The 144,179-nt window shown below is 45.1% G+C and overlaps 3 protein-coding genes, 1 long non-coding RNA gene and 1 pseudogene across 4 annotated transcripts in view; 2 read left to right on the forward strand and 3 right to left on the reverse strand.

Annotated features, from left to right (window-relative positions):
* The first annotated feature begins 7,108 nt into the window (after positions 1 to 7,108).
* Positions 7,109 to 11,306, forward strand: fzd5 (frizzled class receptor 5). Its single transcript, XM_046369083.1, has one exon. It carries the CDS (start codon positions 8,040 to 8,042, stop codon positions 9,810 to 9,812), a length of 1,773 nt encoding a protein of 590 aa, XP_046225039.1. The 5' UTR covers positions 7,109 to 8,039; the 3' UTR covers positions 9,813 to 11,306.
* Positions 11,307 to 12,472: 1,166 nt separating this feature from the next.
* Positions 12,473 to 25,685, reverse strand: LOC124048374 (cyclin-Y-like protein 1). Its single transcript, XM_046369098.1, has 10 exons — positions 24,298 to 25,685; positions 20,940 to 21,020; positions 20,600 to 20,643; positions 18,463 to 18,557; positions 18,334 to 18,369; positions 18,134 to 18,185; positions 17,540 to 17,659; positions 15,612 to 15,778; positions 14,014 to 14,176; positions 12,473 to 13,156 (listed from the first exon to the last, which is right to left on the reverse strand). Exons 1-10 carry the CDS (start codon positions 24,452 to 24,454, stop codon positions 13,040 to 13,042), a joined length of 1,032 nt encoding a protein of 343 aa, XP_046225054.1. The 5' UTR covers positions 24,455 to 25,685; the 3' UTR covers positions 12,473 to 13,039.
* Positions 25,686 to 33,452: 7,767 nt separating this feature from the next.
* LOC124048380 lies at positions 33,453 to 57,902 on the reverse strand (annotated as a pseudogene).
* A 25,996-nt stretch (positions 57,903 to 83,898) lies between these two features.
* LOC124029375 lies at positions 83,899 to 85,826 on the forward strand. Its single transcript, XR_006837763.1, has 2 exons — positions 83,899 to 84,942; positions 85,031 to 85,826. It is a non-coding gene; the product is annotated as an uncharacterized LOC124029375 (long non-coding RNA).
* Positions 85,827 to 122,888: 37,062 nt separating this feature from the next.
* klf7b (Kruppel-like factor 7b) overlaps positions 122,889 to 144,179 on the reverse strand; it is a 146,769-nt gene continuing 125,478 nt past the window's right edge. The window contains exons 3-4 of the mRNA XM_046369123.1: positions 142,774 to 142,897; positions 122,889 to 126,742 (exon numbers count right to left, since the gene is read on the reverse strand). Of these exons, the coding sequence (XP_046225079.1) occupies positions 126,691 to 126,742; positions 142,774 to 142,897 (176 nt within the window). The 3' untranslated portion in view covers positions 122,889 to 126,690. The remainder of the gene's footprint in view (positions 126,743 to 142,773; positions 142,898 to 144,179) is intronic.

The raw sequence follows: 144,179 nt of genomic DNA on the forward strand, positions 1-144,179 counted from the left end.
AACCTCCCTCCCTCCTTCCTTCCTTCCTTCCTTCCTTCCTTCCTTCCTTCCTTCCTTCCTTCCTTCCTTCCTTCCTTCCTTCCCTACCTACATACCTATCAATGTCTCTCCCTATCTGCCTGCCTGCCTACCTACCTACATACTATCTATCTATCTATCTATCTATCTATCTATCTATCTATCTATCTACCTACCTACCTACCTACATACCTACCTACCTACTTCCTTCCTTCCTTCACTCCCTATCTAACTACCTACCTGCCAACCTATCTCTCTCTCTACCTACTCTACCTACCTACCTACCTACCTACCTACTTCCCTCCCTCCCTATCTACCTACCTGCCAACCTATCTCTCTCTCTAGGACCTAGGATCAAGAGAGACACTCAAGTGTTTTAGTACTATATCTCTTGACACAAGGATGAAAATAATCATGGCCTCTAAACCTTCAAGCTGCATACTGGACCCTATTCCAACTAAACTACTGAAAGAGCTGTTTTCTGTGCTGGGTCCCCTATGTTGAACATAATAAACGGCTCTCTATCCACTGGATTTGTACCACACTCACTAAAAGTGGCAGTGATAAAGCCTCTCTTGAAAAAGCCAAACCTTGACCCAGAAAATATAATAATATAAAAACCAATCGGCCTGTATCGAATCTCCATTCCTCTCAAATATTTTAGAAAAGGCTGTTGCAGCAAGTCACTGCCTTCCTGAAGACAAACAATGTATACGAAATGCTTCAGTCTGGTTTTAGACCCCATCGTAGCACTGAGACTGCACTTGTGATGGTGGTAAATGACATTTTAATGGCATCAGACCGAGGCTCTGCATCTGTCCTCGTGCTCCTAGACCTTAGTGCTGCTTTTGATACCATCGATCACCACATTCTTTTGGAAACCCAAATTGGTCTACACGGTCAAGTTCTGGCCTGGTTTAGATCTTATCTGTCGGAAAGATATCAGTTTGTCTCTGTGAATGGTTTGTCCTCTGACAAATCAACTGTAAATTTCGGTGTTCCTCAAGGTTCCGTTTTAGGCCCACTATTGTTTTCACTATATATATTACCTCTTGGGGATGTCATTCGAAAACATAATGTTAACTTTCACTGCTATGCGGATGACACACAGCTGTACATTTCAATGAAACATGGTGAAGCCCCAAAATTTCCCTCGCTAGAAGCATGTGTTTCAGACATAAGGAGGTGGATGGCTGCAAACTTTCTACTTTTAAACTCGGACAAAACAGAGATGCTTGTTCTAGGTCCCAAGAAACAAAGAGATCTTCTGTTGAATCTGACAATTAATCTTAATGGTTGTACAGTCGTCTCAAATAAAACTGTGAAAGACCTCGCCGTTACTCTGGACCCTGATCTCTCTTTTGAAGAACATATCAAGACTGTTTCAAGGACAGCTTTTTTCCCATCTACATAACATTGCAAAAATCTGAAACTTTCTGTCCAAAAATGATGCAGAAAAATTAATCCATGCTTTTGTCACTTCTAGGTTAGACTACTGCAATGCTCTACTTTCCGGCTACCCGGATAAAGCACTAAATAAACTTCAGTTAGTGCTAAATACGGCTGCTAGAACCAAAAGAATTGATCATATTACTCCAGTGCTAGCCTCCCTACACTGGCTTCCTGTCAAGGCAAGGGCTGATTACACGGTTTTACTGCTAACCTACAAAGCATTACATGGGCTTGCTCCTACCTATCTCTCTGATTTGGTCCTGCCGTACATACCTGCACGTACGCTACGGTCACAAATTACTAAACTAATTGTCCCTAAAATTTCTAAGCAAACAGCTGGAGGCAGGGCTTTCTCCTATAGAGCTCCATTTTTATGGAACGGTCTGCCTACCCATGTCAGAGACGCAAACTCGGTCTCAACCTTTAAGTCTTTACTGAAGACTCCTCTCTTCAGTGGGTCATATGATTGAGTGTAGTCTGGCCCAGGAGTGTGAAGGTGAACAGAAAGGCTCTGGAGCACCGAACCACCCTTGCTGTCTCTGCCTGGCCGGTTCCCCTCTTTCCACTGCGATTCTCTGCCTCTAACCCTATTACAGGGGCTGAGTCACTGGCTTACTAGGACTCTTCCATACCGTCCCTAGGAGGGGTGCGTCACTTGAGTGGGTTGAGTCACTGATGTGATCTTCCTGTCTGGGTTGGCGCCCCCCCCCCCCTTGGGTTGTGCCGTGGCGGAGATATTTGTGGGCTATACTCTGCCTTGTCTCAGGATGGTAAGTTGGTGGTTGAAGATATCCCTCTAGTGGTGTGGGGGCTGTGCTTTGGCAAAGTGGGTGGGGTTATATCCTTCCTGTTTGGCACTGTCCGGGGGTGTCATCGGATAGGGCCACAGTGTCTCCTGATCCCTCCTGTCTCAGCCTCCAGTATCTATGCTGCAGTAGTTCATGTGTCGGGGGGCTAGGGTCAGTTTGTTATATCTGAAGTACTTCTCCTGTCCTATCCGGTGTCCTGTGTGAATTTAAGTATGCTCTCTCTAATTCTCTCTTTCTCTTTCTTTCTCTCTCTCGGAGGACCTGAGCCCTAGGACCATGCCTCAGGACTACCTGGCATGGTGACTCCTTGCTGTCCCCAGTCCACCTGGCTGTGCTGCTGCTCCAGTTTCAACTGTTCTGCCTGTGATTATTATTATTTGACCATGCTGGTCATTTATGAACATTTGAACATCTTGGCCATGTTCTGTTATAATCTCCACCCGGCACAGCCAGAAGAGGATTGGCCACCCCACATAGCCTGGTTCCTCTCTAGGTTTCTTCCTAGGTTTTGGCCTTTCCATTGAGTTTTTCCTAGACACCGTGCTTCTACACCTGTATTGCTTGCTGTTTGGGGTTTTAGGCTGGGTTTCTGTACAGCACTTTGAGATATCAGCTGATGTATGAAGGGCTATATAAATACATTTGATTTGATTTGACCTACCTATCTACCTACCTTGCTACCTAACTTCCTAACTTCCTACCTACCCACCAACCTCTCCCTCCCTCCCAACCTCCCTCCCTACCAACCTCCCTCCCTACCAACCTGTCTCCCTACCTACCTGCCTACCTCCCTCCCTCACTCCCTACCTACCTACCTACCTACCTACCTACCTACCTACCTACCTACCTACCTCACTCACTCACTCACTCACTCACTCACTCACTCACTCACTCACTACCTCCTACCTACCTACCTACCTACCTACCTACCTACCTACCTACCTACCTACCTACCTACCTCCCTACCAACCTCCCTCCCTACCAACCTGTATCTCTACCTACCAACCAATCTCCCTCTCTACCAACCTACCTACCTATCAACTTCTCTCCCTACCTACCTACCAACCAACCTACCTACCTACCTATCAATTTCTCTCCCTACCTACCTACCAACCTACCTAACTACCCAACCTACCTACCAACCTCTCTCCCTCCCTACCAACCTACCTACCAACCTCTCTCCCAATCTACCTCCCTACCTATGTTTTTTTTCTGCAGGTGTGTGTTGATGATTCAGGCTGCAGGAATGGGTCCCTTGCACAGGAGGTTGCTGAGGGGAGAACAGCTCATAATAACGCCTGGAAACCATGTGTTTTGATGTATTTGATGCCATAATCCCTATTTTTTATACCAATGATACCATAATCCATTACATGTAAACTATTACAAAAAAAACAGTAACTGTAATCCGTTATGACCTCTAGGGTAAACACTCACGGATTACATGTAATCCATTACATTTAAGGGATTACAAAATATTGTAACTGTAATCCATTATGTTACCAGCAAAAATATTGTAATTGAATTACAGATACTTTTGAAAAACCAAATGATTACTTCGAGGATTACTTTTAAATTCAGAAAGGATGTTTGTGATTTATTTTCTCTCAATGACATTCAAATCGCCATTGAAAAAAGGCCCAAGTTTCAGTTTGTTCCACCTGAGAGAGTCAGACCACAAGTCAGAGACCACTGTGATGTCAGAGACCACTGTGATGTCAGAGACCACTATGATGTCAGAGACCACTGTGATGTCAGAGACCACTGTGATGTCAGAGACCACTATGATGTCAGAGACCACTGTGATGTCAGAGACCACTGTGATGTCAGAGACCACTATGATGTCAGAGACCACTATGATGACACACCAAATGTGTTTGATGGATCGCGGGAAAAGAGCACAAATAGGCTTTTGTAGGCTACAGTCCAAGCTAAGTCTTCCAATGGTGCGAATGCTGTCGGCATCCAAAGATTATACAACTTGAATAAACGCTTGGAGGTAAGGATGACAGCAGTGGTGTCATAAACGGTGATACGGATATCACTTATTATTGATATCTACATAGCACATTGATGTGAATCACACTGCTGCTCTCTCATTTAGCTATTTGCGCCTTACGGACTGTGGTTGTTGTGGATGGCTGTTCACAAATCTAAATGTGGATTTGAACCCAATAATAGTTGATTTCAACAAGTTTAAGCTGCCTATCAATCATTGTTTTTGAAACCAGTGGACAGCCAGTGATAAATGCGGTCTTGCTGCAGTGTGGATCCAAGCCTATGGAATACAAGTGCAGCTTTTATTTTGGCATTAATACATGTCACATATCAGTTTGCAAACAATGTACATATATATACTGGAGTTAATAAAGTCGCATACAACATGGTCTCTTTTTTGTTTTCTTGATTAAGGCAGCTCCAAAATGTAGGTGTTTCAGCCGAGCTCAGTGCTTTCTGTGGTGGTGGTGCAAGCCAGCAGAAAATGCGGAGCATTGCACCGTGATTGGCTCAGTGTTCTGTCACTCATGGGGAAACTACGTCATTGTGAAGTGTAAGGGGAGACCTTGAAAATGCTAACCCTTTGGCTGCTGTCATAGCGTTACATTACATTTACATTTAGAAGTGCCCATCCAAGAAGGCTCAAGGTCATTGGCCACACACAGATAGAATGACATCAAATCATGTTATATGTACAGTAGCTTTGATTGGACTGATCATGTCGACATTATACTTTCAAAATCTTAGCTAGCAGTCATCATCATGAATCAAGTCTACAATATGTTGGCAAATCCTTTTCAATCCTTGTCACGTGAAGATAAATAATGAAGAGAAACTATAGATAAAACGTATCGGTGTCATTGGACATAAACATTATGGAAATTGCAAATTCAACAATGAGTGGTTTGGAAGGAAGTGAGCACAGCACAAGGTGAGTCCAAAAATGTTGCTGCATAAATGATGTAATATGCCATGGAGATATGTATACTGTAGCTAAGAAAGTAATAAAGTTACTTGCTGTTAAACAGCCACCACTAACACTGAGTGGCTGCTGCCAACACACTGTCATTGACACTGACCCAACTCCAGCCATTTTAATAATGGGAATTGATGGGAAATGATGTAAATATATCACTAGCCACTTTAAACAATGCTACCTTATATAATGTTACTTACCCTACATTATTCATCTCATATGCATATGTATATACTGTACTCTACATCATCGACTGCATCCTTATGTAACACATGTATCACTAGCCACTTTAACTATGCCACTTTGTTTACTTTGTCTACACACTCATCTCATATGTATATACTGTACTCGATACCATCTACTGTATGCTGCTCTGTACCATCACTCATTCATATATCCTTATGTACATGTTCCTACACTCGCATTAACATCTGCTAACCATGTGTATGTGACAAATAAAATTTGATTTGATTTGATTTGCTCTGTTATGAAGTAAGCTGTTAGTAGCCCATGTGCCTCATGCAAATAATTTGGTCCCTTTTCCCCTCTTAATTAGCCTTTAGCCTGTTTTAGAGAAATGTAATCATTGAATATTGTAAGAGCTTTCAATGTCTGCATATATTCGCCCCTTATTTATCCTACAGTTCTGACTTGGTGTACAGGGAGAACACTGTAAGAACGGCCCATGTTCTGAATTCGGTCACTGTACATTTCAAAAGTGCTGAACAAATAGTTATATTGACAACGTCCGTCCTAGCTCGCTCATTAAAGTCTTAATCGGATTCCATCTTATCTGCTCATCGTTCTCTTATGCCATAGTTTGTACATGTCAATTGTCAGTAGAATCCACATTTGAATCCACAACAGTTTGGGACAGCTTTATGTAGGCCCTAACAGTTTTGTCACCGTTATAGTGTAATTAATGTAGTGTTTAGTGTTGTAATAGTAGCATTGCTGGCATGCATCATTCTTTTAATTGTTTGCCCCACCAAGATTTGCATGCTTAAAATCACCACTGGGTTATGCTCAGGTAAAACTATTTGGCTAATCTATACTTCCATATTTCTGGAATTCTGATAGACTTAGTTTTTTAATGGAAAGATATCATTTAATGGTATTATTATATGTAGTAGAAAATGATGTGTTAGAAGAAGCCTACATAACAGACCCATAAAGTCAAATGTATTATCCATATATGGCCAGCTATGTAAACTTTAACATTGATTTATCCTGCAATAGATGTCTTTCAATTGGTAACATACATGTTGGTCTTCTTCTAATGCCTCTTAAGGGGAAAGTAATCTAAAAGTAAGAAAATGTAATCAGATTACGTTACTGAGTTTGGGTAGTCCAAACGTTACATTACTGATTACAATTTAGGACGGTTAACTTAGCAACTTTATAACGGATTGCATGTAGAAAGTAACCCGCCCAACCCTGGTAAACACTTGCAGTATAGGAACCCGTCAAAACACTTTTCAATATGATCCCCACCTTTCATTTGTCCCTACATTGACTCTCTTTATTTATTTATTTATTTTATCCACGGTGCATATACAGTATACAGCTTGAGGTGCAGGTGCGTTAATGTCTCCAAATGCCACCTGTCCCTCCACATCCGGTACATTTTGGTCATCCATAAATTAACTGATTTGGTCAACGCTGTAGCTCAAACTGGTCCTCATTAAGTCCAAAAGGTACAAGGAGCGCGGCGGAGTGCGAGTAGGCGTGGTGAAGCTATCCAAACAGTCCTTGGTCAATAGAACTGAGTGCTCGAGGGCTGGCGCTGTGGACGAGGTGGGCGTTCTGCAGCAGGAGGGGTCTCTTCCTCTTGGGCAGCGGAGCGAGTTATTTTGGCAAGCACTTTGAGATGTGTAGCGAGACACAGCGATACATGCTTACAATCATTGGAGAGAAGTTTGGAAAACAAGTGTTGAAGTTTTGAATGAGACGACTCTGGGGTTGTCCAAGTGATACATTTGGTTGGACAAAGGAAAACGTAACGAGTTTCCCAAACTTTGGAGCGTATAAGTCGACGTTTATCCGAAACCTGTTTTCTACCCTGAGGTTCAGACCCCGAGAGCGGCTGCATGAAGAGGGGAGTCTGTTTTAATTGGATTTGAATGTGGACTTTAAATGAGGCACCATAGCGGAGAGAAACATTGAGATCAGTTTTGCTTCCAAGTGTTTTTATTGTTCAGAGAGACGCGGCGAGAGGGGTTCCTCTTTTCAAGGCACAGACGAGTTCACCTGTCATGCGGAATACAAAACTGGAGGAATATAAAATTGTTTCTTGTTTAAGCCTGTGGTTACAGTTACTACATTTATTGACCCGTGTCCGGAATGCAAGGAAAGGGTAAATTAATTGTCAACTCAAGTAATTGCAAAGCTTGGTGAATGATTTACAATTGAATGCAACCTATTTAGAGCCTCGGTCGGCTTGGTGTTCATAGTCCATCTTCCCGAAATCCTCACAAGCTTTATTGGATAAAACATTGGCACTTTATTTCGGGGTTTTTCGGATCTTGGCTGCTGTATTTACAATCACCATGGTTCATTCGAAAGGTGCTCAATGCTGTTGGAAGAGAATGAGCGTCCTGCAGTCTGGGATGAAACTTGTCTGTGATTTATAGAACAGAGGACTGTGGACATGCTGCTGGAGCAATTACGCTCTCCTGGGATTTCTTATGTCGGAGATGCATTCATAAATTAAAGAAAAGCCTGAGCTTTGCAAATACTGAAGCCCACAACGCAATTTCTGTCATTTTTCTACCTATATTATTTTTATGGAAATATCCCACTTCCCCATGGCGACCACAGTCAAACCCCCTCTGTGTGGTTTCGTCCGCTGGCTGCTGGCGCTGCTCCTCTCCCAGTTGCCCCTGCTCGCGCACGCTGCCTCCAAGGACATAGTGTGCGAGCCCATCACGGTTCCCATGTGTAAGGGCATTGGGTATAACCTCACCTACATGCCCAACCAGTTCAACCATGACACCCAGGAGGAGGTGGGGCTGGAGGTCCATCAGTTCTGGCCCCTGGTCCGCATCCGCTGCTCCCCGGACCTGCTCTTCTTCCTGTGTTCCATGTACACCCCTATCTGTCTGCAGGACTACAAGAAGCCCCTGCCCCCCTGCCGCTCTGTGTGTGAGCGGGCCAAGCGAGGCTGCTCCCCCCTCATGATCCAGTATGGTTTTGAGTGGCCAGAGAGGATGAGCTGTGAGCAGCTGCCTCAGCTGGGAGACGAGACTCTGTGTATGGACCAGAACAGTAGCGAGACCACCACCCTTGCCCCTTCCTTCCCCAAACCCACCCCCAAGGGCACCCGCCGCAGGCAGCCAGCCCCCAAGCCCCCGGCCCCCCAGGAGTGTGACCGGGACTGCCGCTGTCGGGACCCTCTGGTGCCCATCAAGAAAGACGCCCATCCCTTATACAACCGGGTCCACACTGGCCCTGTGGATAACTGTGCCCAGCCCTGCCACCACCCTTACTTCTCCCAGGATGAACGCACCTTCACCACCTTCTGGATCGGCCTGTGGTCCATCCTGTGCTTCGTCTCCACCCTGACCACCGTGGCCACCTTCCTCATCGACATGGAGCGCTTCCAGTACCCTGAGAGACCCATCATCTTCTTGGCTGCCTGCTACCTCTTTGTCTCCCTGGGCTACATTATACGACTAGTGGCGGGTCACGAGAGGGTGGCGTGCGCTGGGAGCGGAGACCAGCAGCACATCCTGTATGACACCACCGGCCCACCCCTGTGTACCCTGGTCTTCCTGCTCATCTACTTCTTCAGCATGGCCAGCTCCATCTGGTGGGTGGTGCTCTCCCTCACCTGGTTCCTGGCCGCGGGCATGAAGTGGGGCAACGAGGCGATTGCTGGTTACTCCCAGTACTTCCACCTGGCTGCCTGGCTGATCCCCAGTGTCAAGTCCATTGCAGTCCTCGCTCTGAGCTCTGTGGACGGAGACCCGGTGGTGGGGATCTGCTATGTGGGGAACCAGAGTCTGGAGAGCCTGCGGGGGTTTGTGTTAGCTCCCCTGGTGGTCTACCTCTTCACCGGCTCCCTGTTCCTCCTAGCGGGCTTTGTGTCTCTGTTCCGCATCCGCAGCATCATCAAACAGGGAGGGACCAAGACAGACAAACTGGAGAAGCTGATGATCAGGATTGGGTTGTTTACGGTGCTTTACACCGTTCCTGCTACTATAGTAGTAGCCTGCCTGGTGTACGAACAGCACTACAGGCCGGGCTGGGACCGGGCTCTATCCTGCTCCTGTCAGGCTGAGAGACAGAGGCTGGGCCTGGGGCCCGACTACGCCGTCTTCATGTTGAAGTACTTCATGTGTCTGGTGGTGGGTACCACGTCAGGGGTGTGGATCTGGTCTGGGAAGACCCTGGAGTCCTGGAGGAGGTTCACTGCTCGCTGCTGCCCCTGTTGGGTCTCCAAGCCCACCGTGCCCCCCTCCATGTACATTGAGGCCAGCACGGTCCTCACGGGACACCCCGGGGCAGCTCTGCCACCAGGGTCCTACCACAAACCTGCCCCGCCCTCACACGTGTGAATGGGACCCTAGAGGGTAGAGGAGCCCCTAATGGTGTTCAGTGATAGCTCTGTCATATGTGAGAACGGGCCTCACCTTGACGTTGGACAAGATGGTGAATGTGATAAAGCAGTTCTCTGGAAGCAAAAGGGTCAGAGGACAACCAGGAGATGAACCAAGTCATTCCACAGGTTGTAAATACAACATTTATCAACAAACCTGCCTCACTGACTCTTTTCATGGAACATAGAACAAATGTGTTTTTAACAGAAAAGAGGGATATTGTAGAAATCACAAAGTGAATTTCTTTGAATGAAATGGGAAGTTTGTATCATATGAGCTCTTTGGTACAACTGGTACTCATCGCTGCCTTGGCAAAGTACCAATACTTCAACAGACCCACAGAGGTATTCAACTTTTACCCTACAAGGCTTGAAGCTTGCTGGTTTTCTGTTCTACCTGATAATTAATTGCACCCACCTGATGTCCCAGGTCTCAATCAGTTCCTGATTAGAAGGGAACAAATGCAGTGACACTGGCTTCGCGGGCCAGAGTTGAGTTTGAGGGCACTAGAACATTCTCTGAGGGGGAAAAGGGAGTTGTGTTTTCGTCAGACTGTGGATGGACGTATAACCTGCACATCTGGACCATTAGATGACTCACTATTTATTCCTGTATATATGATACTCTATAAAGGACTATGGATTTTGCTTACCCATAATGCCTCCCGTTATTCAGTGTGGACACTGGGTCCTTAATGGATGAAAACAAATCTAGGAACAGAATGAAGATAATATTTCATGTGTTTCGTTGCAATCCCAGTGATTTGAATCACTATTCAGTATGAATCTAGTAAATGTGTGGTGTATCTGTGGTATGGATGTGTTTGTATGCTGCTCGAGTTAAATGAATCCAGTATGTACCAATACACACAATCTTTGCCCTATTCTGCCCGGTAAAATCCAGTTTGCTTGAACGACTGAACACCCTAGCCGGTCTTCATAGTAGTAGGATGAAGATCTCTAGCCCAACTGTTGACTGACTGGTTCTATGGTTAAATCGGCTTTCAGAGGTCATCTGAAAATGGATGTGTAGCCTACTAGTATACCATTAAACAAGGACCTCTTTTTCTCAACCAGTATTTGTTTGAACTCGTGGTCAAAAGTAGCCTCTAGAAAACACTAATAGCAGTTGTAGGGAGTTTAATGCTTTGGAATAGTTCTGATATGGACCATGTTGTAAAGCGGTTTAGAGGGACTGTGTTTGTAGATCAGTCTCACAGGCCAGAAGAGAAGGCATGGCCAAGGTGCACCTGGCCTCCCTCGGAGTTGTGTGTTACACCCCCTACTGGTACACACTGGAACTGTTCACACCAACCCAATGGTAAATATACAGGTTTCGGTAGAGATACTCTTAATGATCGGCTATGAAAAGCCAACTGACATTTACTCCTGAGGTGCTGACTTGTTGCACCCTTGACAACTACTGTGATTATTATTTGACCATGCTGGTCATTTATGAACATTTGAACATCTTGGCCATGTTCTGTTATAATCTCCAGCCAGAAGAGGACTGGCCACCCCTCAGAGCCTGGTTCCTCTAGGTTTTGGCCTTTCTAGGCCAAAAACAAACCTGTTTGGGGTTTTTAGGCTGGGTTTCTGTACAGCACTTTGAGATATCAGCTGATGTAAGAAGGGCTTTATAAATTTGATTTGATGATTTCAATCACCTGTAAACTGCACTGAACCCTCGGACACGTCACCTATGGCTCTGTATACATTTTCAATGACCGCGTCAGTACTCACATTGAGTCAGACGTTTACAAAATGGTCAAAATATCTGTTCAAAAGGTATCCAGAAGGCATAGGCACAAACTGTCTTCTCACAGGATGAACTGGTGGACAGCTAGATTAGAACATGGTGAACTCTGGGTGAACTAAAACCTGGTCCAGTTGCTGGTTTCTGCCTTTCTACTTTGTGCTTCAGAGTTTTTCTAACCAGACTAGTGTGTGAGAGTTCTACCACAATGGTCTGGACGTCGGCGTCCTTCAGTCGCCTGGACGTCGGCGTCCTTCAGTCGCCTGGACGTCGGCGTCCTTCAGTCGCCTGGACGTCGGCGTCCTTCAGTCGCCTGGACGTCGGCGTCCTTCAGTCGCCTGGACGTCGGCGTCCTTCAGTCGCCTGGACGTCGGCGTCCTTCAGTCGCCTGGACGTCGGCGTCCTTCAGTCGCCTGGACGTCGGCGTCCTTCAGTCGCCTGGACGTCGGCGTCCTTCAGTCGCCTGGACGCCGGCGTCCTTCAGTCGCCTGGACGCCGGGCGTCCTTCAGTCGCCTGGACGTCGGCGTCCTTCAGTCGCCTGGACGTCGGCGTCCTTCAGTCGCCTGGACGTCGGCGTCCTTCAGTCGCCTGGACGTCGGCGTCCTTCAGTCGTCTGGACTGCAGCTTTGTGTGTACTACATTCAATGTGGCAAATTCATTGCTGAGATTTTGCAAGAAAGATTTTTTTTCTAGGTATTTCTGAAGATGCAGCTCTCCCCTACTCTCATTTCATTTAGCTCTCACTGCTAGAGAATTAAACTGTGGACCAATCTGTTTGAGTATGCGTCATTTGATGTCTAAAATAAAATGTTTACAATGCGCTCCCACATGTTCTCATCTCCACTCCAATGAAAGACAATGATTTGTTACATGTTTAGTGTTTATTTAAAATACTCCATCTCCAAATTATTTTCCATTTAAAAACAGGTACATTTCACAGCTAGTAGCCTACATAGTAAGCACCAAAAAAAAGTATTTTCCCCCTTCTTTCTATGTAGTGAAGAAGTTATTTTGCGCTTAGGGTCTGGGACGGGACAGGCGGGGCCTATGGTGCTGCCTCGACCAGTCTCTCAGAGGGTCTGGGACGGGACAGGCAGGGCCAATGGTGCTGCCTCGACCAGTCTCTGAGGGGCTGGGTGTGTGGCGGGTATCCTGGGGTGTTGGTTGGGCTGTAGAGGTCAGATATTGGTGGAGTTGATTTTGCATGGCTCAGTGCTCCAGGCAGGTGGGCTTTTCACTTAAGGACCAATGGAAGTCTAAAATGAGCAAAGTTCCCCCACCCGGGGCACAGGGCCATGCGAAATTAACTCCACCATTGTGTCTGTCCAGTGAGAGCACAATGTTGGAGTGTGGCTGTCCTATGAGAGCAGTGTTGGAGTGACAGATTTGTCGCTGACTAATGAGAGCACAACGCTGAAGTGTGGCTGGCCTATGAGAGCACAGCGTTGGAGCGGCGGATGCCCACCAGGTTGTCAGCGCTGAAGGACCTCCTCATGGCTGCTCGGCTCAGGTCCTTGTACTTGTCTTCACACAGTCTGGAGATGGCCTGGACAACACAATACACAGGCTCATTGGCTTCATACCTGATGCACTGGTTAATAACACTTTCCTTTTTACCATTCATGTCTCAGCAGCCATCTTTTCTGCTACCTGTAAGCTCCATCACCACCATACCCACCACCCTTCACCACCATACCCACCACCCTTCACCATCATATCCTTCACCACCATACCCACCATACTTCACCATCATATCCTTCACCACCATACCCACCACCCTTCACCACCATATCCTTCACCACCATACCCACCACCCTTCACCATCATATCCTTCACCACCATACCCACCACCCTTCACCATCATATCCTTCACCACCATACCCACCACCCTTCACCATCATATCCTTCACCACCATACCCACCACCCTTCACCATCATATCCTTCACCACCATACCCACCACCCTTCACCATCATATCCTTCACCACCATACCCACCACCCTTCACCATCATATCCTTCACCACCATACCCACCACCCTTCACCACCATACCCACCACCCTTCACCACCATACCCACCACCCTTCACCACCATACCCACCACCCTTCACCACCATACCCACCACCCTTCACCATCATATCCTTCACCACCATACCCACCACCCTTCACCATCATATCCTTCACCACCCTTCACCATCATATCCTTCACCACCCTTCACCATCATATCCTTCACCACCATACCCACCACCCTTCACCACCATACCCACCACCCTTCACCACCATACCCACCACCCTTCACCACCATACCCACCACCCTTCACCATCATATCCTTCACCACCATACCCACCACCCTTCACCACCATACCCACCACCCTTCACCATCATATCCTTCACCACCATACCTCCAGTTTCTGCGCCCTGTCGTTGCTGAGTGGCTCGAGGGGAAAGAGGAGGTTGTTGTCCTCGGCCAGAGATCGCAGGTCAAAGTAGTACTTAGCATAAACACTGGCCGGGACGTTGATGTTGAACTGCAGAAGTTCCAGGAAGTGACGCTCCATCTCGTTCCTGACGGAAGGAGAGCGGATTAAACAGGGTTAGAGAGACTTCTAATACAAAAAATAGTTACTCTCAGGCACAGATCTAGGATCAACCCTGACAATGAGTGAGGGAGAAATGCCAAATAGATCAACGATAGGGGTAACGTCAACCACTGACTAGGGCGAGACTAACCAATAGTAAAACCTTGTCTTTCCCTTACAGCACCAAGGAGAAGGGTGCAGGTCTACAGGACTACTATTCAACCCATCTTATTCAAATGTTCATTATTTAAAAAATATATATATTTTTCCCAAGTAATTACCAAAAGGACAAACAGGAATTACATGTAAAAATACAACTCAACCAACTGAGGCCTGGCCTATTCATTCTAACTACAATGAAAACCCATACGGCTCGCTTCATGTCTCTCCTGAACAGATTCGCCTCATCATCCTTATCACCATGACAATAAAAGAGCTGCATGCCAGTCACCACGGAGACAACATCCAGGATGCTTTGTGGGAGAGGAGACATGAGGGCCAGGGTGGCTGGAGGGTGTGTGTTGGAAGGCTGGTCTCCCAGGGCAACTAATGGAGTGTGTGAGGGCTACTGCCATTATGTAGGAGAGATGAGAGCCACTCCAGACTCCCCAGCTCACAAAGACATGACAGTAGACTGCAAATCCAAAGAAGAGAGGGAGGGACATGGGCTCACACACAGGGTGGCAGGTAGCCCAGAGCATTGGGCCAGTAACCGTAGCTAGAATTCCAGAGCTGACTAGATATAGATATTTTTTTAAATGTCGATCTGCCCTTGAGCAAGGCACTTAACCCCAATTTCTCCCAGGTTGCCGTTGATAATGGCTGACCCTGGACATGACCCCACTCTGAAGGTGTCTGAGGAGGAGTTGGGAGATGAAAAAAATATAAAATATATACATTTCATAATACACTGTCATGTGTGAAACAGGACAAATATAAGCACCCCTTATTTGACACATGTACACACTAACAACAACCTAACTTAAGAGACAACAGCCAACTCTAAAAGCTACTAGAATTTCAGCCAGTAGTTTAATAAGGAGCAGCCTACTGATGGCTTGGAGATCCTGTATACAACCAGTACTCCGCCTCCCTCAGTGTCCCTCTCTGGGCCAAGTCTTCACTCCCTTGGTGCCCAAAGCAGGATCTTCATCTCACACAGCCCTGATGAGAGCTAGAGACTGTACCAGTCTATAGACTACAGCCCAATGAATGATTATCAGACCAGGGGGGAAGAAGGCTCCAGTCTACCTGTTCTCCACCTGAAACATGATGAATCACTACCAAACCAGCCCCCAAATCACTACCAAACCAGCCCCTCAAAGTGAAAATAACTTATCTGAAGCTGAACATTAAAGTACGGTTTAGGTTGGCACAATAGTGAGAAAGATGTATCTTGTGTGTGTGTCCTGTCCACTCACATGTCCTCCACGGTGATGTCTTTGAGGATCTGGCAGTAGTCTACGTTCCACACGGCCTGGTCGTCCCACACCTTGGAGGCCAGCAGGATGGCTCCCAGTACGATACGCTTCCAGTTGCAGGGACAGATGTCTATCTCAGCGTAGGTCAGCAGACGCTCCAGGTACACCTGGTGAGGTTAGAGGTCTTTGATAAACCTGAGCTGGTTATTTCCATTCAGAAATGCCATGTGCCCAACATAGAAAACCAGTAGGGAAAAGGGCATGTTATTGATTATGTATCCTACACCCACACACGTGAGAAATAGTACGTTGTTATGGTTGAAGTCCAGGAAATAAGGAATGCTTGATATATTAGGACCAATCGTATTAATCAAATGCAGGTCTACTGTCTGTTTAAATTGAAACTAGGCTCTGTTCACTTGGGCTCTTGAGTGGCGCAGCGGTTTAAGGCACTGCATCTCAGTGCTAGAGGCATCACTACAAACCCTGGTTCGATTCCAGGCCGTATCACAATCGGCTGTGATTGGGAGTCCCATAGGGTGGCACACAATTGGCTCAGCGTCGTCCGGGTTAGGGTTTGGCCAGTGTAAGGTAGGGTTTGGCCGGGGTAGGCCGTCATTGTAAATAAGAATTTGTTCTTAACTGACTTGCCCAGTTAAATTTAAAAAACATTTTTTTTTTAAATGTACTTCGTCAATGGTTTCTATTACTCTGCTGCCCCCCGGTGGTGCATTAGTGCAGATGTATTCTAGCGTATCGTGTAGGTTATACAACCCCAAAAACACCTAGTGAATAATACAGTACATTATAATTTAGCAAACGCTTTCATCCAAAGTGACTTAGTCATGCGTGCGTACATTTTACGTATGGGTGGTCCCAGGGATCAAACCCATTACAATGGCATTACAAGTGCCCTGCTCTACCAACTGAGCTACAATACATGTACAGTTGAAGTCGGAAGTTCATACACTTAGGTTGAAGTCCTTAAAACTATTTTTTTTGTTCAACCAGTCCACAAATGGACAATAGGACACAAGCAACTTTTCCAACAATTGTTTACAGACAGGTTATTCCACTTATAATTCACCGTATCAGAAGTTTACATACACTAAGTTGACTGTGCCTTTAAATAGCTTGGAAAATTCCAGAAATTGATGTCATGGCTTTAGCCTATCAGAAGCATCTAATTGATATTTGAGTCAATTGAAGGTGAACCTGTGGATATATTTCATAACATACCTTCAAACTCAGGGACTGGTACACTTCACAAAATAGATGGCTTCATGAGGATGGAAAATGATGTGGATATATTGAAGCAACATCTCAAGACATCAGTCAGGAAGTTTAAGCTTGGTCGCAAATGGGTCTTCCAAATGAACAATGACACCAAGCATACTTCCAAAATCATGGCAAAATGGCTTAAGGACAACAAAGTCAAGGTATTGGAGTGGCCATCACAAAGCCCTGACCTCAATCCTATAGAACATTTGTGGGCAGAACTGAAAAAGCGTGTGCGAGCAAGGAGGCCTACAAACCTGACTCAGTTACACCAACTCTGTCAGGAGTAATGGGCCAAAATTCACTCAATTCATTGTGAGAAGCTTGTGGAAGGCTACCAGAAACGTTTGTTAAACAAAGTTAAACAATTTTAAAGACAATGTTACCAAATACTAATTGAATGAATGTAAACTTTTGACCCACTGGGAATGTGATGAAAGAAATAAAAGCTGAAATAAATCACTATTATTCTGACATTTCACATTCTTATAATAAAGTGGTGATCCTAACTGACCTTAAGACAGGGAATTTTACTAGGATTAAATGTCAGGAATTGTGAAAAACTGAGTTTAAATGTATTTCACCAAGTTGTATGTAAACTTCTGACTTCAACTGTATGTGTTTTGATGGTTTCTGACTGAACTCCTCACCAAGGTGACGATGGCACACTCTGCAGTGAGCTGTGCAGCGCTGAACAGAGTTCGGACAAAGCGGTAGATGAGTTTGTGCTCAGGGTCCATAACAGAGTAGTTGTCAGGGACCTGCTCTCTCTGCAGGGAGAAGACAGTGTTACACAACACATACCAGCCCAGAGACAACACAAAACACACATTCATATCTTGAATAGCACATAAAAAAGACCACCCCCCAACAAGATAAGGAAACATTTAAGTAATTTCTCAATTTCCTAATGGTTTTATGTAGACTTTCCTACCAGAGCTAAACTAACTTCATTAACCCTGCAGTGGTATGTGCTATGCTGAAGTTGGCGCTAAGAGCAGTGGTATGTGCTATGCTGGGCTATGGGGCATATCAAGTTGCAGCGTAAGGTCTAGAAGGGAGTGAGAAAGGTGGCTGATGCCAGATATTGATGTAGACAAGGGCTGAGAAACCAATACTGCCACATCTTCTGCAGACCTCTGTTTTGATGTAAACCTGTATTAGCAGGTCTTTGGAGTACATAACAGCTATTCACTTCCTGTAAACCCTGAGTGGATTATGGTCAAATTGAACCGACCACTCACCGATAAGGGGTGCATCTTCTCATCAAAAATGTCCAGTGACCTGTCTGAGTCCCTGAGAGAGACAGAGGAACAGAGGAAACGTCTCCACTACGAGCCAAATACAAACATTCTGCCAGGCCTCGAAGGCACCTTCTGACCCCCCCATTTAAAATAATACCTGTGCATACTCAGACTGAACAAGTCAAAACACTGCCACTCACCTGTTTTTAATGTGGTAGTATATTGCTAATGTAACACTGGAAAACAAAGACAAGACACAATTCATCAGGTCAGAGTTGAACTACAAAAGGTTTCCTGTGTGTGCATATAAGAAGGTAGTGGGTACCCACCATTTAATTGTGCTTTTCAAGTTGGGCTGGCTGACCGTGCTGTCATCTATAAAGATGGTGGAACAGGAACTGTACTTCTTAGAGAGAGGAGAGGTCTGCAAAATTAAATATGTGACATGGAAGTCAGACGCTGCTAATGTGGGCCCTGTTGAACCCAATCCTTCTGAGGTAATTGATGCTAACGTTAGCCTGTGGTGGCCTTAGCCAAATAATGACATCACCAATAAGTCACTCCTGGGTCATGAACTATGTCCAAGGTACAAGGTTTGAAATGTGGCTAAACTGGGCCGTTGCTCTATAATACGGAGAGAATGAGATGAGGTGGAGTTGAGGGTGAACACTCGCTAAACATTCACCAGGTCTCCTCTTTATCTGTGTCGGTCTTCTAGCTGACAGGACACCACAGGGGTTACAGCCGGTTCTATTGTGGTCAACTCGAGCTACATGAACACACACAGAATAGTAGCAGGCAAGGGGAACACAGCCCTGCCTTTTATTTGACCAGGTCAAAGGTCTTGGCACTTAGCTAGCTAGTTATATTATTAGAGGTTGGTGAAAAAGGCAGCCATAACCCAGGCCAACCCTCTGCTTAACTACTGACACGGGTGGGAATTGACCTATATGGAACGGGCTAAATTGAAATGTTTCTTACAGAAGAATTATGGAAAGCATATGGGCTCCCGAGTGGCGCAGCGGTCTAAGGGACTGCATCTCAGTGCAAGTGGCGTCACTACAGTCCTTGGTTCGAATCCAGGCTGTATTACATTTACATTTACATTTAAGTCATTTAGCAGACGCTCTTATCCAGAGCGACTTACAAATTGTATGACATCCGGCCGTGATTGAGAGTCCCATAGGGCGGCGCACGATTGGCCCAGCGTCGTTCGGGTTTGGCTGTCATTGTAAATAAGAATTTGTTCTTAACAAACTTGCCTAGTTAAATAAAGGTTAAATAAAAAAAGAATAACCATGGAAGCAATTAAAAAGGGAACAGTTTGGGGATTATGGGAAATGATTAGAGGAAAGGTGAGGACAACAGTTCACCTGACAAGACTGAATCCAAAACATTACACCGTTGATTTGGTGTGTATTTTACATATGCTGTACTTGTCACCACATTTGTTGATAACGAAATCTGAAAATACTCTGAATACAATCAGCAACGTAAGAAAATTCTTAGAAAACTTGGGGTAGGTGCAATATAAGAAAAATAAGAAAAATATTGCACATTTTCTTCACAATACAACCAACATGGTCTCTTTCTGTTCAGCACATAACACCATGTCATCTTGTAACTATATATCAAACATAGTGATCATGAACCTTCACACTGTATATCACATGAGTTTTATGATATGGAAATGTGAAGTGCACATTTGGACTCAAAGTGGTATTGATTATAATCTTCAACGTCTCATCTTTCAAAATGCATTGAGTCCTCATAATTTACAGCATTCCCCCTCACTCAAACAGCCAAAGGATTGGGGGTAACTTCCTGTCGTGTGATGTTCCATTTCAGAACAGCTGTCAGAGAGCTGTGAAGTGGAGACTGAGCTCTGACGTCATGTATAGCATGTTACTGTACAGCCACTGTGGGACACTAAATTGGAACAATCTGTCCTTTTCAACCAGTATAAGGGCTACATCCCATAAGAGCTGACCAATAAGGTGTGATGGTCAGTGGCATTTGCATATACATGAGCTTGGTGTTGTCCTCTAGAGCAGAGGTTCTTAAACCCGTTTCAGCTCGAGACCCAAATGACAAATTGACCATCCTCCTGTGACCCAAATTGTCCTCCAGTGACCCAAGTTACGAGGAAAATGAGATTACAGATGTATTCTCACATGCACACCCACACAGTAGGCCCACACAGTAGGCCCACACAGTAGGCCCACACAGTAGGCCCACACAGTAGGCCCACACAGTAGGCCCACACAGTAGGCCCACACAGTAGGCCCACACAGTAGGCCCACACAGTAGGCCCACACAGTAGGCCCACACAGTAGGCCCACACAGTAGGCCCACACAGTAGGCTCACACAGTAGGCTCACACAGTAGGCTCACACAGTAGGCTCACACAATTCATTATGTATTGTTGGTTAACACAAAATTAAAACTTCGTATTGAAATACTTACATGACTAACATGGTTAATGTGATTGCTTTTCCTCTTGTCTCGCACTGGAAGGAAAAACAAAATATGCCATTACAGACCCAGACAAAACAGTCATGTTGAAAATAATGAGGAATGGTACTGAGTCACATTGTGCTTATGAGAAAGCCATATCAGTCACTTCCAATAGCCTAAGTACCATCTCTCTACATAGCTTGCTAGAGCAGAGACAAGGTTGGTTTACCACTGTACCAAGTAGCTAAAGTGGGTAAGACGAGAGTTTGAGATGTGTGCCGGATTGGCTGACATGGAGTCATGATCATTTCTCCTGTGTGATGTGTTGTGACCAGGGTAGAGTACTTACATTCGCTGTCTGTCTGGGACTTGCAGAGGAAGATGGTGCTGGCTCGGGCATGGTCTGATGGGTTGGACTCCTGGGCCAGTTCTGGAACACAAAGACACTGCTGACCATTAGAAACTAAGTAAACAACAAGGGTAATGACAGACTAAGAAACAGAAGAACCTGACTTGGAAAGTTGGTGATCCAGAAAAACGCCTGTTTAGGGGGTAAACTACCTTAGTTCCCCTGAGGTGAGTATGTTGACTTGAAGCCGGTGAGTGGAAAATGAGACCTGTCAGACAGAACAGTGACCTGTAGCTTACTGAACCTAAACAATAATGCCTGAGAACCCGGGAATTATCGTGACAACTCCCGACAACGGCTGTTCTGAGGCGAAGTTATCACATGATAATTCCAGTGTTTGAAGGCTATATGTTGCCAACATATTTATGAAAATATTAAACATTTTAATACGTAAATTTGTTTTTACATTCTATAGTTTGCAACCCAAGCGGGCTGGTCTTCTTAGTTATTTTCTCTTGTTGACCCAGTCGTTCGTTCTAATCTTTCAATTCATTCAACGTTGCTATGCTAAACAAGTCATTAACATGTAGATAGCTAGCAGAGACTCAATGATGAGACAAGAACTTCAATAATGAATTGAATAAATATCCAATAGGCCTACATAGGCAACAACTTATGGTTGGTGAGCCCAAGCTAACCAAGCTAGTTGGGGATGTTAACAGTGACGTTTCCGTTGATAGCACAGCACTGGGAAAACTAGCTGCTGTCCCGGTGCCGCTTGGTGACAGCCAATGCTTAGCTTGCCTCTTCGCATTTGTAAAATGATACATTGTTGCCTCGGTCAGAGGCAGACAGCTAGGTTTATAAACCAACTGTTGCAAACCAAATAGTAGTATGGAAAAATGTGTAGACTCTCCCCACAAGTGAGATGAAGTTTATGAATTTCCTGCCTGGGCTACAGGCAGAATTATGACATTAAAAAGAAATTGTATTTTGTGGGAGTTGTCACACAACCATTAGAACTATCCCTGTGCTGCAGTAGCTGGAAGGAATGCATGTCATTACAGTACCTAGTGACGGGGAAAATGGATACAGCAACAGCGCATTCAGAGACCTTGACTTTTTCCACACTGTTACATATCAGCAGTTAAGGATGGTGATACTATTGTATCGTGAGATCCTTGGCAATTCCCAGGCCTACTTTTACCCAGTTAGATGGATGAATGAGTGAGTACGTGTGTGTACAGCAGCCAGGCTATGTAAGCAAATACACTTGGACAGCAGGAGCGTCAGAGTCTAATGATGCAGATGAATCTGATGACCTCCTTTGCAACCACACCACATTACAGGCTCAATGGTCAGGTGGAGCTATTAGACAGCCTCATCCTACCCCAACGCATTAACAGCTACCTCTGTCTGGCATGGGGTGCTCCTGGTCTGGATCAGACGTGGTAGGCAGGGCCAGGGGGATGCGAGGCCAGCCGGGTTGGCTTGGCAGCGTGTGCCCCCTGCCCACTCAGGCTGTGGGGATGGTGGTATGGGACTGGCAGGGTGGGGGCAACAAGGAGATCTTTGTCTGGGGTCTCTGTGGAAAACAGTCCTCACTCTACACCCCTCCCACACTGGCCAGCACGCTGAGAAACAGGAAGTGGGAGTAGTCATGCCAACCCATCTGCAGACAGGCTACCGAACCAAACAGTGTGTTCTTTACAGAGCATAGGACAGCGACTAGCAGGTAGACTAGCCAACATGTAGTCTTTTACAACACAAACCATGGTGCAACACAAAGTTATTCAGCCCATCAGATCCACTAAGATGAGTCGGTCAGACAACATCATGGGATTACTTCAGCCTAGATAAGATGGAGCCTCAACTCCCCTCCCCAGCCACACAGCTCCACTCTCCTCCCTCCACCAACCTCCAAATCACTCCCTGGCCTGGAGTCTTCCTGCCGGGAGAATACCTTGCAGCACTAAGGGTGGGCGAGGCCTGGTTGGCATGTTAAGGCGTCAGCATGCTTCAGTTCAGCTGTCACTTATCCCAACTCGCTTACCCCAACTCGCTTACCCCAACTCGCTTACCCCAACTCGCTTACCCCAACTCGCTTATCCCCCCAACTCGCTTACCCCAACTCGCTTATCCCAACCGAACGAATGTGCTCACATATTTCCTTGAAAGACCTTTGCTTGAAAAACGAGAAGAAAAAATAAAGAGGCAATAGTACTGTTTGTCCATTTTGAGACTCTGTAGCTCTTAGTCGTGCAATTTTTACGAACAAACACGTCACAAAATGTACGCGACCAATCAAATTTGATTTGAAGAGGGCACGACAACACCGCTTCCCCCTCAGGAGGCTGAAAATAATGTCTCATGGTGCCCAGATCCTTAAAAGATTCTAGAACTACACCATTGAGAGCATCTTGACTGGCTTGGTATGGCAACTACTGATTGCCTAGTCACTTTTACACCTACCTATATTTACATATTACCTCCTACCCCTGCACCATTGAGAGCATATTGACTGGCTTGGTATGGCAACTAATGATTGCCTAGTCACTATTTCACCTGCCTATATGTACATATTACCTCCTACCCCTGCACATTGACTCGGTACTGGTACTCCTTGTATATAGTCTTATTTTATTGTGTTACCATTTCCTTGTTTGAGAAATTTCTCTTACTTTTTAACTCTGCATTGCTGGGGAGGGCTCGTAAGTAAGCATATCACGGTGAAGTCTACACCTGTTGTATTCGGCGTGTGACATACAATTTGATTTGGCTGAGCTAGTTGGGCTGGTACTGTGGAATGCCCTTATCACTGAGATCAATGATGGTGGCAACAACAGTCTGAGCTCCTCTGCTCTCAGTCAATGGGGGTCTGAATGGATGAGTGCACGATACATGGTGTTGCAGCAGGAAGTGTGTGTGTGTGTGTGTGTGTTTTACCCCAGGAGTGTAACACCATGCAGGGCCTAAAATCAACAGTAGTCTAAAGCTGTAAACAACCAGCAACATCAAACCCTGCTGAGAGGGAGGGGCCGGACACCAGGGGGCTATAGATCAAATACCCCTCAAATACCCCTCCTTCTCATCTCACCTAACTTTATTTGCATGTAATTCAGTTGGCTACAGGCCTCAGAGGTGTATGAGAAAGAGTGTGTTAAAATGACTAAATGGATGTTGTATATTTTAGTACTGCATCTCTACTGCTGCAACTACCACAGCCAATGAGAATGTAGATTTGGAGGAAACCAACCAAACACAGGACAGACCATTACCGGTTCTGTCTTTCTCGTAACCAGTCACATTCTGTAAATATTTCCAATCCTAGCTATGCTTTTGGGTGTGTGACACCTACCGTCAGGGACTTCTCTGTCGCTGATGTGCTGCAGGTACGGGCCGGTGTCGTCACTCACGTCCGTAATTATTTGGTAGTCTTCGTGGCGGTCCACCGGTTGCCTTGGTAGCTTTGGGCTCTCCTCGGGCGACACGCAGCATGAAACCGTATTCCCCATTCCAAACCTGGGATAACCTCAACACTATTTAAGTAGTGCTAAGTTCCTTCAAATCAAGGCTGCCAGATATTTAGCTTTACTGCTGCATACATACATTACATAAGCATATGATTCAGCTACAAGTCCTAGGATTAAAAAAAAAACACGTCTGTAATTAAAACAGAGATGAGAGAAACACGTAAATGGTCAACTAAATTGTTGACCAGTAATGTCAATAAATTGCAACCCTGGCCATCTGAGTGTGTGCTCCGTCCGCACCATGAATCAGATTGCTGGCTGCACAGCAAAATAAAAAAATCGACGTTTGTTCGAGTGCTCTATGCTCTTTTATTTACAGGGTTGTTAACTAACAAAACTAATTGTTTGTAAACACTGAGGTCATCATCAAGCAGCTGTCTAAATCCGAGCATTACAAGCGGTTGCCCATTCATCCATTCGGCATTCCTTTGCGAAATCAGCTATCAGCAATGGAACATTGTCTGTAGGATAGATGAACTAGTTAGCTCGTCCCTTTAATAACTTTGCCAATATGCAGCAACGCCTCCGGAGCTGCCGTTTAAACAATCATTTAAAGAAGAAAAAAAACTACTCCACTCATATGCCACAAGCTAGTTCTTCCAAGCATGGATCGCAAAGAGTTTCCGAACAGGGATTCCCAATTGTCCGAGATGGGACTGGCGTGAGAGATCTTTCTTGGTTTCCCAATCCCAGGATCAGACGACAACTTTATCCGAGGCTTGAGGCCTACACTACCGTAGCTACCCGCTTGATAAAGAAATCAAAGCCGGAGAGTTTCAAATCATTCAGTGAATGTAATCTGGTCAAGCCTTGTCGAAGTTAAATTTTCGATCTCACAACTTGTGGACTAAAAAAAAAAGCCACGTTATCCCCTCCTCTCCACCGGCCAGTTCTGCGGTCCGCGACCCGCCATCAGCTCTGAACACACCGCTGCCTGGGCTGCGTTCAGTACGTTTTTACGTTTGGAACGTTCAATTGAACGGAACATGTGACCTATAGCGAAACAATTCATAAATAAATACAATTGCTTTTAATTCTTAATTTAGGGTTAGAGTTCAGGTTAAAATCACATTATAGGAAGGTAAATTGTTGAAATAAGAAGGGTTTCTGACTTTCTGGGAGTGGTAACTAGTGACGATCGTACTGAACGACCAGTTGTCGGGGCGGGTTGGGGAACGCTGTCAGCATAACCACTGCCCTTTAAATTCGCAAATTCGTCACTCATTGCTTCAAGCCACGCCTCGCCACACCCACCAAACGCGAGCAAACGATCCTCAAAGTCTGTTCAAAAACGTACACGAACGTTTTTGGGGAAACGAGTCGTTAAGTACAAACCGTTCCGTAACGTAGCAAACGTTCAAGCGAACTGAACGCACATCTGGCACGCAGGGTTGACCCACCCACTTACAGAACCATAAACTACTCAAAACAAAGGGGAATGTTTCGATGGCAATTGGTTGAAACACGTGTCAGTCTAAATTCATTCTGACCAATAACTACATTCAGTACATACAACCTCATCCTTATTGGTCTTTAAAAATCAAGAGTGTCCTTCTCTCATTGCTCTATGTACATGTCAATCATCCACCCAAAGAAAGACAACCTCTTGGTTAATCGTACATTTGATTGGACAAAAACCACGGAGAGGACTGTACCTACATTATACTTAAAGGTCCAATGCAGCCGTTTAAAAATACCTTTATTTTATTTTTATTATTTTTATTATTAAACAGTAACATGCAAAACCCCAGAAACAGAACAGCCAGAGGGATTCCACAAATAAGGAAGAGAAAAAAAAATTATAATACAAATCCACATTATATCAATTAAAATACAGACATGTAGGGAATACATGTTTTAGACATTTTGTTCTGTATACGTTTCAATGATTCTAAAAAAGTTTTCCAAATCAGATTTTTTGTAAATAAGAAAAGGGCCTTTTCTTCATCAATTTTGATTTGTGTATGAAACATTTTTATTAATAACATAAAGAGATTTATGACATCTCACATTAAATTGTGGAATCAGTGTAGTAAAATTATATGTCAAAGTTAGATATTTCAAAGTTTGTGTGCATTTTGTTGCCAAGATATAGTTTTGAATCAGCCCAGAATACTTCACTATGTAAACAATGACAGAATAAGTGTTCAATAGATTCAGTTTCTAGTTCACAAAACTGCATTCACTGGTAACATCAGGTATATACTTAGAAATCAAGCTATTACACGGATAGAATCTATGGATAATCTGAAAGGAGATCTCCTTTACTTTATTGGTCACCATAAATGTGTGGAGTGAGCCAAGCACGGCGCCAGTTTACATCAAACGATGAAGCACAGCAACATATCGCAGAGGGAATAGACTTCCTGGAGAAAACATTCCTTAATAAACAATTGTTGAATTTCTTATCTAGTAAGCCTATGCCATTCACCTGGATATCGCTTACAATAGGAGATATTCCAAAGTACGCATTACTCTGAAGTAAAGCTTTTATCCCACTAGGTATAATTTTTACAAGTGTCTTATATTCCTTGTTTGAAACCTCAAAGTTATATCTTTCCATAAATTCTCTCCACGTAAATAGATTCCCACTAATATTAACTAATTGGCTGATAAGGACAATGTTTTTCGAGAACCAGTTATTTCTATGTAATATCAACCCATTATTCCATATCAAACATTTATGAGGTGAAAAGTTGTGTTTATATAGCAGAGCCCAGCACATTAAAGCCTGCTTGTGAAAAGCCAACCATTTTACAGGAAGTTTACCCTCAATATAGGGACATTGTAGTAAAAAATGTAAGCCCTCCGAGCTTCTGAAAAACAAAATGAGGTATAATATTGTTTATGTACCTTATGTACATAAACTTCTGATGACCAGGTGGCGAATCGCATCTCTGCATGTCTGGCAGACATATCAGTGTGGATGACGGATCACCACCTCAAGCTGAACCTCGGCAAGACGGAGCTGCTCTTCCTCCCGGGGAAGGACTGCCCGTTCCATGATCTCGCCATCACGGTTGACAACTCCATTGTGTCCTCCTCCCAGAGCGCCAAGAACCTTGGCGTGATCCTGGACAACACCCTGTCGTTCTCAACCAACATCAAGGCGGTGGCCCGTTCCTGTAGGTTCATGCTCTACAACATCCGCAGAGTACGACCCTGCCTCACACAGGAAGCGGCGCAGGTCCTAATCCAGGCACTTGTCATCTCCCGTCTGGATTACTGCAACTCGCTGTTGGCTGGGCTCCCTGCCTGTGCCATTAAACCCCTTCAACTCATCCAGAACGCCGCAGCCCATCTGGTGTTCAACCTTCCCAAGTTCTCTCACGTCACCCCGCTCCTCCGTTCTCTCCACTGGCTTCCAGTTGAAGCTCGCATCCGCTACAAGACCATGGTGCTTGCCTACGGAGCTGTGAGGGGAACGGCACCTCAGTACCTCCAGGCTCTGATCAGGCCCTACACCCAAACAAGGGCACTGCGTTCATCCACCTCTGGCCTGCTCGCCTCCCTACCACTGAGGAAGTACAGCTCCCGCTCAGCCCAGTCAAAACTGTTCGCTGCCCTGGCCCCCCAATGGTGGAACAAACTCCCTCACGACGCCAGGACAGCGGAGTCAATCACCACCTTCCGGAGACACCTGAAACCCCACCTCTTTAAGGAATACCTAGGATAGGATAAGTAATCCCTCTCACCCCCCCCCTAAGTTTTAGATGCACTATTGTTAAGTGACTGTCCCACTGGATGTCATAAGGTGAATGCACCAATTTGTAAGTCGCTCTGGATAAGAGCGTCTGCTAAATGACTTAAATGTAAATGTAAATGTACCTTTTAATCCAGTTGGCCTTTGATATCTGATTGAAGAGAGTGAAGTCTAAGACATTTAGACCGCCGTCACACACCCTGTTGGTGGTAACATCTCTTTTTATCTTATGTGGCTTGTTTTTCCATACAAAGTTGTACACTAGCCTATCTAAGGTACAGCAAGTGGATTTGGGAATGTCAACAGAGTTAAAAAGATAGGATGCACGAGATAGCCCCTCAGCTTTGGATAAAAGCACCCTTCTTTGAAGACTTAAATCCCTCCCTAAGGATGAGGATATATATAGTTTTGACAGATTCTGTTACAGGGTTCAAATTAAGATCATTCACCATCTTAAGATGTTTGGTGATCTTTACACCGAATTAGGTTACAGTATCTTTTTCAGAGACGTTACAATCTGATGGATTGACAGCTCCTTTCAGAACAAACATCTCACATTTGGACTGTGATTGTTTTGAATTCAAGCATATATATATATTTTTTTTAAATATGAAGCTTCTTAGCTTTTGCTAGGACTGTCTGGGAGTGGTCTGAGTGAGGAGAGGAAAACAGAACATTTGCTGTTATTGGCAGAGAGGTTTGGAATGATCTTTTTTATTGGTGTTGTCACCATGCAAGGACAAAACTCAACTGAACATTCATTACAGGCTGAAATTACAGCCAGTCTTTTCAAATCAAATCATATCAAAATGTATTAGTCACATGCACCGAATACAATAGGTGTAGACCTTACAGTGAAATGCCTACTTACAAGCCCTTTAAACCACAGTGCAGTTTAAAAAAATACAGATAACAATAAGAGATAAAAGTATCAAGTAATTAAAGAGCAGCAGTAAAAAATAACAATATATACAGGGGGATGCTGGTACAGAGTCAATGTGTGGCGGCACCGGTTAGTTGAGGTAGTATGTACATGTAGGTAGAGTTATTAAAGTGACTATGCATAGATGACAACAGAGAGTGGCAGTGGTGTGGAGAGGGGGATTGGGGTGGAGGCAATGCGAATAGTCTGGGTAGCCATTTGACTAGATGTTCAGGAGTCTTATGGCTTGGGGTAGAAGCTGTTTAGAAGCCTCTTGGACCTAGACTTGGCACTCTGGTACCGGTTGCCGTGTGGTAGCAGGGAGAACAGTCTATGACTAGGGTGGCTGGAGTCTTTGACAATTTTTAGGGCCTTCCTCTAACACCGCCTGGTATAGAGGTCCTGGATGGCAGGAAGCTTGGCCCCAGTGATGTACTGGGCCGTTCACACTACCATCTAATGCCCACTACCCTTATCAGACAGCTCTTACTCTAAAAGGTCATTATCATAATTTTCACAATTTCACAATATTATTCCAACCTCATAGTGTGGACATACTATATACAATACATTTACCACTCAAAAGTTTGGACACCTACTCATTCAAGGGTTTTTTCTTTATTTTTACTATTTTCCACATTGTTCGGAATCATGTAGTAACCAAAAAAGTGTGAAACAAATAAAAATATATTTTAGATTTTAGATTCTTCAAAGTAGCCACCCTTTGCCTTGATGACAGGTTTGCACACTCTTTGCACTCTCTTAACCTGCTTCACGTGGAATGGCTTTCCAACAGTCTTGAAGGAGTTCTCACATATGATGAGCAGTTGTTGGCTGCTTTTCCTTCGCTGTGCGGTTGAACTCATCCCAAACCATCTCCATTGGGTTGAGGTTGGGTGATTGTGGAGGCCAGGTCATCTGATACAGCATTCCATCAGCCTGCAGGTGTGTTGGGTCATTGTCCTGTTGAAAAACAAATGACATTCCCGCTGCTCCCGAGTGGCACAGTGGTCTAAGGCACTGCATCTCAGTGCTTGAAGTGTCACTACAGACACCCTTGTTTTATTCCAGGCTGTATCACAACTGGCCGTGATTGGGAGTCCCCTAGGGCAGTGCACAATTGGCCCAGCGTTGGCCGTCATTGTAAATAAGAATTTATTCTTAGCTGATTTGCCTAGTTAAATAAAGGTACAATTTGTATTTTTTATTTTTTTATTTTACCTTTATTTATACAGCTTTTTTCTCATTGAGATAACATCTCTTTTCCAAGAGAGACCTGGTCCAATATCAGCAAAGGGAACAACGTTTCAGACAAAACAACTTACATACACGAACACAACATTAAACAAAACTATAAACACACATACAGTACAACAAAAAGATTGCACATAAAAAACACAAACGTCTTGACTAAAAACAGCTGGCCTAAAAACAATTACACTCTTCTATGATATATACATCGATCAAGTGTTTAAACTCCACCAACAAAACTAGATCATCACATTTTAAAATGTTCAGGAGAGAATTCCAGGGCCACGAAGCTAAGTAACTAAAACTATTTCTACCATGTCCTGTTCTAATTTTTGGTACTGTTAGAAGCAAATCAGAATGGGACCGTAATTTATATTTATTTACTGACCTGACTAAAAAAAGAACAGAGATAAAAATGACATTTTAGCCAATATGGCCTTATAAATCAGTGTATACCAGTGTTTAAGCCTACGCAAGGTCAATGACGACCAGCCAACAGCGCTGTAGAGATCACAATGATGTGTTAGACGTTTATGATTTGTAATGAACCTGAGGGCTGCATGATACACTGAATCAAGTGCTCTCAGGGTCGTGGCTGAGGCCTGCATATATATAACATCCTACAATCTAAAACCGACAGTAATGTACATCATACCAGCTCCTTCCTGGCCTCAAAAGAAAAACAAGCCTTATGCCATTAATAAAGTCCTATTTTCAGCTTGAGCTTCCTTATCAAGTTCTCTACATCCACAGTGAAGCTCAGCTTATCATCAACCCAAACACCCAAATATTTGTACACTTTAACTTGCTCTATAGTGTGTCCAGCGAATGTAGCAATGACATGATTTGTAACATGCCTGGCATTTGAAAATAACATGCATTTTGTTTTACCCAAATTTAGAATCAGCTTTAAATCATACAGATTCTGTTGTATGATGTTAAATGCTCTTTGGGCATTTTCAAAAGCTAAAGATAAACTACTACCACTTGAATAAAGAATAGTATAATCTGCATAAAAATGAACATCTGCTGTTTCAATAAGATCCCCCAATGTTGTTGATATACAAAATGAACAACAGTGGGCACAAAATAGAACCTTGCGGAACACCTGAGCACACCTCTATGGACTCAGATTTACAACTATGGACTCAGATTTACAAAATCAAACCAATTTAAAAGTGCAAATGTATCACTACAAAATGCTGTGGTAGCCATGCTGGTTAAGTGTGCCTTGAATTGTAAATAAATCACAGACAGTGTCACCAGCAAAGCACCATCACACCTCCTCCTCCTTGCTTCACGGTAGGAACCACACATCCGGCATTCATCCGTTCACCTACTCTGCATCCCACAAAGACACAGCGGTTGGAACCAAAAATCTCAAATTTGGACTCATCAGACTGAAGGACAGATTTCCACCTGTCTAATGTCCATTGCTCATGTTTCTTGGCCCAAGCAAGTCTCCTCTTCTTATTGGTGTCCTTTAGTATTGGTTTCTTTGCAGCAATTCAACCATGATGGCCTGATTCATGCAGTGTCCTCTGAACAGTTGATGTAGAGATGTGTCTGTTACTTGAACTCTGTGAAGCGTTTATTTGGGCTGCAATTTCTGAAGCCGGTAACTCTAATGAACTTATCCTCTGCAGCAGAGGTAACTCTAGGTCTTCGTTTCCTGTGGCGGTCCTCATGAGAGACAGTTTCATCATAACGTTTGATGTTTTTTGCAACTGCACTTGAAGAAACTTTCAAAGTTCTTGATATTTTCCTCATTGACTGACCTTCATGTCTTAAAGTAATGATGGACTGTCGTTTCTCTTTGCTTATTTGAGCTGTTCTTGCCATAATATGAACTTGTTATTTTACGAAATAGGGCTGTCTTCTGTATATCTTCTGTATAGCACCCCTACCTTGTCACAGCAGAACTTTTTGGCTCAAATGCATTAAGAAGGAAAGGAATTCCACAAATTAACTTTTAACAAGGCACACCTGTTAGTTGAAATGCATTCCAGTTGACCACCTCATGAAGCTGGTTGAGAGAATGCCAAGAGTGTGCAAAGCTGTCCTCAAGGGAAACAGTGTCTACCTTGAAGAATCTTAAATATAAAATATATTTGGATTTTCTTAACACTTTTTTGGTTACTATATGATTGCATATGTGTTATTTCATAGTTTTGATGTCTTCACTATTATTCTACAATGTAGAAAAAAGGTCAAATAAAGAAAAACCCTTGAATGTGTCCAAACTTTTGACTGGTACTGTATATATAAAACACAGGAAATCTAGTTTTTGACTGCACTTCCCCTTTAAACAAAGAGTGCCAGAAAATGTTTTCCTTCTAGAAAGCACAGATCAAAAACACTGTAGAACTGGGTTGAAACCATTTTGGTTTAAAAATGGGAACTTAGCCTTCTGCTGTAATGGTTTTCAAATACCACTGTACAAGAGGGCAATACATTATGTGGCTATCATAAGAAACTCACGCAGAGGGAAAAGCAGGCCTGTATGAGTTGGATTGAAGCTCATAATTGTATCCTGTCGTGTTGGTTGATGTCACTGGTGTGTAATATCATCTGGGATCATCAACCATATTGATCCTCTATACCACTGTCAACAGTTCTAAGAGCTTCCTCAGCAAGTCTGTATCTAGTCTCTGGTGCATGTGATTAATGACTACAGGCCCGATGGCAAGTTCTCCACAACATCATGGCATTGTTCTGTCTGTCTGTCCAAAGAGCTCTCTCAGCGCCCTTTTAAACTTAGTGTTTCAATCAATGTTATCACTTCAACTGGCTGTTGGTGGATTGGATATCGATAGGACCTCAGAGGCCTCACTTGTACCATTGATTATGAGCTATAGTTTGGCATGAATTATAAGATAGCTTCATTTTAGACAACAACAAAAAAAAGAGCAGAACTCTTGTCAAAAATGTTCTCTTCCACCCAATGTTGATAAAGGTACTTTATGTTAGTATGAAAAGGTATTGGCACACATCCAGGACAGCAGGAAGGTTTCTCATTGGGTGAAAACAGAAGTGCTCCTATAAGGCCCTGTAGCTTATATGTTTTAAGGTTTGATCACTTTATAAAATGATGACAAATAAGACACTTTAAATGCAATTTATTGTTTCCAAAAGAGCGGTACAATAAGTGTTACATAGCACTTTCAAATCTGTCTTGAGTGTGGCGTGTTTAGCAAGGTAATGCTGTTCACAGTATATACAACTGACTGATACACCACTGGAACACAATAAAACCTGCCCTAACAGGATTACATTACGTACAATAAACAGTATTTAAAGATTACAACTTGTAAAATTTGCAATATACAAACAGGGCATAAAAGTTCAGAAATAGCTTATTGTTCAAAGTTTGGCTGCGACAGGCTGTTCATGCAGGAAGTAAAGTCAGGTTTCTATGAACCTCAAAATGCTCCAGAAATCAAACCACTGTAAGCTATAGATATTCTTCCATTAATTCAGCTACTTAAACTGAATTTAATTCAAATAAACAAATTGACCGATTGGCATCTTCACTGGTATTTTGTGAAGATGACAATTCATGTTCTTTTCAAGCAAATCTCACATGCTGTGTTGTTAGAGGCATTGACCTGGGCCCGGTTTCCCAACATGCACTAGGTTTCATTTAGCTGTAAGTGGCTAGGAAATCAATTTGATGCAGGCTGCCACACCGCTCATCTGTACGGAGGGCTGAGAGCCTCGAGCGAATGTTGTAACAGGTTTACTACAATGTATTTTATCACAGAGGCCTGTGAAATGTATACTTTTCAAAAGATGCTTTTGGTAAACTGGGTCCTGCTCTTGTCAGATCTGCTCTTCTGTCATAAAATAATTGTTTTTTCCAAAGTCGGCGAAGCTGAGGCTCAAGGTGTGCTTGTGTCAAATTGCATTCCCTCAGCATGAATACATAATCCACCCTGACAAAGCTCTGCTAAAGGAGATCACCTCTGCTAAAGGAGATCACCTCTGCTAAAGGAGATCACCTCTGCTAAAGGAGATCACCTCTGCTAAAGGAGATCACCTCTGCTAAAGGAGATCACCTCTGCTAAAGGAGATCACCTCTGCTAAAGGAGATCACCTCTGCAATTTATCACCTCAAATCGTCTGTGTGAAGCACTGTAGGGCCAGGAAAGAGGGATTATCCATACAAATCAACGGATGGCTTAGCCATTTGCTCACAACAGAATCACACAATTACAGTGGTGCCATTGTAGATTCACACTTGTTTCTGTGACCATTTCACCCCAACCCACTTCCCTATTTACAACAGTCAGATAACGTGATGAATACAGTACATTTGAAACAGTCCTTTAATGTATAAAAAAGAGCAACACTGGATTGACTTAATCTCAACATACAAACACAGTAAAAATACAAAGCATTAACAAACTTCATCAGTCATATATAGGCTACACTTTATCCCCACCCCAACAGCAAACTGAAAACTCAGGATAAATGCTTTATGTTAGATGAGTGTGAGATAAATCTGGGTATTCACATTGAAGATAAATTTTGAAATTTCAATGTGTTGATTTGTTTTTCATGGTTCACCCAGATTGAAAATATTTAGATTCCCGATGCGTCCTCCTGAATACAAAAAGACTAACAAACTAGGATTTTGGTACTGATTATTTCCACAGAACAAGTTTTGTGTTGAGATATTACAGGTTTGGAATTGGCTGAGCCATAGTGTTCTGGTGTCTAAAATAAATTCTTATTCATAAAGCACAATGAATAAAAACTAAAACAAATGCATTTCCTGTACTGTGACGTTACACATGACATAATACCTAACGAAAAGGAAAACAGCTTTCGGTGCATCATGGTGTTGCTGCCTTTTCTACAAGGAAAAATATAACAAGTTTAAAAAAAGATACATTTCACAGGCTCTGTGATAAAATACATTTGTAGTAAACCTGTTACAACGTTCACTCGAGGATTTTACGACCACTTGGGTCTCTCAGTCCTCTGTACAGATGAGTGGTGTGGCAGGAAACATCAAATTGATTTCTTAGCCATTTACAGCCAAATGAAACCTAGAGCAATAATTTAAGTGATATATCTTGTGGGTCCGTAATAACTTCAAACAGGCTGTCCACTTGTCTGTCTAGAAAAGGCACTCTGTGCGGGTTCGGACTCTACCGGATGCATCTGGTTTTCAGGGGGAATGGAAAGAGAGCCTGTGACGACACTTCCGTTTTCTGACGTTAACAAGCCGACACTCCATCTTAACTCCTCCTCCACATTTACAGGATTGGTTCAACAGTGCAGAAGAGAACCTCTCCTGACAGTTTCTTTTTCTCGTCAGGACCAGAAAGAGATAAACGTTAAGTTAACAAAACCTAAAGATGAGCAGAGGAGTTTAAAAAAGTCCTTTTATCAGCTGGCATTGTGATAAGCCTGGTAAGCTAAAGGAATATAGATGTACTGTATGTTGTGTACTGCAGTGTATGATACAAATACGTAAATCTATATTGGTTTCATATTATGCATATGATGTTTTTCTCCCAAATCAATAGAAATATCATAGCAAAATCTACACATGCTGTAGGCTCCATGTACAGTAATAATAGCAAAAGAAAAATAACTCATATGTAATACAATAACTTTATCCTATCGTAAACAGAACACAAAGTATGTGACGTTGGAAGATGGATCCCAAGTCCTATGTAACCCAAGTAACGTATTGTTATGTAATATGTAATCATATGTATGCATATACAGTCATTCACTCACTGTAAATATGTGTATGTATCTATGCCGGAGATAACAAAATGATCTATTCCAGCAAGATTTACTTGGGCGAATTTCAGTCTGTGGAGTGTACTGACAATTGGTTCCTATCTGCAGATATTAATGTGTTTCCTTTAGTAGTTATATGGGATCCAAATTCCACCGCCACCCAGCAACAACCTACATCTTTAGAGAGTAACAAAAGTTTATAAAATCTCAGATATCAACAAGTAACAGAGGGAAAAAAACACCCAAGACAGTTGAAATGGAAGATGACTGAGTTGATGGGTTATCTTGATCACGGAGGTTTAACTCAAAACAACATGATCTGATCTCATCTGATCTACTGTGCAAAGCAATCTCATATACATGTCCTAACGGACTCCAATACCAGGGTTCTAGAGGCTGTCTTGACTTCCTTGTTTTGACCTCCTCTTGAGCTTATTGGACAGTCAGACACTAACCCTCTTGTTTGATTGGCTAACCATTGTTAGTGATTACATAAGAGGCTTCGGGTTAATAAAAAAATGACTAACATTGTGTGAAGTCTGTGACTTGACTTCCCAGTAAACAAACCCCAAACAAGAAGCTTGAATAGTGTAAGAGTTCGTGTTTTGTTTCATCACGTTATCTCTGGATCCACAACTGACACATGAATCCTCATCTTTCGTGTTCCACGGTGGGATAATATTGAGACAAGTTGGGGGAGAAGATAAAAGAAAAGGTGGATAACAAGTGAGCGGGAGAAGAAGGAGTGGAAGCAAGAGGATGTGAGAGAGAAGACATGGTGAAAATAGATTGGATGGATGGGAGATTGGGGGACGTATTGGCTGGGGTGGTTGTGTTTACCTACAAAACTACAATTCCCACAAAGCACTGTCCGTCACTGATCTCCCGTCCATCAATCCATTTTCATTCTGTCTTCTCTCTCACATCCTCTTGCTTCTGATGTCAGGGGTCATGCCTGGGGGCAAACGCTTGGCAGAGTCTGTACAGGTCGGTGAGCAGTCTGATGGGGTAGTTTGGGGCTATTCAGATTTATGGCAGTACAGGTCTTTAAGTGCTTTCAGTTCCTCTATCAGGGTTTTGTTCTGGTTTTCCAGCACGGCCACGCGGTTCTCCAGACACTTGACATACTCCTTCTTCTTCCTGCGACACTCGCGGGCCGCCTCTCTGTGTGGCACAACAAGGACCAAGACACAGTCAGGGAAACCTCCGGCTATTGGCTCAGTTAGTATGGGATGGTACACAGCATCTCTCTAGGATCTTGGTTACACTTTACTTAATGCAGACAGGTGTAGCGCTTTACTTGTAGCATGTATGAGCCCTTATAATGTTTGGCTAGATGGAGTTCCCAGTGGACCATAACCAAAGAGAACCTCACTCTGACTGTATGTCCTTACCTGTTCTTCATGAGTCTGACCTCTCTCTTGCGGGTAACTTCTACCTCTGGGCCCCCCTGGCCAGACAGGGCAGGGGAGGAAGCCATGACCACCCCAGAGGTGATGGTGCTGTTGGGGACCGTGCGGATCTGGTAGGCCTGCACATCTCCAGACGCAGCTGGGGAACAATGGCATGATCCAGGAGGTGAAATATGGAACCATCTGTTAGAAATCTACTACATTGCAGTTGCAATGGATTACTGATATACAGATGACCTGGCACCCAGGATAACTATTCATTATCTCTTTTAGATGAGCTCAAACTGATTCCCTTCAAACACACCGTTGTCTGTTTGTGAGTTCAAAGAGGTAAGGCCAGTGTCTGCATTACCACTCACCTTGCACTACCACCTGGTTGCTGGGCACCAGGATCTGCTGGCCGTCCGAGGTCTGGGCGTACTGCAGATGGTGGTGCCCTGCTGGGCGGCCGCAGCGTTAGACATGGTCAGGGTCTGCAGTCCCTGGACCGCGTCTGTTCCGTTATTGGCCAACTGGATTGCACCGCCTTGGGTGATGGCGACTGAGAGAGGAGAGGGAGGGGGAGATAGAAAGAAAGGAAGGGGGCGAGAGAGAATGAGAGATATGAGAGAGAGTGTGAATAAGGTTGCAACATAAACAACTAAAGATCTTGCTTAAACTACCCTCTTACTGTAAATAAACTCTTTGTCAGTGACATTATTGAGTAAAAGAACGAAGGGTCAAAGGTGACGCACTGTACTGGCCACTGCTGGTCTGGTAGATAGGGCATGATGTGGGCATGGTAACCGTGGTGATGGCAGACGCTAGGTCCTCCTCTGACTTCTCTTCCTCAATCCTGGGAACCCCCGGGGTGTCACCTGATGACAAGTCATTCAGGATCTTTCTGTTAGGGTCAGAGGGTCAAGACGTTAGATAAAACGCACACTAACAGTCGTCACAGTGCAGCATTATCACACAAACATCAAAGTGTACCTGTATGAGGGGCGTCGTGAGAGGATCTCTCTGCGTTTCTGAGAGTCAGTCACACTGTCCACTGACTCCTGGGAGTCTTCACTCTCTGCTATGTTGGAGATCTGAAACAGTTCAATCAGGTGTGTTAGTGCTGTAATAATACTAGCTCCATCACAGTATGTTCTTCTTGTGTCCTGTTGTGGTGGTCAGAGTTGTACCCAGGGTGCAAAGTTGGTGTATCTAAGCTAAAGTTGTAGGTATTTTTTTTTACCTTAATGAGACAAACCTCTACAAATAAAAGGTTAGATGAGAAGGTCTACTCACCTGAACAGTCTGGACCTGTGGTGACTGTATGACCGAGGGCTGAGCAGCCTGGATGACCCCGTGAACCTGAACCGTCTGACCGTTGGGCAGCTGCACCAGGGTGACCGTAGGACCACTGGACGTGGCGTGGCCCGCTGCCATGGAAACCTGCAAAGCATAAACATAATCCTGCTGTCCAGGGGGGACACACCTATGACTAGAACCCCCGAGTCTCTCCTAGTATGGAAAAACTTGGGGTTTTCTGGGCCATACTACGTACATTTATAAAAGAGATTATTTTGTGTCTGTATGGGTACAGTTGAATTCGGACGATTAAATACACCGTAGCCAAATACATTTAAACACAGTTTTTCACAATTCCTGACATTTAATCCGAGTAAACATTCCCTGTCTTAGGTCAGTTAGGATCACCACTTTATTTTAAGAATGTGAAATGTCAGAATAAAAAGTAGAGAGAATGATTTATTTCAGCTTTTATTTCTATCATCACATTCCCAGTGGGCCAGACATTTACATACACTTAATTAGTATTTGGTAGCATTGCCTTTAAATTGTTTAACTTGTGTCAAACGTTTAGGGTAGCCTTCCACAAGCTTCCTACAATAAGTTGAGTGAATTTTGGCCCATTCCTCCTGACAGAGCTGGAGTAACTGAGTCAGGTTTGTAGGCCTCCTTACTCGCACACGTTTTTTCAGTTCTGCCCACAAATGTTCTATAGGATTGAGGTCAAGGTTCTGTGATGGCCACTGCCAACACCTTGACTTTGTTGTCCTTAAGCCATATTGCCACAACTTTGGAAGTATGCTTGGGCTCATTGTCCATTTGGAAGACCCATTTGCCACCAAGCTTTAACTTCCTGACTGATGTCTTGTGATATTGCTTCAATATATCCACATAATTTTCCATCCTCATGATGCCATCTATTTTGTGAAGTGCACCAGTCCCTCCTGCAGCAAAGCACCCCCACAACATGATGCTGCCAACACCGTGCTTCACGGTTGGGATGGAGTTCTTCGGCTTGAAAGCCTCCCCCTTTTCCCTCCAAACATAACGATGGTCATTATGGCCTAACAGTTCTATTTTTGTTTCATCAGACCAGAGGACATTTCTCCAAGAAGTACGATCTTTGTCCCCATGTGCAGTTGCAAACCATAGTCTGTCTTTTCTTAATGGCGGTTTTGCAGCAGTGGCTTCTTCCTTGCTGAGCAGCCTTTCAGATTATGTTGATATAGGACTCGTTTTACTGTGGATACGTTTGTACCTGTTTCCTCCAGCATCTTCACATGGCCCTTTGCTGTTGTTCTGGGATTGATTTGCACTTTTCCCACCAAAGTACGTTCATCTCTAGGAGACAGAAGGCGTCTCCTTCCTGAGCGGTATGACAGCTATGTGGTCCCATGGTGTTTATACTTGCGTACTATTGTTTGTACAGATGAACGTGGTACCTTCAGGCGTTTGGAAATTGCTCCCAAGGATGAACCAGACTTGTGGAGGTCTATAATTTTTTTCAAGGTCATGGCTGATTTCTTTAGATTTTCCCATGATGTCAAGCAAAGAGGTACTGCGTTTGACTCAAATTATGTCAATTAGCCTATCAGAAGCTTCTAAAGCCATGACATCATTTCCTAGAATATCCCAAGCTTTTTAAAGGCACAATGAACTTAGTGCATGTAAACTTCTGACCCACTGGAATTGTGATACAGTGAAGTGTAATAATCTGTCTGTAAACAATTGTTGGAAAAATTACTTGTGTCATGCACAAAGTAGATGTCCTAACCGACTTGCCAAAACTATAGTTTGTTAACAAAAAATGTGTGGAGTGGTTGAAAAACAAGTTTTAATTACTCCAACCTAAGTGTATGTAAACTTCCGACATCAACTGTACAAATGTATTGTGTGTATGAGAATGGAACGGTAGTGTGAGTGATGTAAGTATGTACAGTATATTCTGTGACATCCTACTGTCTCGGCTTGGTCACCTGGCCATTTTACTGTCTCCTGCTTGCATTCCAGCCATTACAATGAGCCATCCCCCTACAGCTCCTCCCACCAGCCTCCTCTGGTAGGTGACCAGATTTCTAGTACTACAGGGTCATGCTGATTACCGTCTCTCTGTCAGTCATAGATCTCTGCCGTGTGTGTGGAGTGTCAGCACATACCCTATCAGTCAGTGAGTATGTAGTAGTGTGTAGCAGCAGTATCTGGTAGATGTAGCAGTGTGTGGTAGAGAGACAGGAAGGCAGTGTAGACTAACCTGTGAGTGGTAGTAGTGATGAGGTGCTGTACCAGTATGTGGCAGGGTACTAACCTGTGAGTGGTAGTAGTGATGAGGTGCTGTACCAGTATGTGGCAGGGTACTAACCTGTGAGTGGTAGTAGTGATGAGGTGCTGTACCAGTATGTGGCAGGGTACTAACCTGTGAGTGGTAGTAGTGATGAGGTGCTGTACCAGTATGTGGCAGGGTACTAACCTGTGAGTGGTAGTAGTGATGAGGTGCTGTACCAGTATGTGGCAGGGTACTAACCTGTGAGTGGTAGTAGTGATGAGGTGCTGTACCAGTATGTGGCAGGGTACTAACCTGTGAGTGGTAGTAGTGATGAGGTGCTGTACCAGTATGTGGCAGGGTACTAACCTGTGAGTGGTAGTAGTGATGAGGTGCTGTACCAGTATGTGGCAGTGTACTAACCTGTGAGTGGTAGTAGTGATGAGGTGCTTTACCAGTATGTGGCAGGGTACTAACCTGTGAGTGGTAGTAGTGATGAGGTGCTGTACCAGTATGTGGCAGGGTACTAACCTGTGAGTGGTAGTAGTGATGAGGTGCTGTACCAGTATGTGGCAGGGTACTAACCTGTGAGTGGTAGTAGTGATGAGGTGCTGTACCAGTATGTGGCAGTGTACTAACCTGTGAGTGGTAGTAGTGATGAGGTGCTGTACCAGTATGTGGCAGGGTACTAACCTGTGAGTGGTAGTAGTGATGAGGTGCTGTACCAGTATGTGGCAGGGTACTAACCTGTGAGTGGTAGTAGTGATGAGGTGCTGTACCAGTATGTGGCAGGGTACTAACCTGTGAGTGGTAGTAGTGATAGAGGTGCTGTACCAGAGTGGTAGTAGTGATGAGGTGCTGTACCAGTATGTGGCAGGGTACTAACCTGTGAGTGGTAGTAGTGATGAGGTGCTGTACCAGTATGTGGCAGGGTACTAACCTGTGAGTGGTAGTAGTGATGAGGTGCTGTACCAGTATGTGGCAGTGTACTAACCTGTGAGTGGTAGTAGTGATGAGGTGCTGTACCAGTATGTGGCAGGGTACTAACCTGTGAGTGGTAGTAGTGATGAGGTGCTGTACCAGTATGTGGCAGGGTACTAACCTGTGAGTGGTAGTAGTGATGAGGTGCTGTACCAGTATGTGGCAGTGTACTAACCTGTGAGTGGTAGTAGTGATGAGGTGCTGTACCAGTATGTGGCAGGGTACTAACCTGTGAGTGGTAGTAGTGATGAGGTGCTGTACCAGTATGTGGCAGGGTACTAACCTGTGAGTGGTAGTAGTGATGAGGTGCTGTACCAGTATGTGGCAGGGTACTAACCTGTGAGTGGTAGTAGTGATGAGGTGCTGTACCAGTATGTGGCAGTGTACTAACCTGTGAGTGGTAGTAGTGATGAGGTGCTGTACCAGTATGTGGCAGGGTACTAACCTGTGAGTGGTAGTAGTGATGAGGTGCTGTACCAGTATGTGGCAGGGTACTAACCTGTGAGTGGTAGTAGTGATGAGGTGCTGTACCAGTATGTGGCAGTGTACTAACCTGTGAGTGGTAGTAGTGATGAGGTGCTGTACCAGTATGTGGCAGGGTACTAACCTGTGAGTGGTAGTAGTGATGAGGTGCTGTACCAGTATGTGGCAGGGTACTAACCTGTGAGTGGGCGATCTGTTGGATGTCTGTCTCTGACACGGCTGTGTCTCCTCCCTGCTGAACCTCTACTGCCGACTCCATGGTCATCGACTTAGCTGTTGGGAAAAGGGGAGCGGAGTACAAGAGGGTTACAGAAGACTTTCTGATGCATATCTTGTTATGATCAACAAGGAGAAAATCACAGTAATGCTAATGATCCTTTCAGCTGGTTTTTATTGACAAAATGGTAGTAGCCCTACTGCTTAGTAGTATTTTCTACGAGTAAATATTCTGAAGACTTCAACACAATTGATAGTTAACTGGTATTATCATGTAATAGCACATTGTGATAAATGCATGTCATTAATCTTCCTGTAGAGTTCATTAGTCAGTGGAAAGCTTCTCTCTGTCTGGTAGCCAAGTGTTTGTTTGTACACATCCATATAAAACTACGACCACAGATGTCCTTCCAGTTTTTATGAATAAAGTAGCTAATAACTGAAATAAGATGTGTATAATGAGTCTGTTTATAACTGACAAAGTTGTATAGGACGTGTGTCCCTTAAATGTCAACATGATAGCTTGTACCTTCTGTGAAGTACAGCAGGGCGAAGCCACTTCTCACAGATGTGACTGAGAGGTCTAAGGTTAATATGGCACCGTCACAGACAGCGCTCATAGCTATTCCTGAGCTTTATCATAGTCTTCTACACTGAGTATACTTAAGCAATAAGGCCTGGGGGTGTGGTATATGGCCAATATACCATGACTACGGGCTGTTCTTAATCAAGACGCAACGCAGAGGGCCTGGATACAGCCCTTAGCCATGATATATTGGTCAGATACCACGAACCCTGAAGTGCCTTATTGCTATTATAAACTGGTTATTATAAACTGGTTAATATAAATAAATGTTGTCTCATACCCAAGGTATATGATCTGATATATTCAATGACGGTCAGCCAATCAGCATTCAGGGCTCGGCCCACAGTTTATAAAAAAACATTAAGATGCTTTTCCCATGACACAGACTGACCAGGGGAATCCAGGTGAAAGCTATGATTCCTTGTTGAGGTCACTTGTTAAATCCACTTCAAATCAGTGTAGATGAATGAGAGGAGACAGATTAAATAAAACAGTGTCTTGAGACAATAGAGACATGGATTGTGCATGTGTGTGCCATTCAGAGGGAGAATGGGCAAGATACAGGGTGGATTGTGCATTGGGGCGGCAGCGTAGCCTAGTGGTTAGAGCGTTGGACTAGTAACTGGAAGGTTGTGAGTTCAAACCCCCGAGCTGACAAGGTACAAATCTGTCGTTCTGCCCCTGAACAGGCATTTAACCCACTGTTCCCAGGCCGTCATTGAAAATAAGAATATGTTCTTAACTGACTTGCCTGGTTAAATAAAGGTAAAAAAAAGAAAAAAAAATGTGTGTGCCATTCAGAGGGTGAATGGGCAAGATATGGGATTTTGAAGTACCATGCTGCTGGGTTTTTCACGCTCAACTGTCCACCACCCAAATGACATTCAGGCAACTTGACACAACATGGGCCAGCATGTTGCTTTCGACACAGGGATGTATATCTATATTAGGAAGTTGTGCTTCATGTTTTGTACACTCAGTGTATATACAGTACGTGTAAGTGAGGGAGTGAGGGCAACCCTTTGACAATGTCATTTATTTGAGGAATGTCCTGAAACAACCACTGGAAAACTGACGCCATGATTACAAAGAAAAAACCTTCCATTCTGGCTGAGGAATACCTTAGAGACCAACACTGTAGTGGAGTGAGGAAGTGGACAATTTCTGGGTTATAAACACATGAGCGCATCACACTACAGGTCTTCGCAGATCCACCTATACCCGAGAGGGTTCGGATCAAGAATTCTAAATAATGTCACGGGCCTGGGTCTGATGTGATTGTCATGGGTCCCGGGTATGTGTAATTTCAAATGACTTGTTCGGAAGTACCAATATAGATCCAAACGTGACTGCTTCAGTAGAGAGAGAAAGAGAACAATGGTATAATTTATGCTACTGCTCTTTGCTTTTCATGAGAGTGGCACGTGTAGCATGTTGTTGTTATTGGCCAATCATAGGTCATCAAAGCAGCAATAGGCTACAGTCATAGAGGCTCGCACCATGTTAAAGGAGAAGGACAGCCTACAATGACCAAGAGCCAACAGGTAGGCTGCTACTTAATATTCTGAATGGAGTTGTTGTTGTTTGTAACTGTAGGATAAGAAAGTGCATGCAGCCTCAGTTAGCCCAAAACAAATGACTTTTCTACTGCTTTCCTCCCTCCTAGCTATCTAGCTAGCTTATCTAACTTTTCTACTGCTTTCCTCCCTCCTAGCTATCTAGCTAGCTTATCTACCTTTTCTACTGCTTCCCTCCCTCCTAGCTATCTAGCTAGCTTATCTAACTTTTCTACTGCTTTCCTCCCTCCTAGCTATCTAGCTAGCTTATCTAACTTTTCTACTGCTTCCCCCCCCCTAGCTATCTAGCTAGCTTATCTAACTTTTCCCAGTTTGATGCAGTCAGGAAAGATTGGAATAGGTCTGGATCTAACCAGGTCTATATGGAACGGGTCTAGTTGTCCTTGGGTCCATTCAGAACGTGTCTATATATACAACAAAAAAATATGCATATTGGGTCCGGGTGAGAAAGACACAGGTCGATTTCAAAACGGGTTCAACTTGTTGGACCTGTGAAGACCACTACATCACTCACACACACGCACACAAACACGCTCCCTGGAGAAGTCATTCATTTCATTGGGTCCCTTTCCTCCCTGCAGCTAGTGTGTGTCTGGGCAGCTGACATTTCCCCCCAGTCCTCTGGGGCACCTTGTTCAGCAGAAGGCCTGTAGATCCACCTAATGGCTACATCTGAAATGACACCCTATCCCCTATACAGTGCACTACTTTTGACCAGGGCCCCATAAGGATCATAGGGCTCTGGTCAAACATAGTGCACTATATAGGAGATAGTGTGCCATTATTTATGCATCCCAATGTCTTCCTTTTCTGAACTTTTAGGCTTCAAAATGTTCACCAATAGGCAAGCTGCTGCTCGACTCCACGAGTCTGACCGACTCAGATACTTGGCAGATACTTGGCAGGCATGCGCACTGCGAGAAACCCAATAATCAACATGTCATGCATTGGCTTTGTCCCCTACAGGCCGTCTCTTCCCCTGCTTTCCAAAACCCTTTTCTCCCTTCTCTACCACTGTCTTGTCAACATGACAAGGAATACCTAGGATAGGATAAGTATTCCCTCTCACCCCCCTTTAAGATTTAGATGCACTATTGTAAAGTGACTGTTCCACTGGATGTCATAAGGTGAATGCACCAATTTGTAAGTCGCTCTGGATAAGAGCGTCTGCTAAATGACTTAAATGTAAATGTAAATGACTAGTCTCCAGATTAGTCAGAGAAATGATTCACCACACGACACGACTGATGTGTTGTGACTTGTTGTGCTGCCAGTCTGGTTTGCCATCCCAACAGAGCTAGTTCTGTCAGAGAATTCCATGTCGGCAATCCACCTACTGCCAGTGAGCGTTGGCTGGCTGTTAGACATGGAAGTGTGGTTGTGGAGAGAGGGCCAGCAGCCACAAGCCCTCCTCTTCAGTGGTAAATAAAGGTAATGGAAGAGGTGCCAGGTACCGACACAGGAAGAGAAACAGCCAAAGTCACTCACTCTGCCTTGTAAATCAAGTAGGCCAGCTGAAAAGTAAAAAATTGCTATTTTGTAAAAATGGCTATACTGCTAAATGTATGAAAACAAACATGTGCTTTTTGGTCTTAATTTAAAGTTAGGCATTAGGGTTAGTAGTGTGGTTAAAGTTAGGTTTAAAATCAGATTTGATGACTTTGTGGCTGTGCTAGCTAGTGACCACTGCTGAGCTGGCTCCAGAACAAGATTCATGACGAAAAATGGTAACCTGCTAGAAGATATGTAGGCGCAAGTCGGACAATTTTTATCCCCATAATGCAACACAATTGAAAAGGGGACTTGACAAAAGTGATCCTCTCAAAAGGGCACATTCAGTAGTGATGGGAAGTACGGATATTTTTATTGACTTGGATCTTTTAGACTCTTTCAGTCAAAATATTTTGACTCATTTGGTTAATTTGATTCAGTAATGCCCAGAACACGCTGGATCCCCTATCGGCGAACGATGAACTAAAAACTCAAAAGAATCATGATTCCTCAAGCCTCTCGTTCACCATATTGGAGCTCTCATCTTTATGGGATCTGACATCTGTGAGTGAAACGTATAAAACTGAGTGAAACTGTGATTGCTAAGCATACAAATAAGGTTATTTTTTTAGACATTTGAAACGAAGTCTAGGTGTGGCCGCCACCGGAATAGATTATGAACGGAATGCAATTTTTTTTGACTGCCCCAGGAGAGAGATTTGCCCAATAAGCTATCATTTGCGAACTGCAGCAGCCACCCAACGATTCATTTGAGTTTGAGTGTTGAGCAGAGGCAGGCTATGCATGTTTTGGTTCTACAAAGCTGTGTCCATTGACAACATTCAATAATCAATTGACTGCATTCACTCTTGCACCGTGTGATCAAAAAAAACAAAAAAAAACAGCTCTAAACATGCATTTTCCCTCTCTATGCTGCCCGCAGCATGATCTATTTCTTTGCGCGCACATGACAGACAGTTGGTGGTCAGAGCAGATGCTGAGCCCAATGATTTAAATACACACACTAGATTACTAATTAGGGGTGCTGTGTTGAAGCCAAAATGCCTCCATCTTGGCACTCCCCCACCATCGTGTTGAAGCCACAATGCCTCCATCTTGGCACTCCCCCACCATCGTGTTGAAGCCACAATGCCTCCATCCTGGCACTCCCCCACCATCGTGTTGAAGCCACAATGCCTCCATCCTGGCACTCCCCCACCATCGTGTTGAAGCCACAATGCCTCCATCTTGGAACTCCCCCACCATCGTGTTGAAGCCACAATGCCTCCATCTTGGCACTCCCCCACCATCGTGTTGAAGCCACAATGCCTCCATCTTGGCACTCCCCCACCATCGTGTTGAAGCCACAATGCCTCCATCCTGGCACTCCCCCACCATCGTGTTGAAGCCACAATGCCTCCATCCTGGCACTCCCCCACCATCGTGTTGAAGCCACAATGCCTCCATCTTGGAACTCCCCCACCATCGTGTTGAAGCCACAATGCCTCCATCTTGGCACTCCCCCACCATCATGTTGAAGCCACAATTTCTCCATCTTGGAACTCCCCCACCATCGTGTTGAAGCCACCATGCCTCCAGCTTGGCTCTCCCCCACCATCGTGTTGAAGCCACAATGCCTCCATCTTGGAACTCCCACACCATTGTGTTGAAGCCACCATGCCTCCAGCTTGGCTCTCCCACACCATTGTAAAAAATATTTGGGAAACTATAGAAATGTCTACATTAATTTTTGCCAGATGTATTCTATTATAGACACCTTAATGCATATTTCTAAAAACATCTTAGATGACTAATGTTACTGTCTCCTCTACAACAACAACAAAAATACTTCAAGTGCATTTGGAAAGTATTCAGACCCCTTGACCTTTTTCCACACGTGGTTACGTTACAGCCTCATTCTAAAATGGATTAAATAGTTTTCCTCCCCCCTCGTCAATCTACACACAACACCCCATAATGACAAAGCAAAAACTGTTGTTTTTTTCCCTCGCAGAATTTATAACAAATAAAACGGAAATATTACATTTACATAAGTATTCAGACCCTTTACTCAGTACTTTGTTGAAGCACTTTTTGCAGCGATTACAGCCTTGAGTCGTCTTGAGTATGATTCTACACGCTTGGCACCAGTGGTGTAAAGTAATTATGTAAAAATACTTTTAAGTACTACTTATGTCGTTTTTTGGGGTATCTGTACTTTACTATTTCTTTTTTTGACAACTTTTACTCCACTACATTCCTAAAGAAAATAATGTACTTTTTACTCCATACATTTTCTCTGACACCCAAAAGTACTCATTACATTAAGAATGCTTAGCAGGACAGGATAATTGTCTAATTCACACACTTATCAAGAGAACCTCCCTGGTCATCCCTACTGCCTCTGATCTGGCGAACTCACTAAGCACATGCTTTGTTTGTCAATGATGGTGTTGGTCTCCCAGTCCCCTGCCACTGAAAAACATCCCCAAAGCATGATGCTGCCACCACCATGCTTCACAGTAGGGATGGTACCAGGTTTCCTCCAATCTTGGTTTCATCAGACTAGAGAATGTTGTTTCTCATGGTCTTTTGGCAAACTACAAGCGGCTGTCATATGCCTTTTACTGAGGAGTGGCCTCCGTCTGGACAATTCCTTCAACCTCATGGCTTGGTTTTTGCTCTGACATGCACTGTGGCACCTTATATAGACAGGTGTTTGTAAATTCAAATGATTTGGAAAGGCCACAGGTGGACTCCAATCAAGTTGTAGAAACAAGGATGATTAATGTAAACAGGATGCACCTGAGCTAAATTTTGAGTTTCATAGCAAACGGTCTGAATACTTATGTAAATAAGGTATTTCTGTTTTTTTGCAAACATTTCTAAAAATCTGTTTTTGCTTTGTAATTATGGGGTATTGTGTGTAGATTGATGAAGAAAAACATATTTAATCCATTTTAGAGTAAGGCTGTAACGTAACAAAATGTGGAAAAGGGGAATGGTTCTGAATCATTTCCGAATGCACCGTAACTTTGTCCTCATTTAACTGAAATAGTGTAGAATTCCATGTATTCCTATAGACGGGTTGGTTGTTTAGCAACAAAACTGAGGTGTGCGCAACTATGGGGCAAAACAGACTGTGGTCGGCTTAGATTGTTGACAACATGTAAACTATATTTTGCATCCAATGTTTATTGAAAACATAAATAAACTTGCACAATGGGCACCTGCTGTGATTGCTATAGCAAATTGTAGCCATATTAGCATTAACATGGAATCAGTGAAAACACCTCTAAACAAGACATCAAGAACAAGATGAAACTGGTCACTTACGATTCCCCACATGACAGTTCCTTGTAATTGTTGGTAGCTACCTGGCCATCCGGAATGACAACAACTCACAGACTTCTGCCCTATTGAAGGCGCACATGGTTTTCCCAACATTGTCATCTAATCCATCTAGGAGAGGTGCAAATATGGCTGACCTGTGAAGAGGTAGAGGTAAAGATTTTTATAACTAACCCAAGATAGACCAGAGCCTGTCATTTCCAATGGGAGGAAATTAATTATATTGGGCAGAACAAGCAAGGAGGTGGGTGGGGCCAAACACAAGCTAGTGAGATCCTATTGGTTGTATCATTTATTTGTATATTTCCGTTATAGCTGTGAAGTGCGTGTTTTTTACTGCACAACTACCGTACATTGACCTATTATACGGCACAAGTTTGGACTTCTGTTTTGAAGCCAGAGGATGAGTCTTAGTCGAATATAACTGCTAGTTTTGCACAAATAATGGCACATTTTCAGTTAGAAAACTGCCGATTGTTTATTTTGGATTAAAAGTATTGATGATGGGTGTACTGTTGCTTAATGCGTATGGGCATACGGGTGTGCTTACTGCGACTGTCACCGTGAGATTGGCTACTAGGTAGACTTCCCATGACTTGTTGGACAGCTTGTTAAGTTGGAGAGAAGGGCCCCCCCACCCAGAAGGGCCCCAGGGCCCCCCCAGAAGCCCCCCCCCCCCCAGGCAAGTCAAGAACAAATTCTTATTTACAACGCCGGCCTCCCGGGGAACAGTGGGGTTAACTGCCTTGTTCAGGGGCAGAACGTAGGGCCGGGCGATATGGCCAAAAGATTATATCACTGTATTTTTTTATTTTTTAAATTGGGCGGTATTTTTAGTTTCTGAATAATACAAGTTCTACATTTGCTTTATGACTAGTGAGTGATCCCTGGGTGCTTTATGAGTAGTGAGTGATCCCATGGTGCTTTATGAGTAGTGAGTGATCCCATGGTGCTTTATGAGTAGTGAGTGATCCCAGGGTGCTTTATGAGTAGTGAGTGATCCCAGGGTGCTTTATGAGTAGTGAGTGATCCCTGGGTGCTTTATGACTAGTGAGTGATCCCTGGGTGCTTTATGACTAGTGAGTGATCCCATGGTGCTTTATGAGTAGTGAGTGATCCCATGGTGCTTTATGAGTAGTGAGTGATCCCAGGGTGCTTTATGAGTAGTGAGTGATCCCAGGGTGCTTTATGAGTAGTGAGTGATCCCAGGGTGGCAACACATACATTCTATGTGATTTCAATGAGTCTTTCTCCATTCTGATGGTTTTATACTGTTCAATTACACTTCAACCAAAACAAATTTCAGCACCTTTATAATTTCTTAATTTCCTGCACTCAATTGCAGTGGTGGAAAAAGTATCCAATTGTCATGCACACATGACTGTAAGTTGCTTTGGATAAAAGCGTCTGCTAAATGGCATATATTATTATTATTATTATACTTGAGTAAAAGTAAAGGTGCCTTAATAGAAAATAACTCAAGTGAAAGTCATCCAGTAAAATACTACTTGAGTAAAAGTTCAAAAGTTGGTGTTTCTAAATGTACTTAAGTATCAAAAGTAAAAGAATAAATAATTTCAAATTCCTTACATTAAGCTAACCAGATGGCCACAATTTTCTTGTTTTGTATTTAAGGATAGCCAGAGGCATTCTCCAACACTCAGACATCATTTACAAACAAAGCATTTGTGTTTAGTGATTCCGTCAGATCAGAGGCAGTAGATGACCAGGGATGTCCTCTGTTTAGTGAGTCTGCCAGATCAGAGTCAGTAGATGACCAGGGATGTCCTCTGTTTAGTGAGTCCGTCAGATCAGAGTCAGTAGATGACCAGGGATGTCCTCTGTTTAGTGATTCCGTCAGATCAGAGTCAGTAGATGACCAGGGATGTCCTCTGTTTAGTGAGTCTGCCAGATCAGAGTCAGTAGATGACCAGGGATGTCCTCTGTTTAGTGAGTCCGTCAGATCAGAGTCAGTAGATGACCAGGGATGTCCTCTGTTTAGTGAGTCCGTCAGATCAGAGTCAGTAGATGACCAGGGATGTCCTCTGTTTAGTGATTCCGTCAGATCAGAGTCAGTAGATGACCAGGGATGTCCTCTGTTTAGTGAGTCTGCCAGATCAGAGTCAGTAGATGACCAGGGATGTCCTCTGTTTAGTGAGTCCGTCAGATCAGAGTCAGTAGATGACCAGGGATGTCCTCTGTTTAGTGATTCCGTCAGATCAGAGTCAGTAGATGACCAGGGATGTCCTCTTGACAAGTGCGTGAATTAGACCATTTTTACTGTCCTGCTACGCATTCAAAATGTAACGGAGTACTTTTAGGTGTCAGGGAAAATGTATGGAGTAAAAAGTACAGTATTTTCTTTAGGAATGTAGGAAAGTAAAAGTTGTCCAAAAAAAAATAGTAAAGTAAAGCACAGATACCAAAAACAAAATGACGTTAGTACTTGAAATTATTTTTACTTAAGTACTTTACACCACTGCTCATTTGAGATCATTTCCACACTGCCACGTAGGGCTGCACGATATGGGCAATTCATCTAGGACTTCTTTTTAACCAAATGTTGCAAACGCGATTTGACTTGCGAATTAGAGCAAAACTGTTGGAATCATGGAAATAGAATGACTATTCTAATTCTATAGTTAGAATATAATAGTGGGCACTTTGAATACAGTGTTGTTTGAGATGACAACGAATTCAAATGCCAGGGAAGAGTTACTGTGACAGGATAGGAACTAAAGTGTTGATAAGTGTTTCCTAAGGGACCCTATAAGCTTTGGCGACATTGCATGTTTTCTCTTAGCTACTTCTTGCTTTGCATATTCCTCTTCGATTTAGAAGATACTGTTGCACAAACAACATACTGATTAGGTCTACACCATCATTGGCATTATCATGCTGTATTAGCTAGCTATGTTTGCTCTTACTCAGTACATTTATTAGCTAGCTAGCTATTACCATTAGCAGCAAACAATTATGGATGTCATAAGGTGAATGCACCAATTTGTAAGTCGCTCTGGATAAGAGCGTCTGCTAAATGACTTAAATGTAATGTAAATGTAATTAGCGTCTCACAAGATTTAGGGCAACGTGCTAAGAAAAGACAAACTAGCTGTTTGCTGATGTAAGAAACACAAACTAATAGTGTCACTATAGAACGCTAGTGGATTTATATTAAGAAGCAAAGAGAAAACAGCATTGCTGTCATCAACACTGTTGCATGTGCTGCATTGACCATGATGGGTTGTTCGAGAACGAATCGGCTCTAAGAGCCGGCTCTTGAAGGTGAACGTTGAGAGCCGGCTCTTGAAAGTGAACGTTGAGAGCCGGCTCGCATATCAGAAGAGCCGAATCTATTTATTCATTTATTACAAAATTAAGATATGAATAATGAAAAGATTTAAATTCATAGAATTAACTCATTTAAAGAACGAAAAAATAAATAAAATAATATAGGCTTAAATGCTCAAGCTCAGACACATCCGTTCTGACTGTCTGCTCAGACTAACAGCCTCACCTGTTGTTCCTGTCAATCAGACACCCAGTGTCAACCAATGAACCAAAGATGGGCAAGGGAGGGCCAAGCAAACTCACTCACAGTCACACACTTAGCAGCCGAGGCGAGAAAGGACAGCTGCGAAAAAAAAACAGCTGGAAAATGAGTCGGAAGCACAGTAGCATTTGGATGCATTTTAAAAATGTAGACAATGTTAGAGCACAGTGTAGAATTTGCCAAAACATGGACCAGTTTATGCCAAAGCCTAAGTCTGTAGCAAAACAAGGCCAAATTGATACTGCATTGGCTAAAATGATTGCCACTGATTGCCACTGATCGTGGAGGACAGAGGTTTTAGAAATTATAGCAATAGTCTAAATCCTATGTACACAATTCCAAGCAGGAAAACCCTTTCAAAATCACTTATTCCACCACTGTACCAGAGCACACAGGCTTCAGTGTGGGAAAGAGTCCAAAAAGCTACTGCAGTTTGCCTTATTACTGACTGCTGGACATCAAGGGTAATAGTGTCACAGGTCGGTTACATATCACTTCATTGAAGATTTTTCGATGTCTAGCTGTCTTCAGGACTGCTTTGAGTTCAGCTTCAGACACACCTCAGAGAACTTGGCAGAGAAACTGTTGAGAGTGGCCAGAGAATGGCAAGTAGATGGAAAAGTGGTCTGTTGTTAGCGACAATGCAGCGAACATAACCAAAGCTATGAACATTTTTTAAATGGACCCATCATCCATGTCTTGCCCACACAATCAACCTGATTGTAAGAGATGCTCTGAAGGGGATGAAGCCCACTGTGGACAAAGTGAAAGCAGCTGTGGAATACTTCCACAGCACAGTAGGTGCTGAAAAACTAAAGTCTACACAACACCAGATGGGGATGCCTGAGCTGAGGCTTAAACAAGACTGCACTACAAGGTGGAATTCAACATTTTATAAGTTGAAGCAGTTTCTTGAGTCAAAGGATGCTATCATGTCTACCCTGGCCATTGCACCTGTTGATGTTCTGACTGAAGAGGAATGGGAGGTGGTGGAGGAGGTGTGCAGAGTCCTGGAACCTTTTGAGCAGGTCACTGTGAAGATCAGTGAAGTGGTACAGTAAGCAGCTATTACTACATCATTATTTAATACAGTATTATATATGTATATGAGCAGTAGATGAGAATGTTGTATCAGTAGACAAAACATGAACCTGAACGAATAAGTTACTGTTCTCTCTCTTCAGCTATGTGACAGCTTCAAAAATGATACTCCTGTGTAAGGGTCTGCAGCCAATCACAGCCAGCCGCCAGAGAGAAGCAAATGCAACCACGCGTGACAGAGTTGATGGACACCCTATGTTCATCAATGGACAGGAAGTTCCACAGAATGGAATATAATCACGTGCTATCTGAAACCGCTGCACTTGACCCCAGGTTTAAGAAGCTAGCCTTCAGTGATGCCAGAGCGATTGATGAGGCTCTTCAAAGAATAACCTCAGCAGCAGGGAGGGACAGCCCCAGCAGTCAGCTGGCTCAGGCACCAGGGCAACAGGAAGAAGAGGGATCAGATGGAGCAGAAGCACCAGCAGTAGTGCCACAAACGTCTGCTGTTTGGATGCTGTTTGACGAGAGAGCAACTGGGGATGCAGCTTGAAGGAATCCCTCAGTAGATGCCATAATGGAGGTCCGATCCTATTTGGAGGAGCCCCTGCAGATCCTCTGAGCTGGTGAAAGAACAAGGCCTCTGTCTACCCATGGATTACTAAAGTCATGACAGGGAGACTCTGCATAGTGGCCACATCCGTTCCCTCTGAGAGGGTCTTCTCGAAAACGGGACAAATAACTACTGAGAGAAGAAACCGCATCAGCCCCTCGAAAGTGAATCTCTCATAAAAGAAAAATCTGGTCAGCATTGCTGTGTGCTGCTGGTTATAACATGGCAATAAAGAAGAAAGAGAAGAAGGACCAGTTTAATGTTTTCAGTGGGATGCTGCAGTTCTGCACATTATTTATTTTTTCTTTGATATGGTGCAATATTCTATTATGTTGTTCAGAATGTATTCAATTTGAATGGTTAGATTTATATGCACTTTTTTATATAAATTAAAAAGTTATACTTTAAATGCAAATGTTTAATAGCATTCTTTTTCATAACAAACCAATGCATTTCTAACTAAATACATTGTGGTTAAGGTAGAGTATGATTTAATGTAATAATTTCATTATAATTATTTTAACACCAATCATAGTCAAACTATCGCAAACTGTTTTTACTTGAAAAAAATACATTTTTTTTTCTTTCTAAAGAGCCGTTTGGGAGCAAAAGAGCCGGCTCTTTTGGGTGAGCTGAGCCGAACGAGCCGGCTCACTGAAAAGAGCCGGAATGCCCATCACTACCATGCAGACTGAACACTAGTCTCGTCTTCGGTCGAGGAACATCAAATGCGCTCCTTGAGTGACAGGGGGCGTGGCTAGGTCTGTGTTGAAAGTGGCGCAGAGAGAAAGAGAGATGACTTAAGTTGCGAAGTAAACTATAAAAATGGACATTGCACATGGCGTCTCACATTTAACAAAGCAAACATTCAAATACCGGTATAGAAGGTAAAGTAAATACCCAAATCGGTCCCTGCATAAATACTGGTATATAATAAAATACGATATACATACGATATACTGGACCTTCCTATCAGAACGACACATTTTTACCTTGTCAGCTTGTGGATTTGATCTAGCAACTTTACGGTTACTGGCCCAACACTCAAACCACTAGGCTACCTGCCGCCTCATGACCTTTCTATTGATAGTAGACTATGTATCAACGTGACATCTACACGGTTATCAGTATGAGTTATTTATTGTGTAGGCTGCTATCCTGCTTGAAGTAAAATCACGCGAGAGAAAAAATACGGCCAAGTTAGCGACCGGCAGCAACACAACCTTGATACCCAGCAGGCATGGCTCCCGAGTGGCGCAGCGGTCAAATGCACGGCATCTCAGTGGTAGAGGCGCCACTACAGACCTTGGTTCGAATCCAGACTGTATCACAACCATAGGGTGGCGCACAATTGGCCCAGCGTCGTTCGGGTTAGGCTGTCATTGAAAATAAGAATTTGTCCCTTAACTACTTGCATAGTTATATATATATATATATATTGAAGGCTGCAGGAATCACTTCAAGTAAACTGGCACGTCGATACAGCACTGCCTATCGTCTCGTAGCGCAGCCCAATCAGCCATGCGGTCAGGAGTGGCAACAAGTCTGCCCAATTAGATGATTTGTTTTTCATACACCCACTCCGGCCGCCATATTGGACTGCAGCTACCCCATGCTTGGCATCTCAATGGCCAACACATAGCATCAGCAATCCTGGGTTTATATACATAATTGACTGAGCCGGAGGAGCGCGTAATTGTGCTGTTCAATTCAATGCGGCCAGTAGGTCAAACGAACGACTAAAACGAACGAGTCACTCTGAAAAACGAAGCATATCTCTCGAGTCAGTAAAAAGTCGTTCATGAAGAACGAACCGTCCACGAACTGCACATCACTAGCAATCAGTGACAAGGCAGAGAGCCACATGGAGAGTGGGTCCGACGCCTCTGTGTGACATACAATACATATGTTACCATTGGTTTTACCTTTAGTTCAAGATCATTTAGGTCAACTTTTGGGAGCAATATGAAACAATATAATTCTGTATAATAAGTAAATATCCAAAATGGGCCTGCAAAAAAAAGAAGTGGCCTGTGTTTGAGGTTTCGACTACACTTGCTTAAGATTGTTTTGGCAAACAAAACGACTAGAAACAAATAGACTAGTATGACGGGCCATATTATTATAGGGACATATTGTAGCGACCCAGGCATTTAGACACATAAACCACATCCAAATCTGGGCTCGTATCTAGGTTAATTTATTTTAGACAAGGCAAGCAACAACGCCCCCCCCAAAAAAATAAAATAATAATAGTTGATTTAACTAGAGGACAAAACCCAAAATAAAAAAATGTCATAATTTCATATTATGGAGCCGATACATAATCTTGCACTTTAAGAATTGAAGTTCAAGAATACCCTGATTTTTCGTAACAAACATATAGCAGTCGAGTTTGGTTTAACCCCTACATTTTGTAGGCTACATGCAATCTAGACAGCTACCTTTTCATTGCTATTCTACAGGCTAGGCTGCTGGGCAAGACCAAATACGCGCAAATTAGCCTTCAAATCTTTATAGGGACAGACTATGATTTCATGACAGGGCGAATTTGCTTGTAAAATCGCATCTCATAATATGCAGTCCAAACAAGCAACGTCCCACTCGATCCTGCTGGCGGGCTAGCCTACTCCTCATTCCCTGTCTTTTTCCAGGCTACTCTCCGCCGCAGCAGCCTCCCCTCCCTCCATGTCTGCATGACTGCCTGTAACAAGCCCGCCGCCATGATCTCTTTGTCCCTCCGGGCCGAACCCGGACAGGTTATATGTTATTTGGGACGCGCCTTGTCTCTCTTCCTCCCGGACACTAGTCTTCTCTTACCGATACAGACTCCCTCCGTCACTCCCGGGCCCTCGGAGCTCCACTTTTATTCAGGCCGACACGTAAGAGACCGCGTCAGGCTACACCTCCGTCGCGTCACCGAGAACAACAACAGAGAACGAGAGGGAGAAAAATCAAATCGTCAGCGGCACAATCGAGAACAACCGAATGATGAGCGGAACAAGCCGAATGGCTGACGGAGTTAACCGAAGTGATCCCGACAGTGAGCGGAAAATAACGAACATTTAGGCTACACACGTTGCACGCAAACCCTGTCCAACTTGTAATCTTTCGGTTACAATGTAGCATATATATATATATATTTTTTTTTCTTCACATTTCGGGAGGTTACTCTGTAGCTACTAGTTGGCACCCGCCAAGTACAATTGTTAGGATGTGGCTACCTGTGGTTTGTATTTATTATTGATCTTAACTAAATAAATAAACAAGACTAATAATTGCTACCAGTGACAGTGTAGGAACAGGGGTGTAGTGGTACCTGGAGCACAGGTACCACTACTTTTTTTCTATTTGAGAATACATGGAGCTGGTTAAACTATTTCTGGAAAATTAATAAGGATACATTCTAAATACATTGTTTAATTACCACTAACATTAAATGAAAAACAAAAGAACGACAAACCAAATAAATATGTATAGCAGCCTAGATGTAACGGGCTTCCTCTTCGTCTGAGGAGGAGTAAGGAGCGGACCAAAGCGCAGCATGGTAAATGTTCATGATGTAATCTTTAATGAAAACCAACACAGTACCGTGTGGACCAAACACCCACACAGTACCATGTGGACCAAACACCCACACAGTACCATGTGGACCAAACACCCACTCAGTACCATGTGGACCAAACACCCACACAGTACCATGTGGACCAAACACCCACTCAGTACCATGTGGACCAAACACCCACTCAGTACCATGTGGACCAAACACCCACTCAGTACCATGTGGACCAAACACCCACTCAGTACCATGTGGACCAAACACCCACTCAGTACCATGTGGACCAAACACCCACTCAGTACCATGTGGACCAAACACCCACACAGTACCGTGTGGACCAAACAAACCAAAAGTGAAACCCAGGCTACCATATCAGTACCATTCCCAATCAGACCATGTGACAAACACCCACACAGTAACAACAAACCTGCCCAGGCTCTGGTTGATTCCCAATCAGGACCATAACAACACCTGCCTCTGGTTGAGGACCATACTAGGCCGAACACAAAAACCAACATAGAAAAACAAACATAGACTGCCTACCCCAAAACACACCCTGACCACACTAAAACAAAGAATAAAATAACAGAACTATGGTCAGAACGTGACACTCGAGGTAAGTAAATTAGGATTTCGTCCCTGTCTTTTCTCTGGCGGCGAGAATAATGAAAGACTGTAGGCTACATGTGTGCTCGTTTAGTAAAGAATGATTCATTAGCATTTTACATTAGAGAACCAAATATAATAGCATAGCATAGTAGGCCTATGATGTTATTGTTACTCCAAAAATAATTCCTGAGTAGGATGTCAGGTGTTGTTGCTGTCATGTTTGACAGCCATTTGAGAGCCATGCATGCTGTCTTTACAATTGTCTGAGGTGTGGTTTTGGAGCTGGTGGGGGGGGGGTATTAATGTATTAATGTACATATAGGTACACAAATAATGGTTGGTGTTACTGTTTCTTTTCCTAATGTCACTTCAAATGTGTGAAATAACTGTCAAGACAGCAAGAGGGCGGTATAAAACCACTATATTTGAGATTGCCTGGTTACTGACAACATACTTTCTGTCCAGGTGGGGGCAGCATATCACAGTGTACAGGATAAGGACCCGTGGTTTCCAGTCTCAACCTCCTGCTGCCTGTTCAAGAGGGTTGATGTAGCTTCTGCCATGGATCTGTGAGTTTATCAAGGCAATTCTTTTTATAATCCTCCAGATGCTTGTTTCTACGTGTTTTATCTGTGTAATACTGCTTTACGGATACAAGACATAAAAAACTGCTTTTTATTGTGACATGAAACACATTGTTTGGGGAATTGACCCTGCCTCGTTAATGACCAACAGTGAATTTGCAGCTGTTTGGCTAAAACCTCAAAGGAGAAAAAAATACAATTTTGACCAAGAGGTGAAATGATCTTTTACAAGAGGGACTTAGTGGGCTTTAAATGCAGGAAAAAAACCTCACAATCGCGCTAACACAGTGATCACATACATACACACACAATAATCAATAGAAGCATTTGGTCTATTACCATAAATACACTGTGCATCTGTGTTAGAATAATCAGCTTTTTATCACCCCATGGTTGACATTTTGACAGCTAATAAATACTACATTTTGTTATATAGTGGATATGACACAATAGTAGATATATTGCATTGTAGATATGTCACAATAGTAGATATACTATATCGTAGATATGTCACAATAGTAGATATACTATATAGTAGATATGTCACAATAGTAGATATATTGCATTGTAGATATGTCACAATAGTAGATATACTATATCGTAGATATGTCACAATAGTAGATATACTATATAGTAGATATGTCACAATAGTAGATGTATTGCATTGTAGATATGTCACAATAGTAGATATACTATATCGTAGATATGGCACAATAGTAGATATATTATATAGCAGATGTGTCACAATAGTATATATATTATATTGTAGATATATGTCACAATAGTAGACATATTATATAGTAGATATTATATAGTAGATATGTCACAATAGTATATATTATATAGTAGATATGTCACAATGGTGTACATATTATATAGTAGATGTGTCACAATAGTAGGTATTATATAGTAGATATGTCACAATAGTAGCTATATTATATTGTAGATATGTCACAATAGTAGCTATATTATATTGTAGATATGTCACAATAGAAAGAGATGCAGGGAGCCGCTTCTCTTTTTGTCCTCCACCCTGAGTGAATGTGTGTCTAGTGCTCAGGGAATGTGAGTGTGTGTGTGTGTTTGCGTGTGTGTGACTCTGTGAGTGTGTTTGTGTTCCCGGCTCTGTGTGTGTGTGTGAGTGTGTGTGCTCGCTCAGCTACTGCATGTGTGCGTGTACCCGGCTCTGTGATTGACCTTGAGAAAGCAGGCACAGTTGGAGGAGAGTGGGCCGCAGAGGCTCGCTTTCTTTCTCTCCGAGCCCCTGCTGTGTGTCTTCCCCTGGGTTAGCGCTCGCTCTCTCTCTGGCTCCCCGCCCCACGCTCCCCGCCACCGTATCCCTGGGCTAGCATGGAGCCATCCTGATGTGCTAGCTGAATTACTCTGCTCTCCTTTAGGAGCCCCTTTCAATCTGCCAAGGTGCTCCACCAAAAAAGGATTTAAAAAGTAGGGGGGTTCATCAAAGGCCTAACTATGCCGCAAGCTTTGAAAATGCATAAATAACCAAATGGTAATTCATGGGAAAGAGACAGGTGGCTTGGTGTATGATACTGTTCATGGTGTATTTCTGAATTTCTGATATGAGCGTTTATTTACCCTGGTTACCAAAGGGGCCTGGTGTGGTATTATCTAATATTGGTGACTGTTTGTTCCTCACAGTCTGCACTGTATCTCAGACTTCCTTTGTTGTTCCCCCTCTAAAGCTTCCTCAAAACACTCATGAAAGAAATATAAGAACAGTTTGATATTGAATAGAACAACCCAATACTGTAGCTGTGTGTGAATGATCTCTTGTGTGGTGTTTGTTTCTAAAGCAAACGACAAAATATAAGCTATATTTTATACATGGTTCTTTTGTTACCATCGGTTTGGAGTAGAACTGTAACAGTTTTTGTTTTCTTCGATCGTCTTAGATTACATACTGTAGCCCCTTATGTAACACCCAACAGCATTTTATTTGCAGTTCATCCCCAGCTAAAAGGAACTCATGAGTTTCTGTGTTGAGGAGGCGTTAGGGTCCATTGTTGTCACCTTTTTCTCCCTCTGCAGGGAAAAGCTGTTTCAATGTGCAGTTTAACTATCTCGGCCTGAATGATCAAGGACAATCCAGCCAGCACATTTGGTTCCCTGGAAGTTGTGGGAATGTACATTTTGGTTTCCCATTGGTTCTGGGATTGAAGCCATACGTTTCCCATTGGTTCTGGGATTGAAGCCATACGTTTCCCATTGGTTCTGGGATTGAAGCCATATGTTTCCCATTGGTTCTGGGATTGAAGCCATACGTTTCCCATTGGTTCTGGGATTGAAGCCATACGTTTCCCATTGGTTCTGGGATTGAAGCCATACGTTTCCCATTGGTTCTGGGATTGAAGCCATACGTTTCCTGACAGGTAAAACGGAAGAGAACATTTAGCCTGTTCTGGGAATGTTCATTTTCAGGTTGCAAGGAGGTTCCTTAAAACTTCCACTGAATGTTGCAATAAGACTTTTAATGATCTTCTGTTCTCGATCCATGGAATTAGTCCAATGCACGACCAGGATGGAGCTAGCAGGCCATGCTTTATTAACTGACACAAAGCTGTTCGTTTTAGTCTGTTTAAACAGACCGTATTTCAAAGGAAACAAGCATTCATTAAGATCAGGTATTGCCAATAAGTGGGCGTGGCCAACACACCTGAACACACTTAACAAGAGCGAGGCTAGAGTGAGTTTTGGTGATGCTGAGAACGGAATGTATGTTTTTAAATAACATTCTTAAAACGTTACTAATATTTTCTTGTGGTTTTTATGGAACGTTTTCTTATTGTTCTGAGAACATGACTTTAAATACAACCACAAGGAAACGTTATACTGAAGTACTGAAATTCCCAGAACAATGTTTCTTAACGTTCTCTGAATTTGAGAACATTTCCAATGTCAAACCAGTTGGAGAACATTACCAAAATGAAATATAACAACGTTCTGTTAAAGTAATGAAATTAAGTAAGAAAATAACCTTTTTTTTTGTCAAGTTCCTTAAATGTGCTGAGAATGTTCCAAAGCCAAGCAAGCTTTCGCTAAGCTAAGGACCCTGGGACTGAACACAACCCTCTGCAACTGGATCCTGGACTTCCTGACGGTCCACCCCCAGGTGGTAAGGGTAGGCAACAACACATCTTCCACATTGATCCTCAACACGGGGTCCCCTCAGGGGTGCGTGCTTAGTCCCCTCCTGTACTCCCTGTTCACCCACGACTACGTGGTTGTAATTAATAATCAGGCAGAAAAAGGTATAGATTCACAGGCAGGTATTTATTTCACCAGGAATCGTGGTAACAGGCAGGCAATGGTCATACACAGGTAGGCAAACAGGCAGGTGAATCAAAACTAGAACTGAAGGCTATAGCTGGTTCTCACAGACGAGCTAGGAAAAGGCTTAGTAGAGTTAAAACGAACAATTCCTCACAAAGACACAAACAGAATGAACTGAAGTAAATAAGGAGCTGATGAGACCAGGTGAGTAACTAACACAGGTGAAAACAATGAATACAAATGAAAGACGGGGCTACGTTCAAGAACACAATGAAACAGAACACAAGGTTGACTAAGAAAATAAATACAGACACTTACAGTGGTCAAGCACGACTCCAACATAATCATTAAGTTTTCTGACAACGCGACGGTGGTAGGCCTGATCACCGGTAATGATGAGACAGCCTATAGGGAGGAGGTCAGAGACCTGGCAGTGTGGTGCCAGGACAACAACTTCTTCCTCAACGTCAGCAAGACAGAGGAGCTGACACAGTTGTAAAGAGGGCACGACAACGCTTATTCCCCATCAGGAGGCTGAAAAGATTTGGCATGGGTCCCCATGACCTCAAAAAGTTCTACAGCTGCACCATCATGAGTATTCTGACCGGTTGCATCACCGCCTGGTATGGCAATTGCTCGGTATCTGACCATAAGGTGCTACAGAGGGTAGTGCTTACAGCCGAGTACATCACTGGGGCCGAGCTTCCTGCCATCCAGGACCTCTACACCAGGCGGTGTATATGACTCCAGCCACCCGAGTCAGACTTTTCTCTCTGGTTCCGCACGGCAAACAGTACTGGAGCGCCAAGTATTGGTCCAAAGGGCTCCTTAACAGCTTCTACCCCCAAGTCCTCAGATATAGAATTTCTTAATGTTATTCAGTTCCTTTAGTTTTGATGCCTCATGATTGAGCATAGCTCTGTTCAAGTAGAGTGTGATTTTGCTGTGATCTGATAGGGGTGTCAGTCTCTCTCTCAATCTCAAATCAATTCAAAGGTCTTTATTGGCATAGGGAACATGTTAACGTTGCCAAAGTAACTGTAATGGATAATAAACTAAAGTTAAATAAACAATTTTAAAAATACAGTAAACGTTACACACCAAAGGAATAGAGACATTACAAATGTGACATTATGGCTATATATAGTGTAGTGATGTGCAAATAGTTAAAGTACAAAAGGGAAAATAAATAAACATCTCTCTCTCTCTCTCTCTCTCTCTCTCTCTCTCTCTCTCTCTCTCTCTCTCTCTCTCTCTCTCTCTCTCTCTCTCTCTCTCTCTGTCTGTCTTTCTCTTCTTCCTTCTATTCCTCTCTGTGTGTTTCAACAGTGGCGCTGCTGTTATTGATGCGTGGGCACAAAGGATTCCAGACGACCTGACTGTCATAGGATAGGCACTCCATTATTTCATGCAGTAATATAACTAGAAGCAGTTACTATTTTCACCAGTGCAGGATGAGTCTTCCTTGCTTTTGTTTTGAGAAAACCGTCTTTATCATGTAATATTCATACACTGCCCACCTGCCGTTGGACACCGCGATGTAAACGCTCAGAGCCCACAATGTATGCTGGGAATATTCTCATATTGCCCCTACACGCCATAGTTCCCAACGAGGTGTCCTTTCCTCTCCTCTCCTCTCCTTTGCACTGTATATGCGGACATAGCACAGAAAGCACAGCAGGACTAGACACCAAGAGACACATATGGTCTTAGGATTCCTCTCTTTCCCTCTTCCACAGTGCAGTAGAGTAGAGGCAAGGCAAGCACACAAGGGAGGGAGACACCAGAGGCATTTTATTAAGCAGGCAATAAACAGACGGAGACTCTGCATCTCTGACATCTAAGGCCCCCATCCTCCAGAGTGACGCAGCCTCCTTCTCTTTTCTCGTCACTCTTTCTCCGCCGAGGATAAGAGGGAGGAATATAACAAGAGCAATAACCCTGCTCAGGAGGGAGAGAGGGCGAGGGAGAGATGCCGGGAGGGAGGGAGGAACAAGAGAAAGTGGTAGGTGGGGTGTCGTAAACAACGAAGCGAAAGCTCCCTCAGTCTGCCTGCCTGCCTGCCTGCCTGCCTGCCTGCCTGCCTGCCTGCCTGTCTGTCTGTCTGTCTGTCTGTCTGTCTGTCTGTCTGTCTGTCTGTCTGTCTGTCTGTCTGTCTGTCTGTCTGTCTGTCTGTCTGTCTGTCTGTCTGTCTGTCTGTCTGTCTGTCTGTCTGTCTGTCTGCCTGCCTGTCTGTCTGTCTGTCTGTCTGTCTGTCTGTCTGTCTGTCTGCCTGCCTGCCTGCCTGCCTGCCTGCCTGCCTGCCTGCCTGCCTGCCTGCCTGCCTGCCTGTCTGTCTGTCTGTCTGTCTGTCTGTCTGTCTGTCTGTCTGTCTGTCTGTCTGTCTGCCTGCCTGCCTGCCTGCCTGCCTGCCTGCCTGCCTGCCTGCCTGTCTGTCTGTCTGTCTGTCTGTCTGTCTGTCTGTCTGTCTGTCTGTCTGTCTGTCTGTCTGTCTGTCTGCCTGCCTGCCTGCCTGCCTGCCTGCCTGCCTGCCTGCCTGCCTGCCTGCCTGTCTGTCTGTCTGTCTGTCTGTCTGCCTATTTGCCTGCCTGCCGTTGGTTCTATTTTTGCTGCGGTGGAAGAGGAAGAGAAGGAGGTGGCATGGAAATGCAGGCGCTGCATAATGCATGGCCCCCATGGAACCAGGTGCCCTCTCTCAGGGACCAGGGGCCTTATAATCAGATGCCTTCTCTTAGGGGCCACATCTACAGACAGACATGGCCCTTTAAAACAGGTGTGCTCTCTCAGCAGACAAAAGCCATATCTCTGGGGCCACAGACAGACAGACAGACAGACAGACAGACAGACAGACAGACAGACAGACAGACAGACAGACAGACAGACAGACAGACAGACAGACAGACAGACAGACAGACAGACAGACAGACAGACAGACAGACAGACAGACAGACAGACAGACAGACTTCCAGGACCAATCGTAGGCCTTAGACATGTCTCTTGGTTCCCTGCTTTGTCTGTGTAATGACATCACTCTCTGTGCATCAGCACTATTAGTGTGAGCAAACCAGCTAATGGTGCTGAAGGCCCTGGAAAAGCTAGAGCAAAACTATGTGGTCCTTAATTTAGCTTTGTTGTCCAATGTTCACGTCATGTCCATTTCATAGAGCCCACTTCAATGGTCATTGACTTGGAAATACACTGTCTGTGGCTGAGTTGGCCCAGTGCATCCTCACTTCGATGGGCCTCATTCAGTAGCTTGTTGTCCATTAGGTCACTCAGTGTTAATGCTCAGTGAGATCCAAAGCCATTTAGATCATGTACAGTCAATCCCTACAATGTCTATTGATGCCAACACCATCTTTTGATTGTGTCTGTGCAGCCAGGGACAAATTGACCCAGAAATGAGTGTTTGCGAGCTTGTGAGGGAGGGACGTGCTGTGCAGTACAAGGCTGGCAATGGCAGGCAGGCAGGCAGGCAGGCAGACAGACAGACAGACAGACAGACAGACAGACAGACAGACAGACAGACAGACAGACAGACAGACAGACAGACAGACAGACAGACAGACAGACAGACAGACAGACAGACAGACAGACAGACAGACAGACAGACAGACAGACAGACAGACAGACAGACAGACAGACAGACAGACAGAAATGGGGTGTATTTTAAAGCCAATAGAATAGATGCAGAGGGGAAAGTTTGCGTTATCTGTGGATGACATCAGAGGACAGAGTGGCTGTATCCCAAAGGGCACCCTATTCCCTATATAGTGCACTACTTTTCACCAGGACTGGCACCCTATTCCCTATATAGTGCACTACTTTTGACCAGGGCCTGGCACCCTATTCCCTATATAGTGCACTACTTTTCACCAGGACTGGCACCCTATTCCCTGTATAGTGCACTACTTTTGACCAGGCCCTGCCAGAGAATCAGAAGATGGAGGTGAACCAGAAGTACCTGCTGAGGGGGAGGTCATAAGGTCCAGGTACAGAAAGCAGATAGTACCATGTGTGGTGTTACTGTTCACCATGACTTTTGTTCGCATTTATGGATTTATCTGCATATCGGATGCTTTATCTCCTCGGGAGATGTTTTTATATGTCCTGTATGTGTGCATGGCTGTGTGTGCTGTCTGCTGTGTATGTGTGTGTGTCTGTCTCTGGGTGCGTGTGTCTGTCTCTGGGTGTGTGTGTGTGTGTGTCTGTGGGTGTGTGTCTGTCTCTGGGTGTGTGTGTCTGTCTCTGTGTGTGTGTGTCTGTCTCTGGGTGTGTGTGTCTGTCTCTGGGTGTGTGTGTCTGTCTCTGGGTGCGTGTGTCTGTCTCTGGGTGTGTGTGTGTGTGTGTCTGTCTCTGGGTGTGTGTCTGTCTCTGGGTTCATGTGTCTGTCTCTGGGTGTGTGTGTGTGTCTGTCTCTGGGTGCATGACTCTGGGTGTGTGTGTGTGTTATCCTGGGTGTGTGTGTCTGTCAACGTGTGTCTGTCTCTGGGTGCGTGTGTCTGTCTCTGGGTGCCTGTGACAATTTACTGTGATATGTCATTCATGCTCATGCATGACCATGAGGGTGTTATCCCTGCAACACTCCCCTCTAACCTGTGACAATCTGTCACCATCCCCAGACCCAGCCATCACACACACACACACACACACACACACACACACACACACACACACACACACACACACACACACACACACACACACACACACACACACACACACACACACACACACACACACACACACACACACACACACACACACACACACACACACACACACACACACACACACACACACGGTTTACCTCCATCACAATATAATATAAACATGTCCGTCATATAAAGACGTTAAATATACATAAGGGTACCATGGCAACATGAATAAAAGACAGGAGGACTGGTGAGATATCCCACAGCAACAGATTGTAAACAATATCTGTGACTTGTTTCAGTATCCTCTACCTCTCTTTCAGCAGTATGTACAACTAGAACACTAAGGTCCAGGCTGGCTTGTTGAGTGTTTTAACCCTCTGAGCTGAAGTTAGCAGATGGGTGGATGAATGGATGTACAGTTGGAGGATGGATGGAAGGATGGACGGACGGTGGGGCGGGTGTGTGACAGCCAGGTAGCAAATGGACATGTGACCTATAGAAGCCCCCCCCCCCCTTCTGATGAGCAGGTTTTAATTACAAACTATCTGAGACTTTACCAATCATTTGAAATATTCAACTTCCTTCCTGCTCCGAGCCCGTAGAAAGGAATACATTAGAGTCACCAAATGAAACACAGAGCCAACCAGAAAGTGACATTGGGTGCTGAAGGGGACAGTTGGCGTTTAAAAAGGAAACAAAAAATGCTATTGTTCAATACAGCTGCTTTGTGGACCATTGGACAGTTAGACATTATTACAGATGGTGTAATAACACAGGAAGTTGTTGGACATTGCATTGTGTAGGAATTTTCATCCAAGGACACTTTATGGCCTGACAAGTATCCGTAGACAAAAAGGTACTGTAAGTACGTTTTGACCAGAGCCCTATTGAGGGAGTAGAGGGACATTTGGGATACAGCCTGGGTCTCCTCACACTTCTCCATACATCCTGGGTTTCAGTCAGACCTGCAGTAGAGCTACAGCAGCAGACCAGTCTATTACAGACAGGAGGAACTGGAGGAGATAAATGAGAGGAAGTCTCTAATGTGTTTCCACTGGGTGAAACTGGACATGTAGACACAGCCCAATGCTGAGATACTGTCCTCTATCACACATACACACGCACGCACGCGCGCACACACACACATACACGCACACACGCACACACACACACGCACGCACGCACATACACACACACACACACATACACACACACACACACACACACACTGTTTGTAATCTGGCCAAGACAGCCTGCCACAGATCTGACGGCACATACAGATTTCTCTGTTCCCTAAAATATGAAAGATAGGGGCTGTCCAGGCCAGCTAGCTACTTGGAGTTACGATGCCATTGTCTAACTCTTCTCCTCTCTTTCTTTCTCGCTCTTTCTCTCTCTCTTTTGCTCGCTCTCTCTCTCTCTTTTGCTCTCTCTCTTTTGCTCTCTCTCTTTTGCTCTCTCTCTTTTGCTCTCTCTCTCTCTCTCTCTCTCTCTCTCTCTCTCTCTCTCTCTCTCTCTCTCTCTCTCTCTCTCTTTTGCTCTCTCTCTCTCTCTCTCTTTTTGCTCTCTCTCTCTCTCTTTTGCTCTCTCTCTCTCTCTTTTGCTCTCTCTCTCTCTCTTTTGCTCTCTCTTTTGCTCTTTCGCTCTCTCTCTCTCTCCCGTGCTCTCTTTCGCTCTCTCTCCCTCTTTCTCGTCGCCTTGGCGATAAATCACTGCCTCTGTATCCCCTCATGGTGTATTGAGCTGCACCACGAAAGCCACAGGCAAGGGAGATGCTTTGTGTTGTGTATGCTACTCTAGGTAGGTGCACCACTAGTGGCATGGTGATATTCACGAGGCGTCACGTGACAGGCTGTGCATGGTTATAAACAGGGCTGATAAATGCTGTGTTAAGGTGTCACCGTTGGGATCTAACACTGCAAAGGATAGAGAGGTGGGGGACATGCCAGGTGATGCACTACAACACACTGCAGTGCTGGGAACTGAGGGAGATTTGGTGCCGACAGAGATGCTTTGCGTTCTTAGGAAACTATATGCAGTATTTTTTTTTATTTTTACGTATTATTTCTCTCACCGTAAACCCAGGAAATCATAAATCTTATTACAGCCGGGAGGAACTATTGGATATAAGAGCAATGTCAACTTACCAACATTACAACCAGGAATACGACTTTCCCGAAGCGGATCCTCTGTTTGGTCCACCACCCAGGACAATGGATCGGATCCCAGTAGGCGACCCAAAACAACGGCGCCGCAGAAGGGGCAGACGGAGCGGCCTTCTGGTCAGGCTCCGTAGACAGGCACATCGCTCACCGCTCCCGAGTATACTACTAGCCAATGTCCAGTCTCTTGACAACAAGGTAGATGAAATTTGAGCAAGGGTTGCCTTCCAGAGAGATATCAGAGATTGTAACATTCTCTGTTTCACGGAAACATGGCTCATGTTATCAGAGTCGGTACAGCCACCCGGTTTCTTCACGCATCACGCCGACAGAAACACATCTCTCTGATAAGAAGAAGGGCGGGGGTGTATGCCTTATGATTAAGTCATGGTGTGATCATAACAACATACAGAAGCTCAAGTCCTTTTGTTTCACCTTCAGATAATAAAGAGCACAATCAGTTGGAGACATTGTATAATTATGTGCAGAATTCCTTACAATCAAATGCCCACCGCGTTATCTACCAAGAGAATTCTCTTCGATTACAATCACAGCCGTGTATATCCCCCCCAAGCAGACACCCCCCCCCCCCCAAGCAGACACCTCGCAGACACCTCAACGGCCCTGAAAGAACTTCACTGGAAACCCTACATCCCGAGGCTGCATTCATTGTATCTGGGGATTTTAACAAGGTTAACCTGAAAACAAGGCTCCATAAATTTTATCAGCATATCGAATGAGCGACCCTGACTGGCAAAATTCTGGATCATTGATGCTCTAATTGCCGTGACGCATACAAATCCCTCCCTCGCCCTCCTTTTGGAAAATCTGACCACGACTCCATTTTGTTGCTCCCAGCCTATAGATAGAAACTAAAACAGGAAACTCCCGTGCTCAGGTCTGTTCAATGCTGCTCCGACCAATCTGATTCCACGCTTCAAGATTGCTTCGATCACTTGCACTGGGATATGTTCCGGATAGCATCGGACAATAGCATTGATGTATACGCTGATTCGGTGAGCAAGTGTATTAGCAAGTGCGGTTGAGGTTGTACCCACGGTGACTATTTAAACCTTCCGCAACCAGAAACCGTGGATTGAAACCGTGGATTGATGGCAGCATTCGCGCAAAACTGAAAGTGCGAACCACTGCTTTTAATCAAGGCAAGGCAACCGGAAACATGACCGAATACAAACAGTGTAGCTATTCCCTCTGCAAGGCAATCAAACAAGCTAAGCACCAAAACCTGCGGGCTCTCCTTCACCGCGGCCAACGTGAATAAAACATTTAAACATGTTAACCCTCGCAAGGCTGCCGGCCCAGACAGCATCCCTCAGAGCATGAACAGACCAGCTGGCTGGTGTGTTTATGGACATATTCAATCAATTCATATCCCAGTCTGCTGTTCCCACATGCTTCAAGAGGGCCACCATTGTTCCTGTTCCCAAGAAAGCTAAGGTAACTGGGCTAAACGACTATCGCCCCGTAGCACTCACTTCCGTCATCATGAAGTGCTTTGAGAGACTAGTCAAGGATCATATCACCTCCACCCTACCTGACACCATAGACCCACTCCAATTTGCTTATTGCCCCAATAGGTCCACAGACGACACAATCACAATCACACTGCACACTGCCCTAACCCATCTGGACAAGAGGAATACCTACGTGAGAATGCTGTTCATCGACTACAGCTCGGCATTTAACACCATAGTACCCTCCAAACTCGTCATTAAGCTCGAGACCCTGGGTCTCGACCCTGCCCTGTGCAACTGGTTCCTGGACTTTCGGACGGGCCGCCCCCCCCCAGGTGGTGAGGGTAGGAAACAACATCTCCACCCCACGGATCCTCAACACTGGGGCCCCAGAAGGGTGCATTCTCAGCCCTCTCCTGTACTCCCTGTTCACCCATCACTGCATGGCCACACACGCCTCCAATTCAATCATCAAGTTTGCAGACAACACTACAGTGGTAGGCTTGATTACCAACAATGACGAGATAGCCTACAGGGAGAAGATGAGGGCCCTTGGAAAATAACCTCTCACTCAACGTCAACAAAACAAAGGAGATGATCGTGAACTTCAGGAAACAGCAGAGGGAGCACCCCCTTAACCACATCGACGGGACAGTAGTCGAGAAGGTGGAAAGTTTTAAGTTCCTCGGCGTACACATTACACATCGCAACCTCAGGAGGCTGAAGAAATTTGGCTTTTCACCAAAAACACTCACAAACTTTTACAGATGCACAATCGAGAGCATCCTGTCGGGCTGTATCACCGCCTGGTATGGCAACTGCTCCGCCCACAACCGTAAGTCTCCCCAGAGGGTAGTGAGGTCTGCACAATGCATCACCGGGGGCAAACTACCTGCCCTCCAGAACACCTACACCACCCGATGTCACAGGAAGACCAAAAAGATAATCAAGGACATCAACCACCCGAACCACTGCCTGTTCACCCCGCTATCATCCAGAAGGCGAGGTCAGTACAGGTGCATCAAAGCTGAAAAACAGCTTCTATCTCAAGGCCATAAGAATGTTAAACAGCCACCACTAACATTGAGTGGTTGCTGCCAACATACAGACTCAATCTCTTGCCACTTAATTAGTAATAATAATTAGTAATTGGATCTTATAAATGTATCACTAGTCACTTTAAACAATGACACTTTATATAATGTTTACATACCCTACATTACTCATCTCATATGTATATACTGTACTCTATACCATCTACTGCATCTTGCCTATGCTGTTCGGCCATCGCTCATCCATATATTTACACGTACATATTCCTATTCATTCCTTTACACTTGTGTGTATAAGGTAGTTGTTGTGAAATTGTTACTTGTTAGATATTACTGCATGGTCGGATCTAGAAGCACAAGCATTTCGCTACACTCACATTAACATCTGCTAACCATGTGTATGTGGCCAATAACATTTGATTTGATTTGATCTTCCTGTCACACAATGCACTGGATGAGGAGGACACAGGGAGGGGGATAAATCCCGAGCTGAACTCTGAAGGATTTTACACACACACGCATGTGTGCACGCACGCACACACACATACACACACACACACACAAAATGAAGAATAATCACAACTGACAATCCGGCCCCCCTCCACTGTCCTTTGCCATCCAATCTGTCCTGAGTGTCTGACTTGAAAGAAAAGCAGGTGGGTTGTTTTGGTTGAGCCCCGTATGTGAGGAAGAGATGTGTCCTCTTCCTCTAATCAAGTGTGCCTGAGTGCACACGACAACAACATCCACTCTGCAGGCAGTGGCCCGTGTGGGCCATCTGTGGGACTGGGAGGCGAGCGGGAGGGGGACGGGAGGGGAAGGGGGGACGGAGTGGCCCATCCAAGGCCTGACGGGCCTGGTCCCCACCTGTCCCCCTATCGTGGCCCTAGGAGAGAGAGAGAGAGAGAGAGAGAGAGAGAGAGAGAGAGAGAGAGAGAGAGAGAGAGAGAGAGAGAGAGAGAGAGAGAGAGAGAGAGAGAGAGAGGGAGAGAGAGAGGGGTAAGGCTAGGAGGGATGAAGAGAGGCTTGGCGGAAGATGGCTTGGCGGAAGATAATAAAGAGCACAATCATTTGGAGACATTGAATAATTATTTTGGGTCAAAATGGAAATTGCAGGGTTGTAACGTACACGGACAAGAGGAAATGGTGTTTGTTATCAGACACAGAGACACACAGAGAGGTTACCACACCACATGGCACAGCATGGCACAGCATGGCACAGCATGACACAGCATGACACCGCATGACACAGCATGGCACAGCATGGCACAGCATGGCACAGCATGACACAGCATGACACCGCATGACACAGCATGGCACAGCATGGCACAGCATGACACAGCATGACACAGCATGACACAGCATGACACAGCATGGCACAGCATGACACCGCATGGCACAGCATGACACCGCATGGCACCGCATGACACCGCATGACACCGCATGGCACCGCATGACACAGCATGACACAGCATGACACCACATGGCACTGCATGACAGACCTACGTTATACTACATGGGGCAGGCTCGACAACAGAGTAGGGAAGGGAAAGGGGGAGCAATCCGTAGGGGAGGGAGAGGATGGTGTTTTTTTTATTTAGCCTAGTGGAGCCGTGGCGCAAGCCCCTCTCTGTCTTGGCAGTCAGGGGTTAACCCAATGCAGGGTCCCCCTGCACCTCCTCCTCCCTCCTCTGTGTCTCCCCCTTCGCCTCCTCCTCCCTCCTCTGTGTCTCCCCACCTTCCTCCTCCTCCCCCCCCTCCTCTGTGTCTCCCCACCTTCACCTCTGTGTCTCCTCCCTCCTCCCTCCTCCTGTGTCTCCCCCTTCACCTCCTCCTCCCCCCTCCTCTGTGTCTCCCCCTTCACCCTCCTCCTCCTCCCCCTCCTCTGTGTCTCCCCCTTCACCCCTCCTCCTCCCTCCTCTGTGTCTCCCCCTTCACCTCCTCCTCCCTCCTCTGTGTCTCCCCCTTCACCTCCTCCTCCCTCCTCTGTGTCTCCCCCTTCACCTCCTCCTCCCTCCTCTGTGTCTCCCCCTCCTCTTCACCTCCTCCTCCCTCCTCTGTGTCTCCCCCTTCACCTCCTCCTCCCTCCTCGGTGTCTCCCCCTTCACCTCCTCCTCCCTCCTCGGTGTCTCCCCCTTCACCTCCTCCTCCCTCCTCTGTGTCTCCCCCTTCACCTCCTCCTCCCTCCTCTGTGTCTCCCCCTGCACCTCCTCCTCTGCTCCTCCCTTTGCTCAGTCCAATTCAGATGTCATGTGTGTATTCTCCCCGGATCAAAAGGAAGTCACGTTAATTAGCAGATTTCACACTTCTTCCAGCAATCACCCCAGTCTCTCCTCTCCTTATCTCCTCCTCCTCTCCCTTCTCTCCTCTCCTCTCCTTCTCTCTATCTGCCTCAGACTCGATGAAGTGTCCGAGAGGCATTAGACATGTTAATCACTGGATCTGAATATGCAAAAGAAGAGCCAATCAGAGGGCTCAGCTAGGGGTTGAAGATGAAGGGCATGACGGGGCCGTCCCAATAGCGGTGATCTAGTAGTGACAGAGGTGATCCCCTGGTTTCATCCAGGCCCTTCAGTGAGGGTGTGGGGTCAGAGACATGATGTTGATTAAGACAAATCCAGGTTTTGATAAAAGGGGAATATTGCCTCTTGCCTATTGGGGGTATGTGTGGGGGGTGTGCGTGTGCATGTGCGTGCGAGGTGTGTGTGTGTGTGTGTCTGTGATCCACACCTGGGCTGCTCTCCTGCAGATGCTGGCTGGGCTAGGACCTTTGAAGTCACACCAATGCTGGACCCCAGCCCAAAACACTGAACTGCTTGGATGTCATTTGAAGAGTTCTCACTCAGTCCGTCACTCTGGCTGAGAACACACAGAAGAGTCTTCAGTATCTCATTGCTTGTAGACGTCCCAGGGTCCCAGCATTTGGCATTGGCCATAATCGCTTGGTATTAGTGACAAGGGTTGTCCGACGCTTATAGAATCAGCATAAGGCAAGGGCAGAGGACACAGAGGACGGGAGTGAAGAGTGAGGTTTTGCATATTACTTACTGTCTGTCTGGCTGGCTGGGCGACAGGCACGGAACCAGACATTGTGGGGCGTGTTGTACACAGGGGAGGGACAGACTAGTACACAGTCTGCATGATAATGGAGAAACGTGTGGACTAGAGATGCAAGGAGAGGAGAGAAGGGTGGGGGAGGGTAGAGGAGGGTGGGGGAGAAACCACAGCCAGTCTACTGCATGAGTATGAGGCCTCCACCTCCACCCTCTGGATGCACAGGCCTCTACACTCCTCATAGTATTCCACCTCCACAGTCTGGATGCACAGGCCTCTACACTCCTCATAGTATTCCACCTCCACAGTCTGGATGCACAGGCCTCTACACTCCTCATAGTATTCCACCTCCACAGTCTGGATGCACAGGCCTCTGGACACTCCCATCATGTCAGTATTCCACCTCCACAGTCTGGATGCACAGGCCTCTACACTCCTCATAGTATTCCACCTCCACCCTCTGGATGCACAGGCCTCTACACTCCTCATAGTATTCTACCTCCACAATCTGGATGCACAGGCCTCTACACTCCTCATAGTATTCCACCTCCACAGTCTGGATGCACAGGCCTCTACACTCCTCATAGTATTCCACCTCCACAGTCTGGATGCACAGGCCTCTACACTCCTCATAGTATTCCACCTCCACAGTCTGGATGCACAGGCCTCTACACTCCTCATAGTATTCCACCTCCACCCTCTGGATGCACAGGCCTCTACACTCCTCATAGTATTCTACCTCCACAATCTGGATGCACAGGCCTCTACACTCCTCATAGTATTCCACCTCCACAGTCTGGATGCACAGGCCTCTACACTCCTCATAGTATTCCACCTCCACAGTCTGGATGCACAGGCCTCTACACTCCTCATAGTATTCCAACTCTGTCAGATTGAGAAACAGAAAAATATAATCTGTGAATTTGGCTCCTGCTTGGATTTGTTGATATGTTATCATCAGATGTGACGTAATCCAGGACCACTATACCAGGCGATGTCAGAGGAAGGCCCTAGTCATAGACTGTTCTCTCTTCTGTCCTCAAGCATAGGACTCTATTCACCCTAGTCATAGACTGTTCTCTCTTCTGTCCCCAAGCATAGGACTCTATCCACCCTAGTCATAGACTGTTCTCTCTTCTGTCCTCAAGCATAGGACTCTATTCACCCTAGTCATAGACTGTTCTCTCTTCTGTCCTCAAGCATAGGACTCTATTCACCCTAGTCATAGACTGTTCTCTCTTCTGTCCTCAAGCATAGGACTCTATTCACCCTAGTCATAGACTGTTCTCTCTTCTGTCCTCAAGCATAGGACTCTATTCACCCTAGTCATAGACTGTTCTCTCTTCTGTCCTCAAGCATAGGACTCTATTCACCCTAGTCATAGACTGTTCTCTCTTCTGCCCCCAAGCATAGGACTCTATTCACCCTAGTCATAGACTGTTCTCTCTTCTGCCCCCAAGCATAGGACTCTATCCACCCTAGTCATAGACTGTTCTCTCTTCTGTCCCCAAGCATAGGACTCTATCCACCCTAGTCATAGACTGTTCTCTCTTCTGCCCCCAAGCATAGGACTCTATCCACCCTAGTCATAGACTGTTCTCTCTTCTGCCCCCAAGCATAGGACACTATCCACCCTAGTCATAGACTGTTCTCTCTTCTGCCCCCAAGCATAGGACTCTATCCACCCTAGTCATAGACTGTTCTCTCTTCTGCCCCCAAGCATAGGACTCTATTCACCCTAGTCATAGACTGTTCTCTCTTCTGCCCCCAAGCATAGGACTCTATTCACCCTAGTCATAGACTGTTCTCTCTTCTGCCCCCAAGCATAGGACTCTATTCACCCTAGTCATAGACTGTTCTCTCTTCTGCCCCCAAGCATAGGACTCTATCCACCCTAGTCATAGACTGTTCTCTCTTCTGCCCCCAAGCATAGGACTCTATTCACCCTAGTTATAGACTGTTCTCTCTTCTGCCCCCAAGCATAGGACTCTATCCACCCTAGTCATAGACTGTTCTCTCTTCTGTCCTCAAGCATAGGACTCTATCCACCCTAGTCATAGACTGTTCTCTCTTCTGTCCTCAAGCATAGGACTCTATCCACCCTAGTCATAGACTGTTCTCTCTTCTGCCCCCAAGCATAGGACTCTATCCACCCTAGTCATAGACTGTTCTCTCTTCTGCCCCCAAGCATAGGACTCTATCCACCCTAGTCATAGACTGTTCTCTCTTCTGCCCCCAAGCATAGGACTCTATTCACCCTAGTCATAGACTGTTCTCTCTTCTGTCCTCAAGCATAGGACTCTATTCACCCTAGTCATAGACTGTTCTCTCTTCTGCCCCCAAGCATAGGACTCTATCCACCCTAGTCATAGACTGTTCTCTCTTCTGCCCCAAGCATAGGACTCTATCCACCCTAGTCATAGACTGTTCTCTCTTCTGCCCCCAAGCATAGGACTCTATCCACCCTAGTCATAGACTGTTCTCTCTTCTGCCCCCAAGCATAGGACTCTATCCACCCTAGTCATAGACTGTTCTCTCTTCTGTCCCCAAGCATAGGACTCTATCCACCCTAGTCATAGACTGTTCTCTCTTCCCCAAGCATAGGACTCCACCCTAGTCATAGACTGTTCTCTCTTCTGTCCCCAAGCATAGGACTCTATCCACCCTAGTCATAGACTGTTCTCTCTTCTGTCCCCAAGCATAGGACTCTATCCACCCTAGTCATAGACTGTTCTCTCTTCATGACTGTTCCCTTCTGCCCCCAAGCATAGGACTCTATTCACCCTAGTCATAGACTGTTCTCTCTTCTGCCCCCAAGCATAGGACTCTATTCACCCTAGTCATAGACTGTTCTCTCTTCTGCCCCAAGCATAGGACTCTATCCACCCTAGTCATAGACTGTTCTCTCTTCTGCCCCCAAGCATAGGACTCTATTCACCCTAGTCATAGACTGTTCTCTCTTCTGCCCCCAAGCATCTATTCACCCTAGTCATAGACTGTTCTCTCTTCTGTCCTCAAGCATAGGACTCTATCCACCCTAGTCATAGACTGTTCTCTCTTCTGCCCCAAGCATAGGACTCTATCCACCCTAGTCATAGACTGTTCTCTCTTCTGCCCCCAAGCATAGGACTCTATCCACCCTAGTCATAGACTGTTCTCTCTTCTGTCCCCAAGCATAGGACTCTATCCACCCTAGTCATAGACTGTTCTCTCTTCTGCCCCCAAGCATAGGACTCTATCCACCCTAGTCATAGACTGTTCTCTCTTCTGCCCCCAAGCATAGGACTCTATCCACCCTAGTCATAGACTGTTCTCTCTTCTGCCCCCAAGCATAGGACTCTATCCACCCTAGTCATAGACTGTTCTCTCTTCTGTCCTCCAAGCATAGGACTCTATCCACCCTAGTCATAGACTGTTCTCTCTTCTGTCCTCAAGCATAGGACTCTATCCACCCTAGTCATAGACTGTTCTCTCTTCTGCTCCCAAGCATAGGACTCTATCCACCCTAGTCATAGACTGTTCTCTCTTCTGCCCCCAAGCATAGGACTCTATCCACCCTAGTCATAGACTGTTCTCTCTTCTGCCCCCAAGCATAGGACTCTATTCACCCTAGTCATAGACTGTTCTCTCTTCTGTCCTCAAGCATAGGACTCTATTCACCCTAGTCATAGACTGTTCTCTCTTCTGCCCCCAAGCATAGGACTCTATCCACCCTAGTCATAGACTGTTCTCTCTTCTGCCCCAAGCATAGGACTCTATCCACCCTAGTCATAGACTGTTCTCTCTTCTGCCCACAAGCATAGGACTCTATCCACCCTAGTCATAGACTGTTCTCTCTTCTGCCCCCAAGCATAGGACTCTATCCACCCTAGTCATAGACTGTTCTCTCTTCTGTCCCCAAGCATAGGACTCTATCCACCCTAGTCATAGACTGTTCTCTCTTCTGTCCCCAAGCATAGGACTCTATCCACCCTAGTCATAGACTGTTCTCTCTTCTGTCCCCAAGCATAGGACTCTATCCACCCTAGTCATAGACTGTTCTCTCTTCTGTCCCCAAGCATAGGACTCTATCCACCCTAGTCATAGACTGTTCTCTCTTCTGCCCCCAAGCATAGGACTCTATTCACCCTAGTCATAGACTGTTCTCTCTTCTGCCCCCAAGCATAGGACTCTATTCACCCTAGTCATAGACTGTTCTCTCTTCTGCCCCCAAGCATAGGACTCTATCCACCCTAGTCATAGACTGTTCTCTCTTCTGCCCCCAAGCATAGGACTCCACCCTAGTCATAGACTGTTCTCTCTTCTGCCCCCAAGCATAGGACTCTATTCACCCTAGTCATAGACTGTTCTCTCTTCTGTCCTCAAGCATAGGACTCTATCCACCCTAGTCATAGACTGTTCTCTCTTCTGCCCCAAGCATAGGACTCTATCCACCCTAGTCATAGACTGTTCTCTCTTCTGCCCCCAAGCATAGGACTCTATCCACCCTAGTCATAGACTGTTCTCTCTTCTGTCCCCAAGCATAGGACTCTATCCACCCTAGTCATAGACTGTTCTCTCTTCTGCCCCCAAGCATAGGACTCTATCCACCCTAGTCATAGACTGTTCTCTCTTCTGCCCCCAAGCATAGGACTCTATCCACCCTAGTCATAGACTGTTCTCTCTTCTGCCCCCAAGCATAGGACTCTATCCACCCTAGTCATAGACTGTTCTCTCTTCTGCCCCCAAGCATAGGACTCTATCCACCCTAGTCATAGACTGTTCTCTCTTCTGCCCCCAAGCATAGGACTCTATCCACCCTAGTCATAGACTGTTCTCTCTTCTGTCCTCAAGCATAGGACTCTATCCACCCTAGTCATAGACTGTTCTCTCTTCTGTCCCCAAGCATAGGACTCTATCCACCCTAGTCATAGACTGTTCTCTCTTCTGCCCCCAAGCATAGGACTCTATCCACCCTAGTCATAGACTGTTCTCTCTTCTGTCCTCAAGCATAGGACTCTATCCACCCTAGTCATAGACTGTTCTCTCTTCTGCCCCCAAGCATAGGACTCTATCCACCCTAGTCATAGACTGTTCTCTCTTCTGCCCCCAAGCATAGGACTCTATCCACCCTAGTCATAGACTGTTCTCTCTTCTGTCCTCAAGCATAGGACTCTATCCACCCTAGTCATAGACTGTTCTCTCTTCTGCCCCCAAGCATAGGACTCTATTCACCCTAGTCATAGACTGTTCTCTCTTCTGTCCTCAAGCATAGGACTCTATCCACCCTAGTCATAGACTGTTCTCTCTTCTGCCCCCAAGCATAGGACTCTATCCACCCTAGTCATAGACTGTTCTCTCTTCTGTCCTCAAGCATAGGACTCTATCCACCCTAGTCATAGACTGTTCTCTCTTCTGTCCTCAAGCATAGGACTCTATCCACCCTAGTCATAGACTGTTCTCTCTTCTGCCCCCAAGCATAGGACTCTATCCACCCTAGTCATAGACTGTTCTCTCTTCTGCCCCCAAGCATAGGACTCTATCCACCCTAGTCATAGACTGTTCTCTCTTCTGCCCCCAAGCATAGGACTCTATTCACCCTAGTCATAGACTGTTCTCTCTTCTGTCCTCAAGCATAGGACTCTATTCACCCTAGTCATAGACTGTTCTCTCTTCTGCCCCCAAGCATAGGACTCTATCCACCCTAGTCATAGACTGTTCTCTCTTCTGCCCCAAGCATAGGACTCTATCCACCCTAGTCATAGACTGTTCTCTCTTCTGCCCCCAAGCATAGGACTCTATCCACCTAGTCATAGACTGTTCTCTCTTCTGCCCCCAAGCATAGGACTCTATCCACCCTAGTCATAGACTGTTCTCTCTTCTGTCCCCAAGCATAGGACTCTATCCACCCTAGTCATAGACTGTTCTCTCTTCTGTCCCCAAGCATAGGACTCTATCCACCCTAGTCATAGACTGTTCTCTCTTCTGTCCCCAAGCATAGGACTCTATCCACCCTAGTCATAGACTGTTCTCTCTTCTGTCCCCAAGCATAGGACTCTATCCACCCTAGTCATAGACTGTTCTCTCTTCTGCCCCCAAGCATAGGACTCTATTCACCCTAGTCATAGACTGTTCTCTCTTCTGCCCCCAAGCATAGGACTCTATTCACCCTAGTCATAGACTGTTCTCTCTTCTGCCCCCAAGCATAGGACTCTATCCACCCTAGTCATAGACTGTTCTCTCTTCTGCCCCCAAGCATAGGACTCTATTCACCCTAGTCATAGACTGTTCTCTCTTCTGCCCCCAAGCATAGGACTCTATTCACCCTAGTCATAGACTGTTCTCTCTTCTGTCCTCAAGCATAGGACTCTATCCACCCTAGTCATAGACTGTTCTCTCTTCTGCCCCAAGCATAGGACTCTATCCACCCTAGTCATAGACTGTTCTCTCTTCTGCCCCCAAGCATAGGACTCTATCCACCCTAGTCATAGACTGTTCTCTCTTCTGTCCCCAAGCATAGGACTCTATCCACCCTAGTCATAGACTGTTCTCTCTTCTGCCCCCAAGCATAGGACTCTATCCACCCTAGTCATAGACTGTTCTCTCTTCTGCCCCCAAGCATAGGACTCTATCCACCCTAGTCATAGACTGTTCTCTCTTCTGCCCCCAAGCATAGGACTCTATCCACCCTAGTCATAGACTGTTCTCTCTTCTGCCCCCAAGCATAGGACTCTATCCACCCTAGTCATAGACTGTTCTCTCTTCTGCCCCCAAGCATAGGACTCTATCCACCCTAGTCATAGACTGTTCTCTCTTCTGTCCTCAAGCATAGGACTCTATCCACCCTAGTCATAGACTGTTCTCTCTTCTGTCCCCAAGCATAGGACTCTATCCACCCTAGTCATAGACTGTTCTCTCTTCTGCCCCCAAGCCATAATCTAATCAAATGGCTACCCAGACTATTTGCATTGTCCCTCCCACCCCCATTTTTACACTGCTGCTACTCTCTATTTATTATCCATGCAAGTCACTTTAACTCTACCTACATGTACACATTACCTCAATTACCTCGAGTAACCGGTGCCCCCACACATTGACTCTGTACCAAGAACCCAGTGTCTCGCTACTGTTATTTCATTGTAGCTCCTTAGTTATTTCTTCTTTTTTAAAATTTTTTAAAAATGTATTTCAGATTACTAAAATAAATACTTTCTTAACACTTCTTTTTCTTATAACTGCATTGTTGGTTAAGGGCTTGTAGATAAGCATTTCACTGTAAGGTCTACACCTGCTGTATTCGGCACATGTGAGAAATACAATTTGATTTGATTATATGATGTGTTTTACCAATTCATGTAGGATAGGCTGCATACTGGAGAGGAACATATCTAAATACACTATATATACAAAAGTGTGTGGACACCCCTTCAAATGAGTGGATTCGGCTATTTCAGCCACACCCGTTGCTGACAGGTTTATAAAATCTAGCACACAGCCATGCAATCTCCATAGACACACATTGTCTTGGATGGCCTTACCAAAGCGCTTAGTGACTTTCAATGTGGTACCATCATGCCACCTTTCCAACAAGTCAGTTCGTCAAATTTCTGCACTGGTAGAGCTGCCCCGGTCAACTGGAAGTGCGGTCATTGTGAAACATCTTGGAGCAACAACGGCTCAGCCATAAAGTGGTAGGCCACACAAGCTCATAGCACAGGACCGCCGAGTGCTGAAGCACTAAGTGAATAAAAATCGCCTGTCCTTGGTTGCAACACACTAACAAGTTCTAAACTGCCTCTGGAAGCAACGTCAGCACAATAACTGTTTGTCGGGAGCTTCATGAAATGGGTTTCTATGGCCGAGCAGCCACACACAAGCCTAAGATCACCATGCACAATTCCAAGCATCGGCTGGAGTGGAGTAAATCTCACCACCATTGGACTCTGGAGCAGTGGAAACGCATTCTCTGGACTGATGAATCATGCTTCTCCATTTGTCCCTCCCTCCCTCCTTCCCTCCCTCCAACCCTCGCTCCAACCCTCCCTCCCTCCCTCCAACCCTAAAAACCTCCCTCCCTCCCTCCCTCCCTCCCTCCCTCCCTCCCTCCCTCCCTCCCTCCCTCCCTCCCTCCCTCCCTCCCTCCCTCCCTCCCTCCCTCCCTCCAACCCTCCCTCCAACCCTCGCTCCCTCCCTTCAACCCTCGCTCCAACCCTCCCTCCCTCCCTCCAACCCTAAAAACCTCCAACCCTCCCTCCCTCCCTCCCTCCCTCCAAAGCTTCCGCCCTCCCTCCCTCCAACCCTCCCCCTCTCTCCAACCCTCCAACACTCCCTCCCTCCCTCCCTCCAACTGTCCTGCCCTCCCTCTCTCCCTCAACCCTCCCTCCCTCCAACCCGCCCTCCCTCCCTCCAACTGTCCCGCCCTCCCTCTCTCCCTCCAACCCTCCCTCCCTCCCTCCAACCCGCCATCCCTCCAACTGTCCCTCCTGCCCTCCCTCCAACTGTCCTGCCCTCCCTCTCTCCCTCCAACCCTCCCTCCCTCTCTCCAACCCTCCCCCCTCTCTCCCTCCAACTGTCCCTCCCTTTTAACTCCCTTCCCTCAATCCAGTGTGGAATCTGAGGTCAGGGGTCATATGCTTGTCACCAGGGTTCAGCCTAGAGGACTATGGAAAGGGAAAGATGATGTCCCCTCAGAAACACATTCCATTCCATTGATTCCATAGCTGGCCATGCTGTCATTGTGGTCTCAAACATGAATAGTATATTTCTATGATTTGGACCTCCTTGGGGTTAAATCTGAACCAACATTCATGTACTGTAGTTTGGTGATGGATGCAGTAAAGTCTGTCAAAAGCGTAAATGACAAAGAAAATGTAATGAATGACTTCTACAGTATGTTTGTAGAAATATTTCAGCCAATGAAGTCAAATACATGCTTCTTTCTCATTGATCTTGACATATCCTGCCTGTAATTAACTCACGTTGTATCTGAAATGACAATAAATCAATGGTAACATTGGTCAGCAGCAGGCTAGCAGCACAGAGGGCAGTGTATTCAAACAAGTTCATACCGGCTCTCCAGCAACCAATCCTGGGGGATGGTGGATTACCCACCATCCCCCAGGATGGAAGGTTGGCGGTGGGCATGGATTACCCACCATCCCCCAGGATGGAAGGTTGGCGGTGGGCGTGGATTACCCACCATCCCCCAGGATGGAAGGTTGGCGGTGGGCGTGGATTACCCACCATCCCCCAGGATGGAAGGTTGGCGGTGGGCATGGATTACCCACCATCCCCCAGGATGGAAGGTTGGCGGTGGGCGTGGATTACCCACCATCCCCCAGGATGGAAGGTTGGCGGTGGGCATGGATTACCCACCATCCCCCAGGATGGAAGGTTGGCGGTGGGCATGGATTACCCACCATCCCCCAGGATGGAAGGTTGGCGGTGGGCATGGATTACCCACCATCCCCCAGGATGGAAGGTTGGCGGTGGGCATGGATTACCCACCATCCCCCAGGATGGAAGGTTGGCGGTGGACATGGATTACCCACCATCCCCCAGGATGGAAGGTTGGCGGTGGGCATGGATTACCCACCATCCCCCAGGATGGAAGGTTGGCGGTGGACATGGATTACCCACCATCCCCCAGGATGGAAGGTTGGCGGTGGGCATGGATCATGACTGCAGCTTCATTAGGTCTCCAGCTCCATACTGCTGTGTGGAGCCAGAGAGATGAGAGTCAGGCAGGGGAGAGTCACGGAGGGGAGGAGAGAGTGTTGTCTGCCTAGCTGCCATGGATGGAGCCCCAGGTGTATCAGCCTGCCTGACAATTATGGAGGCAATTAGGCCAGGTCACATCTCCAGGCAACTGAAAAATGATCATCAGTCAGCCAACCACTAATTGGATCATTGTCTCTAAAGAAAAGAGAAAAAGAGGAGAGTCAGGGAAGTAGCGAAGCGCATGCCCCGCCCACCTGAGGATCTGTCTTTTTCAGCCATCTACTGCCTGTGTTTGAGGGGTGTGAAATCCACTTGTCACTTAAATCTCGCTCGCTCGATTGGTTTCATTTTACTGCTGCGACTCTTTCATACACTTGCTTGTGCCTTTTTCCCCCGATAAATTTATGACCACGGAAATGTTTGTAATGACCCGGGTAACGGCTGTAATGGGCTGAATGGAATACATTGTCTTTCCGTTGCATCTATAAGAACACTAAAGCTGAGTGCAGGTGGGGTAGAGCAAGTGTTTGGTAGTTGCAGCCCTCTTCCACCCCTTTATGTTAATATATGCAAATTCACCCAGTATATTTATGCAAATGGGGCACATATATCATTTTCTTTATTTTAACACAAAATGTTTAAAAATAACTGAAACAATAATAAAATGTATGAGTGCATTCTAAGAAAAAAAGAGAAATTTGACAATAAAGGGAATACCTGAATTCACACCATTCATTATTTGTTTGTTTTATGTGCTGTAATTCAGTCAATATTTTATGAATCAAAAAGTTTCCAGTATCTTCAAATATTGTCCAATTGTTACATTCATCAGAATTGGTTTTACAACCTTTTTAACAATTTTTAAGTTGCTAAAGGAAGATCAATCAATCAATCAAATGCATTAGTTAAGCCCTTTTTACATCAGCTGATGTCACAAAGTGCTATACAGAAACCCAGCCTAAAACCTCAAAGAGGAAGGAATGCAGATGTAGAAGCACGGTGGCTAGGAAAAAACCCCTAGAAAGACACGAACCTAGGAAGGAACCTGGAGAGGAACCAGGCTCTGAGGGGTGGCCAGTCCTCTTCTGGCTGTACTGGGTAGAGAGGAACCAGGCTCTGAGGGGTGGCCAGTCCTCTTCTGGCTGTACTGGGTAGAGAGGAACCAGGCTCTGAGGGGTGGCCAGTCCTCTTCTGGCTGTACTGGGTAGAGAGGAACCAGGCTCTGAGGGGTGGCCAGTCCTCTTCTGGCTGTACTGGGTAGAGAGGAACCAGGCTCTGAGGGGTGGCCAGTCCTCTTCTGGCTGTACTGGGTAGAGAGGAACCAGGCTCTGAGGGGTGGCCAGTCCTCTTCTGGCTGTACTGGGTAGAGAGGAACCAGGCTCTGAGGGGTGGCCAGTCCTCTTCTGGCTGTGCTGGGTAGAGAGGAACCAGGCTCTGAGGGGTGGCCAGTCCTCTTCTGGCTGTGCTGGGTAGAGAGGAACCAGGCTCTGAGGGGTGGCCAGTCCTCTTCTGGCTGTACTGGGTAGAGAGGAACCAGGCTCTGAGGGGTGGCCAGTCCTCTTCTGGCTGTACTGGGTAGAGAGGAACCAGGCTCTGAGGGGTGGCCAGTCCTCTTCTGGCTGTACTGGGTAGAGAGGAACCAGGCTCTGAGGGGTGGACAGTCCTCTTCTGGCTGTGCTGGGTAGAGAGGAACCAGGCTCTGAGGGGTGGCCAGTCCTCTTCTGGCTGTACTGGGTAGAGAGGAACCAGGCTCTGAGGGGTGGCCAGTCCTCTTCTGGCTGTGCTGGGTAGAGAGGAACCAGGCTCTGAGGGGTGGCCAGTCCTCTTCTGGCTGTGCTGGGTAGAGAGGAACCAGGCTCTGAGGGGTGGCCAGTCCTCTTCTGGCTGTACTGGGTAGAGAGGAACCAGGCTCTGAGGGGTGGCCAGTCCTCTTCTGGCTGTGCTGGGTAGAGAGGAACCAGGCTCTGAGGGGTGGCCAGTCCTCTTCTGGCTGTGCTGGGTAGAGAGGAACCAGGCTCTGAGGGGTGGCCAGTCCTCTTCTGGCTGTGCTGGGTAGAGAGGAACCAGGCTCTGAGGGGTGGCCAGTCCTCTTCTGGCTGTGCTGGGTAGAGAGGAACCAGGCTCTGAGGGGTGGCCAGTCCTCTTCTGGCTGTGCTGGGTAGAGATTGCAAGAGTACATGGCCATTTAAGGCCAGATTGTTCTTCAAGATGTTCAAACGTTCATAGATGACCAGCAGGGTCAAATAATAATCACAGTGGTTGTAGAGGGTGCAACAGGTCAGTACCTGTCAACTGTCAGGGTGCAAAGGTGAGGATGGAGTCAGGTGCAGGACACAGAACTGAGTAATACAACATATTTTACTCTAAAAGAAACAACCATAAAATTCCACTCAGAGATAACACCCCATAACACAGCAATCTAATAACACTAAACAAGGAACAATCACCTACAAAACATATTGGGAACCAGAGGGTTAAATAGGGAAAATAATGACAACGTAATGGGAACCAGGTGTGTACAATCAAGACAAAAACAAATAGATAAAGAAACGTAGATCGGTGGCAGCTAGAAGGCCAGTGACGACGACCGCCGAACGCCGCCCAAACCAGGAGAGGCACCAACTTCAGCGGAAGTTGTGACAGTACCTCAGGAGTACCTCAGGGCTCAGGTCCTCCGGGAGGGGAGGGGGAGAGGGAGAGAGAGAGAGTATTAGAGGGAGCATACTTAAATTCACACAGGACAACAGATGAGACAGGAGAATTACACCAGATATAACAGACTGATCCTAACCCCCTGGCACATAGACTATTACAGCATAGATACTGGAGACTGAGACAGGAGTAGGTCTGGGGACACTATGGCCCGATCTGATGATACTCCCGGACAGGGCCAAACACTTTGCCAAAGCACAGCCCCCACACCACTAGAGGGATATCAACAGACCACTAACTTACTACCCTGAGACAAGGCTGAGTATAGCACACGAAGATCTCCTCCGTACAAGCCTGAGGGGATGCAAAACCGGACAGGAAGATCACGGCTATGACTCAACCCACTCAAGTGACGCACCCCTCCTAGGGACGGCATGGAAGAGCACCAGTAAGCTGGTGACTCAGCCCCTGTAATAGGGTCAGAGGCAGAGAATCCCAGTGGAGAGAGGCGAACCGGCCAGGCAGAGACAGCTAGGGCAATTCGTCGCTCCAGTGCCTTGCCGTTAACCTTCGCACCCCTGGGCCAGACTACACTCATTCATAGGATCTACTGAAGAAATGAGTCTTCAGTAAAGACATAAAGGTTGGAACCAAGTCTGCGTCTCTCACATGGATGGGCAGACCACTCTATAAAAATAGAACTCTATAGGAGAAAGCCCTGCCTCCAGCTGTTTGCTTAGAAATTCTAGGGGCAGTAAGGAGACCTGCGTCTTGTGACCGTAGCGTACGTGTAAGTATGTACGGCAGGACCAAATCGGAAAGATAGGTAGGAGCAAGCCCATGTAATGCTTTGTAGGTTAGCAGTAAAACCTTGAAATCAGACGTAGCCCTAACAGGAAGCCAGTGTAGGGAGGCTAGCACTGGAGTAATATGATCACATTTTGGGGTTCTAGTCAAGATTCTAAACTGAAGTTTATTTAGTGCTTTATCCAGATAGCTGTAGAGTAGAGCATTGCAGTAGTCTAATATAGAAGTGACAAAAGCATGGATGAACTTTTCTGCATCATTTTTGGACAAAAAGTTTCAGATTTTTGCAATGTTACATAGATGGAAAAAAGCTGTCCTTGAAACAGTCTTGAATGTTCGTCAAAAGAGAAATCAGGGTCCTGAGCAACGCCGAGGTCCTTCACAGTTTTATTTGAGACGACTGTACAACCAACCAACATTAATTGTCAGATTCAACAGAATATCTCTTTTGTTTCTTGGGGCCTAGAACAAGCATCTCTGTTTTGTCCGAGTTTAAAAGTAAAAAAGATATCTGTGGGAAATTAATGTTTGGCCAAAAACAAATCTCAGGAAGCTGTTCAGTGGCTCAGTGCTCAGTCACAGCTTGGGTTTTTATTTATTTAATGAAAGGTGGGACCTGTTTGATTAGTGTTTGGATGATAATGGGCCTGTGCCCAAAATCACACCCTATTCCCTATATAGTGTATTTTTTTGACCAGGGAAATGTAGTGCATTATATAGGGAATGGAATAGGGTGTGATTTCAGACACAGACTGGGTGTCCTGAAACTGTGCTGTGGATCCTGGTGTGACCCTGGTTTGATACTGGGTGTGACAACACCCCTGGGGGTTGGTCTGTTTTCCTGGCTTACCCAGTGTGAAACAACACATATTCTAACAATGACATTATGGAATGATTCTGTTTGCTCTGGACTCTCCCTCTCTTGTACTCTCCTCCTCTGCTATCCTCCATCACCCCCAGCGTGGGAAAGTTCCTCAATGGATGAGAGATTTTTTCCCTGTTTTTAGATTCTGCTCGTAGGCCGACGTCACAACATTGTCCTGCTTGGCTTGTGTGGTGAATGGAAGAGGATGAGTCATTCAGGAACACACTGGACTCTCCAGAGAAAGCACCTGGGGAATAACTGTGTGTGTGTGTGTGTGTGTGTGTGTGTGTGTGTGTGTGTGTGTGTGTGTGTGTGTGTGTGTGTGTGTGTGTGTGTGTGTGTGTGTGTGTGTGTGTGTGTGTGTGTGTGTGTGTGTGTGTGTGTGTGTGTGTGTGTGTGCGTGCGTGCGTGCGTGTGTGTGTGTGTGTGTTTCACAGAGAGATAGCGAGAGAGAGAGGGAGACTGCATGCAGAATTCTGCAAAGATATCCCCCGTGTACAACGTAAAACACCAAATAATGTATGCAGAACAGATTTAGGCCTATACTCGCCAATTTTCAAAATCCAGAAAAGAGCCGTTAAATTCTACAACCACATCAAAGGAATCGATTCCCAAACCTTCCATAACAAAGCCATCACCTACAGAGAGATGAACATGGAGAAGAGTCCCCTAAGCAAGCTGGTTCTGGGGCTCTGTTCACAAACACAAACAGACCCCACAGAGCCCCAGAACAGCAACACAATTAGACCCAACCAAATCATGAGAAAATAAAAAGATAATTACTTGACACACTGGAAAGAATTAACAAAAAAACAGAGCAAACTAGAATGCTATTAGGCCCTAAACAGAGAGTACACAGTGGCAGAATACCTGACCTCTGTGACTGACCTAAACTTAAGGAAAGATTTGACTATGTACAGACTCAGTGAGCATAGCCTTGCTATTGAGAAAGGCCATCGTAGGCAGACCTGGCTCTCAAGAGAAGACAGGCTATGTGCACACTGCCCACAAAATGAGGTGGAAACTGAGCTGCACCTCCTAACCTCCTGTCCAACGTATGACCATATTAGAGATACATATTTCCCTCAGATCACACAGATCCATAAAGAATTCGAAAAAACAAACCCAATTTTGATAAACTCCCATATCTACTGGGTGAAATACCAGTGTGTCATCACAGCAGCAAGATTTATGGCCTGTTGCCAAAAGAAAAGGTCATCTAGTGAAGAACGAACACCGTTGTAAATATAACCTATATTTATGTTTATCTGTTTTCCCTTTTGTACTTTAACCTTTGTACACCATTACAACACTCTATCTGGACATAATATGACATTTGAAATGTCTTAGTTATTTTGGAACTTTTGTGAGTGTAATGTTTACTGTGAATTTTTCTTGTTTATTTCACTTTTGTTTATTATCTGCTTCACTTGTTTTGGCAATGTTAACATATATTTCCCAATGAAGCCCTTGAAATGAATTGAATTGAGTGGAGAACCCAGAGAGAGGTCGAGAGGGAATGTGTGTACATGCACGTGTGTGTCTGTGTCTGAGTGAGTGAATGAATGAGAGAAAGAGCGAGAGAGAGAGAGCGAGGGCCAGAGAGATAATGTGTATGCACATGTGTCTCTTTCTCTCTGTGTGTGTGTGTGTGTGTGTGTGTGTGTGTGTGTGTGTGTGTGTGTGTGTGTGTGTGTGTGTGTGTGTGTGTGTGTGTGTGTGTGTGTGTGTGTGTGAGTGCCTACTGCCCACGCACACGTCCATGCGTGTGTATGTGTGTTGGTGAAGGGATAATGTCACTGACCAGGGAGAGGAATCCAGGCGCCAACTGTCATGGTAGATCTCTCTCTCTCTCTCTCTCTCTCTCTCTCTCTCTCTCTCTCTCTCTCTCTCTCTCTCTCTCTGTTTCTCTGTCTTTCTATCTCTGTCTCTATCTCTGTGTCCCTGTGTGTCTCTGTGTGTGTATATATATATATATATGTACCATTGAATGAGTAGGTGTGTCTAAACATTTTACTGGTACTATATATATATATATATATACACATACAGTGGGGCAAAAAAGTATTTAGTCAGCCACCAATTGTGCAAGTTCTCCCACTTAAAAAGATGAGAGAGGCCTGTAATTTTCATCATAGGTACACTTCAACTATGACAGACAAAAGGAGATTTTTTTTCTCCAGAAAATCACATTGTAGGATTTTAAATGAATTTATTTGCAAATTATGGTGGAAAATAATACCCTTTGTTGGCAATGACTGAGGTCAAACGTTTTCTGTAAGTCTTCACAAGGTGTTCACACACTGTTGCTGGTATTTTGGCCCATTCCTCCATGCAGATCTCCTCAAGAGCAGTGATGTTTTGGGGCTGTTGCTGGGCAACACGGACTTTCAACTCCCTCCAAAGATTTTCTATGGGGTTGAGATCTGGAGACTGGCTAGGCCACGCCAGGACCTTGAAATGCTTCTTACGAAGCCACTCCTTCGTTGCCCGGGCGGTGTGTTTGGGATCACAGCCACGTTTCATCTTCAATGCCCTTGCTGATGGAAGGAGGTTTTCACTCAAAATCTCACTATACATGGCCCCATTCATTCTTTCCTTTACACGGATCAGTCGTCCTGGTCCCTTTGCAGAAAAACAGCCCCAAAGCATGATGTTTCCACCCACATGCTTCACAATAGGTATGGTGTTCTTTGGTGCAACTCAGCATGCTTTGTCCTCCAAACATGACGAGTTGAGTTTTTACCCAAAAGTTATATTTTGGTCTCATCAGACCATATGACATTCTCCCAATCTTCTTCTGGATCATCCAAATGCTCTCTAGCAAACTTCCGACGGGCCTGGAAATGTACTGGCTTAAGCAGGGGGACACGTCTGGCACTGCAGGATTTGAGTCCCTGGCGGCGTAGTGTGTTACTGATGGTAGGCTTTGTTACTTTGGTCCCAGCTCTCTGCAGGTCATTCACTAGGTCCCCCCGTGTGGTTCTGGGATTTTTGCTCACCGTTCTTGTGATCATTTTGACCCCACCGGGTGAGATCTTGCGTGGAGCCCCAGATTGAGGGAGATTATCAGTGGTCTTGTATGTCTTCCATTTCCTAATAATTGCTCCCACAGTTGATTTCTTCAAACCAAGCTGCTTACCTATTGCAGATTCAGTCTTCCCAGCCTGGTGCAGGTCTACAATTTTGTTTCTGGTGTCCTTTGACAGCTCTTTGGTCTTGGCCATAGTGGAGTTTGGAGTGTGACTGTTTGAAGTTGTGGACAGGTGTCTTTTATACTGATAACAAGTTCAAACAGGTACCATTAATACAGGTAACGAGTGGAGGACAGAGGAGCCTCTTAAATAAGAAGTTACAGGTCTGGGAGAGCCAGATATCTTGCTTGTTTGTAGGTGACCAAATACTTATTTCCACCATAATTTGCAAATAAATTCATAAAAAATCCTACAATGTGATTTTCTGGATTTTTTTTCTCATGATTTTTCTCATGATGATGAAAATTACAGGCCTCTCTCATATTTTTAAGTGGGAGAACTTGCACAATTGGTGGCTGACTAAATACTTTTTTGCCCCACTGTATATATATATATTACCAGTAAAATATTTGGACACACCTGCTCATTCAAGGGTTTTTCTTTATTAATAATAGTGAAGACATCACAACTATGAAATAACACATATGGAATCATGTAGTAACCAAAAAAGTGTTAAACAAATTTAAATATATTTGAAATTCTTCCAATTAGCCACCCTTTGCCTTGATGACAGCTTTGCACACTCTTGGCATTCCCTCAACCAGCTTCATGAGGTAGTAACCTGGAATGAATTTCAATTGACAGGTGTGCCTAGTTAAAAGTACATTTGTGGAATTTCTTTCCTTCTTAATGCGTTTGAGCCAATCAGTTCTGTTGTGACAAGGTAAGGGTGGTACACAGAAGATAGCCCTATTTGGTAAAAGATCAAGTCCATATTATGGCAAGAACTGCTCAAATAAGCAAAGAGAAATGAAAGCCCATCATTACTTTAAGATGTGAAGGTCTGTCAATCTGGAAAATGTCAAGAACTTTGAAAGTTTCTTCAAGTGCAGTTGCAAAAACCATCAAACGCTATGATGAAACTGGCTCTCATGAGGACCGGCACAGGAATGGATGACCTAGAGTTACCTCTGCTGCAGAGGATAAGTTCATTAGAGTTACCAGCCTCAGATTGCAGCCAAAATAAATGCTTCACAGAGTTCAAGTATGACACATATGCAGCCAACAAGTTCTCAGCATATTTGGGAACTCCTTCAAGACTGTTGGAAAAGCATTCCTCATGAATCTGGTTGAGAGAATGCTAAGAGTGTGCAAAGCTGTCATCAAGCCAACGGGTGGATACTTTGAAGAATCTAAAATCTAAAAATATATTTGGATTTGTTTAACACTTTTTAAGTTACTATATGATTCCATATGTGTTATTTCATAGTTCAGATGTCTTCACTATTATTATTGTAGATAATAGTAAAAATAAAGAAAAACCTTTGAATGGGTAGGTATGTCCAAACTTTGGACAGGTATTGTATATACTTTTTCCTCTCCTTGGCTGCATGATAACAGACACAAGCCCCTCAAAGGCCACTCTAAGGCCTGCCACGTCTACCCTGGTCACTTGCTTGCCTACAGCTGACTGCGGTTTGTCTGGGAAGGGCCCTTAAATAAGCATTTCACTATTAGTCTACACCTGTTGTTTACGAAGCATATGCCAAATTAAAGTTGATTTAATTCGAAAATTTGATTTGATTTATAAACCCATAACATGGAAAGTGTCAGTGTTGGAGAATCTACTCTGAAAAGATAGTTTACCAAAGTATCAATTACACTGAAAGAAGGTAAGCTACACTAAAGTTACCCTTAAACATATATATAGTTTCCTTAACTGAAGTGACTTTGAATGCTCGTAACTCGATGCTCGTAACGCTGGTGACAGGTGTGCGCCATAACGAGCAGCCTGGTGACCTAGAGACCGGAGAGGGAGCACACAGGACAGTAATGAACTAATGCTATCTACATAGATTTGAAATGAGTTCATCTACCACCAAGCTACTGCAAAATGTAGTTCAATTACTAGTTGAACGACATTGTACGTCACTACTCCTAAACCCTGGAAAGTGTGTGTTTCACACCCCTCCCTGTTTGTCACCTGCTTCGTAAACTAAAGGTTTAACAGGGAAGATGCTGCTTTTTCAACCATGCAGATTTCAAGATACAAAATAAAACTAATGTATAGAAATAGTGACAGGAATAAATACACAGTGAATAATGAACAATAATAACGAGTAAAAGTAACATGGCAACATACAGGAAGTACCAGTACCGAGTCGATGTGCAGGAGTACGAGGTAGTTTAGGTAGCTATGTACATACACTGTAGGTAGGGGTAAAGTGACTAGGCAACAGGATAGATAATAGACAGTAACAGCAGTATACTGTAGATAGGGGTAAAGGATAGATAATAGACAGTAGCAGCAGTATACTGTAGGTAGGGGTAAAGTGACTAGACTTCAGGATAGATAATAGACAGTAACAGCAGTATACTGTAGGTAGGGGTAAAGTGACTAGACTTCAGGATAGATAATAGACAGTAACAGCAGTATACTGTAGGTAGGGGTAAAGTGACTAGGCAACAGGATAGATAATAGACAGTAGCAGCAGTATACTGTAGGTAGGGGTAAAGGATAGATAATAGACAGTAGCAGTATACTGTAGGTAGGGGTAAAGGATAGATAATAGACAGTAGAAGCAGTATACTGTAGGTAGGGGTAAAGGATAGATAATAGACAGTAACAGCAGTATACTGTAGGTAGGGGTAAAGGATAGATAATAGACAGTAGCAGCAGTATACTGTAGGTAGGGGTAAAGGATAGATAATAGACAGTAGCAGCAGTATACTGTAGGTAGGGGTAAAGGATAGATAATAGACAGTAGCAGTATACTGTAGGTAGGGGTAAAGGATAGATAATAGACAGTAGAAGCAGTATACTGTAGGTAGGGGTAAAGGATAGATAATAGACAGTAACAGCAGTATACTGTAGGTAGGGGTAAAGGATAGATAATAGACAGTAACAGCAGTATACTGTAGGTAGGGGTAAAGGATAGATAATAGACAGTAACAGCAGTATACTGTAGGTAGGGGTAAAGTGACTAGACAACAGGATAGATAATAGACAGTAGCAGCAGTATACTGTAGATAGGGGTAAAGGATAGATAATAGACAGTAGCAGCAGTATACTGTAGATAGGGGTAAAGGATAGATAATAGACAGTAGCAGCAGTATACTGTAGATAGGGGTAAAGGATAGATAATAGACAGTAACAGCAGTATACTGTAGATAGGGGTAAAGGATAGATAATAGACAGTAGCAGCAGTATACTGTAGATAGGGGTAAAGGATAGATAATAGACAGTAACAGCAGCGGGTAGCCATTTTATTAGCTATTTAGTAGTCTTGTTTAGCAGTCTTGTTTAGCAGTCTTGTTTAGCAGTCTTGTTTAGCAGTCTTGTTTAGCAGTCTTGTTTAGCAGTCTTGTTTAGCAGTCTTGTTTAGCAGTCTTGTTTAGCAGTCTTGTTTAGCAGTCTTGTTTAGCAGTCTTGTTTAGCAGTCTTGTTTAGCAGTCTTGTTTAGCAGTCTTGTTTAGCAGTCTTGTTTAGCAGTCTTGTTTAGCAGTCTTGTTTAGCAGTCTTGTTTAGCAGTCTTGTTTAGCAGTCTTATGGCTTCGGGGTAGAAGCTGTTCAGGGTCCTGTTGGTTCTAGACTTGGTGCGCTGGTACCGCTTGCCGTGCAGTAGCATAGAGAACAGTCTATTGCTTGGGTGGCTGGAGTCTTTTAAACATGTTTGGGCCTTCCCTATGAGGTCAATGACCATGTCGACAGCCCTGTAGGCGTTCCTAAAAACCCTGACAACCTCAATAACACGGGGAAAAATAACTCCCACGAGCGAGCCGCATCAGAAACAAAGCTGTTCTGTCATCAGGGGAAATAATAATGTCTGCAGGGTTTTTAGTGTAGATAGATTTGCCCTTTGAAGGTGTTTACAAAACAGTAATATTTTTTTACCTTATTCTATTTGTCCAGACTTGTTGTTTTGGTCTCATGTTCAGTCACTACTATAGCATCACTCCAAATGGAGAGAAAAAAGGAGACTGTCATTGCCTTGACATGGACAGAGTTTTATGAATGTCTACTCTTTTTCTTATTACATTGGATTATTAACCTTTAAAAAACATATGTTTTGCTTGTACTCTATCACTCATTCTTCTAAATAATCCTGAACTTCTAAATTATAACACACACTGGGCTCGGAAAAGAATTGTTCAGGTTGAAAGAAACAATGTGTGGATCTCGTAACTCTACTCTCTTGTTTCGATTAGCTATTGTCAGAGCCATTCAGATCAGGTTGTGTGTAGAAGTCCTTTCGAGGAGACCCCAATCAAGATCTTGAACAATGCGCTCTTGAGCCAAAGGCATTGAGTCAAAGGAAAGACATGCAGTCATCACCACGTCATCACCACGTCATCACTGTGTCTATGTGCAGTCATCACCATGTCTGTGTGCAGTCATCACCAAGTCTATGTGCAGTCATCACCACGTCTGTGTGCAGTCATCATCAATGTCTGTGTGCAGTCATCACCACATCTGTGTGCAGTCATCACCAATGTCTGTGTGCAGTCATCACCACGTCTATGTGCAGTCATCACCACGTCTATGTGCAGTCATCACCATGTCTGTGTGCAGTCATCAACATGTCTATGTGCAGTCATCACCATGTCTGTGTGCAGTCATCACCGTGTCTATGTGCAGTCATCACCATGTCTGTGTGCAGTCATCACCATGTCTATGTGCAGTCATCACCGTGTCTGTGTGCAGTCATCACCATGTCTGTGTGCAGTCATCACCGTGTCTGTGTGCAGTCATCACCATGTCTGTGTGCAGTCATCACCATGTCTATGTGCAGTCATCACCACGTCATCACCACGTCTGTGTGCAGTCATCACCATGTCTGTGTGCAGTCATCACCATGTCTGTGTGCAGTCATCACCACGTCATCACCACGTCTGTGTGCAGTCATCACCATGTCTGTGTGCAGTCATCACCATGTCTGTGTGCAGTCATCACCACGTCATCACCATGTCTGTGTGCAGTCATCACCACGTCTGTGTCCCGTCATCACCACGTCTGTGTGCAGTCATCACCACGTCCTCACCATGTCTGTGTGCAGTCATCACCACGTCCTCACCATGTCTGTGTGCAGTCATCACCACGTCTATGTGCAGTCATCACCGTGTCTGTGTGCAGTCATCACCACGTCATCACCGTGTCTGTGTGCAGTCATCACCACGTCATCACCATGTCTGTGTGCAGTCATCACCACGTCTGTGTGCAGTCATCACCATGTCTATGTGCAGTCATCACCATGTCTGTGTGCAGTCATCACCATGTCTGTGTGCAGTCATCACCACGTCATCACCGTGTCTGTGTGCAGTCATCACCACGTCATCACCATGTCTGTGTGCAGTCATCACCACGTCTGTGTGCAGTCATCACATTTACATTTACATTTAAGTCATTTAGCAGACGCTCTTATCCAGAGCGACTTACAAATTGGTGGATTCACCTTATGACATCCAGTGGAACAGCCACTTTACAATAGTGCATCTAAATCTTTTAAGGGGGGGGGGTGAGAAGGATTACTTCATCCAATCCTAGGTATTCCTTAAAGAGGTGGGGTTTCTTGGATGACTCCGGAAGGTGGTGATTGACTCCGCTGTCCTGGCGTCGTGAGGGAGTTTGTTCCACCATTGGGGGGCCAGAGCAGCGAACAGTTTTGATTGGGCTGAGCGGGAACTGTACTTCCTCAGTGGTAGGGAGGCGAGCAGGCCAGAGGTGGATCACCGTGTCTGTGTGCAGTCATCACCATGTCTGTGTGCAGTCATCACCGTGTCTTTGTGCAGTCATCACCATGTCTATGTGCAGTCATCACCATGTCTATGTGCAGTCATCACCATGTCTATGTGCAGTCATCACCATGTCTTTGTGCAGTCATCACCACGTCTGTGTGCAGTCATCAACATGTCTATGTGCAGTCATCACCATGTCTTTGTGCAGTCATCACCACGTCTGTGTGCAGTCATCACCATGTCTATGTGCAGTCATCACCATGTCTTTGTGCAGTCATCACCATGTCTATGTGCAGTCATCACCATGTCTTTGTGCAGTCATCCCCACGTCATCACCACGTCTGTGTGCAGTCATCACCATGTCTATGTGCAGTCATCACCACGTCTGTGTGCAGTCATCACCGTGTCTATGTGCAGTCATCACCGTGTCTATGTGCAGTCATCACCGTGTCTATGTGCAGTCATCACCGTGTCTATGTGCAGTCATCACCGTGTCTATGTGCAGTCATCACTGTGTCTATGTGTTCCCTCTTATCGGCTCAGGGTCTGATAAGAGAGAGAGGAAAAACCCAGGATGAAAGCCAGACAGCCATAGGGGAGCAAGGTTTTCCTGTTTCCAGCTACTTGGTCCACAAGCTTTATGGAACACAGAGGTATTGTTCTCAGACACTTAAGGAAGCTGCATTTGTGATTTTGTGAGGCCATCTTTCCTTGGCTGAAGCGGGGCCCTGGGTAGAGGTAGAGTACCCGAGCAGTTTTATTGGTGTTTTATGTTTTATGATTAGGAGCTTGTGCTCGGGAATAGAGGTAGAGAGAGAGCTCTCAGTCTTGTGAAATGATTTGCATGGGACGGGGGGCACACACAAGACGTCCTTTCAAGCTCGCTGCATCAAAGGAGTGTGGAACATTTGAAACTTGCCTTTGAGTAAAGTTGATAGACCCAGAACCACTCTGTTTGAATATTTTAGGGACCAATGAAAACAATTGCAATTCAACTTAAAAGTGATGTGGTGCAAGACCACAGAATAAAACTCCCTCAAAATAAATAATGTGTTTAACCTTTTACTGTAGTGAGCTAAATCAGGGTCACACAGAGTGTTTCTTGGTAGTCGTAAACAAATCTACTTTGAAACACAAGTATACACCTCACACACATGGTTATAGCTATGTAAGAATGCTGTTCACTGAATATAGCTCAGCATTCAACACCATAGTACCCTCCAAGCTCATCATCAAGCTGGAGGCCCTGGTTCTCAACCCTGCCCTGTGCAATTGGGTCCTGGACTTTCTGACGGGCCGCCCCCCCAGGTGGTGAAGGTAGGAAACAACATCTCCACTTCGCTGATCCTCAACACTGGGGCCCCACAGTGCGTTCTCAGCCCCCTCCTGTACTCCCTGTTCACCCACCTCCCTGTTCTCCCACCTCGTTGTTCACCCACCTCATTGTTCACCCAACTCAATCATCAAATTTGCAGATGGCACAACATTAGTGGGCTTGATTACCAACAACGACGAGACAGCCTACAGGGAAGAGGTGAGGGCACTTGGAGTGTGGTGTCAGGAAAACAACCTCTCACTCAACAAAACAAAGGAGATGATCGTGGACTTCAGGAAACAGCAGAGGGAGCATATCTCTATCCACATCGAAGGGACAGCAGTGGAGAAGGTGGAAAGTTCCTTGGCGTACACATCACAGACAAACTGAAACTTGGCTTGTCACACAAAACCCTGGCAAACTTTTACAGGTGCACAATCGAAAGCGTCCTGTCGGACTGTATCATAGCCTGGTATGGCAACTGCACCGTCCTCAACCTCAAGGCTCTCCAGAGGGTAGTGTGGTCTGCACAACACATCAGCGGGGGCAAACTACATGCCCTCCATGACACCTACAGCACCCGATATCACAAGAAGACCAAAAAGATCATCAAAGACAACAACCACCTGAGCCACTTCCTGTTCACACCGCTACCATCCAGAAGACGAGGTCAGTACAGGTGCATCAACGCTGGGACTGAGAGACTGAAAACAGCTTCTATCTCAAGGCCATCAGACTGCTAAACAACCATTATTAACTCAGAGAGGCTGCTACCTACATTCAGAGCAAATCTCACCCACCCCTTTAGATTTGTGTGTATTAGGCAGTTGTTGGGGAATTGTTAGATACTTGTTAGATATGCATGTGGTCCTTGTGGTCCTTCTGTAGCTCAGTTGCTAGAGCATGGCGCTTGTAATGCCAGGGTAGTGGGTAGTGGGTTCGATCCCCGGGACCCCCGGGACCACCCATACGTAGAATGTATGCACTCATGACTGTAAGTCGCTTTGGATAAAAGCGTCTGCTAAATGGCATATATTATTATTATTATTATTATTATTATTATATTATAGATATTACTGCACTGTCGGAACTAGAAGCAGAAGCATTTCACTAAACACGCATTAACATCTGCTAACCATGTGACCATTAACATCTGCTAGCCATGTGACCATTAACATCTGCTAACCATGTGACCATTAACATCTGCTAACCATGTGACCATTAACATCTGCTAACCATGTGACCATTAACATCTGCTAGCCATGTGACCATTAACATCTGCTAGCCATGTGACCATTAACATCTGCTAACCATGTGACCATTAACATCTGCTAGCCATGTGACCATTAACATCTGCTAGCCATGTGACCATTAACATCTGCTAGCCATGTGACCATTAACATCTGCTAACCATGTGACCATTAACATCTGCTAGCCATGTGACCATTAACATCTGCTAGCCATGTGACCATTAACATCTGCTAGCCATGTGACCATTAACATCTGCTAACCATGTGACCATTAACATCTGCTAACCATGTGACCATTAACATCTGCTAACCATGTGTATGTGACCAATAACATGTGATTTGATCTGATTATGGGATTAAAAAAGAAGACACCTGTACCGTGTCAGGTATAGACTTGAAATGTATTACATTATGAGCCCAAATAAATGTTTCACAGAGTTCAAGTAACAGACACATCTCAACATCAACTGTTCTGAGGAGACTGTGTGAATCAGGTCTTCATGGTCGAATTGCTGCAAAGAAACCAATACTAAAGGACACCAATAATAAGAAGAGACTTGGTTGGGCCAAGAAACATGAGCTATGGACATTAGACAGGTGGAAATTTGTCCTTTGGTCTGGAGTCCAAATTTGAGACTTTTCATTCCAACCGTCGTGTCTTTGTGAGACACAGTGTGGGTGAACGATGATCTCTGCATTTGTATTTCCCACCATAAAGCATGTAGGAGGGGGTGTTATGTTGTGGGGGTGCCTTGCTGTTGACACTGTCTGTGGTTTATTTACACACTGACTACACTTCTCGTATAGCGTGTGCGAGCGTTGCAAAATAAATGTAGAAATCTATATTATTCAATTATTGCACCCACACTGCTCGCGCGCATCAACGAGCGTCTGTGTTAACAAGGGCTAAAATAGAAGTCAGTTCTATTTGTGACACAGATCGCACTGCAAGTCCTGCCTCTCCCATCTCCTCATTGGTTTACAGAAGCAGGTACCCACGTGAAAGACGAACTGTGTTGTCGGTCGTGGTGGTGATACTATGAAAGTTTAGATGCCAATCACCAAATAACTTCAAAGAAGAAAAAGCCTGGAAGGAGGAGAGATGACTAGAAATGATTCGGTTGACCGTTTTATATGTGGATTAATTACCGGAGTAGAGGACCTTGTGCATTTCAGGTAAAATAATCATTCAATGTTTATATCCCAGGACAAATTAGCTAGCAACAGCAAGCTAGCTAAATAGGATAATTTAGCTAGCAAGTGCAAGCTAGCTAGCTAAATTTTCATAAATGTTGAATGCTTTTTGACCTGTCCCCAAATTAATGTCAATGGTTCAGAATTTGTTTTGATATTTTAACCTGCGTCATCCCCGCATTTGTGTGGGGGGACAAAATAAATGTATGCACGATGGCACATGCGCACAGCCGGTTTGGCTTCCATGTTAGAATTCAAGGCACACTTAACCAGCATGGCTACCACAGCATTCTGCAGCGATACGCCATCCCATCTGGTTTGGGCTAAGTTGGACTATAATTTGTTTTTCAACAGAACAGTGACCCAACACACCTCCAGGCTGTGTAAGGGCTATTTGACCAAGAAGGAGAGTGATGGAGTGCTGCATCAGATGACCTGGCCTCCACAATCCCCCGACCTCAACCCAATTGAGATGGTTTGGGATGAGTTGGACCTTTTAATGAAGGAAAAGCACCCAACAAGTGTTCAGCATATGTGGGAACTCCTTCAATACTGTTGGAAAAGTGATTCTACACCTGCATTGCTTGCTGTTTGGGGTTTTAGGCTGGGTTTCTGTACAGCACTTTGATATATCAGCTGATGTAAGAAGGGCTATAGAAATAAATGTGATTTGATTTGATGAAAAGCATTCCAGGTGAAGCTGGTTGAGAGAATGCCAAGAGTGTGCAAGCTGTCATCAAGGCAAGGAGTGGCTATTTGAGGAATCTAAAATCTAAAATATATTTTGATTTGTTCAACACTGTTTTGGTTACTACATAATTCCAAATGTGTTATTTCATCATTTTGATGTCTTCACTAGTATTCTACAATGTAGAAAAAAAGAAGAAAACCTCTAGAATGAGTAGGTGTTCTAAAACCCTTGACCAGTAGTGTAAATAAATTATGAAATTATGAAAAATATGAATAACATTCCACCTATGAGGCTTTGTACATTGACAGCAGGAAAGGGCTACATTCAGGTCAAATATGTTTACGCAGACACTTTTGATTCTGTATGGAATTGCAGATTAAAAGTAGGTGAAGAGGAAGAGGGTACCTGATGTTATCCAGGAGGAAACACAGGAGGGAGGGATGGAGGGGGAGGACAGAGAGGGGGAGGACAGAGAGAGAGGGGGAGGACAGAGAGGGGGGGACAGAGAGGGGGGCAGAGAGGGGGTGAGGACAGAGAGAGAGGGGAGGACAGAGAGAGAGGGGGAGGACAGAGAGGGGGTGAGGACAGAGAGGGGGTGAGGATAGAGAGAGAGGGGGAGGACAGAGAGGGGGTGAGGACAGAGAGGGGGTGAGGACAGAGAGGGGGGAGGACAGAGAGGGGGAGGACAGAGAGAGAGAGGGGAGGACAGAGAGAGGGGGGAGGACAGAGAGGGATGGGGGAGGACAGAGAGAGAGGGGGAGGACAGAGAGGGGGTGAGGATAGAGAGAGAGGGGGAGGACAGAGAGGGGTTGAGGACAGAGAGAGGGGGGAGGACAGAGAGAGGGTGAGGACAGAGAGAGAAGGGGAGGACAGAGAGAGAGGGGGAGGACAGAGAGGGGGTGAGGACAGAGAGAGAGGGGGAGGACAGAGAGAGGGTGAGGACAGAGAGAGAGCGGGAGGACAGAGAGTGGGGAGGATAGAGAGAGAGGGGGAGGACAGAGAGGGGGTGAGGATAGAGAGGGGGTGAGGACAGAGAGGGGGGAGGACAGAGAGGGGGTGAGGACAGAGAGAGAGGGGGGAGGTCAGAGAGGGGGGGTAGGACAGAGGAAGGCTGATTCCGGTAAACATTGAGTCTGAATTGATGTTCAGTGAGATGGAAGAGAAAAGAAACAAGATAAGCCCCTCGGTTCCCTCTCACATCTCTGTATGTTTGCACTGAATTATTGAAGGCCTAAAGTACAGCCAGCTGCCTGATAACAGCAGCCAAAGCACATGAATGTGGACCACAAAGAGAGAACCATGTGAGCGCCACTTTGGCCTATTTGAATCTCATTGATAGCGCTATAGTGCTCGTCAGCAATATCCCAAAGTGGCAATATAATAGATTGTGTTGATGATAATGTTGCGATGTACATGATTAGATTTTAATCCGAAGAAGATGTTGTTTTGGAATGAGGTGCTTGAGGGCTTCTCTGTTTGCTAAGAGGATCGTGATAACAACACTTGTGGGTTGTGAGTAGCTTGTACTGTGTACTGGGAGAGAGAATGGAGAGGGTTGAACTGCCTTTCACCCTGAAGATTATTTAACTTTCAATATTGATATATTCACTTTGTGGAGCCTTTGGTCATATCTTATCATGGACTTTTATTAAAATACATTTCCTTATTGTTGTTGTTGATGGGGTATCATTAAACCACAAAAGAGTATGGGCTTGAACATAACGAAGACTAGCCTGACGACTCACACTAAATTGTTCCGCTGCTCTGTCGTTCACAACATACTTTAATCTGAGACTTCCATCACTGCAGTCGTCTGTGGCGACGATGGGTGTTATACAAAACAAAGTCATCAGCAATTGGATCGTCTCTAACCAATCAGAGTATCAAAGCCAATGATCGATGTCATAAATCTGCTTTACCCACCTGTCCTGGGTCTGGTCCAACCCATCGGTTTCTGGACCAATCAGACAGCCCCTGAATGTGTTTGATTCGGTGAAGGGTCGGGAGGTACTCAGATCCAGACTTATTGCGGAGAAGAAACTAACGTCCGTGGATGTGGCATAGCGTTTGGCCGGAACAAGGATTCTTGGTAACTAGGCAACAACCAAGACAGTGGCATTGACAAAATGTTGCAACCATTCCAGCTAGTGCTCTGTCTTCTACCTTACACTGCAGAGGGCAGGGGCAGAGTGGAGCTATAGTCCATCCCTAGCTTGGTATGGGAAGCCGGTTCATTCTTTCCAGCCAGTGTCCAGTGATCCTCCACAGCCCAAATCCAGGTCATTTCCACTCCAGCAGGGTAGGAAAGGAAAGATTTAGCTCAGCTGGTGTGGTAAAAAGGTTCCTCGAGGGAAAAGGCAGGAAGCATATGTGGGAGAGGGTGCAGGATGTGTGCATTTCCTAACCTCCTGCCAAATGTATGACCATATAGAGACACATATTTCCTTCAGATTACACAGACCCACAAAGAATTTGAAAACAAACCCAATTTTGATAAACTCATAAACTCTACTGTGTGAAATACCACAGTGTGCCATCACAGCAGCAATCAATATGTGTGACCTGTTGCCATAAGAAAAGGTCAACCAGTGAAGAACAAACACCAATGTAAATACAACCCATATTTATGTTTATTTATTTTCCCTTTTGTACTTTAACTATTTGCACATAATATGACATTTTAAAAATATGTATTTTTTGGGAACCTTTGTGAGTGTAATGTTTAATGTACATTTTTATTTATTTCACTTTTGTTTATCATCTACTTCACTTGCTTTGGCAATGTTATCACATGTTTCCCATGCCAATAAAGCCCTTAAATTGAATTGAATTGGAAGGCAGGGAGGGAGAGGGAATGAGGGGAGGAGGGTGGGGCGGGGTGGGGTGGGGGGGGGTGGTAGGGAGGGAGGGAGAGAGAGATATCGTTAGAGAGGGGGAATAGAGAGAAATGAGGTAGAGAGAGTAGAAACACAGATATGGGTAGAGATAGCCAGGCAGAGTGTGCCTGAGTGTGTGTATTTGACCCTTTGACCCTTTGAGTACCTGTAGGAGATGAGGTACAGGGAGCACTGTGTTCATCCATGTAGATAACCACTGTGCTGTAATTGCCTCATTTATCTCTTTGTGTTAGATCGGATTTACACAGGGAACTTTTCTCCTATGCTCTCCGGCTTAGCGTGACCTTTCACTGACCCTTGGTCCTCTGGAGTTCTGACCTCTGACCCCTGGTTAAGCAGGCCAGTCTTTAGAGCGAACAGACCTCTATATCCTCCAGAGACAGAGTGTAATACCCTTTCCACACTATCTAGCCCCACGATGCCATACCATGTTGTGTGTTTCTACACTACTCTTTCCAGCCCTAACTTTACACTACAATGTCCATCATTTCCAGCACTAACTTTACACTACAATGTCCATCATTTCCAGCACTAACTTTACACTACAATGTCCATCATTTCCAGCACTAACTTTACACTACAATGTCCATCATTTCCAGCACTAACTTTACACTACAATGTCCATCATTTCCAGCACTAACTTTACACTACAATGTCCATCATTTCCAGCACTAACTTTACACTACAATGTCCATCATTTCCAGCACTAACTTTACACTACAATGTCCATCATTTCCAGCACTAACTTTACACTACAATGTCCATCATTTCCAGCACTAACTTTACACTACAATGTCCATCATTTCCAGCACTAACTTTACACTACAATGTCCATCATTTCCAGCACTAACTTTACACTACAATGTCCATCATTTCCAGTACTAACTTTACACTACAATGTCCATCATTTCCAGCACTAACTTTACACTACAATGTCCATCATTTCCAGCACTAACTTTACACTACAATGTCCATCATTTCCAGCCCTAACTTTACACTACAATGTCCATCATTTCCAGCCCTAACTTTACACTACAATGTCCATCATTTCCAGCCCTAACTTTACACTATAATGTCCATCATTTCCAGCCCTAACTTTACACTACAATGTCCATAATTTCCAGCCCTAACTTTACACTACAATGTCCATCATTTCCAGCACTAATTTTACACTACAATGTCCATCATTTCCAGCACTAATTTTACACTACAATGTTCATAATTTCCAGCACTAACTTTACACTACAATGTCCATCATTTCCAGCACTAATTTTACACTACAATGTCCATAATTTCCAGCACTAATTTTACACTACAATGTTCATAATTTCCAGCACTAACTTTACACTACAATGTCCATCATTTCCAGCCCTAACTTTACACTACAATGTCCATCATTTCCAGCCCTAACTTTACACTACAATGTCCATCATTTCCAGCCCTAACTTTACACTATAATGTCCATCATTTCCAGCCCTAACTTTACACTACAATGTCCATCATTTCCAGCCCTAACTTTACACTACAATGTCCATCATTTCCAGCACTAATTTTACACTACAATGTTCATAATTTCCAGCACTAATTTTACACTACAATGTTCATAATTTCCAGCACTAACTTTACACTATAATGTCCATCATTTCCAGCCCTAACTTTACACTACAATGTCCATAATTTCCAGCCCTAACTTTACACTACAATGTCCATCATTTCCAGCACTAATTTTACACTACAATGTCCATCATTTCCAGCACTAATTTTACACTACAATGTTCATAATTTCCAGCCCTAACTTTACACTACAATGTCCATAATTTCCAGCACTAATTTTACACTACAATGTTCATAATTTCCAGCACTAATTTTACACAAACCGTGCTTTATAATATACCATAACAGAATGAGCTGCTACAGAGCAGTATATAAGCAGAGGAAAGGAATCACAGCCTTACCCGGCGATACAGCCACTGTGGATTGTAAGCATCCCTTTGTAAATAGCTGCGTGTGTGTGTTTTCTTCATTGGGTTTGTGTGTTCAACATTTTGTATGTAGCATGATTGTACATACGGTATGTGTTTATAGGTTTGCGTGAGCTGTTCTATGCATGTATGAGAGTGTGCCTGTGGTTGTTGTTGTGGATGAAGATGTTGATGAGGATTTTTTATTTTACCTTTATTTAACTAGGCAAGTCAGTTAAGAACAAATTCTTGTTTTCAATGACGGCCTAGGAACAGTGGGTTAACTGCCTGTTCAGGGGCAGAACGACAGATTTGTACCTTGTCAGCTTGGGGATTTGAACTTGCAGCCTTTCGGTTACTAGTCCAACGCTCTAACCACTAGGCTACCCTGCCGCCCCGGATGTGGATGAGGATGTGGTTGTGGATTAGGATGTGGATGTGGATTAGGATGTGGATGTGGATGAGGATGTGGATGAGGATGTGGTTGTGGATGAGGATGTGGATGTGGATGAGGATGTGGATGTGGATGAGGATGTGGATGAGGATGAGGATGTGGTTGTGGATGTGGATGAGGATGTGGATGTGGATGAGGATGTGGTTGTGGATGAGGATGAGGATGTGGATGAGGATGTGGTTGTGGTTGTGGTTGTGGATGAGGATGTGGATGAGGATGTGGATGGGGATGTGGATATGGTTGTGGATGAAGATGAGGATGTGGTTGTGGATGAGGATGTGGATGTGCCTGTGGTTTTGGATGAGGATGTGGTTGCGGTTCTGGATGAGGATGTGGTTGTGGATGATGATGTGGATGAGGATGTGGTTGTGGATGAGGATGAGGATGTGGTTGAGGATGTGGATGAGGATGTGCCTGTGGTTTTGGTTGTGGTTGTGGATGAGGATGTGGTTGTGGATGAGGATGTGGATGTGGATGTGGATGTGGATGTGATGTGGATGAGGATGTGGTTGTGGTTGTGGATGAGGATGTGGATGAGGATGAGGATGTGGTTGTGGATGTGGATGAGGATGAGGATGTGGTTGTGGTTGTGGATGAGGATGTGGATGAGGATGAGGATGTGGTTGTGGATGATGGATGTGGATGAGGATGTGAGGATGTGGATGTGGTTGTGGTTGTGGATGAGGATGTGGTTGTGGATGAGGATGTGGTTGTGGATGTGGATGTGGATGAGGATGTGCCTGTGGATGTGGTTGTGGTTGTGGACGAGGATGTGGTTGTGGATGAGGATGTGGATGAGGATGTGGATGTGGTTGTGGATAAGGATGTGGTTGTGGATAAGGATGTGGATAAGGATGCGGATTTGGATGAGTATGTGGTTGTGGATGTGGATGGGGATGTGGATGAGTTTGTGGATGAGGTTGTGGATGAGGATGAGGATGTGGTTGTGAATGTGGATGAGGATGTGGATGAGGATGTGGATGAGGATGTGCCTGTGGTTATGGTTGTGGATGTGGTTGTGGATGTGGATGAGGAAGAGGATGTGGATGTGGATGAGGATAAGCATGTGGATGTGGATGTAGATGTGGATGTAGATGTGGATGTGGATGAGGATGAGGATGTGGATGTGGATGAGGATGTGGATGAGGATGTGGATGTGCATGTGGATGTGCATGCATAGCTGTGTAAACGACCCGATGGTTAAATATTTACGAGGCAGTGTTCTCCTGGCACTAGTGGGATCAGGACCTTACATCCTGACATTCTTAGCAGGACCTTGGGACGTCACAGTGAAAGGAATGGGGGGCTGTGTGTGTGTGTGTGTGTGTGTGTGTGTGTGTGTGTGTGTGTGTGTGTGTGTGTGTGTGTGTGTGTGTGTGTGTGTGTGTGTGTGTGTGTGTGTGTGTGTGTGTGTGTGTGTATGCTTGCTTGTGTGCAACTGAGTGTGAGGAATCCATGGCTTGAATCAGAGATTGTTTACTGTCATTCTGAAACATCAATATTTTGAGTGAGAAATGTGCGCCCTTATCTACTATAATGTTCCTGGACTTTCTGTTGGAACTTATGCGCGCTTTGTTTGATTTGCTGTCCTGTCACCTCTAGAATGTGAAAGGGACCGGTGCAGGAGCACATCCCACAACAGTACAGTACAGCTAAAACAAATGGTATGCCAACTGTATTTTTGAAAAATTCCGATCTGGTTTTAGTGTCCACCACATCACATAGACAGACTTAGTTAAAGTGGTACATTATCTTAGAGCCAACACAACAAACAGTTCTCTGTCCTTGTACTCTTAGATTTAAGTGTCGCATGTGATAAATACAATTTTAAATTTGATTTGATTTGATGTCCTTATGGACAGACTGGAGAGGTGAGTTGGCCTCTACGGTCCAGTTCGAAATTAGTTTAGAACATATTGAACCGGTCAATCATTTTTTTGTCAGCCTTGGTGAACATAACTCAGAGAAAATACACATCACATGTGGAGTTCCACGAGTTTTGATTTCGGGTCTGGTACTGTTCAGTTTGTATATGTTACTCCTTGGTAGCGTTGTCAGAAAGCCCAGCATTGATTTTCACTGCTACGCAGACATGTATTTACATTTCTGTGTCACCAGACAATTTTAGCTCCACGGATAAACTATTACACTGAATTAGTGATTTAAATACTTGGATGGCTCACAATTTGCTCCAGCTAAATCAAGACAAGACCGAGGTACTTATTGTTGGAGCCAAAGCACAGAGCGAGAATCTGGCATTTTAATTCCCGAGCAAAAAAAGATAAAACACCAGGTAAAAAAACGAGGTGTTATTTTAAATTCTGAGCTAAATTTCAAATCACATAATAGGAATGTGATTAAAATAGCTTTTTACCACCTGAGAAACATTGCCAAGGTGAGGCCGTTTCTCTCTCAGGCTGATACAGAGAGACTCATCCATGCTTTTATTACAAGCAGGCTTGACTACTGTCATGCTCTCCAGTCTGGTCTACCCAAGAAAGCCACTGGTTAACTTCAAAACATACAGAATGCTGCAGCGTGGGTACTGACCAAGACCAGACCAGACGGAGAGCACACATTACACTGGTTTAAAGGTTTCTGTACTGTAAAACATACAGAATGCTGCAGCGTGTGTACTGACCAAGACCAGACGGAGAGCACACATTACACTGGTTTAAAGGTTTCTGCACTGGCTGGCTGTGAGCTTTAGAATACGTTTTAAGATTCTTCTATTGTTTTTTAAAATCTCAATCCACAATTGTGCACTCCAATACATTTCAGACATGCTTTATAGTTTTGTACCCAGTAGGTCCCTCAGGTCTTCTGGTACTGGCCTTTAACTATCCCAAAGTCTTGGACCAAGAGGAATGGAGAGACAGCCTTTTAACTATCCCAAAGTCTTGGACCAAGAGGAATGGAGAGACAGCCTTTTAACTATCCCAAAGTCTAGGACCAAGAGGAATGGAGAGACAGCCTTTTAACTATCCCAAAGTCTTGGACCAAGAGGAATGGAGAGACAGCCTTTTAACTATCCCAAAGTCTTGGACCAAGAGGAATGGAGAGACACCTTTTAACTATCCCAAAGTCTAGGACCAAGACGCATGGAGAGACAGCCTTTTAACTATCCCAAAGTCTAGGACCAAGAGGAATGGAGAGACAGCCTTTTAACTATCCCAAAGTCTAGGACCAAGAGGCATGGAGAGACAGCCTTTTAACTATCCCAAAGTCTAGGACCAAGACGCATGGAGAGACAGCCTTTTAACTATCCCAAAGTCTAGGACCAAGACGCATGGAGAGACACCTTTTAACTATCCCAAAGTCTAGGACCAAGACGCATGGAGAGACAGCCTTTTAACTATCCCAAAGTCTAGGACCAAGACGCATGGAGAGACAGCCTTTTAACTATCCCAAAGTCTAGGACCAAGACGCATGGAGAGACACCTTTTAACTATCCCAAAGTCTAGGACCAAGACGCATGGAGAGACAGCCTTTTAACTATCCCAAAGTCTAGGACCAAGAGGAATGGAGAGACAGCCTTTTAACTATCCCAAAGTCTAGGACCAAGAGGCATGGAGAGACAGCCTTTTAACTATCCCAAAGTCTAGGACCAAGAGGCATGGAGAGACAGCCTTTTAACTATCCCAAAGTCTTGGATCAAGACGCATGGAGAGACAGCCTTTAAACTATCCCAAAGTCTAGGACCAAGACGCATGGAGAGACAGCCTTTTAACTATCCCAAAGTCTTGGACCAAGAGGAATGGAGAGACAGCCTTTTAACTATCCCAAAGTCTAGGACCAAGACGCATGGAGAGACAGCCTTTTAACTATCCCAAAGTCTTGGACCAAGAGGAATGGAGAGACAGCCTTTTAACTATCCCAAAGTCTAGGACCAAGAGGCATGGAGAGACATCCTTTTAACTATCCCAAAGTCTAGGACCAAGAGGCATGGAGAGACAGCCTTTTAACTATCCCAAAGTCTTGGACCAAGAGGAATGGAGAGACAGCCTTTTAACTATCCCAAAGTCTTGGACCAAGAGGAATGGAGAGACACCTTTTAACTATCCCAAAGTCTAGGACCAAGACGCATGGAGAGACAGCCTTTTAACTATCCCAAAGTCTAGGACCAAGAGGAATGGAGAGACAACCTTTTAACTATCCCAAAGTCTAGGACCAAGAGGCATGGAGAGACAGCCTTTTAACTATCCCAAAGTCTAGGACCAAGACGCATGGAGAGACAGCCTTTTAACTATCCCAAAGTCTAGGACCAAGACGCATGGAGAGACACCTTTTAACTATCCCAAAGTCTAGGACCAAGACGCATGGAGAGACAGCCTTTTAACTATCCCAAAGTCTAGGACCAAGACGCATGGAGAGACAGCCTTTTAACTATCCCAAAGTCTAGGACCAAGACGCATGGAGAGACACCTTTTAACTATCCCAAAGTCTAGGACCAAGACGCATGGAGAGACAGCCTTTTAACTATCCCAAAGTCTAGGACCAAGAGGAATGGAGAGACAGCCTTTTAACTATCCCAAAGTCTAGGACCAAGAGGCATGGAGAGACAGCCTTTTAACTATCCCAAAGTCTAGGACCAAGAGGCATGGAGAGACAGCCTTTTAACTATCCCAAAGTCTAGGACCAAGACGCATGGAGAGACAGCCTTTTAACTATCCCAAAGCCTAGGACCAAGAGGCATGGAGAGACAGCCTTTTAACTATCCCAAAGTCTAGGACCAAGAGGCATGGAGAGACAGCCTTTTAACTATCCCAAAGTCTAGGACCAAGACGCATGGAGAGGCAGCCTTTTAACTATCCCAAAGTCTTGGATCAAGACGCATGGAGAGACAGCCTTTAAACTATCCCAAAGTCTAGGACCAAGACGCATGGAGAGACAGCCTTTTAACTATCCCAAAGTCTAGGACCAAGAGGCATGGAGAGACAGCCTTTAAACTATCCCAAAGTCTAGGACCAAGACGCATGGAGAGACAGCCTTTAAACTATCCCAAAGTCTAGGACCAAGACGCATGGAGAGACAGCCTTTTAACTATCCCAAAGTCTAGGACCAAGACGCATGGAGAGACAGCCTTTTAACTATCCCAAAGTCTAGGACCAAGACGCATGGAGAGACAGCCTTTAAACTGTGGACATATTTAAAAGAGATCTTAAAACACATATTTTTAGCTTTGCTTTTCCGTAGGGGCTTTTTATTTGTTCAGTTGTTATTGTTATTTTTATCCTCGTATGTTTGTTGTGCTGTAAATATTTCTGTTTTTTAAACCCCCCCCCCAGTAAAGCACATTGTGTTGCATGACATGTCTGAAGTAAAGCTTGATTTGATTTGATTGGGGTGGCAGGTAGCTTAGCGGTTAAGAGTGTTGGGACGGTAACTGAAACATTGCTGGTTCGAATCCCTGAACCGACTTGGTGAACAATCTGTTGAGCAACTTAAGGCACTTCACCCTAGTTGCTCCTGTAAGTCGCTCTGGACAAGAGTTTCTATTACATGACTGAACTGTAAAATGAGAGAACAGGGGAAGTGAAGTTTAGGATGTAGTTTCCCTTTTATTCATACCCAACTATTGATTGGCATGGAGAATGGGAGTCGAGAACAGCAGGCATCCTCCTCAGTAGAAGGTAATGGGATGTGGAGTGTTGTTGGAGCAAACAGTAATTCAAATGAAACATTTACAATAATTTCTTGTTGTCAGCCTCTATTCCCTTTAATACGTCTATTCCCTTTACTATCTCTATTCCCTTTAATACGTCTATTCCCTTTACTATCTCTATTCCCTTGAATACGTCTATTCCCTTTACTATCTCTATTCCCTTTAATACGTCTATTCCCTTTACTATCTCTATTCCCTTTAATACATCTATTCCCTTTACTATCTCTATTCCCTTTAATACATCTATTCCCTTTACTATCTCTATTCCCTTTAATACGTCTATTCCCTTTACTATCTCTATTCCCTTTAATATGTCTATTCCCTTTAATACCTCTATCCCCTTTACTACCTCTATTCCCTTTAATACCTCTATTCCCTTTACTATCTCTATTCCCTTTAATACGTCTATTCCCTTTACTATCTCTATTCCCTTTAATACGTCTATTCCCTTTACTATCTTTATTCCCTTTAATATGTCTATTCCCTTTACTATCTCTATTCCCTTTAATACCTCTATTCCCTTTAATACGTCTATTCCCTTTACTATCTCCATTCCCTTTAATACGTCTATTCCCTTTACTAGCTCTATTCCCTTTACTACCTCTATTCCCTTTAATACGTCTATTCCCTTTACTATCTCTATTCCCTTTAATACGTCTATTCCCTTTAATACCTATATTCCCTTTACTATCTCTATTCCCTTTAATACATCTATTCCCTTTACTATCTTTATTCCCTTTAATATGTCTATTCCCTTTACTATCTCTATTCCCTTTAATACCTCTATTCCCTTTAATACGTCTATTCCCTTTACTATCTCTATTCCCTTTAATACGTCTATTCCCTTTACTATCTCTATTCCCTTTAATACGTCTATTCCCTTTAATACCTATATTCCCTTTACTATCTCTATTCCCTTTAATACATCTATTCCCTTTACTATCTCTATTCCCTTTAATACGTCTATTCCCTTTACTATCTCTATTCCCTTTAATACGTCTATTCAATTTAATACCTCTATTCCCTTTACTATCTCTATTCCCTTTAATACGTCTATTCCCTTTACTATCTCTATTCCCTTTAATACGTCTATTCCCTTTACTATCTCTATTCCCTTTAATACGTCTATTCCCTTTACTATCTCTATTCCTTTTACTACTTCTATTCCCTTTAATACCTCTATTCCCTTTACTATCTCTATTCCCTTTAATACCTCTATTCATCCTTTACTACCTCTATTCCCTTTAATACCTCTATTCCCTTTACTATCTCTATTCCCTTTAATACCTCTATTCATCCTTTACTACCTCTATTCCCTTTAATACATCTATTCCCTTTACTATCTCTATTCCTTTTACTACCTCTATTCCCTTTACTATCTCTATTCTCTTTACTACCTCTATTCCATTTAATACCTCTATTCCCTTTAATATCTCTATTCAACCTTTACTACCTCTATTCCCCCTTTACTACCTCTATTCCCCCTTTACCTTTATTCCCGTTACCACCTCTATTCCCCCTTTCCCAGAGATGAGATGGAATTTGTGCTGACCTCATATATTCTGTGGTATCTCATGGAGAATTCTCAGACTCCCAGCTTCCCTGTTTTTTGTTTTATTTCCATGATTTTGTGGATGTAGTCCTGTGGGAGGAGGGCCTGGAAATGTTAACACCTCCAGCAGCTGATGCAGATAACTCTGGAAGCTGTATACACACACACACACACACACACACACACACACACACACACACACACACACACACACACACACACACACACACACACACACACACACACACACACACACACACACACACACACACACACACACACACACACACACACACACACACACACACACACACACACACACACACACACACACACACACACACACACCAAGTCAGTGTAAGAAAGGCCTGAGAGTTATGAATTATCTCCTTCTACCATCTTGCTTAATTAAATTACCTGCTTTTTTAATCAGCCATTCGCTGCAGGGTTTAGGCATATTAAAACAATAACCACATCTGTGTTGTAATTTCACTTTAATCAACACAGTAATTGTATTAATTATTGCACTGTAAAAAAGTGCACGGCAAACACATTTCAGTAACAAATTTAGCAGTGGTCCTCATCCTACTGCCAACCAGTCTATTGTTGTGTACAATATAGCCAGACAGGCCAGTTTACAGGCCTGCCTAGTGGACACTACGGGCCTGTAACTGGACAAGGAGGTATTGTGGGTCAGGGGTTACGGGAGAGAGTAGCTGGCATGGATCTCCAGAGGGATATCTGGAACTCTCCAGGCAGTTACTTCATCACATTTCTGTTTATTCCTGGTGGGAGAGATGATGAGTCAGTAGCTATGTGGTTTCAGTATTACAGTCACAACACAGCAGCTGTGTTTAGCAGCGCTAAATAAGATTAGGTCCTGCTTATTCCCTTCGCTTTTCTCTCCCTGGAGCTAGACAAGCTTGGATTAGTGTGCTTGGAAATGTCACACCCGATAAGTGTTAACGATTCATTGTTTTGGTTTAGACTAAGCACCATGCCAAGCAGCTCTCGCTCTCCTAAATGTAGATTTAAAGTTCAATATTTGCAGGATGTCTTCATATGCTAATATTTTCCCTCCATAGGCGAAGGGAAAAAGCATCGGAAAATGAGATATTTTTAATGACTGGCTGTAAAATAATGTCAAGTAGGCCGTAAGCACAAGCATCATCCGACAGACCATGTGGTCACGGCACTAAACAGGAAGACGGCGACATAGCTAGAATGTGGGAGATGTGAAGATGGGGCCTAGGGTGCGACCCAAATGACCCCCTATTCCCTATATAGTGCACTAATTTTTACTAGGGCCCATAGACTCATTTGGGATGCAAGAGCTACTGTTGAAACCGCTGGCTTGATGACAGTGTCCATTTCAATTAGGGACATTAGCAATGACTTAGAAACCTGACAGCAAAATCTCCTCTCTCACCAAAGGACATTTATAGAATGTGTACACTGCATAAGGTCCCTTTTCTTCTACATAATTGATCCCTAATTAGCCATTAGTTATTCCATTACCCCTTTTAATCTGTAAATCATGAGCGCGGGATGGGCTGGCTCTGTAAATGGCGGCTCAGGCTCAGTCATTGACGAGTTAGTAACTGCCCTAATTAAGGAATATGCTACTCGCACACTGAACCCCTGAGACTCTTCACATGGTGGTGGGACATAGATATTCCTGAGAATCTCTCACTCGTAATAGTAAACCCTGGGATTCCCACAAAGTGGGGGAAATGGTACAGTTCAATGGTTATGGCGTTCGCCTCGTTGCGCCTGCGCACGTTCGCTCCCTCTAAGCGCTGAGCCTTATTTCTCAGTCCGCAATTATACCAGTCAGAATAATGGAATTGGTTTGAGCGCCGGTGCAAGGACTCATTGTTAGGCTGTGTTACTCACGGAGTCAGAGGGCTTTATAATGAGACTCCTCTCTCAGAGAACAGCTTGAACAAAGGTTAGGTGTTATACCGTATGGAAAGGAGCAGCGAGGTGTTTCTACACTACAGTATGTGTCTTGTCCATTGTTCATTGCTGTCGGTTGTAAGCGGCTGCAGCAGAAACACAAGACGCCAGACAGAGACAGAGTCTACCATTTATTACACATAGGACATTCTTAAATAAAAATGCTCCACTGAACAGCTCTTGCATAGATATCTTACAATACCAATTTAAAAAAGAATTATGAAACAGACCAGTAACAAAAATAAATTTATCTTCTTCCTTAATAAAGAACATTACCATACTAACATCATATAATACAAATAATAATATTTTAAACACTTTGTACAGAAAAAAATGTAAACCAGGAAATAAAGAACCCAAGAGAAAACCAAAAAGTAATTGACCATGACAGGAGCAAGCGGAAGGAAAGTAGAGGGGGGAGGAGGGAGTGAGGGAGGGGGAGTGAGGGAGGGGTGGTGGGAGAGGTGGAGGAATGGAGGGAGGAATGGAGGGAGAGACACAGAGAGAAAGGAGGAGGGGGAGGAGGGAGAGAGGGAGGGGTGAGGAGTGGAGGCTGATGAGTCTGGCAGAAAGGAGAGGTGACGGTGTTGTTGGCATTATGGAGGGAGGGAGAGGTGATGGTGTTGTTGGCATTATGGAGGGAGGGAGGGAGGGAGGGAGGGAGGGAGGGAGGGAGGGAGGGAGGGAGGGAGGGAGGGAGGGAGGGAGGGAGGGAGAAAGAAGGAAAGGGTGAGAAGGAGGGGTGAGGAGGGAGTGAGGGAGAGGTGGAGGAGTGGAGGCTGAGGAGTCTGGCAGAAAGGAGAGGTGATGGTGTTGTTGGCATTATGGAGGGAGGGAGTCTGGTAGGAAGGAGAGGTGATGGTGTTGTTGGCATTATGGAGGGAGGAAGTCTGGTAGGAAGGAGAGGTGATGGTGTTGTTGGCATTATGGAGGGAGGGAGGAGTCTGGTAGGAAGGAGAGGTGATGGTGTTGTTGGAATTATGGAGGGTGGAAGTCTGGTAGGAAGGAGAGGTGATGGTGTTGTTGGCATTATGGAGGGAGGGAGGAGTCTGGTAGGAAGGAGAGGTGATGGTGTTGTTGGCATTATGGAGGGAGGAAGTCTGGTAGGAAGGAGAGGTGATGGTGTTGTTGGCATTATGGAGGGAGGGAGTCTGGTAGGAAGGAGAGGTGATGGTGTTGTTGGTATTATGGAGGGAGGAGTGTGGTAGGAAGGAGAGGTGATGGTGTTGTTGGCATTATGGAGGGAGGAAGTCTGGTAGGAAGGAGAGGTGATGGTGTTGTTGGCATTATGGAGGGAGGGAGGAGTCTGGTAGGAAGGAGAGGTGATGGTGTTGTTGGAATTATGGAGGGAGGAAGTCTGGTAGGAAGGAGAGGTGATGGTGTTGTTGGCATTATGGAGGGAGGAAGTCTGGTAGGAAGGAGAGGTGATGGTGTTGTTGGCATTATGGAGGGAGGGAGGGAGTCTGGTAGGAAGGATAGGTGATGGTGTTGTTGGCATTATGGAGGGAGGGAGTCTGGTAGGAAGGAGAGGTGATGGTGTTGTTGGCATTATGGAGGGAGGGAGTCTGGTAGGAAGGAGAGGTGATGGTGTTGTTGGTATTATGGAGGGAGGGAGGAGTCTGGTAGGAAGGAGAGGTGATGGTGTTGTTGGCATTATGGAGGGAGGAAGTCTGGTAGGAAGGAGAGGTGATGGTGTTGTTGGCATTATGGAGGGAGGAAGTCTGGTAGGAAGGAGAGGTGATGGTGTTGTTGGTATTATGAAGGGAGGGAGGAGTCTGGTAGGCAGGAGAGGTGATGGTGTTGTTGGCATTATGGGGGGAGGGAGGAGTCTGGTAGGAAGGAGAGGTGATGGTGTTGTTTGTATTATGAAGGGAGGGAGGAGTCTGGTAGGAAGGAGAGGTGATGGTGTTGTTGGTATTATGAAGGGAGGGAGGAGTCTGGTAGGAAGGAGAGGTGATGGTGTTGTTGGCATTATGGAGGGAGGGAGGAGTCTGGTAGGAAGGAGAGGTGATGGTGTTGTTGGTATTATGAAGGGAGGGAGGAGTCTGGTAGGAAGGAGAGGTGATGGTGTTGTTGGAATTATGGAGGGAGGAGTCTGGTAGGAAGGAGAGGTGATGGTGTTGTTGGTATTATGAAGGGAGGGAGGAGTCTGGTAGGAAGGAGAGGTGATGGTGTTGTTGGAATTATGGAGGGAGGGAGGAGTCTGGTAGGAAGGAGAGGTGATGGTGTTGTTGGTATTATGAAGGGAGGGAGGAGTCTGGTAGGAAGGAGAGGTGATGGTGTTGTTGGAATTATGGAGGGAGGAGTCTGGTAGGAAGGAGAGGTGATGGTGTTGTTGGTATTATGAAGGGAGGGAGGAGTCTGGTAGGAAGGAGAGGTGATGGTGTTGTTGGAATTATGGAGGGATGGAGGGAGTGGTGGAGGAGTCTAGAAGGAAGGTGAGGTGATGGTGTTGTTGACATTATGGAGGGATGGAGGATGGATGGAGGGAGTGGTGGAGGAGTCTGGTAGAAAGGAGAGGTGATGGTGTTTTTGGGGTTATGGAGGGAGGGATGGATGCAGAGGTGGAGGAGTCTGGTAGGAAGGAGAGGTGATGGTGTTGTTGGCATTATGGAGAGAGGGAGGAGTCTGGTAAGAAGGAGAGGTGATGGTGTTGTTGGAATTATGGAGGGAGGAGTCTGGTAGGAAGGAGAGGTGATGGTGTTGTTGGTATTATGAAGGGAGGGAGGAGTCTGGTAGGAAGGATAGGTGATGGTGTTGTTGGTATTATGAAGGGAGGGAGTCTGGTAGGAAGGAGAGGTGATGGTGTGGTTGGCATTATGGAGGGAGGCAGGAGTCTGGTAGGAAGGAGAGGTGATGGTGTTGTTGCAATTATGGAGGGAGGAGTCTGGTAGGAAGGAGAGGTGATGGTGTTGTTGGTATTATGGACAGATGGAGGAGGGATGGAGGGAGTGGTGGAGGAGTCTGGTAGAAAGGAGAGGTGATGGTGTTGTTGGCATTATGGAGGGATGGAGGAGGGATGGAGGGAGTGGTGGAGGAGTCTGGTAGAAAGGAGAGGTGATGGTGTTGTTGCAATTATGGAGGGAGGAGTCTGGTAGGAAGGAGAGGTGATGGTGTTGTTGGTATTATGAAGGGAGGGAGGAGTCTGGTAGGAAGGAGAGGTGATGGTGTTGTTGGAATTATGGAGGGAGGAGTCTGGAAGGAAGGTGAGGTGATGGTGTTGTTGGCATTAAGGAGTGAGGGAGGGAGGGATGGATGCAGAGCAGAGGTGGAGGAGTCTGGAAGGAAGGTGAGGTGATGGTGTTGTTGGCATTATGGAGGGATGGAGGAGGGATGGAGGGAGTGGTGGAGGAGTCTGGTAGAAAGGAGAGGTGATGGTGTTTTTGGGGTTATGGAGGGAGGGATGGATGCAGAGGTGGAGGAGTCTGGTAGGAAGGAGAGGTGATGGTGTTGTTGGGGTCATGGAGGGAGGGCTGGATGGATGGATGCAGAGGTGGAGGAGTCTGGTAGGAAGGAGAGGTGATGGTGTTGTTGGCATTATGGAGGGATGGAGGGAGTGGTGGAGGAGTCTGGTAGAAAGGAGAGGTGATGGTGTTGTTGGGGTTATGGAGGGAGGGATGGATGTAGAGGTGGAGGAGTCTGGTAGGAAGGAGAGGTGATGGTGTTGTTGGGGTTATGGAGTGAGGGAGGGATGGATGAAAGCAGAGGTGGAGGAGTCTGGTAGGAAGGGGAGCTGATGGTGTTGTTGGCATTATGGAGTGAGGGAGGGAGGGATGGAGAAGTGGAGGAGTCTGGTAGAAAGGAGAAGTGATTGTGTTGTTGGCATTATGGGGCCCCTGCAGAAGGAATGAATGACAGAGAGGTGACAATAGGAAAGGTGTTCCATTGTCAGACTGACCAGGTGTAGAGGCTGGACTGGGACTAGACTACCACGTGGAGGCTCAGATGTACTGTTGACGGTCTGAGAAAAGCCTTGGGGTTTATCTCTGCTCTCAGACTGAGGTGTGTTGTTGGCTGGGTGGGTGGTCCCATAGAAATAGAATGACTTGACTTGAATAGGGATGTCCATTCTAGTAATTGTATTTCTATTGCTGGCCCTTTGACTGAGTTGCTGTCTCTCTAACCACGACTCTCCACTTGACAGAGGGTGAAGAGAACTCTAGATTCTAGAATTGGGAATACAATAGAACTCTAGATTCTAGAATTGGGAATACAATAGAACTCTAGAGTACTCTGCACTAGATACTAGCAAGTCTGAGGGGACAAAACATCTCAGGGGGACTAAGTCCCACAGGGTCTATTCCTCTATCTATGTACTATTCAGAGTATGATGCCTGGGCCCCAGAGTTGGATGGAGTAGGATTGGGGTTGAAGGGAAAGTGGGGATGAGGTGGAGGGATACAGAAAGACACAGGGGGTGGGAGATTTGTCAATCCCTTATATACTGACACATTAAATATGGACAAACACAGCAGATACAGACTCACTCCCTGATGCAGGTGCACCCACAAGAACCACAAGTTCAGGAAGATAGTAGTCACCTGTTGAAAGTAGGACGTCTCCTTCCTTTAAAAAGTAGACAGTAATGAACATGCCCAGTTGATATTGCCCAGTTGATGACAGTGGAGGGTCCATAATATAGTAGTTACCCATCAGTTTGATTGGCTAATATCTAAAAAGAAACCATCTAAGCGGTCTCCTCTCAAATGGTTCTTGTGGTTAAGTGTATCAGGAAGTGTCACAATATGTTAAGTGGATATTTGACATTTGAGTGTTCCAACAGACTAAACTAGCAGTAAGTAAATAGGTACACTATGGAGTGTGCACAGTAAGTCAATGTAGTGAAATGGTTGGGAAGAACAGGAACATTAAAAGATTGTGTGAGATGTATGTATGTGTTTAAATGCTGAAGCACTGTTGCCTAGTAGTGAACAAAAACCCCCGTTAAGTTTGTTGTTACCCTTTGTGAATCCACTGAGTGGGAGAACTATTACTAGATGTATCTACAAAGCTGCCAGAAGCCTCACCAAAGCGACCACCCTACCTCATGGGGACCGAACGTGTGAGGCTTCATGTTTGGAGAACGCTGAAGGTAGGTAGGTGTATGACACCATCGTTCTCGGGATGGTTTTCCAAACATAACGTAGACTTGGTGTTCCACCTCAGACGTGACCGTTTGAAATATTACACTCCACTGTACTAAGCTATAGGAAACTAAGTCTACATTAGAATTGGTAGGGTGCTAGTTAAGTCGCCCTTGAATTGGGCGCCCTAAAGACAATACACAGCCATATGTTAATACCATGAACGGACAATGAGTTCAGCCACACTGAACATCAAACAAGATTGCAATGCAGGAAGAAGTTGGGGAGGGGTTGGGTTGGGGGGGAGGGGAGGGGTTGGGGAGGGGTAGGGGAGGGGTTGGGGAAGGGTTGGGGAGGGGGGACAATAATGGTGGAATTGTAGTGGACAGTAAAACAATTTAATTCTCTCTCTCTCTATTTTTATTCACAGCAATTTACTAAAATCTTTGGGTGGAAGCGTATAGGTGTGTATCCAGCGTTCCTGCAGTTGATTGTGCATGAATCACTACTGTGGGGTTGTAGAGAGAGAGAGAGAGGGAGGGAGGGAGAGAGGAGAGAGGGAGAGAGGGAGAGGGGGAGAGAGAGGAGAGAGAGATTCCATGAGATAAAAAGCAGGGCTAATTTCATTATCATTTGGTTAATCCCAGGGGTAAACTATTTTTGTCTTTGTCAAAAAAAATCTCTTCAACTTCAATAACTTTGTAGCTTTACGATAAGCTGCTGCTAATGTACTCTTGTTTTCTCTGTGGCAGATTGCCCACTGGGTTCGTAACAGTACTGTGGACCGTAGAAATGAAACCATTTTGGCTCGTGGTCCCTTATGTTTTTTCCCCCTAGACCTCTGTTTCCCTGTGACCAAATGCCTTTCTCATTAGTGGAGTGCGACTGGAGAGACTAGAGGAGCCTCCACAGAGCAGCCTGCAGCGCTAATGCTAATCAGAGCTGTGGGATACTAGCGCCCAGGAAACTACATAGGAGCATCTCCATGGCAGCAAGCAGTGTTTTAACAGGCGAGGGAAAGGGGAAGAGGGCTAGCTAGCTACTTCTGGTGGGAATGCCACAGGATAGAAATAGAATAGGACTTTTCGTTTTAAGTGGGGTTTGAGATCGGTCAGTGCGTACGCAAGGGGACTAAAGTTGGGCTAATTTGGATATATTTAAACTGTGTGCTGCTATATTTTTAGCATGTAGGCCTGTTACGGGCTAAATGACCATGTCTGCTGTATCCATTTCCTGTTTACTGTATCCGGGCGTTTCTGCAGCGGGAGCTGTAGAAAAGTCTCCAACCAGAAGTGAGCATCTGATAGAACATAAGAGTGTTTTAAGAGTTTTCATTTGCTGAACCTATTGGAGGGGCCATTGAAGTGCATGACGTATGGTTTGAGTTTTACTAGTTGCTGTTATCCATCGTTCTGCTCTGTGATCCCAGATGAACGTGATCTGAGTGGTTTGAAGAGAAAATAACATGTCAGAAACAAAACAAAAGCAATATTGTCAGCCAGATAGATTGTCAGCCATTGTTAGATAGATGGAAAGCTCTGTTAAAGTGAATGGATCAACCAACACACAGTACCATCCCAGTCTCCCACACTGTTAGTTTGGCCACCAGTCTACTGGTAGTATTTTTTCTCACAACGCAAATGAATTTCACAATGTTTCCAACGGATGTGCCGTGCTATAGTTTGCATTGGGACACACTCAGACATACCATCGCCTATCCTGCACAAAGCGCCACAAACAAACCCTACATGATTGTACATAGAAGGGGGGTTGTTCAAAACCCGCACCCCTGCATTTCTTACATTTTGGCATGACCTTGCATCATCCACCTTGGCAACAAAAATAATAATTGTAGCGTTAAAACCACAACAAAACAACAAGGAAGAAGTTCCAACTAAAAAGTGGAATCAAAACACAAAGATCATGTCAATCTCTTGTTTTACATCGTCTTTGTTGTCGAGAGACTTGTCTTGTTTTACATCGTCTTGTTGTCTTGTTTTGTGTTTGTAGAGAAAGCTGCCTCGGTGGTGCTTAAGAGGCCTAGTATGGAGACGGTCGGCTTCCCAGATGCCGCTGTGTTCTATGCCAGACCCTGCCCGTGGCTCGAGGGCAGTTCCGCGCTGGAGGTTTTTGGTATCGATTGTTCTGAGCTCCACCGGCCCCCATGAGGGCAGTTCTGGGACCGTCTAGGAGAGTCTGGCAAGGCTGAAACATACACATTACTATATAGACAGTAATGGCATCTTTTCTGATACAGCAGCCATTACAACTGATGTGAGGAGGCCAGGGTTTATGTGAGGGGGGAAGTTTGTGGGTACAGTAATAGTGACAGTGGTATTGGTATTAATGCCCTGATTGCAAGGCTATGTAAGACTTCATAGACCTGGGGCAGAGGAATCTGGTCCCATGCTGTTGAAGCTGATTGTTAACATACAGAGACTGAGATTGTTTGAACATGAGAATGAGCTCGTTTTCTCACTTCAAAGCCGTTACCTCAAGCGGAATCAGATCTTCATCTACAAAACAACAATTGCTAAAAATCCTACTGTGAAAAATTTGGAGCAGAACAAATGATTCCGGGAAGCGATCCGAGTGTGAGAAGCTGCCATGCAGTGTTTTGCTTTCCAAGTCTGTTCATTAACTCAATCATATATTTTCCTTATCTCAAAGTGGAGCCATGAGCAAACTGTTCTGTGTGTTGGTGTGTCTACGTGCCTGTACGGTGTGAGAGAGACGGAATCGGTTTTTTTGTGTAGTATTTTTTTGAGTGTTTTTTTATTTGTATTATTTTTTCAGTTTTTTTTTGTTGTTGTTGTTGTACTGTATGAAAAAAAACACAGATAACATTGAAAAAGTCAGTGTGGACAATGGATACGAAACAGGCAAGTCCCTCTGGGATGATGAGGCCATGTTGTCCTTTCTAATACCCAGATTCATGTCCAGTAGCCTATCAGGTCCCTAGTCTCCCAAACAGGGGATGTGGTCACAGCAGACCAGCCTCCCAGGCCCCTCCATACTGGAGGAGATAGGGGTTTCCTATGGGAGATGGTGGAGTTCCACAATCCACACAAACAAAGCAAACATTTTCCAGTTTTCTGTTCTGGTCCTGGCTTGGTGATGAAGCCTCGAAGGTCCAAGGTTTGTTTTCAGCTGGATCGCATCGGAGAAAAACACAGAGTGGAAAACAGACAGCCTTTCCTTTAATATCAGGCCAACAATACAAATCCTTTTTCTTTCAGCGTTTATGTGATTTCTTTTTTTGTTTTTCCATCTTCTTAGCTATCAGTGCTAGATAGCGGCTACTGAGTTTAGCCTGTGCATACGGGTCGGGGTAAGTTCATTCGTTGTTCCTCCCTTGAATGAGCACATTGTTCTTCGTTTGTACATAAACTGTTTTCGTTTTTTTCCTTCAGTGAATTTTTAAGACATTTCAGAGAAAACAGACCTTTATTCTTAATAATAATAATTCATTGTCTTTAAAAAACAAAGGCAAGAAAGTGTCGCTGCGCATCTGTTAGATGTTGCCTGTGAGGTGGCAGGAGTGAAGGTGAGAGAGAAGAGCAGAGCGCCTCCTACAGGAGAGCCTGAGAAGTCCGCATCAGGGTCACAGAGCTCACTCTCGGAAGTGTCAGACCCTCCTCCCACAGACAGGGGGCGACACTGACGGATTGGCCACTAGTTCCATTGGTCTCTCTCTTCTCGCTATTCTGGCATTGTTGTTATTTCACACGGCTTGGTGAGGGTAGAGACACCCCGAAAACATTGTGATAGGATTGGGAAACAGCACACCAGAATAAAACGGGCAATAGTTGCTGTTGGTTTGGGATGCTGCAAGTCACTGACGATTGGCTTGTCAAAGTTGATCAGTTTATTCTGGGTGAACCATCTCCTTTCCCAAGTCGCTCTATAGTTTAAATGTAAATAAACAGTAGAGTGTAAATGGGTCGTAACTGGATCAGCGTATTGGTTTGGCAGTGTCTGAGTTACCAGACTTGGATCAGACCAAGGCATGGCTAATCAGGGGATGCAATAAAAGAGAGATGTGTGAATTAAAAAACAACAACAAGCTCCTCCTCCCCCTTCTCTTTCCCTCCATCACTCCGTCTGTCCTCGCTGACCATGGGTCCATCCTGGGTCGTGGCTTACATCCGTCCAGCGTGTCATCCTCCATGCTATGCTTCTAGTGTCAGGTCTCAGGTGGCAGGGGCAGCCTCGGGATGGTGAGAGCTGGAGCTGGTGTGTGGTTCCCTCCTGCCTACTTCATCTTCTCTCCTATCTCCCTTCTCTCGCTCTTCTTCCCCACTCTCCTCCTCGCTCTCTCTTAGATGTGCCTCTTCATGTGCAGCGCCAAGTGATCGGACCTGGAGAAACACCTGGAGAGAAGTGAAAGAAAGACAGAAGAGGTTTGTTAGTGGGGGAAGTCAAACTCTATGTTCCTCAATAACATGGTTATGCATATCAGGGAGGTAATCGAGAGGCTTAAAACGTCTGTGCCTTTAGTTAGATGGATACTCAGATTCTAAACTGTACATCCAGATGTTAGCTGGATGACTGTTGAGGTTTAAATGGACTTCAGATAATCTGGGTAGAAATCGCGTGACATTTTACGACAGACACTGCTCTCCAGCTGCTGGTACATTTACATTGGACATGTTAGTCATTTAGCAGACGCTCTGCTCTCCAGCTGCTGGTACATTTACATTGGACATGTTAGTCATTTAGCAGACGCTCTGCTCTCCAGCTGCTGGTACATTTACATTGGACATGTTAGTCATTTAGCAGACGCTCTGCTCTCCAGCTGCTGGTACATTTACATTGGACATGTTAGTCATTTAGCAGACGCTCTGCTCTCCAGCTGCTGGTACATTTACATTGGACATGTTAGTCATTTAGCAGACGCTCTGCTCTCCAGCTGCTGGTACATTTACATTGGACATGTTAGTCATTTAGCAGACGCTCTGCTCTCCAGCTGCTGGTACATTTACATTGGACATGTTAGTCATTTAGCAGACGCTCTTATCCAGAGACTTACATGTTAGTCATTTAGCAGACGCTCTTATCCAGAGACTTACATGTTAGTCATTTAGCAGACGCTCTTATCCAGAGACTTACATGTTAGTCATTTAGCAGACGCTCTTCTCCAGAGACTTACATGTTAGTCATTTAGCAGACGCTCTTCTCCAGAGCGACTTACAGTGAGTGAATACATTTTCATACTTTTCTTTTCGAAACTGGTATCCTGTGGGAATGGAAACCATAACTCTGGCGTTGCGAGCGCCACGCTCTGCCAACTGAGCACAAAATGACAAACACTGATAAAGATGCAAATGAAACAGAAAGCAAAGTGCTTAATAATCAGTGTTGAGGGAGTCTAAATCAGCAGAGAAAACAAAGAGCTGTGTAACACGTGTACAGATGGGAGGGAAGACTTTCAAGGACAAAAAAAACATTTGCCTCTTAATAATGAATTACATCTTGCTTACTTTTTATCACCTAAGTGTTAGTCAAAATGAGGACATGCCAATTCAGCAACAGGATTGCTCGTTCTCTTCTGTTTGTTAAAGAGGATGTGTGGTAATTCTCCACAACGCAGCCACAAATCAAGGTTCCCGGTTCTGCGATTTATACCACAGCTAGAGGTGAAATACTATACGCAGAGTCATGACATGTGAACAGGCGTGGGGGGGGGCAATGGCCCATAGGCCTGTTTCGATGCTAATCGATTAAGCTCACTGGATACTGCTACTGGGGTGGGTGATAAATAACAGCAAACAGGGAGATTATACGCCACATGTACTTTACTTCTACAGGGCTGTAAGGGTAGATGATCCTATTACACTGATGCAAAGCAATACAATGAATCGCAACTGAAATGAGTAAAGCAAGCTAGAAAACAAAATGTGGGAGAGAGAAATGAGGAATTAAAAATTCAATTTGCCCACGGCTGTATCCATTATTAATTTGTCCAAAGACAGCTCTGCAATTTAAATCCAGAAGAGGATTCTCTCTATCCAGACAGCTATGATGGGCTATTTCTCCAGATAGCCGTGGTGTGTACGGTGGTGGAAGAACACTGAACAGTTATAAAAGAGAACGCTGTCTCTCTCTCGCAGTCGCTCTCTCTCTCGTCGCTCTCTCGCAGTCGCTCTCTCTCTCTCTCTCTCTCTCGTAGTCACTCTCTCTCTCGTAGTCACTCTCTCTCGCAGTCACTCTCTCTCTCTCTCTCTCTCTCTCTCTCTCTCTCTCTCTCTCTCTCTCTCTCTCTCTCTCTCTCTCTCTCTCTCTCTCTCTCTCTCTCTCTCTCTCTCTCTCTCTCTCTCTCTCTCTCTCTCTCTCTCTCTCTCTCTCTCTCTCTCTCAATTCAATTCAATTCAATTCAATTCAATTCAATTCAATTCAATTCAATTTGCTTTATTGGCATGACGTAAGTGTCAAAATAACCATACATTCAACAAGAACAATAAGTATACAGTAGAGGACATGTGCAGGTTGATTGGTCTGTCAGACACTGTCCCTCATCTTATGGCAGGCAGCAATGTAGTGCGCTGCCAACCCACAGCTCTCTGCGTCCTCCCCCAACAGGACGGGTAGCCTACTCTCATCAGAGAGGTCTTTGAATCCTTGAATAAGGGTTTCAAATTTGGGAAAATGTCACCCTCTCTAATTGTTTTATATTTTTGACATTATGTCAGGAAATGCAGCTCCGTCTCAGGTTCTGCTGTGGTGCAGTGGTTGCACAGCCTTTCCTCTACAGGGAGCCAGGTTCTGCTGTGGTGCAGTGGTTGCACAGCCTTTCCTCTACAGGGAGCCAGGTTCTGCTGTGGTGCAGTGGTTGCACAGCCTTTCCTCTACAGAGAGCCAGGTTCTGCTGTGGTGCAGTGGTTGCACTGCCTTTCCTCTACAGGGAGCCAGGTTCTGCTGTGGTGCAGTGGTTGCACAGCCTTTCCTCTACAGGGAGCCAGGTTTTCCTGTGTCTACTCTTCTCAATGGCAAGGCTGTGCTCACTGAGCCTGTACTTTGTCAAGGTTTCTCTAAGGTTTTGATCAGTAACTATGCTCAAATATTTAGCCACGGTGTACTGTCGATTTAGGGCCAGATAGCAATAGCATTTTGCTTTGTGCTTGTGTTTGTGTTTCCCAATAAGCAATATAGTTTTGTTTTGACTGTGTTGTAATTTGTTTTATTCTGATTGATTGGATGTTCTGGTCCTGAGGCTTCAGTGTGTTAGTAGAACAGGTTTGTAAACTCAGGACCAGCTGGATGAGGGGACTCTTTTCTTTGCTCAGCTCTCGGCATTGCAGGGCTTGGTAATGATATGAGAGGGTCACTGTATTTTAGATGTTTCCAAAACTGAATTGCTCTTTTTTGAGTTTTTATTATTAGTGGATATTGGCCTAATTCTGCCCTGCATGCATTGTTTGTAGTTTTCCTCTGGTCTTGAAGGAGAATCTTACAGAACTCTGCATGCAGGGTTTCAATGGGGTGTTTGTCCCATTTGATGAAATCTTGTTTTGCAAGTGGACCCCACACCTCGCTGCCATAAAGTGCAATTGGTTCAATGACATATTCAATTAGTTTTAGCCAAATTTTAATAGGTTTTTCAATTTGAATTGGATTTTTAATGGTGTAGAATGCCCTGCGTGCTTTCTCTCTCAGTTCATTCACTGCCTCATTAAGGTGTCCAGTTGAGCTTATTTTCAAACCAAAGTAATTGTAGTGTGTGCAGTACTCTATATATTTTGTACCAATTGAGAACTTTGGTTTAATTCCCTGAGATCTGGATCTTCTCTGGAAAATCACTATTATAGTCTTTTTGGGATCTACTGCCAGGGCCCAGGTCTGGCAGTACTCTCTCTCTCTCTCTCTCTCTCTCTCTCTCTCTCTCTCTCTCTCTCTCTCTCTCTCTCTCTCTCTCTCTCTCTCTCTCTCTCTCTCTCTCTCTCTCTCTCTCTCTCTCTCTCTCTCGTCTCTCTCTCTCTCTCTCTCTCTCCCTCTCTCTGTCTTGCAGTCTTTCTCTCTCTCTGTCTCTGTCTCTCTCTCTCTCCCTCTCTCTCTCGCAGTCTCTCTCTCTCTTGCAGTCTCTCTCTCTCTCTTGCATTCCCTCTCTCTCTCTCTCTCTCTCTCTCTCTCACAGTCTCTCTCTCTCTCTCTCTCTCTCTCTCTCTCTCTCTCTCTCTCTCTCTCTCTCTCTCTCTCTCTCTCTCTCTCTCTCTCTCTCTCTCTCTCTCTCTCTCTCTCTCTCTCTCTCTCTCGTCTCTCTCTCTCGCAGTCCCTCTCTCTCGCAGTCCCTCTCTCTGTCTTGCAGTCTTTCTCTCTCTCTGTCTCTGTCTCTCTCTCTCGCAGTCCCTCTCTCTCTCGCAGTCTCTCTCTCTCTCTTGCAGTCTCTCTCTCTCTCTTGCATTCCCTCTCTCTCGCAGTCTCTCTCTCACAGTCTCTCTCTCACAGTCTCTCTCTCACAGTCTCTCTCTCTCTCTCTCTCTCTCTCTCTCTCTCTCTCTCTCTCTCTCTCTCTCTCTCTCTCTCTCTCTCTCTCTCTCGCAGTCCCTCTCTCTTGCAGTTTCTCTCTCTCAATTCAATTCAAGGGCTTTATTGGCATGGGAAACGTGTTAACATTGCCAAAGCAAGTGAGGTAGATAATATATAAAGTGAATATATAAAGTGAAATAAACAATAAAAATTAACAGTAAACATCACACATACAGAAGTTTCAAAACAATAAAGACATTACAAATGTCATATTATATATATATATATATCTCTCTCAGTCTCTCTCTCTTGCAGCCTCTCTCTCTCTCGCAGTCTCTCTCTCTCTCTATCTCGCAGTCTCTCTCATTCTCTTGCAGTCTCTCTCTCTCTCTTGCAGTCTCTCTCTCTCACAGTCTCTCTCTCTCACAGTCCCTCTCTCTCGCAGTCTCTCTCTCTCAGTCTCTCTCTTTCGCAGTCTCTCTCTCTCACAGTCTCTCTCTCTCTCTCTCGCAGTCCCTCTCTCTCGCAGTCTCTCTCTCTCAGTCTCTCTCTTTTTGCAGTCTCTCTCTCTCGCAGTCCCACTCTCTCTCTCAGTCTCTCTCTCGCAGTCTCTCTCTCGCAGTCTCTCTCTCTCAGTCTCTCTCTTTTTGTAGTCTCTCTCTCGCAGTCTGTCTCTTTCCTTCCGTCACCTATTCCCTTTGAACTGACCATGTTGTCTGGTGTGACTGCTAGAGGGCCAGTGGGGGCTGAGTAAGGTCCGCTGGCTGGACAGATGGCCCTGCAAGTCACTGTCAGGGGCTGCCACACCAGCTGGTACTCCCCCCGTCCCTCCCCCCTGTACCCCTCTACCTCGCCCTGCAGGGGGTCTCAGCTTGATTAGGCAGAATTAATGACGTTCCTGTTTGTGTATGGATGACAGAGGGACTCAGAGCTCAACACACTGGCTGTATGTACTGTTCAACATTCTCCCATTCTGATGGTAATGTGGTAACACAGCAGTGAGTTCCTCCTGGCCCAGCCAGCCAGGCGTTCCCTAAGGTGCCTGAACAGGCTGCCTCGCAGAGGGGAGATCAACGCCGCGTCACTCACAAGATGCTTCAAAGGCCTAGCAGAAGACAGGGTTGAGTTAACCTATGTGCCAGCCTACATCCCAAGTGGCACCCTATTCCCTTTATAGTGCACTACTTTTGACCAGGGCTCTGGTCAAAGGTCGTGCACTATCTAGGGGCTAGGATGCCATTTGGGATGCAGAGCCAGTCAACTGTTTGTTTAGCTTGGAGCTTCACCTCAGACAGCTGACTGACAGACGAGAGGGACAGATGATTAATGCATTACCATCTATATGTATCTATTCCATGTATCATTATCATCTATATGTATCTATTCCATGTATCATTACCATCTATATGTATCTATTCCATGTATCATTATCATCTATATGTATCTATTCCATGTATCATTATCATCTATATGTATCTATTCCATGTATCATTACCATCTATATGTATCTATTCCATGTATCATTATCATCTATATGTATCTATTCCATGTATCATTACCATCTATATGTATCTATTCCATGTATCATTACCATCTATATGTATCTATTCCATGTATCATTATCATCTATATGTATCTATTCCATGTATCATTATCATCTATATGTATCTATTCCATGTATCATTACCATCTATATTTATCTATTCCATGTATCATTACCATCTATCTATTCCATGTATCTATCTCCATGTATCATTATCATCTATATGTATCTATTCCATGTATCATTATCATCTATATGTATCTATTCCATGTATCATTACCATCTATATGTATCTATTCCATGTATCATTATCATCTATATGTATCTATTCCATGTATCATTACCATCTATATGTACAGTGCCTTGTGAAAGTATTCGGCCCCCTTGAACTTTGCGACCTTTTGCGACATTTCAGGCTTCAAACATAAAAATATAAAACTGTATTTTTTTGTGAAGAGTCAACAACAAGTGGGACACAATCATGAAGTGGAACGACATTTATTGGATATTTCAAACTTTTTTAACAAATCAAAAACTGAAAAATTGGGCGTGCAAAATTATTCAGCCCCTTTACTTTCAGTGCGGCAAACTCTCTCCAGAAGTTCAGTGAGGATCTCTGAATGATCCAATGTTGACCTAAATGACTAATGACGATAAATACAATCCACCTGTGTGTAATCAAGTCTCCGTATAAATGCACCTGCACTGTGATAGTCTCAGAGGTCCGTTAAAAGCGCAGAGAGCATCATGACGAACAAGGAACACACCAGGCAGGTCCGAGATACTGTTGTGAAGAAGTTTAAGCCGGATTTGGATACAAAAAGATTTCCCAAGCTTTAAACATCCCAAGGAGCACTGTGCAAGCGATACTATTGAAATGGAAGGAGTATCAGACCACTGCAAATCTACCAAGACCTGGCCGTCCTTCTAAACTTTCAGCTCATACAAGGAGAAGACTGATCAGAGATGCAGCCAAGAGGCCCATGATCACTCTGGATGAACTGCAGAGATCTACAGCTGAGGTGGGAGACTCTGTCCATAGGACAACAATCAGTCATATATTGCACAAATCTGGCCTTTATGGAAGAGTGGCTTGAAGAAAACCAGTTCTTAAAGATATCCATAAAAAGTGTTGTTTAAAGTTTGCCACAAGCCAGCTGGGAGACACACCAAACATGTGGAAGAAGGTGCTCTGGTCAGATGAAACCAAAATTGAACTTTTTGGCAGCAATGCAAAACGTTATGTTTGGTGTAAAAGCAACACAGCTAATCACCCTGAACACACCATCCCCACTGTCAAACATGGTGGTGGCAGCATCATGGTTTGGGCCTGCTTTTCTTCAGCAGGGACAGGGAAGATGGTTATAATTAATGGGAAGATGGATGGAGCCAAATACAGGACCATTCTGGAAGAAAACCTGATGGAGTCTGCAAAAGACCTGAGACTGGGACGGAGATTTGTCTTCCAACAAGACAATGATCCATAACATAAAGCAAAATCTACAATGGAATGGTTCAAAAATAAACATATCCAGGTGTTAGAATGGCCAAGTCAAAGTCCGGACCTGAATCCAATCGAGAGTCTGTGGAAAGAACTGAAAACTGCTGTTCACAAATGCTCTCCATCCAACCTCACTGAGCTCGAGCTGTTTTGCAAGGAGGAATGGGAAAAAATGTCAGTCTCTCGATGTGCAAAACTGATAGACATACCTTAAATGTGGCAAAAGGTCAAAGTTCGACTTACAGCTGTATCTATCGCAGCAAAATGTATGGCGCTACAAAGTATTAACTTAAGGGGGCTGAATAATTTTGCATTCCATGCCCAATGTTTCCGTTTTTCTATATGATTTGTTAAAAAATGTTTGAAATATCCAATAAATGTTGTTCCACTTCATGATTGTGTCCCACTTGTTGTTGATTCTTCACAAAAAATAGAGTTTTAGATCTTTATGTTTGAAGCCTTAAATGTGGCAAAAGGTCGCAAAGTTCAAGGGGGCCGAATACTTTTGCAAGGCACTGTATCTATTCCATGTATCATTACCATCTATATGTATCTATTCCATGTATCATTACCATCTATATGTATCTATTCCATGTATCATTACCATCTATATGTATCTATTCCATGTATCATTACCATCTATATGTATCTATTCCATGTATCATTACCATCTATATGTATCTATTCCATGTATCATTACCATCTATATGTATCTATTCCATGTATCATTACCATCTATATCTATTCCATGTATCTTATTCCATGTATCATTACCATCTATATGTATCTATTCCATGTATCATTACCATCTATATGTATCTATTCCATGTATCATTACCATCTATATGTATCTATTCCATGTATCATTACCATCTATATGTATCTATTCCATGTATCATTACCATTCATTTAGCAGTGGCCACAATCTGTTTCAGTGGACAACATCAATAAGGAAATCATTTGAATGTGCTTTTAAGATGAGAGCTTCATCCATCACAAAGGCTTCACAGTCATTATGGGATATTGTGTGTAGATTGACAAGGGAAAAATACAATTGAATCCATTTTAGAATAAGGCTGTAACGTTTAAAAAAAGATGGAAAAAGTAAAGTGGTCTGAATACTTTCCTGTATAGTGGATTTATTCAGGGCCCATAGGGCTCTGGTCAAAACTAGTGCACTATATAGAGAATAGGGTGCCATTTGGGATGCTATCACTGTCATCTTATTCACACTCAGTGTTTTGGCAGCCATTTTACAGCCGTTTCCCAGTGTGAGTGAAATACTACTCAGACACAATCAGCAGATGAGTTATAGGTAGTGATCCAGCTCCACTCTGGGTCTTTATCACACACCTACTGCAGTGCTGTTCCTCACACTGTCTTCCTTTCATTTATCTTCTAAAAGTCTCTGTGACAGAAAGATGTGTGAGTGTGTATATAACAGGGATCATCAACTAGATTCAGCCATGGGACTATTTCTATCTAGAGCGGATTGTCAGGGGACCGGAAACATAATTACAAATGTTTTTAACCAGGTAAGTTGAACACGTTCTCATTTACAGCAACGGCCCGGGGAATAGTTACGGGGAGATGAATGAGCCAATTGGAATCTGGGGATGATTAGGTGGCCATAATGGTATGAGGGCCGGATTGGGAATTTATCCAGGACACCAGGGTTAACACTCCTACTCTTACAATAAGTGCCATGGGATCTTTAGTGACCACAGAGAGTCAGAATACCTGTTTAATGTCCCATCCAAAAGACAGCACTCTACACAGGGTCATGTCTCCAATCACTGCCCTGGGGCATTGGGATTCTTTTTTTAAATGTTATTTTTTAGACCAGAGGAAAGAGTGCCTCCTACTGGCCCTCCAACACCACTTCCAGCAGCATCTGGTCTCCCATCCAGGACCAACCAGGACAACCCTGCTTGGCTTTAGAGGCCAGCAGTGGGATGCAGGGTGGTATGCTGGCAGCTTCCTACTATTATCACCTGACAGATTATCAATCACAGCCCCATGCTAATGTACCCTCTCTGTCAGACACACCCACACCCACACAAGCCCAAACAGATGTAGAATATTTGACAACAAAAAAAACAATAATTTCAAACCATGCTAACATTTGTATACGATCACATACTGTTCCAGTATCTCTCTATACACACTCATACAAACACCCATTCACACACTCATACAAACACCCATTCACACACTCATACAAACACCCATTCACACACTCATACAAACACCCATTCACACACTCATACAAACACCCATTCACACATAACAGATTTACAAAATTCGAATTTGATTTCCTGGTGTTTTAACGGTCTTTGATGTCCAGATTTGGGGGGCCAAATAAAATCACTTGAGGGCCAAATTAGTCAGGTTGGCCGTCAGTTGGGTAACCCTGGTATATACACTGCTCAAAAAAATAAAGGGAACACTTAAACAACACAATGTAACTCCAAGTCAATCACACTTCAATCACACATCAAACTGTCCACTTAGGAAGCAACACTGATTGACAATACATTTCACATGCTGTTGTGCAAATGGAATAGACAACAGGTGGAAATTATAGGCAATTAGCAAGACACCCCCAATAAAGGAGTGGTTCTGCAGGTGGTGACCACAGACCACTTCTCAGTTCATATGCTTCCTGGCTGATGTTTTGGTCACTTTTGAATGCTGGCAGTGCTTTCACTCTAGTGGTAGCATGAGATGGAGTCTAAAACCCACACAAGTGGCTCAGGTAGTGCAGCTCATCCAGGATGGAACATCAATGCGAGCTGTGGCAAGAAGGTTTGCTGTGTCTGTCAGTGTAGTGTCCAGAGCATGGAGGCGCTACCAGGAGACAGGCCAGTACATCAGGAGATGTGGAGGAGGCCGTAGGAGGGCAACAACCCAGCAGCAGGACCGCTACCTCCGCCTTTGTGCAAGGAGGAGCAGGAGGAGCACTGCCAGAGCCCTGCAAAATGACCTCCAGCAGGCCACAATTTTTTATATTTTTTATTTTAATTTCACCTTTAATTAACCAGGTAGGCTAGTTGAGAACAAGTTGTCATTTGCAACTGCGACCTGGCCAAGATAAAGCATAGCAGTGTGAACAGACAACACAGAGTTACACATGGAGTAACTCTGTGTAAATGTGCATGTGTCTGCTCAAACGGTCAGAAACAGACTCCATGAGGGTGGTATGAGGGCCCGACGTCCACAGGTGGGGTTTGTGCTTACAGCCCAACACCGTGCAGGATGTTTGGCATTTGCCAGAGAACACCAAGATTGGCAAATTCGCCACTGGCGCCCTGTGCTCTTCACTGATGAAAGCAGGTTTACACTGAGCACATGTGACAGACGTGACAGAGTCTGGAGACGCCGTGGAGAACATTCTGCTGCCTGCAACATCCTCCATCATGACCGGTTTGGCGGTGGGTCATTCATAGTGTGGGGTGGCATTTCTTTGGGGGGGCGCACAGCCCTCCATGTGCTCGCCAGAGGTAGCCTGACTGCCATTAGGTACCGAGATGAGATCCTCAGACCCCTTGTGAGACCATATGCTGGTGCGGTTGGCCCTGGGTTCCTCCTAATGCAAGACAATGCTAGACCTCATGTGGCTGGAGTGTGTCAGCAGTTCCTGTAAGAGGAAGGCATTGATGCTATGGACTGGCCTGCCCGTTCCCCAGACCTGAATCCAATTGAGCACATCTGGGACATCATGTCTTGGTCCATCCACCAACGCCACGTTGCACCACAGACTGTCCAGGAGTTGGCGGATGCTTTCGTCCAGGTCTGGGAGGAGATCCCTCAGGAGACCATCCGTCACCTCATCGGGAGCATGCCCAGGCGTTGTAGGGAGGTCATACAGGCACGTGGAGGCCACACACACTACTGAACCTCATTTTGACTTGTTTTAAGGACATTACATCAAAGTTGGATCAGCCTGTAGTGTGGTTTTCCACTTTAATTTTGAGTGTGACTCCAAATCCAGACCCATAGGTTGAAAAATTTGATTTCCATTGATAATTTTTGTGTGATTTTGTTGTCAGCACATTCAACTATGTAAGAATATTTCATTAATTAAATCTAGGATGTGTTATTTTAGTGTTCCCTTTATTTTTTTGAGCAGTGTAGTATGTGTGTGTCTCAGCAGAACATGCAGTGATTTAGGAGGGGGTTAGGTTCAAACCTAAACTAGAGGGACTGGGGGGGTCCACTTAGAGTCCCCTAAGAGGCACGTTAGAGAAAGAGAGAGAGTCTGAGAGTCTGAACTAGTTGGCTGGATGGTTTAGCTCACATCCAAGCACTGGAGGCTGTGTGTGTATCTAAAGCTGGCCTGGCATCTGGACTTGTCAATTCCCGTAACTGTAGCAGGCCTGCTACAAATAGCCCCATTGTTAGCCAACAGCCAACATATATGCTGGTAATGAGTGTGTGAACATGGATTTGATTATGCACTCCCCCGAGTTGAAGGCTAGAGGTGGCTGTGGTGTATTATACACAGTGGCTAAGGCTGGTCTAGGATAATGTGTGTGTGTGTGTGGAGGGAGGGAGGGAGGGAGGGAGATGGTGGATTTTGGAAAGCGGTTCCCTTCTGGAGGGGGATAGAGAGGGATCTGGGTAATTGTGGTTCCACCTGGAGCCATCAGCTTGCGCCTTGGCCCCTGTGTGTAAAGACAGGGTCTGCCTCCCAAATGTTACCCTCTGCTGGTATTCCCTGTAGGCTCTGGTCAAATGTAGTGCACTATTGTAGGGAATAGGGTGCCTTTTGGGATACAGACAGGTTGACTGCTTCCTGCTATTATCACCTGACAGCTTATCAATCACAGACCCACACTAATGCAAATGTGCCCTATCTGTCAGACACACACACGCACGCACACACACACACACACGCACCCACGCACGCAGGCACGCACACACACACACACACACACACACACACACACACACACACACACACACACACACACACACACACACACACACACACGCACGCACGCACGCACGCACGCACGCACGCAGGCACGCAGACACACACACACACACACACACACACACACACACACACACACACACACACACACACACACACACACACACACACACACACACACACACACACACACACGCAGACACACACACACACACGCACGCAGGCACGCAGACACACACACACGCACGCAGGCACGCAGACACACATACACACACGCACGCAGGCACGCAGACACACACACGGCCGTCTTCATAGACAAAGGGCTTCCTTTGTGTATCCAGCAGAACAGAGGAGTCTGATGAGTGTCACTGTGTCTGTTGTTCGAAAATGGAGGATCTTCTGTGTATCATGTGTGAACGGGTGTGTGTGACGGGTGTGTGAACGGGTGTGTGAACGGTGTGTGTGAACGGGTGTGTGAACGGTGTGTGTGAACGGGTGTGTGAACGGTGTGTGAACGGTGTGTGTATGGTGTGTGTGAACGGGTGTGTGAACGGGTGTGTGAACGGTGTGTGTGAACGGTGTGTGTGAACGGGTGTGTGAACGGTGTGTGAACGGTGTGTGAGTGTGTGAACGGGTGTGTGTATGAGTGTGTGAACGGGTGTGTGTATGAGTGTGTGAACGGTGTGTGAACAGTGTGTGTATGAGTGTGTGTATGAGTGTGTGAACGGGTGTGTGAACGGTGTGTGCATGAGTGTGTGAACGGGTGTGTGAACGGTGTGTGTATGAGTGTGTGAACGGGTGTGTGTATGAGTGTGTGAACCGGGTGTGTGTGTGAACGGTGTGTGTATGAGTGTGTGAACGGGTGTGTGAACGGTGTGTGTATGAGTGTGTGAACGGGTGTGTGAACGGTGTGTGTATGAGTGTGTGAACGGGTGTGTGAACGGTGTGTGTATGAGTGTGTGAACGGTGTGTGAGTGTGTGAACTGTGTGTGTATGAGTGTGTGAACAGGTGTGTGAACAGTGTGTGTATGAGTGTGTGTATGAGTGTGTGAACGGGTGTGTGAACGGTGTGTGTATGAGTGTGTGAACGGGGTGTGTATCATGTGTGAACTGTGTGTGTATGAGTGTGTGAACAGGTGTGTGAACAGGTGTGTGTATGAGTGTGTGTATGAGTGTGTGAACAGGTGTGTGTATGAGTGTGTGTATGAGTGTGTGAACAGGTGTGTGTATGAGTGTGTGAACATGTGTATGTATGAGTGTGTATATGAGTGTGTGAACAGGTGTGTGAACAGTGTGTGTATGAGTGTGTGTATGAGTGTGTGAACGGGTGTGTGAACGGTGTGTGTACGAGTGTGTGAACGGGTGTGTGTATGAGTGTGTGAACGAGTCTGTGAATGGTGTGTGTATGAGTGTGTGAACGGGTGTGTGTATGAGTGTGTGAACAGTGTGTGAATGGTGTGTGTATGAGTGTGTGAACGGGTGTGTGTATGAGTGTGTGAACGGGTGTGTGTATGAGTGTGTGAACGGGTGTGTGTATGAGTGTGTGAACGGTGTGTGTATGAGTGTGTGAACGGTGTGTTTATGAGTGTGTGTTAAACGGTGTGTGTATGAGTGTGTGTGTATGTATGAGTGTGTGAACGGGTGTGTTTATGATTGTGTGTGTGTAATGAGTGTGTGAATGGTGTGTGTATGAGTGTGTGTGTATGTATGAGTGTGTGAACGGGTGTGTTTATGATTGTGTGAACGGTGTGTGTATGAGTGTGTGAATGGTGTGTGTATGAGTGTGTGAATGGTGTGTGTATGAGTGTGTGAACAGGTGTGTTTATGAGTGTGTGAATGGTGTGTGTATGAGTGTGTGAACGGGTGTGTGTATGAGTTTGAAAGGTGTGTGTATGAGTGTGTGAATAGTGTGTGTATGTATGAGTGTGTGAACGGGTGTGTTTATGAGTGTGTGAACGGTGTGTGTATGTATGAGTGTGTGAGGAGAGAGTGTCTGCTTGCCCAATCTGGTTTGTGTTTGGTCACTCTCTCTCTCGTTCTCTCCTTCGTTATTAGTTTCTTCTGTTACATAACCATCTCACTGTTTTTCACTTGTGTTTTTACTGATAGTGTCAGCATGCAGCCAGCCCTGCCATCAGCAGGGGAAGCAGGAGAGAACAGCGTGTGAGAACGGCCTATTCACAGGGTAACATAGGACTGGCCTGTGACTGAGTTATTCAGCAGACTGGAGCAGAGCCTGTGTTAACTGCCAGGGACGCAGTCTGTAGAGTGCTGCTACGCACATGATGAGGACAGAGAGGGAGACAGAGGAAGACAGAGAGGGAGACAGAGGAAGACAGAGTGGGAAATGGAGACAGAGTGGGAGACAGAGGAAGACAGAGAGGGAAACGGAGGAAGACAGAGAGGGAGACAGAGGAAGACAGAGGGAGACACAGGAAGACAGAGTGGGAGACAGAGGAAGACAGAGAGGGAAACGGAGACAGAGTGGGAGACAGAAGAAGACAGAGAGGGAGACAGAGAGGGAGACAGAGGAAGACACAGTGGGAGACAGAGACAGAGTGGGAGACAGAGGAAGACAGAGAGGGAAACGGAGACAGAGGAAGACAGAGAGGGAGACAGAGGAAGAGGAAGACAGAGGGAAACGGAGACAGAGTGGGAGACAGAGGAAGACAGAGTGGGAGACAGAGGAAGACAGAGAGGGAGACAGAGGAAGACAGAGTGGGAGACAGAGGAAGACAGAGAGGGAGACAGAGGAAGACAGAGAGGGAAACGGAGACAGAGTGGGAGACAGAGAGGGAGACAGAGGAAGACAGAGAGGGAGACAGAGGAAGACAGAGAGGGAGACAGAGGAAGACAGAGAGGGAGACAGAGACAGAGTGGGAGACAGAGGAAAGAGAGGGAAACGGAGACAGAGGAAGACAGAGAGGGAGACAGAGGAAGACAGAGAGGGAGACAGAGGAAGACAGAGAGGGAGACAGAGGAAGACAGAAAGGGAGACAGAGGAAGACGGAGAGGGGGACGGAGACAGAGAGGGAGACAGAGGAAGACAGAGGGAGACAGAGGAAGACAGAGAGGGAGACAGAGGAAGACAGAGAGGGAGACAGAGGAAGACAGAGAGGGAGACAGAGGAAGTGGAAGACAGAGGGAAACGGAGACAGAGTGGGAGACAGAGGAAGACAGAGTGGGAGACAGAGGAAGACAGAGAGGGAGACAGAGGAAGACATAGTGGGAGACAGAGACAGAGTGGGAGACAGAGGAAGACAGAGAGGGAGACAGAGGAAGAGGAAGACAGAGGGAAACGGAGACAGAGTGGGAGACAGAGGAAGACAGAGTGGGAGACAGAGGAAGACAGAGAGGGAGACAGAGGAAGACAGAGTGGGAGACAGAGGAAGACAGAGAAGGAGACAGAGGAAGACAGAGAGGGAAACGGAGACAGAGTGGGAGACAGAGGAAGACAGAGAGGGAGACAGAGGAAGACAGAGAGGGAAACGGAGACAGAGGAAGACAGAGAGGGAGACAGAGGAAGACAGAGAGGGAGACAGAGGAAGACAGAGAGGGAGACAGAGGAAGACAGAGAGGGAGACAGAGGAAGACAGAGAGGGAGATTGAGGAAGACAGAGAGGGAGACAGAGAGGGAAACGGAGACAGAGGAAGACAGAGAGGGAGACAGAGGAAGACAGAGAGGGAGACAGAGGAAGACAGAGAGGGAGATTGAGGAAGACAGAGAGGGAGACAGAGAGGGAAACGGAGACAGAGGAAGACAGAGAGGGAGAGCGCTTTACATTATATACGGCACAGTGTATTGATGTACTTGTGTGTGACGAGAGTTTGTTTGAGATAGATAATTTCTCTGTCACATGCAGATCATGTCCTATCTGCTGTCACTTCTATACCATTGGGTCGGTGACATGCAAAGTGTGTGTGTGCAATTGATGTTGGCGTGTGTGGTACATACCTGTCACAGTGGTTACACTTGAATGGTTTGGCCCCGGTGTGTTTGCGATAGTGCCTTGTCAACTCATCGCTCCGGGCGAAACGCCACTCACAGCCCTCCCAGGAGCACTTGTACGGCTTCTCACCTGACAAGACAGACAGAGAAAAGAACACGTTACACTTTAAACAGCTGTGACCTAAATACAACAGTTATTTTCTGTTTTAAGGTGGGAATAGTAAGATGTAAACTGCTACAACATCACCAAGCAGGCGACAGATGAGCTCCTCCCAGTTAGTTAATGTACCTGTGTTACCGTAGTTACCCAGACCAGGATAACTCACCCAGGCTCATTTACCACAGGGTTTTACATCAACCAATCATGTCAATTAGTCAGCCTGAAACCCAGAGAGTTTTCTAAATGAAGTCTTTCAGCAACCCTAATATTAATTCAGAATCCTAAAACTAAAATCACTGTGAAAAACAAAACATTTTAAAAATCATTTTCTCTGCCCCCCCTCATCCTCCTCTCCTCGCTGCTCCCTGACCCCCTGCGGAGAGATCTGAAATTCTAATGAATTTCTCCCCAGTTAAACAGATGGGAGAGGGAGATATCTATTGTTCACATGCTGTATATTTATCTCCCTGGTAAAAAGAAATCCCTTTTGGGATGTGAAAGGTGGGTGCAGCAGGGTGGGGGGGGGGGGGGGATCCGGACCCTGAGGTACCCCTCCTGGGGACCAGGCTGGCTGTGTTCGAATGGGCCTGGTGGGAGGGGGCTAAATTCGGGGAAGGTTTTGGGGTGGCACCTGCCCTAGTGCTGCCGCCGTGGTTGATTCAGATCCGGGGGTGGTAACGATAATTGGGGTCTTAATGACGCTTAATGGGAAGTAATACCGTACTTCCAGTCAGCCAGCTGCCACCGTCTCCCCTGATCACCATGTCTACCAATCTTCCTAACTAGACTAAAGTGCCATGAAGTGAAATCTAAGCGGCTCAATCGGGAGAGCAGTGGTATGTCCAAATCACAGGCGACAGTGGGAGACAGAGGAAGTAGAGGGTGAGGAGAGTCCCTAGGAGGGTCCCTATGGGAGACAGAGGAAGTAGAGGGTGAGGAGAGAGGAGAGTCCCTATGGGAGACAGGGGAAGTAGAGGGTGAGGAGAGTCCCTATGGGAGACAGAGGAAGTAGAGGATGAGGAGAGAGGAGAGTCCCTATGGGAGACAAGGGAAGTAGAGGGTGAGGAGAGTCCCTATGGGAGACAGAGGAAGGAGAGGGTGAGGAGAGTCACTATGGGAGACAGAGGAAGTAGAGGGTGAGGAGAGAGGAGAGTCACCATGTGGGACACAGAGGAAGTAGAGGGTGAGGAGAGAGGAGAGTCCCTATGGGAGACAGGGTAAGTTGAGGGTGAGGAGAGAGGGGAGTCCCTAT

Source organism: Oncorhynchus gorbuscha, linkage group LG01, assembly GCF_021184085.1.
Source record: "Oncorhynchus gorbuscha isolate QuinsamMale2020 ecotype Even-year linkage group LG01, OgorEven_v1.0, whole genome shotgun sequence".
NCBI lineage: Eukaryota > Metazoa > Chordata > Actinopteri > Salmoniformes > Salmonidae > Oncorhynchus > Oncorhynchus gorbuscha.

Excerpts from the sequence above, each read along its gene's own strand:
- fzd5 (XM_046369083.1), top strand. The coding sequence starts at position 8,040 with ATGGAAATATCCCACTTCCCCATGGCGACCACAGTCAAACCCCCTCTG.
- LOC124048374 (XM_046369098.1), bottom strand. The coding sequence starts at position 24,454 with ATGGGGAATACGGTTTCATGCTGCGTGTCGCCCGAGGAGAGCCCAAAG. Across the intron at positions 20,644-20,939 it reads GTCCCAGACAGACAGCGAAT|TGCGAGACAAGAGGAAAAGC; the intron begins GTAAGTACTCTA and ends TTTTCCTTCCAG. Across the intron at positions 17,660-18,133 it reads AGAAGATGCACCCCTTATCG|AGAGAGCAGGTCCCTGACAA; the intron begins GTGAGTGGTCGG and ends TTCTCCCTGCAG.